Raw genomic sequence first — 144,179 nt, forward strand, 5'->3', positions numbered from 1 at the left:
AAAGCTTTACACTTGGTGAATGGAATCCGGAATCGGATCATAGGATGCTATGTATTGATCTCAAGTGTGGTAAAAGACCTGAGCATGTAGCCTCCAATCATGATGTGAATCATTCGTACCTACGTCTAGACTTCAAACGAGCACCTATATATGTTGATATGGTAGACCAAATGTTAAGCATGACAGAGCATCAAGAGAGCCCAACATTAGAATGCAAGTGGAAAGTTTTCAATGAAGTAATTTTCTCTTGTGCGAAGGAATGCTTTTTGGTGAAACACGTGTCTTGCAAAAGGTCTAAAAAGGGTAGCACCAAGAACAAATGGTTTGACATGGAATGAAGTCAAGCCCAAAAACACTGCTAAGGTTGGATGCAAGCAAAGACAAAGAAGTTTACTTGGAACTTTCACACACATACAAAGCACTTGTTGAGGAGAAGGTGGGAAGTCAAAAAACAACTTCTTTTAGTGCAAGAGAAAGCACATGCATGTGGCAAGTTTTGGCAAAATCTAAAAGGCAAGCGTGTTGAGAGCTTTGGTGACTTGACTCTTAAGGATATGTATACACATTGCAAGAACCTCTATGAGCAACCCAATGTTGATAAGATGGAGCGTTGTAGCTCCCTTCCGCTTATGCCTCCCTTCTTTACCATTGAAGATGTATGTTGCGCGCTTGAGAAACTTGCTACTCGCAAGACAAGGGACCTTCAAGGTGTTAAGTCTGAAATGATTAAATGGACAAGCAAGAAAACACGATATTGGATACGCGATATGTTTAACCTTGTAAGTCTGAAATGATTAAATGGACAAGCAAGAAAACACGATATTGGATACGCGATATGTTTAACCTTGCACTTCAGCATGGCATGCCTCATGATTGGAGTGCAAATTGAATGAAACCTTTGTACAAAGGAGGAGATGAACAATGTGAACAACTATCCCACTATAATGGTTGGTTCTTTGATGGCAAAGTTATTTGGATGTATCATGGAGATGAAGATAAGTGAACGGGCTGAAAAGAACGGCAAACGTGCGCTAGGCCAAGTAGGTTTTCAAAAGCATAATAGCACTATTGATCACCTTGTCACTCTTCGAGTTCTTATGGAAGCCTTTCGATTGAAAGGAAAAAAGTTGTATTGCTGCTTTGTGGATTTCAAGAAAGCTTTTGACATGGTACCGCGAGGAAATCTTTGTAGACTTATGCAAAGCCTTCAAGTGCCGAGAGAATTTATGCATGCAGTCTTTCGCATCTACCAAAAGTGATATGTCAAGTACATATGGGAGATAGAATTTCAAAATTTTTTGCAAGCACCATTGGTGTCAAATAAGGATGCCCTCTTTGGGCTACTCATTGATGAATTGGAATGCATGGTTCTTGATTTTATGCAACAAGAAGACATAGAAGAGGTTAAGATCGAAAATACGGTGATCATGCTTTTGCTTTATGCCGATGATGTAGTGCTCTTGGCACATACCTTAGAAGATGCACAAAAGCTTATGAGTGTCTTGGAACGCTTTTGACTACATAGAGGGCTAATTGTGAATAGATCCAAAACCAAGGTTATGCTTGTAAAGACCCTCAATGACGGAAATCCAGGCATTGTATACAACAATGAGCAACTTGAAGTGGTAGATAGCTTCAAGAACCTTGGCCTTGAGGTTCCATCCAATCATAAATCGAAGGATTGCGCAATGCGTCGCTTGAGTCGGAAAGAGGGCTTATTATGCATTTGAGCATATGTGCAATGCTAGAGAGATCAAGTGTTGGGCTCTCAAAAAGTACCTCTTTGACACATTGGTGACACTGGTGCTTCTTTATGGAGTGGAGGTGTGGGGTGGTAGCATTTGGGAAGTCTACTTGGAAAGAGTTTGAGAATGTCCAAGAGCGTTTTCTCACCAACTTTCTCCAAGTCAAGACACAAACACCTTACATGGTCTTACTTTCTTGAGTCCGGATTGCTTCCCATTGAGGTCTTGGGCATGCAAAGGGTTGTGGAGTATATGCTTAAGATACAAAACGCAGCCCTTTGTATCGACTTCCTAGAATCACATATGAAGCAAGTCAAAAGGTCCAAAAGACATGCAATAACAAAATACTAAGTTCAGGGTGGATGCTTGACATCAAGATATGCTTTGGAAGATGGGATGCATGTCACTTGGTCAACGATGCATAGATCGACTCCCAAGTCAATGAGGCCTTCTTACAACGCCAATGTATCATGGCTTGGGAGAAATCTGGAGGTTCTCGCTTCAACCATTACACCACACACATTGCCCCAAACTACAATTCTCTCTTCTTCTCCGAATGCGGTAAGCGAACCCCATCCCTACATCCTTGAACCCATCCCATTGCCTCTATTCGTCTTAGTTCCCATTCCCTACGTTGCAAAACAGGACATTGGGGTAGTGGCGAGGAGTCTCATCGACTTTGCACCTTATGCCCTCGTCAAGTGCGAGAGAGTGAGTACCACACACTACTTGAGTGCTCAGCTTTTGACCACATTAGGTCCTCTTTTCCCCATATATTCAGCGATGAGCTCTCCCAACATACCTTCCTCTTCCAACCACGATGTGGACTCTCTATTGCAATGCTCATTTCAACCATTTTTGAGCATCGAGAGTCACTTTTGACCTCCACTCACACCACGTGACATGTTCATTTGGTCCCATAGGTCATATTTGACCTCCGAGGACGATAATAGAACTATCTCTCTCTCTCTCTCTCTCTCTCTCTCTCTCTCTCTCTCTCTCTCTCTCTCTCTCTCTCTCTCTCTCTCTCTCTCTCTCTCTCTCTCTGTACACGCCTCTTTCCCTTCTGTGCTACGGTCTGCCTCCTGCAGCCCCTCCGACACCTTTTCCTTTGGTCGCTCTCGCCCTCTCTCAGTCTTGCCTGCTGCGCTTCATCTCAGCTAGAGATTGGCATGTCACATATAATGGGGTGGCTGACAGGAGCAGGGCAACATGCGTATGCTAGAAAAGTGGGTATAGACTAGAGCTTAAAAAAAACCTAGGTTTAGTGTAATCCCACTGAGCATTCTGGAGAGACACCAAAGAGCGTGTATGAAATGCCCAAGCTATAGAATGCGCAAGAAGGTAGCAACTCGAGATGAGGACTCTCAATAGTAGTGGTAGTGGTAGTACGGGGGGGGAGAGAGAGAGAGAGAGAGAGAGAGAGAGAGAGAGAGAGAGAGAGAGAGAGAGAGAGAGAGAGAGAGAGAGATGATGATGATGTTGTATGTGGCCAATGTCAACAAGTGCGGCGACAATGTGAAACAAATCAATGCCTACAAGAACTAGGCCATATATTGACCTGGTGGGGTAGCCCTCAAAACTGCATTGCAACTAGGTGAAGTGGCAGATGCACCGCGACTCCCTAGGGCTTGCATTGCCAAACCTACAATTGTTTCCAAGGCATCATCAAAGTCCTCGATGTCCAACCCTTCAATTCTTTGCTCTCTGCATGCAACGTCAACCTTGGCTACATTTAACTATGGCCTCTTTTTCATGTCAATTATCTTTACATTTAAACTTTTATTTGCTATGGATATCTCTCTAAGCTAGACACAAACTCTCAACGGATTGATCTATCACCACACGATTCTGCAATGAACATATAGCAGGAGTCTCTTATATGTTGTGCAAGTGTGATTAGTTGAAATCACATTTAAGTAGCAAGATGTTTTCAATTTTCTTAGTGGAATCAATGTATTTCTATAGATTCTTGCATGCTCTCAAATTCAACTACTTTTTAGAACCAAGTTTTGAATGGAATCTTGTTGCATCCACCTTCTCAAGTAACTCGACCAGAATCCTGCTACATCCAACTTCTCAAGTAACTTGGTACTGGAATATATCCCCTCAGACATGTTTAGATAGTGGGAAAAAGATAAGCTTCTATTGTAATGCAAGCCTCCAATGTATTTAAGGAGGTTGCAACCAAAGAATTGGTGAATGATTGGCCTATCAACGAGGCCTCATGTGTGAGGCCCCATGGGCGTCTAAACAAGTATGCGAGACTGAGACTTGAATTACAAAGTTGCAAGTTGTAGGGTGCTTAAATGCAAGAGGCGGCGGATCTCATAGTTAAAATAGTAGTCCTGAAAAAACATAGGCCACTTTCCAATCGATAAGAACTTCACAATTTGACACTATATCAAAAGAAGATGCAACCTAACCAGGTGTTGCAGATTACAAGAAGAGGGATGTGTGTGTTTGTGAGCAGTAAGCCAACCAGCACGCGAAAGGTGAATATGAGCTGAAGTGAACATGCAAAAAGAAAAGAAAAAGACGAAGAATGATAGACTTCAATGGCAAAGTATATTGTTCTAAAATAGAGATTTCATGGGCTCTATCATCTATGATAGTTGTGGCTAATGGAAGAAGAAATTGAAGTACAATGTCGAACATGTCTTGGAGGTTGGTGTTACGACACATGAGAGTTAGTTAGAACATTGATAAGCATGATAAGAGTTGTCTATAAGTCTATATTATATATAAAGCGGGGAGGAATTTCGATCTCTCCCCTCGACCACGTGTCACAAGTAGCTCGATCCGACGGTGTTCCATGTAGCCCCGATGACACAGGCGGATAGCGTGTGCATATATATATGTAGAGAGAGAGAGAGAGAGAGAGAGAGAGAGAGAGAGAGAGAGAGAGAGAGAGAGAGAGAGAGGCTATCGAAGGCGACCGACCATACTAGTAAAATATTATGTTTTTTGAAAACAAGTGTAACAATGAATTGTTTTGATTACAATATAATTCAAAAGCATAAAAACTAACCACTTAAAAAATCGCTTGGAAGCATTGTAACAAATTGAGGGAAAAAAAGGGTGAGAGAGTATGAGAAAGGTTGTGTGTGACCCAATACTCAATGCCCCTCTTTAAAGAGAGAGGTATTCAAATATCAATACCCTCTCACAGGGCCTACAAGAAACAAAAAAAGGTTCGTGCCATGTGGCACTAATCACTATTAGCAAGCTTTATCCAATGGTCCACAATCTCACTCAAAATCCAACCCTTTTTACTTCGTTAGCGTAGAGGGAAAAATCGCAATGCTGCCCTCTCGTTAACCCACGTGTCCGGGATTTTCTAACGGCTCCCTCGTTATTTTTAACGAGCCTCGCTTTTTCAATCGTAGGCACACTATGCTCACTGCAGCAGCTCGTCGGCTCGTCTCCACAGGTTGTCTTTTGCGCTCAATCGCTTTAGCATCTCCCATAGGCTCCAGGTAGCCTGAAGCGAGCCTTAATATTACTGATCAAAACTACAAAACTATGCATGGCAGGAGCAAAGAGGAAGATACCAAAGAGAACGTAGCTGGGGGGGGCCATGAAAGTACTGCCCCCATGGATGATTCGAGATGGAATGAACTTAACTGCAGAGCAATGCGGTGATGTTAAGCCAGAGGCGAAGTCTGAAGACCAGAACTCGCAGATGGCTTGGCAACCACTGTAGCAAGTATAGATTCAAAAGTGCTTGAGGACGACAAGGAAGCAAAGCAAAGGAAGTTACAGGTGGCCAGACAATATTTTTTCACACAGCTCCGGGAATGCAAATCTTATTTTGGGGTTTTTTGGCAGGAAGAGTATGCAAAGGCATATTATGTTGCTTTGATGCAAAGGCAACAAGATGCCATGACTGGCTCTTTGGGCAACAGTGACGCCATGGCAGGAGCACTGCCAGGTTCATCTGCTTGAGCGGGCACTTTGAAGTTTTTGAATGCTACCTCTGAGATCAGCCTTGTTCTCCTCTCCAACATGGCCCTTGTCCTCATGTGTGTTGCTTGGCAGACTTTGAATCTCCTCTTTCTTGGTCGCCTCAAGGAAGCTAAAGTTGAGCGACTCAATGAACAATTTTGGCGCGAGCTTATGGAGATCCTCTTTGCCATGATCATCTTCAGAGATGAATTCAATGTGCCCTTTGTGGCTATCGTGACTGTTTTACTCTTCATCAAGGCATTTCATTGGCTTGCTCAGAAGTGGGTAGAGTTTATTGAGACAACTCCAACAAACTCACGCCTTTTCCACATTCGGATGGTGATCTCCTTTCCTATGTTGCTCCTCTTCTTGGATTGCACCTTCCTATACACACATGTTGCCTCTCTTTCCTATACAATAACACAAAAAGTGCTTGAGGACTTCTTGTGCGCGAAATGTCGCCACTTGGAATGCATTAATTGCGGGATATGCGTAACAAGAGCAGGGCAAGAAAGCTCTAGGCTATTTTCAGCGAATACAAAGCAAGTGCATCTCTCCCAATTCAATCACCTATACTTTCGTGTTGAAGGCTATGATTAGACCTTGAAGGCATGTGGCTCTACGCGAGTGCTCGAGGAGCGTCCTGTCCGAGGTGTGGACTCTTGGAATGCACTCGTCACGGGATATGCACAACAGGAGCAGGGCCAAAAAGCTCTAGTTTGTTTTCAGCTGCCTATCCAGACTATCGACTCTTGGAATGCACTGATTGCACGATTTGCCACAAGAGAAAGCTCTAGTCTATTTCCAAAAAATGCAACCACCTATGTATGCCACCTATGTCTTGCAGGCTATGCTTACATCTTGAAGGCACATGGCTCCACACAATTGCTCGAGGAGCTTCCTGTTCGGAGTGTGGACTGTTGGAATGCACTGATTGAAAGATTTCCCCGTATAGCAGGGCCAGAAAGCTCTAGTCTATTTTTAGCAAATGCGAAGCGAGGGCCTCTCTCTAGATACAATCACATAAGCGTGCATCTTGAAGACATGTGACTGTAAGCAAGATGCAGATATGTCATGCTTGGCACTACCTTGGTCAATACGTATGCCAAATGTCGAGCGCTTGAGAAAGCACAAAAAGTGCTTTGTGCGGAATGTCGCCTCTTAGAATGCACTACTTGCGGGATGCAAAGCACGTGTATCTCTCCAAATTCAGCCATATATAATTTTGTATTGCAGGCTATGCTCACATCTTGAAGGCATGTGGCTCTACGCAATTGCACGAGGAGCTTCTTGTCCAGAGTGTGGACTCTTGGAATGCACTGATTGCAATATTTGCTCCTATGGCACGACCAAAAAGCTTTAGTCTGTTTTCAACAAATGCAAAGGGACGGCCTCTCTCCAGATGCAATCACATAAGCATGCATCTTGAAGGCATTTGGCTGTACGCAAGATGCCAATATGTTGTGATTGGCACTACCTTGCTCGATATGTAAGCCAAATGTCGAGCGCTTGAGAAAGCACAAAAAGTGCTCTGTCCAGAACGTCACCTCTTGGAATGCATCGATTGCGGGATGCAAAGCACGTCTACTCTCCAAATTCAGCCACATATACTTTTGTCTTGCAAGCTATGCTTACATCTTGAAGGCATGTGGCTCTACGCAATATTTGCTTGAGGAGCTTCTTGTCCGGAGTGTGGACTCTTGGAATGCACTGATTGCAAGGTTTCCCCCTATGGCAAGGCCAGAAAGCTCTAGTCTGTTTTTAGCAAATGCGAAGCGAGTGCCTCTCTCCAGATGCAGTCACATAAGCGTGCATCTTGAAGGCATGTGGATGTACACAAGATGCCGATATGTCGTGCTTGGTACTACCTTGATTGATATGTATGCCAAATGTGGAGCGCTTGACAAAGCACAAAAAGTGCTCTGTCCGGGATGTCGCCTCTTGGAATTCACTAATTGCGTGATATGTGCAATAAGAGGAGTGCCAAAAAGATTTACAATGTTTCCAGCAAATGCAAAGAATGTCGACATGGGCTTAAAAAGTACACCACACTTAGCATACACGTCAACCAAAGCATTGCCAAGCACGACATCTTTTTGTAACAGCCCCTGCCTAACAATCTCATCATGACTCTGCTTGCCCATGATAGCTGAAGACCTATGTGGAGATAATAAAAAATATACATCTCTCTCTCTCTCCCCCCCCCCCCACCCCCCCGCCCCGTTTTTATCTTCTTGTTTTCTCTTACCCTCGGACTCTGCGACGGCTAACGAAGCACTCTAGTTAAAGACTTTACGCAGACTAGAAACAATTTCTATTATATCTTAAAAACGTAAAATTACTTTTCTTTAATTAAATAATTGCTACGACAAGGCCATCAACGGAAGACTAGTTTTCAATGTGACTCATGGTGGTGTCGAATTGTCCATTAGTCCCGTGGGTCGCCACCCCCGATCTACAACTACATGTATACTTGTGCTAAGTTTCATACGGAACAATCCAACGAAGATACCATCTTCGTCGATCTGATGCACTACCAGGAAGAAGAGCTTACTGGTAATGGCGTCTCCTTCCACTGAAGAAGATACAGAGAATGCGGAGCTTGTTCTCTTTCAAGTCAAAGAGTGCTACGTTTATTTGGTAATTTTCTAGAGAGAGAGAGAGAGAGAGAGAGAGAGAGAGAGGATAGTCACGTCTGCGCAAGGCAAACATGATCTTCACGACAGTGTGTCACACAAAAGAAGTTTCTTAACAATTAGAGGTGAGTGTCACGTGTGTGGATGGTGTCATATGCGTACGCATTGCAGCTTCCAAATGGGCGTATAAGACAAATCTGAGGATTTATGTCTCTTTTATACAATGCAATAACACCCAACCTATCTCTATCTCTATATAGTATACATGCTCAAGAGTGTGCTTTTTTTGGTGGAAGTTTTGGTCGAAGCAACAAATACGACATTCACCATCAATATAAGGCTATAGTTATGTGTGATTTCTTTTGGGATAAAGGTATGGCAAAAGGAAAAGATAAGTGTGTATATTCCTTTGAGGCTTTATATTTCCTCAATCAAAGCTACACAAAGGAGTTCAAGAGCATGAACCCGAAGAGGCCTACGCAGGTAAGGAGCCTCAATTAGGCATTTAAAACTTTGGTTTTTTTTAGTTATGCTCATGCTTTAGGCTCTACAATGTGTAAGTTGAAAGCCAAAAGTAGAAAATGTATCTTTTTTGGATAGAATAAAGAGTCTTTAGGCATATGACTATGGGCCCTATGTCTGTTTGTACACATTATTATCATAACATGTTAACGAATCTCCTTGGGCTAATAATCCGCCATGTGTTAGGCCAAAGTCAAGTAAAGTTGAGAAGCAAGAATTGTTTGATGAAGAAACTCTAATGAAACTAACCAACATTTTGTGATGCCACAGCAAAAGCCACTTTCCAAGTGGGCTTATGATGCAACAACTCTTTAATCATCACAACTTGGGTGTTAACATTCATGAGCCATTAGCATATGGCTTATGGAGGCCAAAGAGAGTACTAAGGAGAAAAGCGTCTTTAAGCACATTGTTAGCATGGCCTTGATGGTTGAACTTTTGTTAGGTACAGTGGAATTGAAATGGTGACAAGATCTAGACTTTACACTTCCGCAAATCTTTACTTCTTTCCTTGATTGAATGTGTGCTACTTAGCACGAATGATGGTCCTTTGTATTTCCTTGTAGAGAGAGAATGAGAGAGAGGTAGAGATGCGTAGAGGGGGAGAAAGAGGAAAAGAGAATGACATCAATGGGGTCCCATCCAACCCTCTCAAGGGCCCCCCACATCGTTGCCGATGTGGTATTTGCTTTTGATTGTGTAAATGGAATGTACAACACGCAATACCTCAAGTGCAAACTCTACTGATTCGAATGGGGAATGTCCCTGCTGTAACTCTTCAAGATGAAGCACCTTTGGGGCTGATTTGATGCACCTTTAGATCTGTCTTGGTGAGGGGTTGCTGATGGCCACCAAGGGGAAGACCTGCGGCTGATTTGCGCTCCTAATGTGAGAGGAATGAAGGAATGAAAGCTGGTTGCAAAAATGCAGATTTGAAACGTAACTGATCCGACGCGCAAAGCGGGCTGAAAATGCAGATGATGACGTAGCTGAAAATGGACGGCAATGGGAGCACTTGATGCGGTGAGAAAATGACAGAGGAGAGGCTCAATGGGCTGCCAATGGTCCGGGTTGTAGCAAGGAAGGTAGCGTTAGCAGATCCACCACATTTTCGGTGAGGTTATGGCCTGAAAACTGAAAACTGTGGCACATCTGCCAACCTAGGAATCTGAATGGCTTGTTGGATTCCTTTGACCTAAAACTATATGCATGTAATACTAGATGCCTACCGTAGTGTAACATCTATCAAAACGCTTGTACAAACCATTTATGCAAGAGGGTTCTAAAACTAAAAAACCTAATCTAATGGACTCGTTTGGATATGCTTGTTCTGCGAACAAGCTCACAAAACTGGTGGTATTAATCCTCCTAGGATTCTAGACACTCCTATCTAGAGATATGTACAAAATTGGCTTTGGAAGTCGATGAAGCATGTCCACGTGACACAGAGAGCCATGTGCACGTGACAATTTCAAGGAATGAAGAGTGGAGAGCATATAGAGAAGACATCCTGAGAGAGAGAGAGAGAGAGAGAGAGAGAGAGAGAGAGAGAGAGAGAGAGATGAATTTATCGTCCTCGGAAGGTCACATATGATCCATGGGACCAAAAACATGCATACAAAGGGTGTCTCCTCTCATAAACGAGAGGGTAATGGTTGTTACATTGGCATTGAGCGACCTGAGGGTCGATAGGGCTGGGATGGGGTCTAGTTGTTTGAAAAGGACAACCTTAGGATGGATATAAAATTAAAAATAAAATTTCAGAAAAGATAGGGGAAACTAAGAAGCTAGAGGGTGGTGTTTGGCGGCGTGGTGGGGGGCTTAGGAGAGCAAAACTCTTGTATGATGGCCTTCTCTCCACGGTATACCGCCCACTTGCCTTGGGCTTGTGCCGCTCGCACTTTCTTGAGCTCCTCACCTTTGCGTTTGATTTGAGTTGGAGTAAGTTCTTCGGCAATTCAAAACCCGGTGTCTATTAAGAGGTGTGATTGTTGGAGTAGCCAAAGTCATCCCTCCTTGTTTCTAAACTCGAGGATAGCATGTCCACTCGGTGTGTGCTTAGTTTTGAGCTTGTTGGTGATGCCTCCTACTGCGTTGTAGTCAATGTGAACCGGCTTAAGCGTTTTGTTGAGGAAGTTGATGCGTCCGGAGAAGTCTTCTTCGCGCTTGTCCCAGGCTTGGGGTAACCTTCCAATGTGGACCTTGAGGGCATTCTCTTCTTGGAGGTGTCGTTCTCGGAGCTCCGTTTTCACACAGGTCTCCACTTTGGCAAGTGTGACCGTGCAAACTTTGGTAACTTCAGCTCAACTTCCTTTACCTTGTCGGTGGCAAGCCCTATCATAGAGTCGAATCGTGCCTCAAGCTTGCTAATGAGAGCTTTGAGGTGGCGATTCTCTTCCATGACCCGATCGAGGGCCGCTTGGAGGTGTCCCGTAACAAACTTGGACACTCCAAGTCAAGATTCTACCACGACGCAGCGAGATTCACTTCAAAACAATTCACAATTCACAATTTACACTTGATTCGACACGGCCCAACAGAGTTCCGTGCCTAGAGATATTGGCCCCAAAGACTGGCGCCCCTTTCGGTATTTCTTTTTGTATTAATCTGTGTTCAAAGTACAAGAGAGTGGGAGGGTTCTCACTCTCAGACTTTGCGTCCAGATGCTCTTGAGTTGTGAGGGCCCTGCCCACTTATTTATAAGGTACAAGGGATGCCCAAAAGCAGAGCTCCAAAAGCAATCAATGAAAAGCCTTGAGAAATAAAGCAATTGATCAAAAAGCTTCTTAAATAAGCATAGAATTTTGCCAACGCAAAAAGCTGCCAGTTCAGTACATTGTCAGCGCTTTTTACGGCGCAAAAAGCGGGATTTTCCGTACTGTTAGTGAGCGCAGATTTCGGGACTGCCATGTCAGCCTGTCTCCGCATTATTCGGTGCTGCCATATTGGGGTGTGTGTGTCCTCTGCTGCCCTGCTTTTAAGTGTGTCCAGGGTCCATGCCACGTCACCCTTTGTGACATGTCCGATGCGGTCAAGCTTGCTTGGAGCTGCCAGGATAGCCGCAAAGCTCGATCATGTCCTCACAGGGGTCTTTGGGGTTGTAGCCTTCTCTTTGGTTGTCATGTCTCCCGAGGTGGTGAAGAGTCGATTGCAGCGTGTGAACCCCCTGCTAAGATGGTTGAGTGTGTAAGCTGCTAATAAGCAAACCTAAAATGGATGCAAGTAATGCGGCGTTGCGCGGCCAGGTGAGCTGGCGTCAAATGCAAGGTGTGGCGAGGAACGAGGCAGAGCCAGGCGAGAAGAGCTGCGGTCATATGCAAAGCGTGGCCATGCCGACTGAGCTCAGTCGCGAGGTGAGGACCGAGACAAAGATGGAGTGTGGGTGCCTACGGGCTTGCAGGGGCTCAATTGAGACCTAACGCCCCCCCACAAGGCAGCCCCTCGCTGCTGGGGGAGGCCAGCTATGGAGAAGAGAAGTGTTCGCTAGGGTTCAACAGAGAGAGAGTGTCATGTAATTAGTACTTAACATACCTTTTGTATTGGTAGTGATTACCCATGCTTTACAACGTTTTTTCTACACCATATTTATTGTATGTATCCACCTTGGCACGATGCCCCAATATGACTAGCACCATCAATGGGAATAGGCTCTATTGCATCGTTTGTACTCTTTCCAATGGCCTCTTGAATCTCTTGCAAGCAAGCAGTCGTTATCTTTTTCCTTATTGAGCATTTCCAATGTGAGCTCCGTTCTCTCCTAGCCGTGCTCTTGATTTTGGATATCAGAGAATTAACAAAGAGAAAGCAATAACTAGTGGGGGGTCTCCGTGTGTTAACAAAACTAGCCCAATCACAATCACTATAACAAACAAGATCATTAGTTTATTGAACAACATAGGCAATAGTGCCAAAAACGTATTGAAGTACTAGATGAGCTCCCTGCCAATGAGAGATATGAGGCTGACTAGAAAATTGACGCAAGATACTCATGTCATAGCAAATATCAGGCCAGTGTTAACCAAGAACAAGAGATAACCAATAAGCTGCTTGAACTCTGTAGCATCCACCAAATAAGGAGCATCATCCTTGGATTTGGATCCATTGGACGAGAGATCGGAGAGCATTTTTCCATACCATGCTTTTGAGGATGGAGACGCCATCAGGAGATTGCATCGTTTCAACACTAAGAAAATAATGTAACAAACCAAGGTTTGTGATAGCAAAGGTAGACATTAGTTGAGTTTCATCTAGGTATATCGTGGATTCATCTAGGTATATATATATATATTAGTTGAGTTTTCACCCAACCCACAAGATCTTCCTTTGAGCTTGAGACAATGTTATTATTCACATACAAGATAATATACATGTCACGTGCACATCTAACCCTATGTGTACGTGGACAAGCTACTTCATGACAAGGGTTCAGTTAGCCTAGCTTAGGAAGTGTTTTGGCACTTTTGTGAGTCTGTTCGCAGAGACCGTGCATGTCCAGACACTTAGAGTAGGTGCATATCCTCTGGTTTCACACAGCATGATCATCAGCATTACCATCAGATTCCATCAGGAGCATTTTACATTGCAGAAAACCTATTTTCCCTATTGTAGCCATTTTTCACTTATTATTAATAAGTGACTTTGTTGGGAAACTGGGTAGGGCAATTTGACTAAGCCAGTATATAAGAAAAGCTAGCGCTAGGGATAAGAGGCAGGAGACCACAGTCGAAGTGCACCTTCTCAGCAAGACCGGCAAGAAGACTAAGCGTTTTCAGCCATCAAAGACCAGCCAACGTTTTTCATCTGCAACAGAAGGAGCCTAGCGTTTTCAGCAGTTGTAGACCAACCTGGCGACTGCAGTTTCATTAACGTTTTTGCACCAGAATTTCAGCCTAGCGTTTTTGCAGATTTCCGGCGTCATGACCTTCTCTGCATAAGCCTTTTCAGTTTTCAGCATCTAAACTCCGTACCGCAAGCCCCGAAACTCGCAGATCTCACCTTCCCGCAACAGATCCTCGCCACACGGTCGGATCAGCCAGCGTTTGCAGATTCAGCCTGGAAAACACAGATTTCAGCATTTGCTTTTTCAGCACGTCGTCGTCGCATCGTCGTCATCGCGGTCGTCACCGACATAGAGTCAGAATTCAGCAGATACAAGAGTTGCAGATTTCAACCCTTAGCGTTTCAGATTTCAGCCTGTCTCGGTGTCGTCCTCATCGTCGTCGACATCGTCGACAAGTCCATTGCATTGTAGAGATTTGTGCAATCAATAGTAGCCGGCTCTCGCCATAGAGAGTGGGGCCTTCAGAGGAGGGTTTGACAACATTCTGGTGTCGTATTCTTCTCTCTCTATCTCTCAGTCTCAACACCTTCATTCGCAGTGTTTACCACTTTGTTTGTGATCATTTGGACTCTCTCACTAAAGGAACGGAAGGCTCTCCCTTCCTAAGTAAAAGGAACCCTTGGGCACAGTTCGGAGCACTCATCTTGAGCAAAGTTCAACATTCACATCCACTGCACCTTACATTGGTATCAGAGCTTTGGCAGTGTTCTGTATCACTCAAGGAAAGAACCACAAGATTTTTTTTTGCTTGTTGTGGTCACACGTAACCCAAGTCCACTTGGGTGTGTCGATTCCGAATCGTGTTTTTGAAGAGTGACAGGTAACCCAAGAAAGAAGGGCTTGTCCAGCCTCCCCTTGTTTCTCTTTTCACTCATTGAGAGCGGACCGTGCACTTGCGGCCGGCCAATCGACGTGAGGTGGGAAGAAGCAACCTTGGTGTGAGCGCAAGGCCGCCAAGGGGTGCGCCCGCGGGAAAGAGAAGAGCTCGGGTAAGAGAAGATCGTTCTCTAACACAAATTGCAAGCTAAAGAAGAACCTCAAGAACTCAAGACCCTCAAGAACCCAAGAATCCAAGTTCCTCGTGAACTTAAGAACCCAAGAATTCAGTGTATGGTCATTGCCCGAAGCGGAATGGATACTTCGCATGGAGGTGATGAGCATGGAAGTGGCGAAGAAGAATTTTCTCGACCACGAGGTTTTTCTGACCCTCCCCCTTCCCCATCTACGCCAAGGATTGCACCAAATCCTATGGAGGCTTTGGTCAAGACGTTGATGGACATGATGAGACAACACATAGAAAGACCAACAATCTTGGATCGTGAACACGAAGAAAGAATGGCAGCCATAGAGCGTGATCGCGAGCAAGCACGCTTAGTGGCCGAAGAAAGACGGTTAGAGCGTGAAGCGCAGAGAGACCAACACATGCAAGAGTTGGTCCCACTGTTTTCTAATGTGTAGGCACAGATTGAAGAGAATCAGGAGGAGACTCTCAATTTTGTCTTCTCCAAAGCACGAGCATGATGATTTGCAGGATAATGATGTGATTGTTCACAAGGATGTTGGTTTAGTTGATGCTTTCTCTAGTGAAGCTAACCTCATTGCAGATTCGATCAATCACGACGAACCGATCTTGGCTCTCGTGTCGAGGTCCAAAGAACAACAGGAAGTATTTTGTGTTCGAATGATTAGTCAGCACGCATTGTTCGAGTGTTTCATTTTTGATGCTTTCTTGTATTTTAGTCACCATCCTTATCTCTCCACCACCGATATCTCTCTCTCTGGCGTTTTTTCACAAGGATCCCTCTCCCTGTTTCTACCCTTACCACACTCTCTACGGTGTGGCATTGCTTGTAGATTGTTCTTGTGCCCGTACGGTGAGCAGTAGAGGCTCCATGCTCTTTCTTCAGCGACACGGATACCTATTGGTGATCTTTGGCATTACAGATTTGGTCATTTGAACAATGATGCTCTTCGGCTTGGTTTTCGTGAGTAGATACTTACAGACTTACCAGATGTTGGGAGTAAGCATGTGAAATGCATTACTTGCATTTGTGGGAAGCAACATCACAAATCTATTTAGAGGCTAGCTGTCACAAACGGGAGTGCATAGCAATATAAAATACATTTGGATAAATAGGATTTATCACTTAATACTGAAGCCAGATGATATAAAGAGGATTAGATAGAGAGAGAGAGATAGAGAGTGAGAAGATTGACACAGTACTGGGACCAGAAGATGGGTTGGTTCCCCCCCTTAAAGAGAATCCTTTATTAGGGAGAATCTTTTTACAAGCACAAGAACCGGAGAAACCCCTCCGTTCTAATTCTCTGACTCGATGGTCGTTCCTTCTCGTAAGGGAAATCCGAGAGACGAGCTCTCAATCCTTTTTCCGTCTGTACTCGGAGTCGAGACTCCGTAGACAATTTATGAATTCCATTCCCAGAATTCCCAAGCGTAGGCCGAAGCCTTCCCGCTTCTCCTTCGCGATGAAGTACCTGCAAACACACACACAATTGGTATGGCGAATCCACAATAGATACCTGTCGCTCTTGCGCGGGAAAAGCGACTTCCGTACTTCGCAGTCTCGCGATCTCTTGCGTCTTCTGGCGGAAGTCTTCTCTTGCTGACGCTGGTAACTCCCCCTCTAAGTGAGGGCATTTGGTGCTTTTATAGCTCCTTGGCCACAACAGGAATAGCTGAGTAGAGGTTGGCCGCGTAGAGATCGCGTCAGATTTTTTTATTTTTAAATTTTTTTTTGTGCTGTTCTACCCGAAATAGGGAGAGAGAATTCGCTGGCTGGTTTTGTTGCTTTATTCTCTAAGTGGCTGCCTACTTATTAAGTGGGCGGCCGGCATACTTTAAAATTGGTCTGAACCTGCCCAAGAACTCAATAAAACCTTATAAGTTAAAAACAATGCTTTTCACAGCACTTCCCAGGCGTCCCTAGATGTAACCACATTCACAAATGCAATGCAGACATAGATTCCTCGCGGGAAAGCGTCTGCTCTTCCCGGAAAACTCGTTAAAATATCCGCTTTTCAGGAAAAACTTCTCAGAACGCATCTTTAATCTTGTGCTTGTGTCTTTATGCGTATTCCTCTTTCCAGTTTGGATTTCCTTTCGACTATAAATATCCCCTTTCCGATGCACCCGTCACCCACCTTGTGACGCATCAGGAATACCCATCACCTAGTCCTTTCCTACCGAACTTACGGTACAATCCCCTTCACGATGCTCTATGTCACCCATCCTATGACGCATCAGAGATGTCCATTCCCGGATGGTCGGATACTTCTTACTGATGCTTCCTGTCACCCATCCGTTGTGACGCATCAGAAGTACCCGTTCCTAGTGGCCTTACAGATATTCCCTTTCATAGTGCTCCTGTCATTACTTTGAATGATGCACCAGGGATACTCTGTACTTGGATGTCTCCACTGAGAAAAACCCTCTCTCTTAAAATTTCAATAAATCATTTAGAATTACTTTTCCTGGTGTTCCAAGCGAGAAAACCCTCTCACTTATAAATCTAATAATTCATTTATAATTATTTTTTTGTCAGATAAAACCAATTTAGCAAAACATCCCTCTCACTTATAAACAGTTGTCCTCAATTGTAGAGGTCCAACTAAATTGCCCGGGGAGAAACTGGAAAAATTCCAAGTCTTGCTCAATGGTGAGTTGAGCTAGTCCTTTCTCAAAAGAGAACTTAGAATTAAATTAGACAAAAATTTAATAATTCAATTCTTACCTTACCGGTTCATGTCCGTCCTCTAATACCTCGAGGATATCCTTCACCAATCATCAAACTTACAAGCGATGTAAGAACTCGTCATTCACGTCTTTCCAAGAGATCGGAAGTTTCCTCATCCGAGAATCTCTTAACTCATTTCCACCTTCTCAATCCCGAGAAGAATAATTGTCCTAGAAATCAATCTAGGTCTATGTCCTTGCGCATAACCTTGCGCTATTAGTCCTAAGGATATTAAACCTCTTGTGTCCTCCCGCATAGGGAATGCTCAAACCATAGAGCATTATGGTTTGAGCATTAATCTTGATGTCTTTCTTTCACAAACAGAGTCTGCGATCGCATTAAAGAAGGTTCTTGTTCCGGGCCGTCGCTCAACGTAGGCTAACTGTTTTAATCAGAAGATTCCTTGTGCATGGCGGCACTTCCTTCCAATCTTTTTCCTCTTGCGAGTTATTACCACCAGCAGTGTTTTCCTGACGCCCATTAGCGTCTCTTCCTTGCAACCAAAAGTTGCTACTGTAATGGTAAAAGCACATAAGTACTCAATGATCAACGACCATCAGAAAACCTCTTCTTCGTAGAGAAACTCCAATTTCTTCTACCGAACACATCTCAAATAGATGAGCTCAGAATGGTCCTTCATAATTTCCTACACGCTGAGCCATTGCCGTTTTGGAGTTGGTTCACACCGACCTTTGTGGACCTATGCAGACTCCTTCCCTCGGCAAGGCTCGTGGACAAGCTACTTCATGTGTAAGGTGCAACGGAAGTGAATGTTGAACTTTGCTCAAGATGAGTGCTCCGAACTGTGCTCAAGGTTCCTTTTTCTTACGGAAGGGAGAGCCTTCTGTTCCCTTAATGAGAGAGTGCAAGTGATCACAAACAAAGTGGATAAACACTGTGAATGAAGGTGCTGAGACTGAGAGATAGAGAGAGAAGAATACGACACTAGAATGTTGTCAAACCCTCCTCCGAAGGCCCCACTCTCTATGGCGAGAGCGGTCTACTATTGATTGCACAAATCTCTACAATGCTTGGACTTGCCGACGATGTCAACGACGATGAGGACAACGATGAGACGTGCTGAAATCTGAAAACGCTAATGGCTGAAATCTGCAAATCTTTATCTGCTGAATTCTGATTCTACGGCGGTGACGATGTCGATGGCGACTATGCGACGACGACCCGCTGAAAACGCAGATGCTGAAATCTGCGTTTTCCGGGCTGAATCTGCAAACACGGGCTGATCTGACTGTGCGGCAAGGATCTGCTGCGGGAAGGTGAGATCTGCGAGGTTCGGGGTTCTATTGCGGTATCTGACTGCTGAAAACTGAAAACGCTGGTGCTATTCTTGGTTCTATCGCGATGGAACTGCAAAACGCTGGTCTGCTATGCTGCTCCAAAGACGCCAGGCTGAATTGGGGGTCTCTTGCAAAAATGCTAGGCTTCTGCTCGTCCTGCTATCTCCTGGGCTGATCTGCAATGCAAAACGCCAAGGCTTCTCCTATTGATGAAAACGCTAGGCCTGCTTGCTGCAAAAACGCTAGGTTTGCTGATGGGGGGGGAGTCTTGCTGAGAAGGTGCCTGTTGAACTCTTGTTCCTGCTGCCTCTTTTGCCAGAAAGTGCTAGCGCTAGCTTACTTATATACTTGCTTGCTAAATTTGCCCTACCTAGTTCCCAACAAAACTCACTTAAAAATAATAACTGAAAATTGGCTAAAATAGGGAAAAAAATGCTCCTGATGAGTTTTGATGGAAATTTGATGATCATGCTGTGTGCAACCAGAGGATATGCATCTACTATAAGTGCCTGGTCATGCACGGTCTGCGAACAGACTTATAAAAGTACCAGAACGCTTCCTCATCTGAACTAAACTGAACCCATGTCATGAAGTAGCTTGTCCACGTACACATAGGGTTTAGATGTGCACGTGACATCCCTCAGGTACTGGTACCGAACTATATGGCGTTGAGGGAGATCCCCAACAGGGTCTGGAATCTTGGAAAGGACTCTTCGCCGGCCCACTCTAATGAGTGGGTCATGCGATACTTGAACTTCATAAAGGTCTCCGCTTGCTTCTTAGGGCCACGTCGAAAGCGACACAAAGTCATCTGTGGCTCCTTCAATGCTTCAACTTCGTCTATAGTCATGCGTCTACCTTCAAGAATCTCCTAGGATGAAAATTCCTGAAACCACTTCGAACACAAAAACATGAACATACCATTCCACGTAAAGTGACTAGAAAACTTCCAGTCTTCTTTAAAGACTGTGCATGCAATGTAGATGAACATATAGACGGAGTGCCAACCGTATCAAACACATGCAAACAATGGGTTCGAATTGTGACTTTCTGATCTAAATCAATCAACTGTGGTAAATCACAATGAAAATGCCGATGCTTAATGCTCAATCCGTCTTGTGCTCTTTCTGATACTGTGTCATGCCAAGGAAGAGACATGGAATGTGAATTCCTTGAATGCAAACATTTCATCTTTTCATGAGTAATCCGCATACATCCGTGCTCATTCATGAGTGAATCGTGCTCATCGTACAATATGTCATGCCTATGAAAAGGGATCACATAAGGACGGTGACTTAAATACAGGAAAGTATCACGAATGAAACACTTGAACAATGCGTGTTGTCTAATCATTTGAACACAGAATACTTCCTGTGGGGGTTCTTTAGACCTCGGCTCAAGAGTCAAGATCAGTTCTTCGTGATTGGTCGAATCTGCAATGAGGTTAGCTTCACTAGAAAAACATCAACTAAACGATCATCCTTGTGAACAATCACAACTTTTTCCTGCAAATCATCATGCTAGTAAATAATCACATCTTGATCATGCAAATCATCATGCTCGTGAATAATCACATCTTGATCATGCAAATCATTATCATGCAGATCATGTGTGTCGTGCTTTGGAAAAGAAGAGACTGCAAGAGTCTTGTTCTCCAAGTCTTTTCAATCTTCGCCTGCACATTAGAATTGAGAGACGAAGAATCAACAACTTGCTCTCCACGAATGACAATGGGAGAGTCACTTTTGGCATTGAAAGTGAACATATTTTCCGCCCAATCAATGAGATGGTTATACTCACAAAACCATCGAATGCCCAAAAGCATATCACATCCTGAAAGAGAAGAGACTACAAATTTTCTGCGGAAGGACACTTGTTGAACAATGAACAAAACATCAAGGCACTCTTGCGTGATGAGAGAGTCCATACCGGGAGAGAAGCCTGACACCTCGAAAGGAGATGTCTTGCGAACCTCCAAGCGGGCTCTTTCGACAAGAGAGTCACTAATCAAACCATGCATACTGCCTGGGTCAACTAATATGACAAAAGGCTGACCCTTCACATGACCATAACACTTAATGAGAGACTCATCAATGGGAGGATCATGAGAGACTTGGGTCACACTCGTGTTCTCATTTATTGTATTGACAGAGGAAGTGGGTTCTGTGGGTTCTTTAGAGTCATTAGACTCAAGCTTAGGACATGTTCTTTTTAAGTGACCCTTGATGTGACAATGAAAACAACGACCTTCCTTAAAATAATTGCGTTGTTGTTCCGACGCGATGTATCCTCCTAAAATTCCTTGTTCTGCCTTTTCATCTGGAGTGAGCTTAGGTTTAGCAATTGTGGTAGCTTTACCCTTAGGTTCATTTGGAGAGTTCTTTTTTGAGAGACTATTGGAAGATTGGTTAGAAGAGTTACTGTTCTTACCATTCTTACCATTCTTACTGTTCTGAGGAGTCTGAGTGGTACTTGTAGAAGTCTTGTTTTCCTTAGGCTTTCCCTTGCTGTGCTTCATCTCTTGTGCGAGAGCAATCGCTACCGCCTTGTTGAGATCGATTAAGTCGAGGACTTCGACATCAAACCTAATATAGTCGTCCAACCCGAAAATGAAAGCCTCCTTGCGCTCATCATCCAATTTGCGTAATTGGGTGCCGAGCTGCAGAACACGATTAGAGAAAAACATAACTGGCATACCATTTTGCTTGAGACTGTGCCAATCGTCTTTCAACCTTGCTAGGTACTGTGGTGGCATAAACCGCGCCTTGAGCTTGTCTTGGAAGTCGGCCCAATTGAAGGAAAGGGGCTACCTTCCTCGGCTTCCTCTAGGTGCGCGGTCAACTGTGCCTCTTTGCCATGCGTGGTATCAATTTATGGCATCACCGACAAGGTACATAGTTGCCGTCAAAACTTTGCTATTTCGTGTCTTCTTAGTTGTTGAAAAATAAGCATTAAATTGATGCAACCAAGAATGAATAATCGTAGCATCCATATTACCATCATACTTACTGAACGTGATCTTCTCTGTAACGGGGTTGTTGGAGTCTGAATCTCGGCTTGCGCCACTTGATGAACTACCAACATCTTTGGCCGGCTCGGACTTCGAGGTGAGAGCTTGTCGGACCAACTCTTGCATGCGTAGGTCTCTCTGCACCTCACGCTCTGCCTCCAAGGCCGCTCATCTGTCTTCGGCCACCAAGTGCGCTTGCTCACACTCACGCTCAATAGCTGCCTTTCTTTGTGCTTTTCTTTCTTTTCGTTCACCGCGCTTGCGTTCTAAGACAACGCAAGTCGCTTCTTGTCGTGCCATTGTGTCCATCATCGTCTTGACCAAAGCCTCATAGGATTTGGTGCAAACCGTGGCATAGATGGGGAAGGGGGAGGGTCGGAAAAACCTCCTGGTGGGAAAAATTCTTCTTCGCCTTCTTTATGTTCATCACCTTCATGCAAAGTATCCATTCCGCTTCGGGTGACGACCATACACTGAGATCTTTGGTTCTTAAGTTCAGGAGGAACTTGGGTTCTTGTGGGTCGGGGGTTCTTGGGTTCTTGAGGTTCTTGAGTTCTTAAGGTTTTTGAGGTTCTTGAGGTTCTTGGGGGTCTTGAGGTTCTTCTGTAGCTTGCAATCTGTGTTAGAGAAGGATCTTCTCGTCACCCGAGCTCTTCTCTTTCCCGCGGGCACACCCCTTGGGGGCCTTGCGCTCACACCAAGGTTGCTTTTTTCCACCTCACGTTGATTGGCCGGCCACTAAGTGCACGGTCCGCTCTCAATGAGTGAAAAGAGAAACAAGGGGAGGTTGGACAAGCCCTTCTTTCTTGGGTTTCCTGTCACTCTTCAAAAACACGATTAGGAATCGACATGCCCAAGTGGACTTGGGTTACGTGCGACTGCAACAAGCAAAAAAAATTATGTGGTTCTTGTGGTTCTTTCCTCGAGTGATACAGAACACTGTTAAAGCTCTGATACCAATGTAAGGTGCAGCGGAAGTGTATGTTGAACTTTGCTCAAGATGAGTGCTCCGAATTGTGCTCAAGGTTCCTGTTTCTTACGGAAGGGAGAGTCTTCCGTTCCTTTAATGAGAGAGTGCAAGTGATCACAAACAAAGTGGATAAACACTGTGAATGAAGGTGTTGAGACAGAGATAGAGAGAGAAGGATACGACACCAGAATGTTGTCAAACCCTCCTCTGAAGGCCCCATTCTCTATGGCGAGAGCGGTCTACTATTGATTGCACAAATCTCTACAATGCTTGGACTTGCCGACGATGTCGACGACGATGAGGACGACGACGAGACGGGCTGAAATCTGAAAACGCTAATGGCTGAAATCTGCAAATCTTTATTTGCTGAATTCTGATTCTATGTCGGTGACGATGTTGATGGCGACGATGCGACGATGACGCGCTGAAAACGCAGATGCTGAAATCTGCGTTTTCCGGGCTGAATCTGCAAACGCGGGCTGATCTGACCGTGCGGCGAGGATCTGCTGCAAGAAGGTGAGATCTACGAGGTTTGGGGGTTCTACTGCGGTATCTGACTGCTGAAAACTGAAAACGCTGGTGCTATTCTTGGTTCTATCGCGATGGAACTGCAAAACGCTGGTCTGCTATGCTGCTCCAGAAATGCCAGGCTGAATTGGGAGTCTCTTGCAAAAACGCTAGGCTTCTGCTGGTCCTGTTGTCGCCGGGGCTGATCTGCAATGCAAAACGCCAAGGCTTCTGCTCTAGGCCTGCTTGCTGCAAAAATGCTAGGTTTGTTGATGGGGGGGGAGTCTTGCTGAGAAGGTGCCTGTTGAACTCTTGTTCCTACTGCCTCTTCTGTCAGAAAGTGCTAGCGCTAGCTTTACTTATATACTTGCTTGCTAAATTTGCCCTACTTAGTTCCCAACAAAAGTCACTTAAAAATAATAAGTGAAAATTGGCTAAAATAGGGAAAATAGGTCTATGCACTATAAAAATGCTCCTGATGGGTTCTGATGGAAATCGTCGTCGCTCGTCGTCACCATCTTAGAACCTCATTGCATCGTAGCATCAAGAACTTGCATCAACATCTTGTATCAGATTGTGCAATCAATAGCATAGACTTCTCTCGCCATCGAGAAGGGGCCCTTGGAGGAGGGTTTGACAACTTTTCTTGTGTCGTATTCTTCTCTCTCTAGCTCTCAGTCTCAGTACTTTCATGCACAATGTTTACCCACTTTGTTTGTGATCATTTGCACTCTCTCATTAAAGGAACGGAAGGCTCTCCCTTCCATAAGTAAAAGGAATCCTTGAGCACAGTTCGGAGCACTCATCTTGAGCAAAGTTCAACATCCACACCTGCTGCACCTTACATTGGTATCAGAGCTTTGGCAGTGTTCTGTATCACTTAAGGAAAGAACCACAGAATTTATTTATTTTTGCTTGTTGCGATCGCACGTAACCCAAGTCCACTTAGTCGTGTCGATTCCTAATCGTGTTTTTGAAGAGTGACAGGAAACCCAAGAAAGAAGGGCTTCCCCTTGTTTCTCTTTCCACTCATTGAGAGCGGACCGTGCACTTAGCGGCCGGCCAATCGACGTGAGGTGGAAAAAGCAACCTTGGTGTGAGCGCAAGGCCGCCAAGGGGTGCGCCCGTAGGAAAGAGAAGAGCTTGGATAAGAGAAGATCCTTCTCTAACACATATTGCATGCTAAAGACGACCCTCAAGAACCTCAAGCACTCAAGACCCTCAAGAACCCAAGAACCACAAGACCCCATGTATGGTCATTACCCAAAGCGGAATGGATACTTCGCATGGAGGTGATGAGCATGGAAGTGTCGAAGAAGAATTTTCCCCACTAGGAGGTTTTTCCGACCCTCCCCCTTCCCCATCTACGCCAAGGATTGCACCAAATCCTATGGAGGCTTTGGTCAAGACGATGATTGACAGGATTACGACAAGAAGTCAACGAGTTACCTTGGATCGCGAGCGTGAACAAGCACGCTTGGCGGCCGAGGAACGAAAAGAAAGAACAGCAGAAAGAAAGGCCGACTTGGAGCGTGAGCGCGAGCAAGCGCGCTTGGCGGCCGAAGAAAGAAAGGAAGCTATTGAGTGTGAGCGTGAGCAAGCGCGCTTGGCGGCCAAAGCAAGGAAGGAGGCGGCCGAAGAAAGAAAGGCAGCTATGGAGCTTGAGCGTGAGCAATCACGCGAAGCCCAACGAGTAGCGGCCGAAGACAGACGAGCGGCCTTGGAGTTAGAGCGTGAGGCGTAGAGAGACCAACGTATGCAAGAATTGATCCTACAGGTTCTCACCTCGAACCCGAGCCGACCAAAGATGTTGGTGGTTCATCAAGTGGCACAAGCTGAGATGCGGACTCCAACAACCCCGTCACCGAGAAGTTGACATTTAGTAAGTATGACGGTAAGATGGGTGCTAGTGTTATTCATTCTTGGTTGCATCAATTTAATGCTTATTTTGCCACAACTAAGAAGACAGGGAATAGCAAGGTTCTCACAGTAGCCATGTACCTTGCCGGTGATGCCATTAATTGGTACCATGCATGGCAAGAGGCACAGTTGGCCGGGCACCTAGAGGCAGCCGACGAAGACGCGCCCTTTTTCTTCAATTGGGCCGACTTCCACGACAAGCTCAAGGCGCGGTTTATGCCTCCTCAGTACCTAGCGCGATTGAAAGAAGATTGACGCAATCTCAAGCAGAATGGTATGCCAATCATGTCTTTTTCTAACCGTGTTTTGCAGCTTGGCACCCAATTACGCAAATTTGATGATGTGCGCAAAGAGGCTTTTCTTTTTGGGTTGGACGAATATATCAAGTTTGGCCTCTATCTATTGGAGATTCAGCGATATCGAGCAGGGTTACCGAGAGAGAGAGAGAGAGAGAGAGAGAGAGAGAGAGAGAGAGAGAGAGAGAGAGAGAGAGAGAGATCACAATGTTCTTCCATTGAGAGATTGAGCAGAGACGAGACCAGCCAGAGAGGAGGGATACAATGCACATCACTAGCAGAGGTATACTGAGTGATCGAGCAGCAGAGCTGGGGAGATCCATGAAGCCCAGGATAAGGGATGCTCCCATCGATGGAGGAGGTTGCAACAGAGGATCAGGTCTATATTGGCAAGACATGGGAGATGCCCTGTGGAAGAGGACATCGCCACAATCATGCAGCAAATTTGGCTCTTATCATTTTGTGTCGAGAAGTGTCCAACTCCAATCTACATCTACAACTGCGAACGTGGACAAACGTCACCTTAAAACACCCTTATATATGGTTCTATTTGGAATATTGGAGCTTTATAGTTGTCTCTCAACATATAGGCTGAAACAAGGCTAATTCAAGCATTTTAAACCCGCATTCTAAAGCCCGCTCCCCTCCCGTTCCAAACGCATTCCGGTGGAGGGGGGGGGGGGGGGGGGGTGTTCCTTGTTCCAGGTAACTATGGTTCTTTGGCAGTCTGGCAGTGTTTTGGAGAGGGGTCGTCGAACAAGACGTGCATCTCACTAGTTAGCAATTCTTTTCTTTCTGGAAAATTTTTCCTCCAGACTTAGCATTGAAAGGACAATATTGTGCATACTTATGAACTTTGAGGTTGGTCATTACTGATCAAGTTTTCTGTGCTCAGATACCTCCAAGGAAAAGCACGGCTTCTTACAGGTATTCTGTCATTTTTTTACTTTTGACAGATTTTTGGGTGCACTAGTTGTAAGATATTGACATTCTTAATTCTTACCCTGCACAGAGCAGATGAATGGAACATCAATAAATGGGATTGGGAGGGTTCTTTGAAAGTTGTCAGCAAGGGAGTAGATTGCACGATCAAGCTGGAAGACAATACATCAGGCACTTATTTTATAAATTATAAGGTTTTATATACAAAGTATATGTTTTTATATCAGCTGCCTTCAGTTTGTCAAGACTGAATATGGAAACGAGTAATTAAATTTTCTCTTTGTGAGCTTGGTTACCTCAATTAGTATCTACTTTGCTGCAGGAGAGCTGTATGCACAAGCTCCAGTTCGAGGTGATCAACCTTTACCAATTGAGGCAGTTATTGACAGTAGTAGGTGATGATGCCTCCAGAGCATAATATGTATATTGTATGCACAGACATACATTCCACGGTGGCCTAAAATCATGATGTTTTACAGGTTCTTTGTGTTGCGTGTTGAGGACAGCTCTGGTAAGCATGCAAGTCTTTAAGATGATATAATAATGATTTGCTTGAACCAACAAAACTGAGTTATAGCAGGTCCACAAGCAAGGCATGCATTCTTTGGAATTGGTTTTAGGGAAAGGCTTCCTGCATATGACTTCCAGGCTGCTCTGCATGATCATGTCAAGTAAGGCTCGATTTCTTAACAATTTCCCTAATATTTTATTTGCAAGTAAACAGATGAATTAATGTGTATGCAATTAGGTATTGTTGAGCACTCATACATAGACAAAGGCATCATGTGCATGAAATACTTTCTATGGAAAGTTGATTCACTAAATTAAACGAATTTGAATACATTGTTAAGGTAGGTCCCTAATTGCCAGCAATTGCAGAGGGTCCGCAACTCGATAGGGTCTCTTAGCTACTAGGACTGCCTAGAGATCATGAACTGACCATAGCTACCCTTCGGTAAGTAACACCCTCATGTTAGGGCAAGCGTTCAAGGATGTAGCCTAGCACTGATAACAGACCATGTGTCCTATGTTACTTGCCTCTCCCACTCCCGCTTTCAGTGGCCTCGTCCTACCCTAGCCTTCAGGTTTCTCCTTCAGCACACTCGCATTTGTAAATGAGGCCTCCTCTTGTAGGTGACAGGTCACACACCTTCACATTTTCCTGGATGGTGACCTGATCTTCTATGACATTTAATACAACATACTCCTCTTCTTAAGGATCATTAATGTCTCAAAGTTGACGATGCGGAAGCATAGAGACCAAGAGAGAGAAGAAGAAGTAGAAGAAGAAGAAGAAGAGAATTTTAACGTGGTAGAAAACTATCCCAAGAGACCTTAAAGATCTATCCGACAAGGAGAGTTGAACTCAAGACCTGTTATTCAAGAGGAAAATGGCATAACCAATCTACCACACTTGGGGAGAGAGAGAGAGAGAGAGAGAGAGAGAGAGAGAGAGAGAGTGAGAGAGTCTCCTGAACCAACCAACCTTGGCAATGAAATAACTGATATACAATACAATGGGGGCTGAGGGTTGCTTATATAGCAACCTCAGTAAATTGCCTTACCTAGACTTTGACAAATAAGTAAAATAAATACCTTAAAGCCAAACTAAATAATGGGATCACATTGGGCAGTTCACTTGAGATGCCAAAACTCTAACACCCTCTTTGCAGCTCATAGTGGACATAAATAGTGAGACCAAGTCTATGAAGAAGCTACATTGTGATGCTTTTGGTCTCCTTCATAGATGAAAAATTAGATTGCTACATGCGGATCGTGCGTCTGTCCCTACCAAAATCTGTTCTCTTCCAATATGTTGGAAGCAATAGGAACTTGGGACTATTGTCTACTTATGTGGTAAACTTTTTGCGACACCTTCTGATACCAATTATATGCATGGATCAAACTTTTCTAAATTATGAAGCTCATGGAGTTTTTGACTTCATGAGCGTGCCTAGGTTGAATGACTTGTATGAGCTAGAGTTTAGAGATTTGCTCATACAGGCTCTTGAAGATCGAAGCAGATACATCAACTTTGCACAGGAGGAAGAGCAACCTATCTTTTACATCACGCTAAGTGGTGGAAGCAATGATGGATAACAATAAGAGTTGTAGTCTTTTTTCAACCAAATTTGGTAAATGATGCCACACCATTGTATTTCTCATTGGGAAAGAAACTTCAAGATCTTTGATCCTGGGGACTGCTTATCAAAACTTTGTCTAATGAAGGGGGTTTACTCAGCCACTTCGTTACATCATGCTATTGGCTCTGGAGAGAATCTATCATAGTACACAAGGTTCTCTAATCATACAGCAGAGGTGTTTCAAGAAAGATGAAAGCAGTCAAAGACAAACATTACAAGCTCTACAAGCTATAGCTGTGTGAATAAATTAATTGGATAAATGACACATGAATGTACCATTATCTAGGGGGGAGGCTAATGATAGCCATTTTTCGGGTATCCATATTTGCCATAGTGAGCTACCTCACCCAAGAAGAATCACCTAAATACTACGGCTATATTCACTTTTTCATTGTACATAGGCGTGTGAGTTAGGGTATTTTCCCCATATCTCCTTGAAAACCCTTAGCTAGCTAGTCACTAGGCTGGTTGAGCCATTTTTGTGTAAGTATTTCATTGTATGAAGGGCCTAAATATGTGTTTTTTTAATAGTTATTATTTTGATATTTATTTTAATATTTATAGCTAAGTGTGTGTTATTTGCATAAGTATGCTATATACATTGACTCATCATTACTACAATTTTTCTTACCATCGTGCATAATCTCTATTCTATATATAAGTCTTTTTATCCAAGCCTCCCTAAATTTTGGTGTGAATCCACTCCAAAAAAAATCCGCAAAAATACTTTTCACATAGTCATTCCTTTCTACTAGATAAGTATTTTCTAAATGCATTCTCTCTTACTCCAACTAGTGGTGCAACATAGTTCCTTGTCAATGGAGTGCAACCCTGAATTGGAGCAGCCCACTCCACCTGATGGGTCAAAAGAAGACCTGTTAGAGTGGTTGGAAGCTACCAAGTCTATGCCTTGTTATGGAGTCTCGATTCAACCTTTGCCGGAGGATACACCCTCTTCCAAATTTTCTACAATACCCGAGCCCAATGAGCCACTTGGGCAAGCAGCCAATGTGGAGGATCTACAGGAGTTCACACACCCCTCAACCTCAGCCCCATCTGTGTCTGACTCTCCGATCAAGCCAAAGCTCTCCTCTATGTCTAGTGAACTACCCTTCACCAAGTTTCCTCAAGGCGGGCTACAACAAAAAGATGATGATTTCAAGATTAATGAGTCCCCCAACTCATGATGTCTCTCTGCTCCTAGATGCAACAACCTCTTCACCTACATGGAAATTCTTCAACAGTGCCATCTCGAGACCCAGTAAAATGAGAACACTTTTGCGACTCTAGTCCCCACCCCGCACTGCTAGACAAGATGCAGAATAGACAACTTATTTGCTATGGTCTGTGTCACAGAAGGTAAGATCAGCCTCATTCAAAGTTGCAGAAGCTCAAGCACTGATGATTTTGAAAGAGACTGGTTTGTAAAACTTCTGTGAAGATCAATGATTGCACAGCTATCTGATCCTCTCGTCTGGAATTGGAATACCACAAAACTTGGAACAGGTCAATTTCAACTTTCTCCATCAAAGGCTCTCTGTGCATCTTGTAAAGCACCTTCACCTTCACCCCCCCTTGAAACGAACGCAGAGAGTGATCTCCCGGCTACACAAACCGCCCACAGATACGTGTCGGACGAACCACCCGACCATAGCCACCATCCGGCAGCTCCCCCGTGCTGGGGCTAGCGTCCGAGGACGTAGGTGTGCACCTGTAAGACCGAGCATCCATACCACCCGGCCTCACCTCCTCGAGGTGACCTCGCGCACTCCTAGCCTCGTGGGCTAACCACTGGCACTCTGCCAGTGGGGGTCGAGAACTGTAAATGAGGCCTTGGCCTCCCTTTTATAATAGTGGCCGGCCACACTGGCCATGTTCACACTACGTCCGCCCGGACACTGGACGCCCATCCCGACGGCATCTGGGCTAGATCCCCTCCCCTGTGAGCGGGACATAACATACTTCCCCCCTTAAGAACCATTGATGTCCTTATCAATGAAGTGGGGATATTGAGCCTTCAAAGCTCTAACAGGTTCCCAAGTAGCAAACCTTTCAGATTGACCCTTCCATTTAATTAAGTACTCGTCATAAGCCTTTTGACGCGAATGACGGGTACGATGATCTAGAGCTGCTTTTGACTCGGTCACGAGCCGTTCTTATACTATCCTTAGCCAAATCGAGCATTTCGTGCATGTCATACAGGAAATCACGAGCTATGCGTTCCTTGACTTTCTCTAAGCCAATAGCAATCGGGGATTTAGGCTCAAATCCATACATGAGCATGAACGGGCTAAATCCAGTAGCAGAATGCTTGCTACTATTATAGGCAAACTCTAACTGTGGAAGATACGTTTCCCAATCAGATTGCTTGTGAGAGACATAAGCTCTCAACATGTCCTCCAACGTCTGATTCATCCTCTCAGTTTGTCCGTCGGACTCAGGATGGTCAGAAGACGACATACTCAACTTCGTCTGAAGATGAGCAAACACATCTCGCCAAAATCGGCCAGTGAACTTAGTATCTCGATCACTGACGATATCCTTCGGCAGACCATACAGCTTATAAAGCTGATCGACAAATAAAACCGCCAACTCATGGCTTTTTATTGTCGACTTTTGTGAGTGTATCGACCACAACCCAAATAGCGTTATTGCCTCGACTAGTATTTGGCAAACCAACGATGAAGTCCATGGAAATACTTTGCCATTTGGCATCTGGGATTTCCAATGGATGTAGCAGGCCAGCTTTCCTAGGGCGCTCTGCCTTATTGACCTGACACTGAGCGCATCTCTTCACATAGTTCTCTATGTAAGAGCGCATTCTTGGCCAATAGAAATATCGTTTGACTAAAGCCAAAGTTCTCTGGATGCCTGGGTGCCCAGCGCTAGGAACATCGTGGCATTCGCACAAAATCCTTTGTCGAATCTCATCGATTTCCAGCACGCAGACTGTACCATTTCTGAACAATAGTCCACCTCTAATGGAATATTGTCGCTGTCTCGTCTCTCCAGCACGACTCATTTGGGTCTCCGGACCACCCAAGCCTGTATGCGAGTCATGCCCCGCTTCAACCTTGTTCCATATCTTGCCAAAATGGCCATCGGAACGACATAGTCCTCCGAGAGAGAGATAGAAATCCGTCGAGATTTCAGCCATAGACAAGGCATTAACCTGAGGAATCCTATTGAGTGCATCGGCAACTCGATTACTGGATCCTTTTCTATAACGGATCTCAAAGTCAAACTCTTGCATAAGCTCAACCCATCTAGCCTTCTGGCCTCTGAGATCACCCTAATCATAGATATAGCGCAAGGAATGATGATCCGTTTATGCAACAAACGTAGAGGCATACAAGTAGTGCCGCCATTTCCTCAGGGCGTGGACTACGGCGTAAAGCTCCTTTTTATACGTTGGATAACGCATCTTAGCGTCAGAAAGTTTCTTACTTTCAAGCGCAACAGGACGTCCATCTTGGTATAATGCCGCACCAATAGCATAATCACTAGCATCCGTTTCAACCACAAACGGTTTGCTAGGATCCACAATGTGCAATATTGGCGCAGTATTCACCAAGTGCTTTAGTGTCCGAAAGCTCTCGTTGTAGCGCGGATAATGTGTCGTGCTCTCTCCAGTCTGGGTGTCCCTCAGTGCAATGTGCGTGACAATCTCACTCAAACAAATGAAAACTCTCTCAAACAGAATGAAACACAGAAACAATGGATAACAACAAAGATACAACAGTGAACCAGAACATGTGGACTCGACTAGCTCAAAGAACCATGTACAGACTCTGGCGTGGCAGCGCACTCAGCTCCAGCCCAGAACTCACAGGTACAAGAGGGGTGTCGAGGCTCAGATGTGCATGGATGGTGAAGCAGTGCCCTGTGTAAGACTCTCTAGACGACTACGTGCAAGATAAGATGGAACTGTCCCAAAACGACTACTGATATGTACAACCATAGGAGCCACCAACGGCCCATAAATGTCCAGCCAGCTAAGTCTATCTCCAAACTGAGTGGTGGTGGTGACCAGGCCACGACGTCCACTAGACCACCGTAGGTACCCTGCCACGTGTCACTCCCAGCCAAAGGGTCCGTCCAGTGTGAACCAGACCAACTGTAGCTAACTGTCCAACTGCCTGTCTTGTGAAGTGACACTGTAGCAGGCTACAGGTTGCCCGCCACAAGACTGGTCATCGTCTCGGTGAGCCAAAACTGAATGAAACTGCAAAAGTAACTATATGTACCATGAAATAGAGGTAAGAGCACAGTCCTGTCACCCAAGGGAAAGGGTCGTCCCCACTGCTGCTCCAGAAGCTTCCGGATCGGGAGGAGCCATCAGATCAATAGTGTAACCATGCGGTTGCTGTCCTGTGCTTTGCATACCTTGATTTCCTGTGGTTGTAGCAGCCATCTGCTGCACAGCGGATGGGAGTACCTGCCCTGAAGTGAACTCCGGACGCCTAGTAACGCAACCATGGCGGTGTGCACCAGTAACACCGTCACAGCAAGGAACACTCTGGCTCTGCATGTGTGGCATCTGGATCTGAGACTCTTGCTGAGTGAAGTACTGGACCTGGGGCTGTGGGTAGTGTCCCATGAACTGCTGAGAGGGCTGAGAGGGACCTGCTGGCGCTGCAAAGGTGGCTGGACTCTGGACCTGTATCCCTGGCCTAGTCCATCCATATCCCACAGTAGCCTGGGTAGGCCTGTTATCATACATAAGCATTTCTTGAAATCCTTGCACCTGTGCTTTGAGGTCATCAATAATTCTCGACTTTATCTTCAATGCTTGCTGTAGTGCAAAAATCGTTGCATCTCGATCTGCGATGGCACTCTCGGCAACTCGCAGGGATCCCTCCATAGCTGCGTATGTGGCGGAGTGATGCTGGTGGGTTGCAGCTAGCTGCTCCACGCCTAGCTCGATGGTGGCAATAGCAGCTCTGGAGTCCTGAAGCAACTTCTCTGAAAGCTGAAACAGAGAAGTGGAGTCGGTCCTACCTGAAGATCCCTCAGATGGATGTGATGCTGGAGGGCGCACATGTGGCATTGCCGGTGAGCTAAAAGTAGGTGCAGATGGTGGCACAACCGGCGAGCTAGAAGTAGGGACACTCGGTGTAGAAGGTGCTTCAGAGATTGTTGTTGTAGGCGCAGCGAGTGATATGTTGACCGGTGTATGAGTGAAGATGGGAGAAGAAGGAAGAGGATCCTGTATGGGTGAAGTGACCATCCTGTCCTGAGGAGCGGCAATAGACACTGGTGTCGGCACAGCAGAACCAGGTGTAGCAGTTGACGTATGACGCTGAAGATGTACCCTAGTCTGCTGTCTCTCAGAAACTGGCAAGGAGAGTAGAGACTTCACTGTATCCTTCATCACTTTCGCCTTGATCTTCTTTTTCTTGGTGACTGTGGGGTCTACTTGCATGCTCTCATGGGTTTCCTTTTCCCTTTCGAGGTTCCCTGTTCCTCATCCACTTCATTTATGTTGATAGGTCTGTTTATGATCCATGCCAAGAGAGGCGCCGCAAAACATCTAAAAGTTAACTGCACAGATTGCACTTGGGCCCGAAATCTTTTAGCCCTATACTGCAGAGAGCTGAAGAGATTTGGTGGAATCCACATGGGATAGTGTGGATTAAACAGTATAGCCCGTCGCAGTGGGAGAATGTAGTGAGAATATTTGTTTGTACCTTGTCTTCTTTGGCATCCCGAGCCAGAAAGTAATACCTGAAGATTGCGAGAAGCCGTCTGTTTCGCTCATAATTTGGGTGATCTGAGCTCAATAGCTCTTTACATGCTTGAATTGTCGCGTCCTTGGACAACAAAGAGAAAGTACGAGTAGTAGACTTCACAGCTGGAAAGTTGGTCATACCCATGGCATGGCCAAGCCTTGTAGCTGTTAGCTTGTGGCCCCGGACCTTTGGAAAGTTTTTCAGCAGTTGATGTATCAGTTCTGCTGGAATAGTATCAGGTAAATTTGCATCAGCCAATTCTGTGAGACCCAGAGTCCGTAGTTGAGCAGTCGAAAGCACCTCACTGAGAGATGGTCGAGGTTGCTGCATATGAAAATGTAATGAAAATGCTGTGCGATTTTTTGAAGAAGCAGGCCTCTTGATTTCATGAGTGATAATTTGCGGCTTTTCTTTTTTCTGAGCCACCTTTGATTGTTCCTCTGGATCACTGGAAGCACCTGACTCTGAATTTACATCTGAATCCTCAGATGCTGCCGAGTCTGCTTTGTAGCTTTCATCACTTGGGTCCTGGAGGTAAAGTCATCTATGTCATGGCTGCTGCCGCTAGCAGATACTTCATCTGCTTCGCTCTCTGATTGTTCAACCCGAGCTTTTCTCCTCTTCATCTCTACCTTTTTCTTGCTACTTCCTTCTTGCTACCCCTGCCATGGTGAGGTCTGATGACAAACAGAGGATGACAAACAAAGCCGCTGAGTAGCCAACGGAAAAGTAGTAGGATGCAGACAAGTTAGATTTCTTCTGCTAAATCGTTAGGCTGGGCGAGTAATTTAAGGTAGGGTAAATTCGAACCAGGCGAAAGTGGGCGGTTAGGGCGAGAGGGTGTTGGGAGAGGGTAGGGGTGAGAGGGGAGGATAGGGGCGAGAGGGGGTGTGGGAGAGGGTAGAGGCGAGAGGGGAGGATAGGAGAGGGTAGGGGGCGAGAGGTGAGGATAAGGACAAGAGGGGGAATAGGGGCGAGAGGGGGTGTGGGAGAGGGTAGGGGGCGAGAGGTTTGGATAGGGGCGAGAGGGGAGGATAGGAGAGGGTAGGGGGCGAGAGGTGAGGATAGGGACGAGAGGGGGGATAGGGGCGAGAGGGGTGTAGGAGAGGGTAGGGGGCGAGTTTTAGGATAGGGGCGAGAGGGGGTGTAGGAGAGGGTAGGGGGCGAGTTTTAGGATAGGGGCGAGAGGGGGTGTGGGAGAGGATAGGGGCGAGGGTATAGGGTAGGGGCGAGAGGGGAAGCTGGGAGAGGGTAGGGGCTAGAGGGGTTTAAGTAAGGGTAGGAGGCAGTAGGGTAGTTAGGGGCGAGGGGTTGGGAGACTAGGGTTTATTAAGGCCTAATGAGAGTGAGCACAACAGTAGCAAAGTGCTAGCAGATACAAAGATAGGATAATTTTGAGCAGGTACGAAGAGAGGACTCAGATAAAGAAGGGTATTAAGGCTTGCAATGATTATTAGTAGCCAGCTTTGGAGCACCAAAGAGTACTTTCCCCCTTTCTTTCTTTCTGCAGCAAAGCTGAAAGTTTATTTGCACCAAAGGTTTTTTTGCTGGTATTGGAATCAAAGAGTTCTTTGACATAAACTCTGCCATATTCTTTATATAGACAGCCTCAATCGTCGTCTAAGCAGAATCCCCAAGCAGATTTCACTTTTTCAAACTGAACAAAACACTCTGACTAGAAGCTTGACTGATAGCAGTTTGGAAGGACCTTAATACTTAACTGCAAATAACACTTAGGATAGAAACAATTAGAGGAGTGACTGAACTGTTGAAGTTCCGATAATACCCAATTACCAGGAGGACTTAGTGGAGAAAAGATATCTTAGAGGAAAGGTGGAAACTTACAAACATAGCAAAAACTGAGACAGTAACAGAACATCTATTCTGGTGGAAAGCTCGAGGGGAGGAGAGAGATGGGCCATAGAACCTACAGATGGCGGAAAGTTGCATACCCTTTACTCAGAGGAGTAATAGCACTTGATTCTGGAGCCATTTACCAGTGGCAAAGGGACGCCTTCCAAAGTGACTAACTGGACAGCCCCCTGTGGCAAAACCTCCTGTACTCTAAAGGGCCCTTGCCAAGCTGGAACCAGCTTCTTTGCTTTTTCCAAATATTTTGCCTGATAGAGTAGCACCAATGTGCCTTGCGTTATTTTTGGCTTTCTGAGGTGGCGATCATGCCACGCTTTGCGACGAAGTTGTTCCGCTTGCGAAGCACGAGAAGCTAAAAGGCGGCTATCATCCAATAAGGTGAGACGGGAGATAGAGGCAGATTCCATGCCCCAACTTGCACGCAGACTGCCCACCCTAGGGGAACCGGAGTTGAACTCAAATGGAGCTATGGCTTCCAAACCGAAAGCGAGTTGAAAAGGCGTTTGATTCGTTGTTGCTTTGAAAGATGTGTGGTATGCCCAAAGAGTGCCGTGCACAGCCTGAGCCCACGATGCTGGATGGAGATGACATGCTTTCCTCAGTAGAGCGATCAGAACCTTGTTGGTGCTCTCGGCCTGTCCATTGGCTCTAGGGTAATAAGAGCACGACTTGCGATGAAAAATCTTGTAATTGGCCAGCAAATTTGAGATCATGTCATTGACAAAATGACTGCCTCTATCACTGGTGATCTCTAAGGGACATCCAAATCTGCATAAAATATTTTCATATAAAAATTTGGCCACTGTATTGCCGGTGCAATCTACTGTCGCTAGTACCTCTGCCCACTTTGTTGCACAGTCTGTAGCCACTAGCAGATATTTGCGATTACCTGGTTGAGCCGGGGGATATATTGGTCCCACAAAGTCCAAACCCCATCTCTCAAAAGGTAGCCACGCCATCGAGACCTGTAAAGGACGGTTGGATTGCTTACTCGGCTTCGGCCCACATCTCTGGCACACATCACAAACCTTAGAATATGCTATTGCATCCTTAAAAATGTAGGGCCACCACAGACCACTCTGTAGTATCTTCTGAGCAGTGATGTGACCAGGGTAATGGCCACCAGTGGGACCATTGTGGGCATCCTCCAGAATATGCTCCACCTCATGAGGCGAGACACAACGCTTCAGAACACCATCTGGTCCCGCTTTGTAGAGCTGGCCCCCGATCAGAGTGAAAGGCCTGGACTTCAACAGCAATCTCCTCTTTTGCAGTGGGGATGCCCTCTCTGGGTACAGCCCAGTAGATAGAAAATGTAGGACCTCGCCGTACCATTCCGGTGTTGTATCTATTTTAAAAAGACTGCTATCTGGAAAGTCATCCGCAATCCCGGTAGCTTCTTCGCCTGTGTAAATGCGAGAGAGGTGGTCAGCCATTACATGATGCTTACCAGGACGGAGTACCACTTCAAAATCAAACTCCTGGAATAGGAGGAGCCATCGCCATACTCGACCTGCAACCTGTGGCTTATTAAGCAGATAGCGCAAGGCATGGTGATCAGTGATAACAGTGAAGTGGACCCCTAGCAAATAGTGACGAAATTTGTGTAGAGCATACACTATAGCCAATCCTTCCCTCTCTGTGGTGCTATAGTTTCGCTCTGCTTTGGTGAGCAGGCGACTTGCATAATGTACAGGGCGATCCAAGTTGAACTCTTTGCTAGGCTGAGTCAGCACAACACCCACAGCCAGCAGACTGGCATCTGTATGCACATGAAAAGGTAGGGCCCAATCCGGGGCAACTAGAATAGGCGCTTCAGTGAGACGTTTTTTGAGGTATGCAAATGCTTCGGCCTCAGGTGTTGACCACCGGAAGGGAACAGCAGCACTGGTGAGCCGGGTCAATGGTTGAGCCACCTGTGCATACATACGTATAAACCTGCGATGATAGCCGGTGTGGCCCACAAAGCTCTGAACACCTTTGGGATTTATGGGAGGAGGTAACTTCAAGATGGCCATTATCTTCTCTGGGTCCGGTGCCAAACCTTGAGCAGACACCACATGGCCCAACAGTGTGCCCTCCTCTGTGACCAAAAAATGACATTTGTTCGGATTGAGCTTCAAACGTGCCTCTCTGCACCTGAGGAAGACTGCAGAGAGCTGAGCAAGATGCTCCTTTAGATTTTCTACTGGGGTCGAACATTGAGCACCCGAGAAGGTGGAAAAGTCATCCATGAATATGCGAAGGTGATCAGTAAGCAGAGGACAAAAGATGAGATATACTATGCGATTGAAAGAAGGCGGTGCATTTTTAAGCCCAAAAGACATTCTAGTGTAGATGAAAATACCCCAGGGAGTCACAAAAGCTGTTTTGATTTGGTCGTCAGGATGTATTCCTAATTGATTGTAGCCGCTGAACCCGTCCATAAAACTATACAGTACATGGCCAGCGACATCTTCGAGGACTCTCTCAGTAAAAGGTGTTGGAAATCCATCCGGGATTGTGACCTTATTCAGAGCCCGATAGTCGACACAAACTCGAATTTTGTTGGACTGCTTCTTTGGGGCAATAACCATAGGAGACAACCATTCTGAGTGCTCTACTGGTACAATAATACCTGCTTCTTGCATTTTTTCGATTTTGACTGCTTCTGCATACTTGGGATTCAGTTTGTAAGCACGTCCTCTGACTGGCTTAGCCCCCTCAACCAGAGGAATTGTGTGGACTCCTAGCTCTGCTGGGATTCCTTCTAAATCATGGTAAGACCAGGCAAACACATCTTTGAAAGAGCGCACGAAGGAGATTACCAGGTCGAGTAGAGCGGGGTGATCCCATAACCAAGTGGCTAATAAGATGGGCTGATGGCTGTCAGGGCCTCCTAGGTTGACCTCTCTGACTGGGTCAGGCGGTGCAGTGGTCGAGGTTGCGTCAGGTGGAGAAGATTGTGCCGCCTCTGTTAGCCTTTGGACATTATGAGCTGGCGTCTGATCAATGTTGAAATCAGCATACTCTTCCTGCAACCAACCTGATGGAATCTCTGCAAATGGTAATTCCTCAGATACCTCAAAGTGCTCCGGCATGGGTGGAGAGTCAGATGGAGTAGAGGCTAAGGAGGGAGCTGGGGTGTTGGCCAACTCTTGCAAGGGAGACTTTTTTCCCCTTCTATGGTGGGTTATAGGCTCACCCAGGCCGACGGTTTCCATCAAGGGACCCTCTGCAGGATGGGCACCAGAGACCGGTCCACTTGGTTCTGACTCACTTGAGACTGGTCCACTTGGTTCTGGCTCACTTGGCTGACTGGGATTCTTGGTCTCAGGTGTAGCTTCAGATGTAGGATCAGGGGGATAGGGTGAATCTGTTGGCAAAGGTTGAAGAGAGACTACATAGCATTGCATCGAAGAGGTGGCTTCTAACCACTGCAGTAAGTCCTCATCGGACCCATCAGGAGGGACCGGCTGGTCCAAGTCAGGGTTGGACTCTACTGACAAAGAGATATGCTGAACGACCGGATCCATACCTCCTTCGAGACGAATTTGTTGCATTGGAGAGCCAGGAGTATGTATCCACATGGCGTCGGTTCCCCAGTCGTGAAGTGCTTTCGTATGTCGCAGCCATGGCCTACCAATCAGCAAGGGATAACCTCCCTCTACCAGGGGAAGATTAACTACCACAAAATCCAAGTTAAAAGTGAAATCTTGTACCTTCAGAGGCACCTTGTCGACTATGCCCACTGGGTAGACTGTTCTCTGATCAGCCAATGTAACAGTGAAAGGAGCAGGTCGGGTAGGCTTTAGACCTAAGGCCATCATAGTGAATTCGGGCATCAAATTGATTCCAGATCCTTCATCAACGATGACGCCGGATAGCTGGTGCGCAAGAATAGATACAGTGAGGCGAGGACTTTTATAATCGGTGAGGGGAGCAGATGGATAGGAAATCAAATAGGACTCTGAGGGCTGTACAGGGAGGTGCCCGCCACTAGGCCCAGCCCCCGGGTACAGAGACTGAATGACTAACAGGGTGTCACTTCTAAGTGTTGCATCAAGCCTTAGCATGTCGTATAGTGACACCTGCTGAAAAGTATTTTTCAAGATGGCTTCTGCTGTGGGCTTGGCGCCTTCGAACTGGGCTCCTTTTGTGACCTTCATCTGTTCCAAGTCAGCCACTGCTTCTAAGAAGGCTCCATCAATGTCAGATAACAAGGAAGTTGGTTTGCTCTGAGCAATTGGGAAGGACTTGTCCTTTGGGTCAGGTAGACCAGAGTGAGGAAGTGGAGACTGGCGAGGTGGACCTGTGGGCTCTTTGTGCCCGAGTAAGGACACCAGCAGGCTCCTCCACTTGCAGAGGCTTAACCACATGAGTAGCAGGTGAAGGTTGAGGCACGGTGTTCACAGTAATCAAATTTATCTTCGGAAAGGTGAATTCGGGTTGGTTCTGAGTCGAGCCTGAAGACGTGGATGCCCTTTGCTTGGGACAATCTTTACTGTAGTTATCCTTCGAATCAGGGCAATGACGACAAGGAGGGGACCCCTCGGGTAAAGGACACTTTCTCTGATAATGCCCATATTCTCCGCATCTGTAGCAAAGTATGGGCCGATTGGAAGGACGAAACGGGGGACGAGGTGGTTGTTGCATGGAATTTGAGGCTGAGGTGTAGAAACTTTGGGGAACTGAGGGAGTACTGGCATGATAAAAACTGCGGGGTGCAAAGTTGTTGTGTATACCTTGCTGCATAGGGGGTGTTGTCAGCAGAGGAGGCAACTGGTTTTGATGGCCGTAGGGTGAGACCATGTTGGATGCAGGTGCTAGCCCTTGTTGGAGAGAAGGACCAAGATTTTGTTGTATTTGACGCAATCCCTTGAGGTAGTAACAATCCTTATCCTCATGTCCAGCTTTTTCACAGAAGTGGCAGTAAAACCGAAGGGGGCATTCCTGTGGTGGGTGCCCTGGAGAGCGGCATGAGCTACACCAAACCATAGCCTTAGTCTCTTGCTGACACTTGAGCTCTTCTAACTCGCGCTTAATCTGTTCCAATGCCTCATTATGTGTAGGCTTCTCTTGTCTAAGAGAGAAGGACCTCTCCTCTTGAAGAGCTCGTTGTAGCTTTAGGGCTTCCAGTTCCCTACGTAAAGAAGTTAAAGGATCAGTAGGACTACCTTCCGAGAACACAGAGGGAGTATCTATTTGAGGAGAGTTGTTGAAGAGCTTCCTAGCTCCCTCTATTCTAGTAGCAGCTGCGATGAACTCGTCGAGAGTGGCGTCGGGTCGGAGACTCTCTCGGAGTTTTTGCTGAGAAGTTTTGGGAAGCGCCTTCTCCACCCACTTTTTAACCATGAATTCACCGGGTTGTTGGAGAAGCTTGGCCACCAGCGACTTAGTTTTCGTCATAAGCTCTGCAAAAGTCTCCTCAGGTTTGAGCACCATGTTGGCCAACTCATCCAACACCTTCTCCTGGTAGTCACCTGGCCTGAAAGCTGCACAGAACTGCTGTCTTAAGGCTGCCCAAGTTGCAAAATGGTTCTCTGCAAATTGACTGTACCATTTATCTGCTAGGCCATCCAGGGTGGATGGAAATAGTACCAAGTAAGCATCTTCTCTGTTCAGCCCACGTCCCCTACAGAGAGATACAAATCTCCTTGCATGGTCGTCAGCATCTTCTGAAGACAGCCCTTTGAATGTAGGGAACTTGATGTTCACCTTGGCCAAAACACTAGCTAGTGGCTCCATGATTCCTTGCTGAGTCTGTTGCACAATAGCTTGTTGTAGAAGAATAGGAGAGAGCTTTTCTGGAGAAGGTGATCGCGAAGATGGGGAACCTGATGAAGGAATGGGTGATGTGATATGTGGAGGTATAGGTGATGAGGTTGAAGGATTTCTACAAGGTGTCAAAGGTCGTCTTCTGTGATAGTACTTCAGAGGGCTCAGTAGTGGGCTTTGACGCTCAACTGACCTCCTTGTATGTGTCATGCAGTGACCTCCAATCCAACCAAGCTTTGGGCAAGAGAACCTTGAACTGGCTGAAGACTGGTCTAGACTCTACTAGACCATACGAGTGACTAGACTAGCTGGACCAGGGACGAGGAACGAGGAGGACTAGACCAAGGTCGAGGGGTCTAGACCAGAGACGAGGCAAGTTGGACCAGGGCGAGAGGGGACCAGGCCAGCAAGGCGAGAGACTAGACCAGCTAGATTAAGCTATCAAGGGTGAAACTGGACCAGACCAACAGGCTGCACAGGCGAAGCGACCAACAGGCTGCACAGGCGAAGCGAAGAAACCAGTTACTCAACAGAGTGAGACTTCAGTTGAGGTCCCACCGTGATCGCCAAAATGAGAGCACCTGTAGCGCGGATAATGTGTCGTGCTCTCTCCAGTGTGGGTGCCCCTCAGTGCAATGTGCGTGACAATCTCACTCAAACAAATGAAAACTCTCTCAAACAGAATGAAACACAGAAACAATGGATAACAACAAAGATACAACAGTGAACCAGAACATGTGGACTCGACTAGCTCAAAGAACCATGTACAGACTCTGGCGTGGCAGCGCACTCAGCTCCAGCCCAGAACTCACAGGTACAAGAGGGGTGTCGAGGCTCAGATGTGCAGGGATGGTGAAGCAGTGCCCTGTGTAAGACTCTCTAGACGACTACGTGCAAGATAAGATGGAACTGTCCCAAAACGACTACTGATATGTACAACCATAGGAGCCACCAACGGCCCATAAATGTCCAGCCAGCTAAGTCTATCTCCAAACTGAGTGGTGGTGGTGACCTGGCCACGACGTCCACTAGACCACCGTAGGTACCCTGCCACGTGTCACTCCCAGCCAAAAGGTCCGTCCAGTGTGAACCAGTCCAACTGTAGCTAACTGTCCAACTGCCTGTCCTGTGAAGTGACACTGTAGCAGGCTACACTCGTCAAGACGCTCATACCAGACAACAGGGGGATTTCCTTTACGATGAGGACCCGAAGTCTTCGGCCCTTTCACCCCTCCTTTTAAAAGTTGCGTAAGCGGAGCAGCAACTTTAGAGTAATCCTTGATAAACTTGCGAAAGAATCCAGTAAAGCCTAAAAAGGACTTTACTTGGCGTACATTCTTCAGAATGGGCCAATTTCGCACTTTATCCAATTTTTTAGGGTCAACGCGAATTCCATCGCTAGGAATGATGTGACCCAAGTATAGAAGCTCTTTCTTAAAGAATTCACACTTAGAAGCCTTAGGGTAAAGCTTCTCAGTTCTCAGTACTTCGAGAACAGTGCGTATATGCACTAGGTGCTCAGACAAACTTCGGCTGTAGATCAAGATATCATCGAGAAATACAACATTGAAGTTGCCTAAGAATGGTCTCAACAGATCATTCATCATGTGCTGGAACGTGGCTGGAGCATTGGTCAAACCAAAAGGCAAGACCAAAAACTCGTAGTGACCATAACGCGTATGGAAGCCTGTCTTAGGAATATCTTCCAGTTTGATTCGTATCTCATGATAGCTTGATCGCAGGTCTATCTTCGTAAAATACAACGTTCCATGGAGCCGATCTATCAGATCGTCCATGCGCGGGAGCGGATACTTGTTCTTGACAGTGAGCTTACTCAACCCCTTGTAATCCACGCAGAAGTGCATAGTGCTATCCTTTTTTCGAGAAAGTAACACTGGCACTCCCCACGGGGACTTACTTGGTCGAACAAAACCCCTATCGAGATAATCTTTCAGCTGCCGCTGAATCTCATCCTCTTCGGTTTTACTAAACCGATATGGTTGCTTTGAGAAGGGTTGGCTACTAGCCACCAACTCAATGCCATGATCTACTCCTCTTGAAGGCGGCAAGCCAAGAGGTAGATCATCAGGAAAAACATCCTTGAAATCAGTCATGATTTCTCGAATAAGGTTGGATTTGTCGGAATCCCCAAGTTGAACAGAGGAACATGAAACATTTTTACGAAATTCAGTGACAGAAGTACCAAGCACTAATGAATCAAACCGAGCAGATGGTATACATTGATAAAAGTCAACATCAGAAGGCTTTATTTCTTTATACATTTCTAAAGCAGTAACAATTGGTATTGCAAAACCATTATTTACAGACTTCTGATTACAAAGCGACACAGATACATGAGGCATGTTCTGCTTAACAAAAACAAGAGAGTGATGTACATAGTCTATATACAATGAGTCTTGTTTATCATAAAACCATGGAATTCCTAAAATAACATCTGCTCTATCGAGGCGCATGATGTGGAAATCCAGGTTCTCTTTGTAATCAGCTAGCTTGAGCGACAAGTCTGGAACCATCCGATTCCATACGTCCGTATCCATGCCATGAGCCATCTTCACGCGATACTCATGGTCACTGTCCCGCGTCCGCAGGGTCAGTTTTTGCACCAATTTTGCATCCACAAAATTGTGTGAGCTTCCATTATCAAGGAGTACGGTCACGTCATGACCATTGATCTTCCCGGGGGAAATGAAGAAGATCGTGCTTATCAAACACTTTGGTGCTAAAAGTACAATTAGTGTATACTGTGCGCTAAATGATGGATTTCAACTTGAACAACATCAGAGTTACCTGAGATCTCGTGAATCTGAACGTAAGGACGACCTTGCGGTTTTTGCGTCTTCTTCTTCTTGGGGCAATCCTTGATTTGGTGACTCGTCTAGCCACATCCGAAGCAAGCCCCCTTCTTCACTGCATCAGCAACTGAAGCATTTCTGGCTTTCTTCTTCTCAAGAGAAGATCTCGGCGGTGATTTGGACTTACGCTGGAATCGGGGTCGCTTCCTCGAAGCACCCTCACCGGATTGATGGTCTGCAGTTCTTTTCTTCTCATAATTCGCTCCATTTATTAAATGGAACGTCCTGGCCTTTGCCACTGCATCCTCGACATTAGTCGGGGCTTTATCCTTAATTAAGGCCCAACAGTAGTCCTCATGCAATCCGAGCAGATACATGTGCACAGCGTGCGTAGAATCCACCTTGCAGAAGGTAAGCGCCTCTTTGAAAGCTGTTGTATATTTATCAAAAGACAGAGTTTTCATCGAAAGACTCTGCAGTTTGGCATAAGGTTTCAAAGGGTCCATTTTAGCGAAATCCCTCTTGAATTTCACCCAAAAATCAGCCCACGTCGTAGGCTTCTCTGTCATGTCGCGCCACGAGGTAAGCGCCTTACTACGCAGATAGAGAGGAATCGTCTGAATCCTCCGTTCATGATGCTCCCCATGGAGATCAAAGTATGTGGTCCACTGGTGTAGCCAGTTATTTACGGCCAGTTCCGTACACTCTTGTTGCTAAATTGGCTTTATCTTACAGAAAAATAATTCTAAATGAATTATTGGATTTATAAGTGAGAGGGTTTTCTCGCTTGGAACACCAAGGAAAAATAATTCTAAATGAATTATTGGAATTTTAAGTGAGAGGGCTTTTCTCATTGGAGACATCCGAGTACAGAGTATTCCTAGTGCGTCATTTAAAGTAATGACGGGAACACTGAGAACGGGAATATCTGTAAGGCCACCAAGAACGGGTACTTCTGATGCGTCACATCGGATGGGTGACAGGGAGCATCGGAAAGAAGTATCCGACCATCCGGGAACGGACATCTCTGATGCGTCATATGATGGGTGACATAGAGCATCGTGAAGGAGATTGTACCGTAAGTTCGGTAGGAAAGGACTAGGTGATGGGTATTCCTAATGCGTCACAAGGTGGGTGATGGGTGCATCGGAAAGGGAATATTCATAGTCGGGAGGAAATTCCGAACTGTGTTAGAATTGTGCACAAGGAAAAGCAAGCACTTGAATGAAGATGGGTTCAGAGGAAACTTTGAGGAAAAACAGATGCTTTCTGAGAAAGCGGGATTGCTTTTCGGGAAAGCAGATGCTTTTCCGCGAGGAAGTCTATGTCTGCATTGCAACTGTGCATGTGATTGCATCCAGGGACGCCTGGGAAGTGTTGTGAAAGCATTGTTTTTAACTTAAAAGGTTTTATTGAGTTTTTGGGCAGGTTCAGACTAATTTTAAAATACGCCGGTCGCCCACTTAATAAGTGGGCAGCCATCTGATAAATAAGGCAACAGATCAGCCAGCGTTTTCTCTTTCTATTTTTCTGGCAGAACAGAGAAAAAAAAAATTTGAAAAAAAAAAAAGAGGTCGCGATCTCTACGCGAGCAGCTATTCGTGCCCGTGGCTAGGAGCTATAAAAGCATCACATGCCCTCACTCAGAGAGGAGGACCAATCTTTGCAAGGAGGAGATGCTGCTGTAGATTCCAGCCGTAAAGAGGACGTTGCCGGTGATGCCCATGGCTGCCCCAAGTGTACCAGATGTCGCCAAGACCCAGTGCGTGAGTTCCCTCGCGAAGAAGTGCCTACGAAGCGTGTTTCCATCGAGACAAGTTGCTGTTTTTCTCTGTTTTCAGCCCATAAACGTCGTAGACGGGGCTGATTTACGAGAAGGAACCCGAGAACACACCTCTTTTGTGTGTAGGATTGGAAGAGAGGATTTTCTATGGAGAGATCTCTTCCAGGGAATTGCTTTTCGAGAACGGAGTTGCGTTTCGAGCGTCGAGACTTTGAAGGTAACGATTTTTCATGTTATGAACTCTGAGTATTTGTTTGCAGGTGTACTTCCTCTTAGTGAGAGAGTAGGAGCAGAGGAAGGTTTGAGCCTCTGCAGGAGAAAAGCGCTCTGAGGAACTAGAGCCAGATCAGCCCAAGGGTTTCATACCCGAGTTTGGGAAGTAGATCCACGGATCGGAGAGAGGTAGTCTCTCAAGTTGTGATCCGGAAGTTGGGATTCCCAAGTAAGGACTTCGTGTCCGGGAAAGCAGAGTTGTTCTGCGGGAAGAGGACTCTGGAAAGAGAGTTGCAGGGATGCCATGCCCTGAGTCTGGAAGGTGAGATCCAGAGGCGAGAACCTTGATTCTCGAGGAATTGGAATAAAGAATGGAAGTTCCTTGGAATAGGGTTTTGCCCTAGGAATCGGAAGCTGAGGCTTCCGGGAACCATCAAGTCTTATTCTAGAACGAACGTGGTAATACGTTCGGTTCAAGTGCTTGTATAGACTTCTCCTCAGTAATAAAGATACTATTACGGGGGGGGACCAACCCATCTTCTGGTCCCCAGTACTGTGTCGATCTTCTCACTTTCTCTCTCTCCCTCTCTATCTATTTCTCTCTATATCCTTTGGCTTCAATATTAAGTGATAAATTTTATTTATCCAAGTATATTTTATATTGCTATGCGCTCCCGTATGTGACACCTTCTCTTCGCCTGAGAAATTTGTAGTTTTGTACGGAATCGTGGCAGTCGGACCACCCTGTGAACGCCCAAAAGCAGCAATCTGCGTCCGCAATTGTTGGAGATGGGTTTCGCCCTCGGAAATACGCACAGTCGTCGACTAAGCCATATTTTCGAGAGTAGAGAGTCGGGAACTGAGCCCTTGCACGACCCTTTCGAGAGAGGCTAAGCGAAGGTTCGTCTGAACATTCGCGTTTTCCAGAGCGGTAACACGCTGGTCGAAACTGTGGAAAGTACTTGTAATCCATGTGTAGAGAGCATGCGTGAATGGAATTTGGATGTTACCTGGCACGTCGTCACGCTGCACATCTGAGCTGGAGGAATCTATGGCAGAGTGCGTGAAAAACTAGAAGTTTCACATAAAACGGGGCCTATTTTACACTTTCGGTCGCGAAAAGTTGAAGTTCGAGGAGCTCTACACGTCGGCGTGAGTGTCTGAAGGCGAGCAGGCGATGGCTGGAGCACGGGAGCGTGAGCAGGTGAGAGAGGGAGAGCTCAGGTGACGAGCAGAGGAGTTAAAAGAGAGATCTCTGCAGACTTTTAAGTCTCTGTAAGTGATTTATGAATAATATGCAGGGTTTACACTTAACTTAAAAAAGTTAAAGCGTCCAAACCATACTTTAAAAAAAACTCAAGTGAGCAAGTCACTTTAAAAAAGTCCCTGGTCAAGTTTTAAAACAAGGCAGCGTAAAAAAAAGTCGAACGCTGGCCTGCTCTACAGATGCCGCGTGGGCTGAAAGAAAAGCATCGCGCGCGCGTTCGTGGGAGGGGGTACTGCTTGCGCACACCCGTGCCACATACACGCCCAACCTCCAGTTCAGCACCCACGTTGGCAAATCCCCTGCGCAAGGATTCTCTGTCTCTCGCTTCAATGTACCCAGCAGAGCTCGCAGAGAGAGGTAATTCTCTCTCTCTCTCTCTCTCTCTCTCTCTCTCTCTCTCTCTCTCTCTCTCTCTCTCTCTCTATGCTTCGCACAGAGAAGGAGATTACAGAGAGGGTTTTTTTTTTTTGAAAAAAAAACATATTGTATGCTGAATTTAATCCAAAATCTGCAAATTAATCAGTAAGTAAAATCAATGAGTAACCCTCCAATTTTCAACAGTTTCACCCGTCAATTTGCTGATTTTTATCAAAAATCAGCAACATAGTATCAATTTACACCTGCAAACACACTCATGAGAAGAAATTAGTCAATTAAACAATTTATCATCGAAAATTGCATGAAATAAAAACTATCCGACTTAAATCGGTCTGTAGGTGTGCACACAGGCCTTCGTGCAGCCAAGCCGGCTCTGATACCATGAAACGAATGCGGAGAGTGATCTCCCGGCTACACAGACCGCCCACAGATACGCGTCGGATGAACCACCCGACCATAGCCACCATCTTGCAGCTCCCCCGTGCTGGGCCCAATGTCGAAGGACGTAGGCGTGCACCTGTAAGACTGAGCGTCCCATACCACCCGGCCTCACCTCCTCGAGGTGACCTTGCGCACTCCTAGCCTCGCGGGCTAACCACTGGCACTCTGCCAGTGGGGGTCGATAACTGTAAATGAGGCCTTGGCCTCCCTTTTATAATAATGGCCGGCCACACTGGCCGTGTTCACACTACGTGCGCCCGGACACTGGACGCCCATCCCTACGGCATCTGGGCTAGATCCCCTCTCCTGTGAGCGGGGCATAACACCCCTGGTCCCCTACCCACCCCCTCACCATCCCTCGCCCCTCACCACCACTCCCCTCTACCCTCGCCCCTATCCACTCGCCCTCCGCCTCCCTTCCTCTCGCCCCTCATCACCGCCCCCGCCCCTACCGACCACCCCCCTCCCCTCTTCCCTCGCCTCTGCTCTACTCTTTTGGGTTGATAAAGTCGGAGGGAAAGTTCTGCCAGAACGAAAGTTTCTTCTCTCCAATTACAAATGGATGCCTCACCATTGAAGAAGAAAATCAGGCCTCTTTCAAAGAGAAAGTGATTGCTCAAAATTCTGCACACTGGCTTAAGCATATGTACCTGCAAGTAGATTGCACGGGTTTGCCATTTTCACGCTGCTGAAGAGATTTTTCGGAAATTCATTTGCGGAGATTTCTGTGAAACAACAGAAGCCGATGTCCTTGCTTCAATCTTTTTGTTGAACTACTATTACTCTACGGGTAAGCTGCCCACGTGCAATGCACAGTTCTTCCTCTCTCTCACACATAGTCAATGTTTTGCAGTCATCTCTCTCTCTCTCTCTCTCTCTCTCTCTCTCTCTCTCTCTCTCTCTCTCTCAATTCGAGCCCAATCAACCACCTTTAGGGTCGTTATGCAAGTCTTTTAGTTATCTTGGTCTCCATAGCAGTTTCCGTGTTCTCTCTCATCGAGACGGTGAGTGGTCTTGTGGCGGGCAAACTGTAGCAGGGCTACAGTGTCACTGGCACATGACAGACAGTTAGTTGTAGTTGGGCTGGAGTTCACGTTGGACGGACTCACCTAGGCTATCGCAAACTGGTGACGTGGCAGAGCCACCTGGACACAAACACACACACACATACAAATGATTGGCAGATCGTACGGATAGGTTGTACGGAATCCCGCATTATGCGCTGACTACTAACGTGGCAGACCGTACGGACAGGCTGTACGGAATCCCGCTTTTCGCTCTGACATGCTGATGTGGTAGCTTACGGATGTCACAAACTGATGACGTGGCTGCCCAGTGCAACACACATCCACCCTTTGGACACTGCCAGAAGAATCCGGCCCGTAAACTACGGAAATGATGACACGTGGCAGGCTGTACCGACGTCCCCGTTTTGCGGCAGCTTGCGGCAGCTTTTGGCTTTGCTTTATTTTACGCCATGTGTTAGGTGCAGCGGAATAAATGTTTGCGCGTTGCTCAAGATGAGTGCTCTGAACTGTGCTCAAGGTTCCTTTGGTTCCTATGGAAGGTAGAGCCTTTCGTTCTTAATGATAAGAGTTCAATGATCATAATAAAGTGAATGGACACTGTGTGTGCAAGTGTATGAGACTGAGAGAGAGAGAGAGAGAAGAGAATACGACACCAGAGACATTGTAAAACCCTCCTCCGAAGGCCCCACTCTTGTCGGCGAGAGTGGTCTACTTATGATTGCACAAACTGGTACAAACTGAATGCATGGGACTGATGCAAGTCTAGGGTATGTCGGCGATGACGACGGTGACGGCGAGACCGACCTAAGGGCTGAAATCTGCAATCTTTTATCTGCTGTCCAAAAACGCTATGGGCTGAAATCTGCGACTAGTCCAAAAACGCTGATTTGGGGGCTGTTTTCTGTGGGTCTTTGACGCTGAAAATCTGCAGGTTTAGGGCTGAAAACAGAGGTTCTTAAGGCTGAAATCTGAGGGTCTTTCCGGCTGAATCTGCTGCTTCTCAAGGGCTGTTTTCTGCTGGACTTCATTGCTTGGAATTGGCGATGTCTGCAATCGATGGGGTCTTCAAAACGCTAGGCTGATGTATTTATGAAAAACGCTAGCAGAGGCTCCTCAAAAACGCTAGCTGGTTGGGTCTGCTGGAGATGATGCTGATACAAAAACGCTATGCCATGGGACTTGCTGGCGATGGTGTGATGATGCAAAACGCCAAGTGCTGGGGTCTTCCGTCGTGGTGATCTGCTGATGAGAAAACGCTAGGGCTGGTTCTTCTTGCTTGGTGGGGGAAACCGCCAAGGTCTTGTTGAGAAGTTGCCTGCTGAGCTTGGCTCCTGTTGCCTCTTCTGCCAGATAGTGCTAGCTCTAGTTTGCTTATATACAAACTTAGCAAAATTGCCCTACTTACTTTTGTTGGAAAGTCACTTAAATTAATAAGTGAAAAATGCCAAAAAATAGGTAAAATAGGCTAAATGCACTGGAAAATTCCCCTGACCGATTCTGATGGATTCTGATGGGAATGCTTATGATCATGCTGTGTGCAACCAGAGGATATGCATCTACACTAAGTGACTGGGCATGCACGGTCTACGAATAGACTTAGAAAAAGTGCCAGATCACTTCTAATCTAGACTGACTGGACTGATTGAACCCTGATCATGCTGTAGCTTGTCCACGGACACATAGGGTTGGATGTGTCACGTGACACCATGTGAGAGAGAGAGAGAAGCTCTTTTGCTCTTGCTTTATTTTAAAAGCTTTTCAACTTTTGGGCTCTGCTTTTAGCATCCCCTTGTAAACCCTTTAAATATGTGGAGAGGCTTCTCACAACTCAGAGCATCTGGACGCAGAGTCTGAGAGTGAGCACTTGCCTATACTCTTGTACTTTGAACACAGATTAATACAAAAAGAAATATCGACACCATGTGAGAGAGAGAGAGAGAAGCTCTTTTGCTCTTGCTTTATTTTAAAAGCTTTTCAACTTTTGGGCTCTGCTTTTGGCATCCCTTGTAAACCCTTTAAATATGTGGATAGGCTTCTCACAACTCATGGTGGATATCGACACCATGTTGGATGTGTCACGTGACACCATGTGAGAGAGAGAGAGAAGCTCTTTTGCTCTTGCTTTATTTTAAAAGCTGGGCTCTGCTTTTAGCATCCATTGTAAACCCTTTAAATATGTGGATAGGCTTCTCACAACTCAGAGCATCTGGATGCACAGTCTGAGAGTGAGCACTTGCCTATACTCTTGTACTTTGAACACAGATTAATACAAAAAGAAATATCGAAAGGGGCGCCAGTCTTTGGGACCAATATCTCTAGGCACGGAACTCCGCCGGGCCAGTGTCGAATCAATTGTGAACTGTTTTAAATTGATTATTTTGTGGTGTCACGGTAGATTCTCGACTTGGAGTGTCCAAGTCTGTTACAGTGGTATCAGAGCACGGCCGATTTCTCTCCTACGGGAAATCTGGTCCTTTTTCCGTGGCACTTATGGCTTTAGGCAGAGATCAGTCGACTTCCTCTGCATCCGGAGATGCGGGAAGAGATCATAACGAAGATTCACGCGAGGAGTATGGCCCGCCTCGGCCTACTAAGGCGGAGCTCGAAGAGATGGAGCGTCGATGATTAATCGGCGATGCAACAAAGATGATGCTTAATTTTGCGAAGGACCCAAAATCTGCAAAAATATATGAGCGAGACCTCTTTCGATGAGGTGCACTCACAGTGCGGCAGACCACAAAGCCACCCCTCAAACCGGCTCTCAAGAAACCTCCTACTCCCAGGATGTACATAGAGCAAGAATTAGAAGAGGTGGTTGATGCACGAATTGCTCAGCTTTTTGACGCGCAGAACAAAGCTAAAAAGCACGACAAAAAGCAGAAGAAAGGCACTGACTTCCCGGGTTATTTGGGTCGTCCGTCTACTTTTGATATTGGCAAGAAAGCAGAAGCAGCGTGTTAGATGTGAAGGAGTACCCAATTCTTCTTCTTCTTCTTCTTCTAGCTCATCTGACTCGAGCGAAGAAGATAGAAAAGGCAAAAAGCGAAGCAAAAAGCAAAGCTTCGGAAAGGGCAAGAAAAAGGCAAAGAAGCCTAAATCTCGCCCCATGGTTGACAGTTCTACAGAGGACTCGTCTTCAGATAGTTCGGACTCGGATGACAGCATCTTTTACGCAAAGAAGAAGAATTTTTATAAAGCCAACCAGTATGACTTTCTGGAAGATAAAAGCAAGAAAGTTCGAGAGTTTAAGGAAGGTGGACAGTCGATTAAATTTGACACATTTTTTGGCTATAGAGATGCTTCGAAGGCTTTGTCTTTTATACAACAGTTTAACATAGCTTTCTCAGGAGGGCGTTACTCATAGCACTCTTAAGATTCGGAGAGCTGCCTCTTACTTTAAGGGGAATGCTCGAACTTGGTGATCCACGCTCCTATTAAACAAGACAACGTCAGTTAAATGACTGAAATTCAAAAGACTTTTTATTTCTTCATGGCTGACTCGAGAGTATGAACGCGACATAGGAATTGCTTGGAACCATCTTCGGATGACCAAGAAGGATACAGTGGACGCTTATTGCGAGAGATTCTGGAGCTCTTTTCTACCTGCCTCTTCATTTAAGAAGATCTCGTTCAAGGAACAGATTGAGCTTTTTACCTTGGGTCTTCCTACAGAGATGCGAGATCATTGCTAAAAACAAAAGTCAGCTTCCATTCAGGAGTTGATGAGTCATGCGAAAAGGGGTTTTGCCATTCACTCTGGCAGTCTGACCTACCCCACAGGTGAGATCATGCCGCAAAGAGCCGAACAGACTTCGAAAAATGAAAGTAGAAAGAGAAAGAGCAACCTAAAACAGAAAGAAAAGGATGCACGACCCAAACTTACTCCTCAAGAGAGGGCTCGCTATATAAAGGAGGGGAAGTGTTTTGGATGCGGGGAAACTGGGTATATCTCCGCAAAGTGCCCTAAAAAGGCACAGAAAGAATAGAACGACAAGGACGACGAGAGGCGTGAGAGTTCCAGAGCAGCTGAGGATCGTGGAAGAAAAGGCAAGATGAAAACAAGACTGGTTCCAGATTGCGTGGGTGGTGATCCCAGCACGATGGACGAGAGTACAGAACTTTGCCGAGCTTGGGGCAAAGTGAAAGACCAAGACGCCCTGATCTTCTTTGATGGAGGAGCCAAGGCGAACTTCATTTCATCGGAACTGGCGGCACGGCTCGAGATCACTCCCGATTGGATGGGACCACTTGCAGAGGCAGTTCTAGCGGCACGCGGCAGGGACGTAGCTATTACACCTGTCGTTGGCAAACTTTGGTTGAATTGTCAGGGGTATTTGGGGCATGAGGACTTTTACATAATGCCTTTGGAAGGTTGTGATGTCCTCTTGGGAATTCCCTGGTACCACAAGAACAACGTCGTGGTCGACTATTGGGCGAGGAAAGCGACATTGACCACAGAGAAGGGCAGAACCATTGTACTCCATGTAAAACTTACGGGCGAGTCTATCCCTATTGTATCGGCTTCGGCCATTTCTAAATTAATGAAATCTAGTCTGTTTGTTTACTCGATCTTTTTGAAAGAGTTGAGTGATGAGGATAGGACAAATATGTTTGAACTTGATAAAGAACACCAAAATTTTCTCCACTCTCATGTCGATTGCTTCTCAGAGGGCCTGCCAGGCGAGTTACCACCCGCTCGTCCTGAAGATCATACTATTGATCTGATACCTGGAAGCATACCACCGAACCGGCCACCTTATCGTGTGAGCCGAGCCCAAAACGAAGAGATTATGAACCAAGTGAAAGACCTCTTGGAAAAGGGTCTTGTCTAGCCTAGTACTTCACCGTGCTGCTCTCCAGTGTTGTTGGTTTTGAAGAAAGACGGATCTTGGAGAATGTGCATCGATTATAGAGCTCTCAACAAAATCACCATCAAGAACAGATTTCCGATTCCTAGGATCGATGATATTCTTGACCGACTACAGGGATCCTCGTGTTTTAGTAGGATCGACTTGAAAAGTGGATATCATTAGATCCGAATCGCACCGGGAGACGTCTACAAGACGGCCTTTCGGACGACTTTTGGGTTATTTGAGTTTTTGGTCATGCCTTTTGGTTTAACCAATGCTCGTGGGACATTTAATCGGATGATGGACATGATTTTTAGAGAGTACAGACTATTCGTTGGCACTTTCTTTGACGACATCATTGTTTTCTCCAAGGATGAGGCAAAACATAGAGAACATCTGCTTCAAGTCTTTCAGGCATTACGAGATCACAAGTTGGTGATTGATGCGAAGAAAAGTGAATTTTTCCTACTAGAGATACACTTTTTGGAATACATTGTGTCAGCAGCAGGAGTGTAGATGGATCCGGCCAAGATAGAGACTATCCGTGATTGGCCCGATTTGAAGAATGTCCATGAAGTTAGAAGCTTTTTGGGATTGTGCTCGTACTACAGGCGGTTGGTTCATTAGAAAGTTTGCAGAGGTTGCTTTCCCTTTGCATGTTTTGACACAGAAAGGAGTCCCTCTCTCGTGGGGACCCATAGAGGTGACTGCCTTTCAGTCATTGAAAGAGAAATCGACTACGGGACCAGTTTTGACTTTGCCGGATTTGCAGAAGTCATTTGAAGTTTATTGTGATGCTTGTGGTCGTGGTCTGGGTGCGGTCTTAATGCAAGAAGGCCATGTCATTGCCTATGAGAGCCGATTGTTCTCAAGGCTGGAATTGACAGCACAGATTAATGAGAAAGAGCTTTTGGCGGTTATCCATGCTCTTACTCAGTGGCGGCACTACCTACTCGGAGCGGATTTACTGTCTTCACAGACCATCAGAGTTTACGCTACTTCTTGTCACAGAAGCAACTATCGGAAAAGCAGATGCGGTGGGTGAACATCTTGTCACAGTTTCACTTCCAGATTGTCCATGTTCAGGGACAGAAGGATTTTATGGCAGATGCTTTGTCTTAGAAGCCGTTGGTTCTGGCTATTTCCACAGCTTCGGAAAGGCAAGAAAAAGGCAAAGAAACTCAAGTTCCGCCCATTTTTTGATAGCTCTATAGAGAAGTCATCCTCTGACAATTCGGACTCCGATGACCATATGTTTTATGCAAAGAAGAAGCACTTCTATAGAGCCAACCAATATGACTTCCTTGAAGACAAGAGCAAGAAAGCAAAAGAATTTAAAGGTGGACAGTTGATAAAATTTGAATCCTTTTTTGGATTCTGAGATGCTCCAAGGGCTTTGGCGTTCATCCCAGTTTGACATAGCCTTCTCTGGAGGGCACTACTCTTAGCACTCAAAGATTAGAAGGGCTGCATCTTTTCTCAAAGGAAATGCTCGAACATGGTGGTCCACCCTTCTTCTGAGGAAAGAAGCTCCAGAGAGTGTTACTTCTTTGGGCCGAGACTCAAGAAAGATGTGAACGAATTTGTTCGCAGTTGTTTAGTATGCAAGAAGGTCAAGTTTGACAGGCACAAGGCACAGGGATTACTACAACCTTCACCCATTCCCACCCGCCCCTGGGAAAGTATTGCAATGGATTTCATTTTTGATTCTCCCGAAGACATAGAGTGGGCATGATGGCATTTGAACTGTCCTCGACAGATTTAGCAAGCAAGCTCACTTCATTCCAGTGAAGAAAACAGTCAAGCCGGATCATTTAGCGAGACTGTTCACTCCACAGATTTTCCGACTACATGGCATGCCTGAGACAATAGTCTCCGACAGAGATCCTTGATTCACGAGTTTGTTTTGGAGGGCTATTTGGGAGAACATTGGCACACGGTTGCAATTCTTATCATCATTCTACCGTAGACAGATGGGAAATCTGAGATTGCTAATTCAATCATTCTGGATTTATTGAAGTCTTACATTTCTTATTAGAAGACTCAATGGGAAATTTTTTGCCCCTTGGTGGAATTTTCCTACAATAACACGATCCACTCTTCGACGGGGAAGGCGCCATTTGAGATCATTGAAGGTGCTCCGAAGGTTCCACCCTTCTGTAAGGTGCAGTGGAATGAATGGCGTATTTTCTCAAGATTAGTGATCTTTATTGCTCAAGGTTCCTTTTAGTTCTTAGGGAAAGAGAGAGCTTTCCGTCTTGTAGAGTGCTGTGGTCACGAACAAAGTGAGTGGATGTTGTGCATGCAAGTGAATGAGACTGAGAGAAGGAGAGAGAAGAGATACGACACCCGAGAGGTTGTAAAACCCTCCTCCGAAGGCCCCACTCTCGTCGGCGAGAGTGGTCTACTTTGATTGCACAAAGGTGTACAATGCGTATGCAATGGACTGATGCAATGGGACTATGCCGATGACGACGACGGAGATGACGACGACGACTTGATGGCTGAAATCTGAGATCTTTTATCTGCTGATTTTCATGGTCTTCTTGTTTGCTGAAAATGACTGTTTTGGCTGCGTTTTTATGGCTGAAAATGGGGGAGCATCTGCAACCAACTTTGGGGTGGTTGTGCTACTGTGCATGAGGCTGAAAACGCTGTGGATCTGAGGCGGTTTAGGGCTGAAAAATAAAACGCTGGCTGGTTCTGCCTCCTTGCTAAAACGCTGGCCTGATCTGAATCTGCAAATCAAAACGCTGATTTGGCTGCTTGGGAAAAACGCTAGCAATGCTGATGAATTTTGCTGGCGATGGCAGTTCTCTGCTAGCGCTAGGGTTCTTGTGGTGTTGACGATCCAGGCTAGGCTGAAAACGCCAGATCTTGCGGGTCGGCGAGGATGGGGTCTCCAAAAACGCCAAGGTGCTTGAGGGGGTACTGCTGAGAAGTTGCTTGTTGAGCGGGAAGCTCCTGCTGCCTCGTCTGCCAGAAAGTGTGAACTTTGGTTTGCTTATATATTAAGTTAGCAAAATTGCCCTACCTACTTTTGTAGGAAAGTCACTTAAAAATAATAAGTGAAAATCCCAATAAATAAGAAAATAGGCTAAATGCACTGGAAAATTCCCCTAACTGATGCTAATGGATTCTGATGGGAATTCCGATGATCATGCTGTGTGCAACCGGAGGATATGCATCTATGCTAATTGTCTGGGCATGCACGGCCTACGAATAGACTCACAAAAGTGCCAGATCACTGCTAATCTAGACTTGACTGAAGTGAGTGAACCCTGCTGTGGTGTAGCTTGTCCACGGACACATAGGGTTGGGATGTGTCACGTGACATCCCCTCCTTTTCAAAGTGAGGTACTAGTACCGAACTGTATGGCATCGAGGGAGATCGCCAACAGCATCCGGAATCTTGGAAGGGACTCTTCGTCGGCCCACTCTGCCGTGTGGGCCGAGCGGTACTTGAACTTCATAAAGGTCTGCAACGCTTGTTTCTTTGGGCCGCGCCGAAAGAGACACAAAGTCTTCTAAATCTCCTTTCTTGCTTCAACTTTGTGTAGAGTCCTGTTTCTTTCGTCTTCAAGAATCTCCATGGCTGAAAATTCCTGAAACCATCTCCAACACAAAACCATGAACATACCCATTCCATGTAAAGTGAAGGAAAAAAATATTGTCTTTGCTAAAGATTGTGTATGCAAGGTAGATGAACATAGAGACGGAGTGACAACCCGTTTATCAAACACATGCAAACAATGAGGTCGAATCTTTTCTGTTTGATCGAAATCAATCAACTGTGGCAAATCACAATGGAAATGCCCATGCGTGGTACTCATACAATCATGTGCTCGTTCAGAAACTGTTTCATGCCAAGGAAGAGACATGGAATGTGACTTCCTGACATACAATATTTTCAACTTTTCATGCACAATCCGCATACATTCGTGCTCATCCATGAGAGAAACGTGCTCAACATACAATATGTCATGCCTAGGAAAAGGGATCACATAACGATGCTGACTAAAATACAGGAAACCATTACGAATGAAACACTCGAACAATGCATGCGTATCAATCATGTGAACACATAATACTTTCTGTGATGGTTCCTTGGACCAAGGCTCGAGAGCCAAGATCGGTTCTTCGGGATCTAGCAAATCTTCTTGTGGGGAATCTGTGGACCTCGACTCGAAAGCCAAGATCGATTCTTGGTGATTGATCGATTCTACAACGAGGTTAGCTTCGCTAGGAAAAGCATCAACTAACACATCATCCTTGTGAACAATCATATCTTCTTCATGCAACTCATCATGCTTGTGAGAAATCACATCTGGATCATGCAAATCATCATGCTTGTGAGAAATCACATCTTGATCATGCAAATCACATGCTTGTCATCGTCATCCAAATCATTATGCAAATCATTGGCATCCAAATCATCATGCTTATCATTGTCATTCAAATCATCATGCTTAGCAATATCATTCAAATCATCATCATGCTTCAAATAATCATGCAAATCCTGTGTATCCTGCTTTGGAGAAGAAGAGACTGATAGTGTACTTGAGAAAAAAGTCGCAAGAACTCTTTGTTTTGTCGGTCGCTCTGTTCTTGTAGTGCTTTGGTCTCACGTGCTATGGCTGCCATTCTGTCTTGGTACTTACGCTCGATGGTTGCCATATCTTCTTTGTAGGCTTTTCTTTCTGCTTCTCTTTCTTGGTCCAACTCCTCCATAGGAGTTAGTGCAATCTTTGTCGTAGATGGGGAAGGGTCGGAAAAACCTCCTGGTGGGGAAAATTCTTCTTCGCCTCTCTCATGCTCATCACTTCCAAGCGAAGTATCCAATCCGCTTCGAGTGATGATCATTCTGCAATCGTGGGTTCTTGGGTTCTGAAGTTCACGAGGAACTTGGGTTCTTGGGGATCTTGAGGTTCTTGAGTCTTGAGGGGCTTCGGTTCTTGAGGTTTTCTTTCGCTTGCAAATCGCGTTGGAGAAGGATCTTCTCTTCACCCGAGTTCTACCCTTTTTTGTGGGCGCACCCCTTGGTGGCCTTGCGCTCACACCTAGGTTTTTTTTTCCCACCTCACGTCGATTGGCCGGCCGCTAAGTGCACGATCCGCTCTCAATGAGTGAAAAGAGACACAAGGGGAGGCTGGACAAGCCTTTCTTTCTTGGGATTCCTGTCACTCTTCAACAAAACACGATTAGGAATCGCCACGCCCAAGTAAACTTGGGTTCGTGCGATCGCAACAAGCAAAAAGAAATCCTTGTGGTTCTTGTGGTTCTTTCCTTGAGTAATGCAGAACACTTCCAAAGCTCTGATACCAATGTAAGGTGCAGCGGAATGAATGTTGTATTTTCTCAAGATTAGTGATCTTTATTGCTCAAGGTTCCTTTTAGTTCCTAGGGAAAGAGAGAGCTTCCCGTCTTGTAGAGTGTTGTGGTCACGAACAAAGTGAGTGGATGTTGTGCGTGCAAGTGAATGAGACTGAGAGAAGGAGAGAGAAGAGATACGACACCCGAGAGGTTGTAAAACCCTCCTCCGAAGGCCCCACTCTCGTCGGCGAGAGTGGTCTACTTTGATTGCACAAAGGTGTACAATGCGTATGCAATGGACTGATGCAATGGGACTATGCCAATGACGATGACGGAGATGACAACGACGACTTGATGGCTGAAATCTGAGATCTTTTATCTGCTGATTTTCATGGTCTTCTTGTTTGCTGAAAATGACTGTTTTGGCTGCGTTTTTATGGCTGAAAATGGGGGAGCATCTGCAACCAACTTTGGGGTGGTTCTGCTACTGTGCATGAGGCTGAAAACGCTGTGGATCTGAGGCGGTTAGGGCTGAAAAATAAAACGCTGGCTGGTTCTGCCTCCTTGCCAAAACGCTGGCCTGATCTGAATCTGCAAATTTGGCTGCTTGGGAAAAACGCTAGCAATGCTGATGAATTTTGCTGGCGATGGCAGTTCTCTGCTAGCGCTAGGGTTCTTGTGGTGTTGACGATCTAGGCTAGGCTGAAAACGCCAAATCTTGCGGGTCGGCGAGGATGGGATCTCCAAAAACGCCAAGGTACTTGAGGGGGTACTGCTAAGAAGTTGCCTGTTGAGCGGGAAGCTCCTGCTGCCTCTTTTGCCAGAAAGTGTGAACTTTGGTTTGCTTATATATTAAGTTAGCAAAATTGCCCTACCTACTTTTGTAGGAAAGTCACTTAAAAATAATAAGTGAAAATCCCAATAAATAGGAAAATAGGCTAAATGCACTGGAAAATTCCCCTAACTGATGCTAATGGATTCTGATGGGAATTTTGATGATCATGCTATGTGCAACCGGAGGATATGCATCTATGCTAATTGTCTGGGCATGCACGGCCTACGAATAGACTCACAAAAGTGCCAGATCACTGCTAATCTAGACTTGACTGAACTGACTGAACCCTGCTGTGGTGTAGCTTGTCCACGGACACATAGGGTTGGGATGTGTCACGTGACACCTTCCTTGGCACAAAAGATAAGATTTTTGAAGCCGACCAGTACACGAGGGACTTGGACATTGCTTTTGCCAAGGTCCAGGAGGCTTTAGCGAATTCTCAAGGAGGCATTCCCGACTTGGGGTGCCCAAGTCTGTTACACCCTGAGACGTGTAGGTTGCCCTGTTGGGTCCCTTGTCCACTAGCACCTTAATTTGAATTGTCGGAATTCTCTTATGAACCATCAGCTGATTCCCTTGCTACTTTGGAACCCTTGGATGTACTATCAATTGATTCCCTTACTTCTTCGGAATTCTGTGATGAACTTTCATCCGGTTCCCTTGATTCTTTCTCTCGCTTGGAAGACTCTTGCCCCGTTGAGGTGGACACTGGCTTGTCCATAGGATAGGTCAATGGTCACATCACTTGGCATTTTACACCTCCCAATGGTTCATTTTGTGTTCCTCCTACAAGCCACCCTCATGTATACATAGCCCTCGCATTGTTATCCTTGTTGTGTACATCCTTGGGGGATAGGCCATTGAGCATCTCCAGTGGTATCTTTTTGTACACAGTATACAACCATTTTTCGTGCCAAAGAGAGAGAGAGAGAGAGAGAGAGAGAGAGAGAGAGAGAGAGAGCTGTAGAGAAGCAATGAGCTCTCTTCCGCAGGGAATGAAAATTACACAATCGTTTGGGATGCATACGTCGGCAGCTTGAGGAGTTTCCAAGAGACGACTTTCTAGGTGAGCGCGAGTTTGACACCAGAGAGACTCTAAGTCACATTGAGACTGCGAGAATCCGAATTTTCCTATCATGCTTTTGTATCGACATAGATATCCAATCGGGCAGGATGAATAAGGATTCCTTTGCACAGAGAGAGAGAGAGAGAGAGAGAGAGAGAGAGAGAGAGAGAGAGAGAGAGAGAGAGAGAGAGAGAGAGAGAGAGAGAGAGAAATGAAATGAAATGAAATATTAACGTCTTCAAAGGGCCAAAGTGACCTATGAGACCAGAAAGTTACAATGTGGTGGATCTGATACAAAGTCAGAGTAACAAGATGACAAAAATGAAATGACAAATGTCACAATAAAATACTTTGGAATCCTAAACTACTAGGTGTTAACTAAGCAGCTAGCTGGGATAGGTAGATCACAAGAGATCCAGCATCGGTCGCTGGCGAATCTCATCAATCTCCTCCATGGTCAGTAGTCTGACCAGGCGTCGTGCATGTCGAGCCAAAGTGATCCGAATCCTCTGATGCAGCCTCCGCCGATGCTGTGTAGTCCTCCGTAGTCGTGGGCGTCTGGATCTCCCCAGCTCAGTCGCTCGGTCGATCAGTGTGCCTCTGGTGTGAGACGACGAGCTTTGCTGTGGTAGTAACTCCTCCGGGTGTCCAGTGGCAGCTCTAAAGAAATCTGTGATCTGTCTCTGAGACTGGCTAGCCTCTCCTCTCATGAGGCTCTCTCTCTGTGTCTGCGTAGCTTGAGCAAAAACAAACCCAAGCATCTCTGATCCTCGTATTGCATGACTCTGGAGAATGGTCCAAAGCCCTCTCTGAACAAGCAATGGAAGCGGCCTCGTATCTCGTAGTACACGGGGCAGTGGCACTGTGGCATGTGTAGTGCAACTCTGTCTCAAGCTCGATGTCACACAGGCGGCATGTCCTGGCCTCAAGCCGCGAGATCATAGAGACCAGAGGCTTCTCCATGTCCCCCCATCCATCACTGCAGCCTGTCCTCCCATGATGATCCAATGAAGGTCCCCAAATCTCAGCTCCATAAAGCAATGCAGAAGCCACCAGAGTGTCAAAGAGCCAGAGCTTCGTCCGAGGCTCCTGAAACTGAACCTGTGAACACATCCTTTCCAATCTACCCAATGCTGCATGGGCTCTGGTCAGTCTAGTCTCTGCTGCCCTCCTCAATGAGAATGCTGGCCCACTAAAAACCACTCCGAGGTAAGTGTACGCATCTGTATACTCCACAGTCTCCTGGCCGTATGTGAATGCTGGGGCTGACCTCCTGATCCACTGTGGGGTGGTATTAAATACCATGACCTTGGTTTTACCAAGGTTGATAGACAAACCACTTTCCTGGGCAAACCTATTCAAAGCATCCAAGTGACGTTGCATCCCCTCCAGACAGTCGGAGATCAACACAATATCATCAGCATATAACAATAATGGAATCCATGTCCCTGCCAGCTGTGCACCTCTATCACCATCTCTCTCAATGTAGTCAGAAACCTCATCCACATACATACCAAACAAAGTAGGGGAGAGCGGGCACCCCTGCTTCACCACAATAGTGGAGTGAATCGGTTTGGATAGACCCTCTGAGGTGCGTACCTGCCCCACTATTGACCTGTATAATTCCATGACCCCCCAAATGAGCTCTGTGGGTACTCCCATCTACTGTAATCTGCGCATCAATCTAGCTCTAGGCACTGTGTCAAATGCTTTGCGGAAATCCACAAAGCTACAATAGATCCGTCTCCCACGCAATCTACCCTCCTCAATGATGGCTCTGAGTGTCAAGATATGGTCAAGAGTAGAAAAACCCCTCTTGAACCCTGCCTGCCCGGCTTTGCGTATCCCCTCCCTCTCTGCCCATCTACTCAGCTGCTGCTCAAGAATAGATGCGTACAACCGTGCCAATGTGTGTCCAATCATGATAGTGCGATAATTCCCAGGCTCCATAGCGTCTCCCGACTTGAAGATAGGTACAATAGTAGATAGGCTCCAAGTATCAGGCAAGCCCTCACACATGGCACGGTTAAACATCACTGCTAGAAGCTCTGCTAGTAGATCTCTGGCATGTGTGAAATGCTCAGCCACTAAACCATCATGATCGTATGCTCTCCCAGTCCTCATCCTGTCAATGGCCTTCCTCACCATCTCTGCGGTGAAAAAAGCGCATGTGTGTGGGCATGGATCGGGAGGGTCGGGAAGGGGGGGCTGCTCAGGAACTGTGTACAGAGATGATGCGTACTGGCCCCAGTCCTCTGTAGAAGTGATGGCGGGGGGGGGGGGGGGGGGGGGGGGAGTGCTCTTGAAAGAGCCGCCATGCCTCACGTGAGTCCTGACTCAAGAATAGCTGATATAGATCCTGCTCTAGCCGAGCCAAAAATGCCCTCTTCTTCCGCCGCACTAGGCGTCGGAAGTCAATCTGTGACTGTCTGTGAGTGATGTCCCCCAAAAGCACCTCCCTCTGAAGTCTAGCTCTAGTGTCCCGGCATTCCTCATCATACCAACTGTTCTGGGGCATGCTCCCCGAACGGCGTCTCTGCTCAGGCTGGGTATGTGGGTATGCCTCTGCTGCTGCATCATGTAGTGTCTGTGTCAATATAGTAGTAAGCTCCTCCAGAGGTCGCCCTGGCTCCTCTGTGCATAGACGTCTGTAGATCCCATCTATGTATACAGAGTCTGTCTCCCGCGTGAAGGTGTAGCGAGTAGGGGCTGCTGTCTGTAGCCTGTGTGCTACACTAAACTGAAAAGAGATGGTCATTGACACAAGAGCATGATCCACTGCCACACCAACAGGTCTGGGTCCAACCGTGAGATCCTGGATACTAGAGATGAGGCTTGGCTGTGCCATGACATAATCCACTGTGCTAGCTCCATGTCTGTGTGGAACGCATGTAAAACCCCGTGAAGCGGGAAATCTCTGTAGGCCATTCAAGATGGCCAATCCAAGTGCAGTCCCCATGTCTATCAAGTGTCGTCCATACTCAGTGTGTTCTCCATCTTGTGATAGTCTGGATAGGCCTGTCTCTGCGGCATCTAGCTCTCTCAGCATCTCCTCTGAAGTATCATAAAATACTGTCTGATGATGGGCAGTCCTAGCATTGAAATCCCCTAGAATGATGATGTCATTCTCGCACTGTCATGTGGAGCGCCGCTCTACAATCACAACCCGGCCATCTCTGTAGAAGGCCGTCTTTCCCTTCTCCCTTGCCGCTTGAATCTCTGGCGTTACCTCTCTCATATGCGCAAGCTGTGTGAGAGTGAGGTCATCTCCAAGGAATATGCTCGTTTTCTTTAGTGTAGGACGCTTCTTCAAGAAGTCCTTCTTTGCCTCCATGGATGGGAAACGGATGATTAAAGCTCTCCCTTTTGAAGTCTCCCCATTGCCTTGTGTCTTCTTCCCCACCCTCCATGCCTTTGTATGAGTAGCCTCACTACCCATCATGTAGAGAAGTTCTTCAACTTCCCCTTCCACATCATCTCGGTCTTTTAGACCGGTTACTCTTATATGCAAAGCTCTAGTTTTCCTTCGCTGTTCTTCCTCTAGAGTCATGTTGATTATTGTAGGAGTGGGGACAGATGTGGTTTCTTTCCCTTTGCCTTTCTTAGCGACTTCTATCCACTTCTCGGCCTCATCCGCCTTCGTTTGCGTCTTCGTGATCACATCCATCCACGAAGACGTCTTTACCATCTTTTGTTTCTCCTCCTCTTTGATCATCCGTACCTGCTCTTTGATGACCTTGATTTCCTCTACTACCGAAGGCTGGAATTCCCCCTCCTCTAGTCCGTTGCTCGCTTTATCCTCAAGTTCTCGCTTGAGAGCTGAGACCTCTTCTGTAAGTGCTTTGGATTCCGCCTTAAGTGCTTGTAGCTCTGCGTGCAGGTCCTCTTTCTCTTTCTTCCACTGCGCGCCTTCGTTGAGAAACATTTGAAGAAGGTTGGCCTTCTCTTTCCACCATCCCTCCATATCTGCTTTCCAGTCTTTCATCTCCCTCTCCATTTGTGTAATCCGCTTGTTTGTAAGCACAAAGGTTGCCTTCGGATGGGGCTTACACACCGGCGAAGCAGTCATGACCTCCATCAAAAAATAATATAATCTGCACTTCTGCCAAGTCAACCCACTATGTCCACATCACGCATACATCCCTGTCCTGCATAATGTATACATAGGGTTTCCCCAAATCAATCATACATTCTTGATGTTTGCTTTTCTGATTTTTTGCAGAGTTTTTGTCAAAATTGTTTTGCCTTTTGTAAACCTGGAGGTTGTTGCACTGTCTTTCGAAAAATCTCCAACTGAAAACTGAAAATTTCCCTTTCCCCCCCGCGTCACTCTGATTTTCTGGCTGTGGGAGGGGGGGTAATTTTTGACGGGCAAAAAAAAAAAAAACCCCCTGTACCTGCTTGTGGGTGGGGGGGGGGGGGGGGGGGGGGGGGGCGGGGCTGGCTGTGCGAGATTGTTGGGGGGGGGGGGGGGGAGGGCAATGCAGGCGGCAGCAGCAGCAGCAGCAGCAGCAGCAGCAGCGCGTGCAGCAGCAGTAGCAACAGCGCGCGCAGCAGCAGACACAGCAACCTGCGAACCTGCTCGTCCTGCTGCCTGCGCAGGCCTTGTCACAAGCTGCTCCAGCACGAGCCCCCAACCTGCAGCCCTGTGCGTCGCTCTCAGCAGCTCCCCGCCCTGTGCATTCAGCCCTGCCTGCGCGCTGAGAGAGATGGCCTCTCACACGTGAGAGAAAGCACCTCAGTGTGACCTGCCTGCGTGCAGAGAGAGAGAGAGAGAGAGAGAGAGAGAGAGAGAGAGAGAGAGAGAGAGAGAGAGAGATGAAATGATATATAAACATCTTCAAAAGGCCAAAATGACCTATGAGACCAAGCTGTTACAACATAGTGAATCTGATACCATGTCCGGAATCAAAAGAACTGAAACAAAAAATACAACTACTACAAGTTGGGACTGTATGGATGTGTCAGCTAATACAAAAGGTGCCCAGTACAATGAATGAGAGAGAGAGAGAGAGAGAGAGAGAGAGAGAGAGAGAGAGAGAGAGAGAGAGAGAGAGAGAGAGAGAGAGAGAGATGAAATGTTATATTAACGTCTTCGAAGGGCCAAAATGACCTATGAGACCAAAAAGTTACAATTGGTGAATCTGATACCATGTCTGAGTATGGAAAGTACAAAGAACTAAGACTAAAAAACACTAAAACACTAAGGAAATGAATCTGGAGCTTGGGGGGGCGGGGGGGGGGGGGGGGGGAATGGTGGGTTCAAATGAAATCTCTCATCGGTCGCTATCAAATCTCATCAATGTCCTCCATGGTCAGTACTCTGGTTGGGCATCTTGCATGTCGAGCTAGAGTGATCTGTATCTTCTGTTGTAGCCTTCGTCGATGGTGGGAGACCCCTCGAGGTCGTGGGCGTCTGGATCTTCCTAGCTCAATGGCTCGGTCAATCAACGTACCTCTAGTGTGGGTGGGCTCTGAGATTTGCTGTGATGACTGCTTCTTTGGCTCTCCCCTGGCTGGTGTAAAGAAATCTGTGATCTGTCTCTGGGATTGTCTCTCCCCTGATGTCCTCAGCAAACTCTCCCTAAGTCTGCGCATCTCTAACAGGAACAATCCGTGACATCTCTAATCCTCGTATCTCATGACTATCAAATGGTCCGAAACCCTCTCTGAACAGACATTGGAAGCGGCCTCATATCTCATAGTACGCCCGGCAATGACATGTGTAGTGCAGCTCTTTCTCTGGCTCTTCAGTGACATAGGTGACATATCTTGGCCCCTACTGGTACCCCTCGAAATCGGTCAGTCTCGATGCTGGTAGCCCTCGAAATCGGCCAGTCTCGATCTGGAGCTGATGTGAGGATGTGCGTATCTGCCCAATAGCGCATCGTATCCCATGAGATAAGTGCGTATCCGTGTATGCAGGCCTAGTACAAAATCGTCCTCCATGAGTTGGAGAAGATGCTCTCTGTAGGAGGCCATCTTCGTGCCCAACTCCTATGTCGGCTATATCCATGTGCTCCTGGTATCTAGCTGAATGAGATCCTGCCGTATGAGTCTGATGATCTTTGTTTGTGTGAGAGACAGGGAGGGTGCATCTAGGGAGTATTGAAACAGAGGCAATCTATCCATGTTGAAACCATGTGACTGAAACCATGCTGTCATGTGTCCATACCAACAAGCTGTATTGCCTTGTAGCGGTAGTTGTTGAGATGACTCCAGGGCAAGCCGAGCATATCTGTCCCTGGGGAGATTCCATAAACTGTGTATAAAGGATACTGATCTAGTCAATGCCTAAACCACGAGGGTGTGGGGGGCGGGGGGGCTTTGGATAATCTCATGCGGCACTAAGGCCTTAGCCCGAATCATCCGAGGGATCATAGAGACAACCGACTCCGTAGAGCATAGCTGAAGTCACTAGAGTGTCAAAAAGCCAGAACTTTGTTTGCGGTTCTTGAAACTGAACTTGCAAACACATCCTCTCCAGTCCTCCCAAGGTTGCATAGGCTCTCGTTAGTCTAGTCTCTGATGCTCTCCTCAGTGAAAACACCGGTCCACCAAAAACTACCCCAACATAGGTATATGCATCTGTCTACTCCATAGTCTCCTGGCCATACGTAAATGTGGGTGCTGACCTCCTGACCCACTGTGGTGTGGTGTTAAACACCATAACTTTGGTTTTCCCAAGGTTGACAGACAATCCACTGTCACGAGCAAATGTATGCAAAGCATCTAAATGACGTTGCATCCCCTCTGGAGAGTCAGAAATCAACACAATATCATCAGCATATAGTAACAACGGAATCCATGTCCCTACTAGAAGAGCCCCTCTGTCTCCCTGACGCTCTACATAGTTTGAAAACTCACCCACATACATCCCAAAAAGAGTCAGAGATAGGGGGCATCCTTGCTTTACTCAAATAGTGGAGTGGACCATGTCAGACATTCCCTCAGTAGTGCGTACCCGCCCCATCAGTGTTGTGTATAAAGCCAAAATACCCCATATCAGCTCTATAGGCACACCCATCTCCTGTAGTTTGCGTATAAGTCTGGCTCTCGGCACTGTGTCCAAAGCTTTGCGGAAATCCACAAAGCTACAATAGATCCTCTTGCCATGTTGTCTACCCTCCTCAATAATAGCTTTGAGTGTCAGAATCTGGTCAAGAGTGGATCCTGCTTGCCCTGGTGCTCGTAAGCCCTCTCGCTTTGCCCATCTACTCAGCTCCTGCTCAAGAACGGATGCATACAGCCTAGCCAATGTGTGACTAACCATGATGGTGCGATAATTCCCGGGAATCATGGGATCTCCTGACTTGAAAATAGGCACAATCGTAACTCGAAGTCTCAGGAAAGCCTTCATACATGGCTCGATTAAACATCATAGCAAGAAGCTCTACAAGCTTATCTCTGGCATGGATGAAGTGCTCTGCTACCAGACCATCGTGATCATGTGCTCTCCTTGTCTTCATCCTGTCAATGGCTTTCCTTACCCTCTCGGCAGTAAAGAAAGTACATGTCTCAGGGCATGTCTCTCGTGGGTCCGGCAAAGGTGGTTGCCCTGATGCTGTGGGTGGTGGTGAATGCTCGTAGAATAGCCTCCATGCTTCGCCTGAGTCTTGACTCATAAATAGCTGATATAGATCCCGCTCTAGCTGAGATAGATAAGCCCTTTTCTTTCGTCGCACTAGGCGGCGAAAGATAATCCGTGACTGTCTATGTGTGGTAATACCCATGAGCACTTCCCTTTGTAATTTGATCCTCGTCTCTCTACACTCTCATCATACCAACTGTTCTGGGGCATGCTCCTAGATCGTCTTCGTGTAGGCTGGCTGTGGGGGTATGCCTCTGATGCTGCATCATGGAGGAGCGTCTCTGTCAATATGTGAGTGAGTTCATCTAGTGGCCGTCCCGGCTCTGGAGTGCATAGCTGCCTGTATATCTCATCCATATACACAGAATCCGTCTCCCTCACGAAGGTATACCAAGTGTGCGTGGGGACCTCTCCTAATGGAGCTGTGCTGAACTGAAACGTAAGAGTGAAAGACAAGATAGCATGATCAAACTGCTACTCCAACTGGCATAGTGCCCACCATGAAATCCTGAAAGAATGGAATGAGATCTGGCTGGGCCATAACATAATCCACTGTACTAGCACCATGTCGATGTGGAAATCTTGTAAAACCTCCAGCAGTTTGGAAGGTCAAAGGATATGTTTTTTTTTTCATTCTATCAAATTGCTGAAAGAAGTCTTAGATTGGATTGACACTCATATTGGATGAGGCTTGATTTTCAGTTGCTCATTGAACATCCCATTGAATGATGATACAAATCTAGATTTTGGCCATGATTTCCTATTCTATCCTCTCAAAATTGTGGATAAATAACCTTAATTAGCATGCCTTCTTGTGATAGAGGAAATCGGTGCTTTAAAAGTTTGAATCATGCGACAATCTCAATAATACAGACAGGTGTACTATAGCGGCTTTTCTATCTTGGTGTACTATAGCGGCTTTTCTATCTTGGCTTAGACTGAGGTATAAAAAGGTTCAAATGTTTGTCATGAAGATTTGTCTCCTTAATATTAAGTGTCCCTTGCGTTTTTTTCTCTTCCAATTTTCAGATGTATATGTGCATAGTGACTCTGACTGTTTGCTCTCAGATACGTCATGAAGAAGAAGCAAGCTGAAGAATTAGTCCAAGAGTACGAGTCAAAACCGTCTGTTGATTATAGCTTGAAAGACGGGGAGACGTTACGTCTAACTTTGAAATCTGTAAGAGTCTTTCCTCAGTTGAATTCTTCAAACCAAAAAGGTAATATACTAAACAATGCAAATAAGTGATTTTTATCTCTACAGTCCAAGGATAAACCTCCTGAACCTATGAGATCGAAATTCTTCGACCAGGATCAAGACTCGTCTCAAAAATCTGTGGCCTCAGGTGTAGCCACCTCGTCTCCAGTTCCATTCCTTGCACCACCTCCAAACCCTACCTTTCCAAGAGCTATTGTTCGAGCTGCATTCAACAAACCAAAAGACACAGAGTTTGAATCATTGAGATCGACGAGCTCTTCAAAGTCTGAAGAAAATGTCGACGACGACTTTGGAGATTTCCAGACTGCAGGTTGAGTGAAGCGGAGGTGAAGCTTTCACATGCACAGATGGAAAACAAGATTGCGTTTGTTTTAGTCTTTCCCCAGTGCTGTGCTGCTTGGATTCATCCCAAACAAAGTGTGGCAATATCTGTACATGTGTGCTTCAGTGCTAAGTGATTGGACCAATCATTTTGTCTCTCTATGAAAGTTATCTAAACTGGTTCACACAACTTTTGCTTCAAATGATTTTGAATTGGAAAATTTGCTCTAATTACAAGCATTGTTGACATCTACACATCGGTTCCAGTGAACGATTTAATTGTCAAGGAGCTAACTGTGATGGACAATTTTTTTTGCACGAACCTATGGCATGGCAATTCATCTAAATTAGTAGTCACACATCATGTTTCTACAAATTTTTGTCATTTTTGAAGTGGAAGGTAGAGCCTGTGTTCTCACGTGTGGTGGATCTCTTCTATGTTTTGCAAATTAAACCAGGACCCTTTTTTCCATCCATCGATAACACTATAACGAGTTGAGCCAGCTACCAGAGTCAAGACTCCAAAAGCTAAGTCAAAACTGGGAACATGCTAGAGATGAGCACCACTTGAAGTGCTCATCGTATGCTGGAAAAATGACAGTAGTTCTGATGTGGGTGCATGTCTTTTATTATGAAGGTAGCGCCATTCTCTGTTTAATTGGACACAATCTGACATTTGCTTTGCTTCAGCAAATAGAAGCAAAGATTTCCAAGCATGGAAGGTTGCTCATGGTCACAAACATGGAAGGAACAAGCCTTCCGAAATGTATTGCCCACCGTACCAAACTATCTATGATCACCTTTATGTTGCTTTCAAGGATTGTTACCATGGCAGAATGATAGAAACACCTAAGTTCCTTTTCTAATGGAAATTAATTGTTGGCAACGCCAATTTTCTCTTCATAGAGTGGCTTGTTACCTTGAAAAAAAGAAAGCCAAATCACTCAACACTAATCAAAACCCAAATGGTCAGATTGTAACCTCAAAGCTACCAAAGAGTCTTGTTGGTATATAGCTTCTACAAGTCATCCAAAACCAAATTGTAGCTCATCATTTACGCATCAGAAGCATCCTAGCCAATCTTTTGTCCTCACTTGTATGGCCATTCTTGCAACCTATCAGAACCAATAATGAGCTTCAAAAAGGGGGTTAGTTGAGAAGATTTTTTCAGACTTCTAAATTATCGGCCGTTGATGCAAAGCATGAGGGCATTACTTTCCCTTTGAGAGCAGTGACCTATGCGTGTCCTGAAATTAACATATGGTGTGATTGGAGCTTTTGGCAAGATAAGGGTTTCTTTAAGTGTTTCTCAGGAGCCATTTCCTTGACGACTCCTAACATCTAGTTAAGCAAACTTTGTTGTTTGCTATGAATTAAGGTCTGTGGCTGATGATGACAAAATAAAGAAGTAATGAGCTTTTTCTGATGGTAATGTTGCTCCTATTCTTGTGCATCCCTAGTGTTGGTTTGAAGTTACAAGTTGAAAATTATAACTATATTATGGGAAAAAATTCATAAAAACAACCTACAACTACTCTCATTAAAACTATTTGATGCTCCTGACTATTATCTACATTGTAGCCCATTTAGGTTAATGTGAGACACTATTTAGAATACTACAATAACAAATTTAATAATTAAGTACACATTGTGCACCTCTCTTGTTCATTGAGAAAGGTTCATTGGTGCTATACAAAACAGGATTGCTTACCATATAGTACACAAGCTTAGGTATACAACTAATTAGTCTATTGTTGAGGTTGACAACATACTAAATATATTAAGTATGCACAGGGAAGATGGGTACAAATCCAAATTGAATAAATGTATATGAACCATCTTATTCCAGATTACCCTTTTCAACTGAGCCTTTTTAAGAAGCAATTAGAAATCAATAACAAACTACACGCAATTAAGCAAGAGAGTCTTAACAACATCAAGGTTTTGTTCCAAACTAACAAAACACATCCTTTCGTTGTGACCAAGAAAATAAGCTTTACATGCACATCTAGTTGGTGCTACACGATTAGACAACACAAGCAATTATATCGGGTTTCCTAAAACATGCATGCCAAGGTTTTGCAATTGAGATTACTTGCAAAGTTGCAACCAAACATGCCACATCTTCCACATGTTTACTATAAGCAAAATATAGTCAAAGGCCATACTTGTAGCACCGCTACTAAGAATATGAACTTCAAATTATTATCATGTGAAATAAAGACCGCCTTTGTGTTTGCGTGAAGAAATTTTTGCACAATAATTAAAATACAAAATGGAGCCTAAGAAGGCCCCATTTGAAAAATATGAGAACATTATGCTCCTTCACCATGCCCACATAATTAGTTTCTCTATTGATGCCTTTCAAACCTTACTTCAACTTGAGGGGATTATGGAGAGGGTGTTGGCAAGCTACCCAAGAAGCTTCACCTACTATAACATCGATGTGGGAAGAATGCATGACACAACTTGGAGAAGGAGAGGCTCAAGATCACACTTAGTAGTGTGCAATAATTTATATTATGTAGTGTGCAATAATTTATATTACTTAGTGTGCAAGCGCAAGGTAAAGTAAACAAGTGATAGAATTGTGAAGTAGGTTTAACTAAAATGTTGAATTCTCTCTCTCTCTCTCCTCCCCCCCCCCCCCCCCCCCCCCCCTTTTTATGTTAAAAAATGAAATACACTTGCATATCTTATTTTGCAAAACAACAAAGATACACTATTTCTTTACCTTTTCAATCTTGCTTGTCAAATGTGGCACTAACTATTCACCAATAAGCATGTAAGGATTTTGGCAACCAACCAATAGGTCATCTTGTTGGCTATGGTAGTCAAATGAGATAGAATGATGCAAGCTGGCTCAAGAGAGAAACTATTGAAAAACTCAAATGAGACACAATGATGTGAGCTGGCTCAAGAGAGAAACTCTTGAACAAGAGAAACTTGTCGCTCTTTTTGGAAGGGTTATTACCTCAACAAGCATTTTGTCCACGTTTTTCATATAATCTTAGTCTCCAATCTTTCTTTTTCCTTTTTACCATTGCGAACGATCACCACAGGTTTTTACATCTTTGACTATGGTCATTGACGTCTTTTGGGGTCAATCTGAACTTGTGGATACTGCATAGGGTCAAATATCAACAAAGTCAGAGATTTTCAAGCAAGGGGTACTTTTCCAATTTCAAATTTTCTTTGTAATATATGATTGTGTTCTACAGTATTTTGGGAGCATGTGGGACAAGATTGGGTGAATTTGGGATTATCCCCACCATGCTTGTAGAAAGTTTGCTCTAATTTGGATGAGAAAATCATATGAAACCAAAGAGAATGGCTAGGTTCATAGCCATCAAGCCAAAATTGGTCCCCATTCATCATCCAAGGATCCAAACCCATCCAAAACTTCTCATGGGAAACATTTCTAGGTGTACAACCGATTGCCAATGCCAAAATACAAACTTTAGTATCGTGATCCTAAACTATACTTCATAATTGTTAGGGTCCAGGCCAATTGGCCTAACACCATCACATTGATTGTACTAACCTTATCTATTCTTTTGATCATATAGGAGAATAAGGTGAGGTGAGGGGTTAATTCTCACATTGAGCTCCACCAACACTTTGTGTCTAGTCTTCTTCTCCCTCGCACTCCGCATGCACCATGCACTCCACAGGTGGTATCAGAGCCATGGTGGTTTCCTCCTGCTTCATGTGTGCACAAGCTTCTCCCTTGCACTCCGCATGCACCATGTACTCCACAAGTGGTACCAAAGCCATGGCGGTTTTCTCCCACTCCACGGGTGCACAGGCTCATAGGCAAGGTTGCCTCAGTTTAAGGTAGCTACACAGAGAAATAGTAATCAATAAAAAGTTTATGTGTGACTTATAACAGTACAAGGGAGCTGGAGTTGGAGTATATGGAAGCTCTTGGTTTGAGCTTTGTGAAGAGGTCAAAACAAGGAGAAGGAGGGGGGGGGGGAGAGAGAGAGAGAGAGAGAGAGAGAGAGAGAGAGAGAGAGAGAGAGAGAGAGAGAGAGAGAGAGAGAGATGGAGATGAAATTCGCATTCGTGTGCATGCAATTTCAAGGAGATTTATATTCCATATGTGAAACTTATGCCTCAAAAGTTGGATTGCACCAAGACAACAAAGTGGGAAGAGACTCATTGGTTCCAATTGGCTATGTAACTATTGGTTGACCTTGCATGCAAGGGCATGCTACTTAGCATCCCTCACATAGGGGGCATGCTTAGACTATTAAGTAGAAGTTTCATACTAGGATTCAAAGTGCTATTGGATCGGTGAGGGCTTGCATTTGGCTAATTCCTTAAAAGGGGCTCATTCATTTTTGGTGAATAAGCTACACAAAATCACAAGTGGGTGTCACATAGTGTGTAAAGGTGCTCGTGGACCACATATAGTGGTGGTAGAGCTCAACTAGGCACTAAGAGTAGGCCACAACAGAGTGGCCTACTCTTAGTGGTGGTAGAGCTCAATTGGGCACTAAGAGTAGGCCACAAGAGAGTGGATGCCAATGTATTTGAGATTCAAGGGTGAGGGCGCCCAAGGTTGTAGTGCCCATTGATGGTGGGGCTGGTGTGAACAGGTAGGCCACCACCATATAGCCATGCCTCAAGGTGTTTTCCTCATACCATATGATGCATATCATGAGTGGTGCTTAGTGCACATTGGATCTCTATAGTTGGGTTTTGGACTTGAGCTCCTTGCCTCCTCCTCCTTCAACCATGTCATAGTTCATGATGGCGATAGGACATGAACATCGGTATAAGAGTGCATGGTGCAATCCACAATGTCTTTGCATCTCATTCAACAATCAAAGCACCAAAGAGATAAGCTCATTCCATTGCCTTTTTGCTATTCAAATATTTACTGTGTTTAAGTGATTTTGAAGCATGCAATTCACACCAATGTTTGTGTATACTCGTGTTTACATCAATATGAAACTTTAAACTATGTATTCTAGTATAGCTCTTACAGTTGTGGTAGAAGAGCTTGCTAAATGGCCGCAATCACCTATGTTGTAGAAGAGTGTGTAGACAACCAAACTGTTTCCTTTCATTGGTGTTCAATGACTAATACCATCATTAAGATAGTGGTTTACGTTTTCTTTATTCAGGTGTTTCTACTGAGGGAATATGGGCTAAAGCCCAAATAACTTCTTGCTAAAATCCCTAGAGCAAAGGTGGCCCTTGGATAGCAACAGGCTAAGAGCAGTGTTGATGTTGGCTATAGCAACTCATGTTGTTGGTTGTGGATGGAAAACTTTTAATATGTCATGTTTGTAGTAATGAGATCTTGTCCAAAACATCAATTTTGCTAAGATCTCATTCCACTTTATGCACATATAGTACACATTGAGAGCAACATTGGACATGAAATTCCATGGTTTTAGCCAATTGCACCATTAGAAGACTAGTACAATGCATCCCTTGTCATTGTCTATGCTCTATTTGTCCTACGTACAATCTAGCTTAACATGGAGAACTTCGATTGAAGGCCAAACACGTGTCCACGCCAAGGTCAAAGTGAGTACCTAAAATTTTTGTTCAAGGTCCACCACTTGCCAAGATACGACCCATTGAGCATTAGAACCAACTTGTGCATGAAATTGAAGCAATGTCCACCTCTAGTCTAGAACTTCTTCACTTGAGACAAGAGTCATATAGAAAATGTGTAGCATATGTTGGAGCTTGATTGAGCATAGCTCCACCACATGGCCAAGCTAGGCTCCACTAAAACTAAGACAGAAGAAAGCTTTGCCATATGCCGAAAGCAGGCTCTAGTAAAACATGCTTTGTTGTACATTGGGTTTCTTGTTTCAAGGTCCATCACATGTCCAAGCAGCAATTCATAGATAGTAGATGGTTTATTCTAATAGTCCACCCATGCCTAGTCTTAGAGATGCAAGGTGTACCACTTGTTTAAGATGTTCATGGATAATAATAGAAGGTCCACCACTTGTCCATCCTAGTATGTAGGTGCAAGGTCCAACCTTCAAGAAAATATCTTGAATGGTTTCTTTTTCACCACCTAGATAACCCATGATATATTGTCCATGAGGGGTTTTGTTTGAAGGTCCACCACTTGTCCAAGCTAGCTCCATTGGAATATGGATAGAAGCAAAGCCCCACCATCTATCCCATCTAAGTTTCTTTGAAGCATGGAGAGAAGCAAGGTCAACCACTTGGCCAAGCTAGGCTCCATTGAAATTGGAAGAGAAGCAAGTTTTACCATATGCTCAAACTAGGCTCCACAAAAACATGAAAAACCCATGCTATGTTGTACATTGAGTTTCTTTTTTCGAGGTGCATCTCTTGTCCAAGCTACATTTTATAGACAATAAATGATTTAGTCTAATAGTCCACAGCTTGCCCAATCTTAGAGATGCAAGGTTTAGCTTTGGTCTAAGATGGGCATGGAAAAAGAATAGAAGGTCCACCACTTGTCCATCCTTGCATCTATGTGCAAGGTGCACCAGTTGTCCAACTTGTAAGGCTATATCTTGCAAAGTACACCACTCGTCCATCCTTGTATCTATGTGCAAGTCCACCACCACTTTTCAAACCTATAAGCCTATACCTTGAAAAGTTTGTTTTTCACCACTTGGATAACCCATGATATATTGTCCATGAGGGATTTCACTTGAAAGGTCCACCGTTTTCCAAACTAGCTTCATTGGAGCAAGGATAGAAACAAAGCTCCACCTCCTATTCCATTTATGCTTGTTAGAAGCTGGACACACCCCACGACATCTAACTACTCGGCGGACTATTATTTTTTGTAATTATTCATTCATTGAGGAAAACCCGATTTTTCACCTTGTAAATATTGGAACTTACAGAAGTTTCCAGATTGTATCCCAGTTTTGATAGTTAGATTGAGTAGATGGTTGATTTTGGAACTTTAGGGTTTGAGAAGTTGTAAGGTATATATACCACTTTTTGACCTTAATGAAAAAACCTTTTGTCATTTTAAAACAAGTTTGAAGCCTGTGAGTGAGCGTACTGTGAATGAGAGAGAGTGTGTGAGCTTCATCTTGATGCTACGTGTGCTACGGTGGTCGGAATCGAGTGCGGAGAAGTGCAGCGTGTTGCCCCCGACTAGAGCTACGCGCCGATACCAACATTCCGCGCGTATGGTCCGGCTTTGGGAGCTCCTTCTACGAGCTTCATCGGTTGTTTGGGTGAGCATACGTTATTTGATTTCGCATTGCAGCATATCCACGCGTTCACATTGAGTAGAACTACACATTAGGCACTTCAGATTTTGGAACCGAAGACCTGCAGATTTCGGCCAGACATCCTACGTGTTTCTGCACCGGGTGTTTTGGGTCGCGATTTTGGTTCATAGACCTTAGGGAGAGTGGCCTATAGGTATTAGTAGGGTCGGGTCTCCTTCAAGTTCTATGGTGTTTCGAAAGTGTTTGATGGGTGTTCGGCTCTAGCAAGCGTTGTAGGAAGTTTCCTCTTTTGCACTCTTGAAGGCTGTGACTTAGACAATTGGTAGGGACCTCTGTAGGAATTAGTTAGGAGTCGGTCGAGTGTAGGTTGACACCTTATGCTTGCTTCCACGCACCTGCGGGTCGAGCTTCGTCCTTAGCTGACATTACATGTTAGGTGAGTTCTCGCTGTGCTGACGTCCGTCGCGGCGTATCCGTACAACATTGGCGCCGTTGCCAGGGACGAAAACCTTAGGTAGGTGACCGAGACTAATCCTTGAGGATTGGGATTTTTGGCTTGCCAAGAGTCTCACTTTACATTTAGATAGGATCAAAGGGTGGAGGACTCTTTAGGTCTTAGAGGCAGTTTAGGAAGCGTGTGCCTGGCCTAGATCCTTCGACTTAGGTAGAGGAGGTAGACTTAGGTAGTAGTTGAGTTCTAAAGTAGAAGTTGGAGTGGTAGAAGCGGTGAGAGGAGAGCTTGAGAGTCCGGAGAGGCCAAAAAGCAACCAAAAACACCATTATCACCATTTCTTCATGATAGGTAGGAGTAGAGTAAGTAGGACATCATGATTCAGATCTAGAGCATTTCATGCATGTACACTTGCTTGGTAGAATCATTACAAGTTTGTAAAAGACGCAAAAAGACGTAAAAGTGTGGTTGAAAGCCTAATTGAAGTCCAAAAGTTACTGTGAGTGTTTCTGATAGATCTACAGAGCATCAGGAGCATTCTTGTCAGAAAAAAACTTTAATTTTAATCCAGGAGACATCCTACGCGTAGGATGTCTACAGGCCAATCTGGGAGGAATTTTGGGATTTTGAGTTGACAAGTGTGTTCAAAAGGTAGGGTTTACCCTAATTTCAACTGGAAAGTGGAAATTTGGCCATATCTTGACAGGATAACGCCAGATAGACTGAAATTGCTAGACATCCTACCCAAATAGTGCCAAAACATTAACTTGAGACCAAAACCATAAGTTGGCTGCATGAGTATGTCTTGCATGATATATTGAGTGACTGAAAGGGGTTTCACCTCATTTGGGTAAGAAAATTGGGTTAAAGTGGACTTTAGCACTTTTGACTGAAAAAGCACAAACAACTGAAATTTGGGACTTTTGACATCCAAATCAAAATCTAAGCATACCACTGGGATACTGACATCAAGGGGAAGTTGTGGGACAAAGCTGGGGTCAAACAGGCCAAAAAGATATCCTGCGCATAGTATGTCTTCTGAGTGATTTGGGACTCCAAATTGAATTTTGAGTATACCAAAGTGATCAGCAACTCAAGGGGAGCTTGAGCCTTGAGTTTAAAGCCATTCTGAAGAAAAAGACATCCTACGCGTAGGATGTCTAATGCAAGAAAATGAAGCCAGAATTTGACTTTGAGCATTGTAAGGTGTTATATAGCCTAAGGCAAGCCTGCTAGTCAATTTTGGTCCAATTTGGAGTTGATTAGACTGATCAATACCATCAACAGGCCGTCGGAACAGATTTCTGACTCATTGACCAGCTAATAGGTGTCCAAATCAAAAAGTAAAAGCAGCTATAAACTCAACACAACAAAGGCAAACAACAGTGCAAAAATCCAGGCAAAACACAGCAGGAGACATCCTACGCGTAGGATGTCTATTGGGGCATACTGCAAAGAAAATTTGACCAGGCATAGACAGTGAGGTTCCATTTGGCTTAAGGGTTCCAGAACTTCTTTCAGAAGTGAATTTGGACCTTGTTTGCCCATTTGACTAAGCAAAGACTGAATTCAGACTTTTTCGCGTAAATTGACCAACATCTGAGGGAAATACTGTTTCAGATTAGTAAACCTAATCCAGAACATCAGCAGTGTATAAAATACAGTAGTGGTTGAGATTAACTCTCCAGTTATACCAATCATTACTAAGATAGCCTCTAGCAGATAAAGGCTTTGATTCAATTGCCAAAATTAAAACTCTTGTGTACAGGTATATTTAGCAACAAAGCAAGAAGTTGTGCAGAAACTGACCCATTGCCAGGTGAGTGGTTGAATGTGTGATAAATTGCATTGATAAGTTTGATGAATTTAAGATCAGAAAGATACATTGTTAGAGACCAGAAAGTGGCAGGTGACCAAGGTAGCTTAGTGTCCACCGAAGAGAGTGTAACTCAGGCAAGGCTAGATCCGCTAGCACCGATTATTGAGGAAGGTAGTGATACTGACACCTCGTCAGACAAATCTTTCTTCATGATGGGTAGTCAACAGCCAGGAGGTTTCACCTATGATGGACCTATGCGAGGAGGAAGCACCTCCCAAAATCCTTTGACTGATTCTAGGCTCACGGTGATCTTCTTAGAGGGAACAAACTCAAGAGGAGCCCTAGTCTATTGTGACTATCGAGGCCGCAAGTGCATTTGTATTGAAGAGAGGCCAGCACAAAGATTGGAGATAATCCGAGTGTATGATGATGGAGATAGATTCCGAGAGGAAAAGGGGAACCACTATTTAATAGTTAGTAACCCTGAAGATTACAACAGATATGGAGATAACGTGGCGAAAGGGAAAATGGTTTCAGAAACTCAAGAACCGCCACCAAACATCGATCGGCCCGGAGCTATTTTTATGTATGATAAGAAAACAACCAGGATTCCAACTTATAACGAGAATGTGGGAATCTACAAACATGAGAGTGAGGGTATTGTCTCTTACTTTTGCAGCAAAGAACCATACGTAAACGAACCAAGCAAAGACAAGGTTCTTTACTTATTCTCTTATGAAACTGCTACGGGGAAGGGCATAGTTTTTGTTGATAGATACAGGCGAAAATACCAACGTATTCTCCCAGAGGAAGTAGAAAGAGCAACAGGTCCAGGAGCATCGGCATATGCCCCTGAGGAAATGTCGAGAGCTGCCCACACCCCAAGTAGGTCAACGAATCCATTTTCAGAGGAGTATGACACTACCTCACATTCCACCAAGCCGCAAGCATTCAACAACCAAGACCAACCAACAAACCAGCCATCATTGCAGTCATGGCTTCGATAGAGTGCAACAATGGAACCAGACCAAAACCGAGATGGTTATCAAGCCGCACGAGGGCTCAGGGATTTGCAAGAACCACCACACTACTCAAGGTATCAAGCAGAGAGTAAGCCAAAGACACAAGGGTCGACATAGCCTGGAGGACCACCCATGGAACGAGTGCGAAGAGAAGAACCACTTCCAGCGAGAACCGTTAGAAATTATGGCTTAGGAGCACCGTTGGGAGAGGAACCACCCTATTACAGAAGGCCTGAGGAGGTATATCGACTTGGACGGGGTGATCCAATGATGAGGTTTGTAGACCATCGCAGAATTAGACCTTCTCAAGTGCAAAAATGGGTAAACAAGAAATACACCGGAAACAGAGACCCAAGGGATCATGCAGCAACCTTTGTGCGTGTAATTAGAGCTGAAGAGGTGTTAGATTTTCCTACCCAATTTGCAAGATTTGGACTAACCCTAGAGGATGATGCTGCAACTTGGTTTGACTCTGTGGAGTGTAGAGACTTTGAAGTGTTTGACGAGTTTATTGAGGAATTCTCTCAAAGGGGAATAGCTCATAATACCGTCTCACAAATCCATAAATTCAAACAAAAAGATGGAGAATCTGTACGGAAGGCAGCCCTAAGACTAAAAAGATATGTTAAGTTCTGTCCTGTTGAAGAACTGCCAACTCAGTCCAGACTTATGCTGATATTCATCCAAGGACTAAGGAATGCAGATCTCCAGAAAGACTTACATATGAAGAGGAGCACAACATTGAATGAGTTGACCAAGGAGGCTCTGTACCTTGTGGACAATTGTGCGGTCTACAAAGAAGGGGAGTTCAAGGACCTTGATGACGATTCATCTTCACAGCAAAGTGGAAGCAAGTCTTCCAAGACAACATTGAAAGGAGAAATAGTGGTAAACTAGGAGCAGCTCGTAGATGAAGTGCTAAAAAAGATCAACTTGTATGCCAAACCCCAGGCTAAACAGCCCAAGTGGTGTGCTATTGAACAAAAATGGACAAACCATGGGACCGAGGAATGTTATTATAACAAGGGATATGTGAGAGAGAGACGTTACGCTCCCCAAGCTCCAGTAGCTTCCCCTCAAGTTCCACCAATGCCCAGATATCAAGCAAGCAACTTACCAGGACCTGTAGGTGTAGAAAGACCACAACCGGTGTTGGGGCAACAACCACCCCTACCAGGTTTACGACCAGTTGGTATAAGATACACACCAACGGTAACTGAATCAGAAGAAAAGGCTTTGGTGCCTATGCATGCATATTATGAAGATCCCAATGGATATGCGGAAAACCCTGTCTATTATCCACCAGAAGAACCCTCGACACCAGAACCATGGAGCATGAAAGGGAATCAAGGACCACCAACTGCTGCACAGGCCGTAGGAGAAGGAAGATATAGCTTAGATGAACGAACATTGTTGTTCATACCCAATGGAGGCATGGGCAGACAGAGACAGGCTTACCAGCAAAGAGGGGCTCAAGGAGCACCTCAACAACCCAAGGGACCCTGTTACAAGTGTGGCGGAGACCATTGGCTGAGAGATTGTCCTCATGATGAAATCATTAGAGTCAATGCGTATTGCCCAGAATGTGGAATTACTCCTTTGATTCCCGATTGCCCTAAAAACCCGAGCAAAGGAGCAAAAATCACCTTGAACCTGTTAGAAACAGTACCTTCCAGTGGAGGATCGGAAAATGAAACAATCATACCTATTCAGGCGCGGTAACACGAGCCCAAGCCCAAAGAAGGACGACCGAACCCATAGTAGAAGAACCAAAAACCGATGCCCAAAGTTCAGAAACGAAAAATCAGAGAAACACTTGGAAAGCTAGAAAGGCGCGTAGGAAAGCCAGGAAAGAACGAGAGCAAACAACCCTATCCGATGAGTTGAAACATACAAAGAACAGATTGGAGCGGTTAGAGGATCTAGCTAGCTTAAGCTCACACACCACAGCAGCCATAGCACCCAAGGAAATAGTAGAGCCCAAAAGTGCAGGATCAGGAGGATTTGTACTGGCAGACAAGGTAAACGAGCAGCTGGATGTGCTTCTAAAAGCTTATGAAGCTCGACTTAAAAAGAACCAAACCCAGGAGCAAAGGTGGATGACTTGTCCATATGCAGAAATAGAAAAACAAAGGTTGGAAATGTGTAAAAAGATGATCGAGACGGCTCAATCATTGGTGGAAGACCCGTTGGGTAAATCGACAAATTGTCATGACGCACCAGCTCCAACCCCTATCCAACCAACATTAGAGAAACATGAAGAAACAAAGGAAAGACTCACTAATGATTACAAGTCCAGAGGAGAGACTATCATAGTGCCAAATACCATTGATGGGGCAAGTGACGGGGTCCATCCTAAAATATTGGTAGAAATGGGAAAGGACGATAACAGTCTAGATGATCTGTGGAAGCAAATCCGTGAGGCCAACGAAGCTAATAGGATGAGTAACCCCATGAATAGCACGAGAAAAGAAAATAATGTGATCTTACCTCCTATTGAATAATTTGAGGCAAGATCGCAGATGGACTTTGAGATACATTCACAAGGGAGAGACCAAGGATCTATTAGTTCGGGGCACATTCAACCAGACTCTTTGAGAACTTTACCCTCTTACCTGGGAGAATATGAAGCTAAGTCGGAAGTGAGAGCAATCCCATCTCAAAGACTTTCTTCTAACAAGGTGATGGATTCGCAAGGATTGATTGAGTTGTTATCCACCCCGGTGGCATGCACAATCACGTTAGCAGAACTCCTAAGGTTAAGGCCAAACATGTGGACCATAGTAGGAAAATGCATAGAAAAATTTGGAGTGAAAGACCCCACCTTGAAGCTCCAAGAAGGAATCAGGGAGTTGGACAGACCTAACCTAAACACTAGGCCGGTACCATTGAATAAGGTTGGAGAATATTGCGAGGGAGAAGACGGAAATACGACGCTACCGGTAGAATTCCAAGGAGTAGTTTCCAAAGCTATTCTTGACAGTGGAGCGGGAGTTACTATCGCCACCAAGGAAATATGGAAAAAATGGGGAAAACCAGCTCTGAGGGATACCAGGATGAAACTGCAATTGGCAGATGGGTTCATGGAAAAGCCTCTAGGACTCTTAGAAAAAGTAATTGTCACTTTGTGCGGAATCGAGTATGAGCATACATTTGCAATAGTCGATTTCGACAAAAAGAACAATTATGAGATAATCTTGGGACGGTCATTCATGCGACAATTGAAGATGGTCCAAGATTGGGGTTATGACCACATATACCTCACACATGACGAGACAACAACTAAAATACACCTGAAAAACCATAGTTACAAAGATGTAAACCAAACACCAGTGGAAGAGTTTGATTCGGCTACAGTAGCAGGATCGGAACTACCAGCATGGTTAGGGCAACCAAAAGAGCTATGGATGTGCGGAGCTTCACATTGTGGAAGCTTAAGAAGAGAGGAATGTGTCTTAAAAAGAGAAATTGAGGACAAGGAGTATATTCCGGAACCTTTCCCTGAAGATGCCTTGGAACCTCTAGAGTGGGAACACATACTGGCAACATTGGATGTCTGTACCATTACCGATAGTCCAACAACAAAATTTTGCGATAAGGATGGCTACGATGTGCTACCCTATTACATGGTAAGCGTTGTACCAGAAAAAGAGATGGTGGAACCTCCAGAACAAGAAGAGTTTTACAACTCCTCTGAACATTTGGAAGTAAATGATGATGCAGATAATGAGTGTTCAGACACCTCAAGTGAGCGTGGAAATGAAGCTTAGAATATCAAGTTTTATGATTTTGCTAATCAACACCCTAGACGCCAAGAACGCTATAGGAGGAAAAGAGCAAGAAAGAAAGCGAGAGAGAACCTGATGCACATGATAAAAAGTAAAACTCACTATTTGATGCTTGTAAAAGCAGAGGATTGTGTAAAAGATCAAATATCAGGAAACTTCTCAGAAAATTGAAAAGAAAGAACGCGAGAAGAAATAAAACAGGTAAGAAAAGCTAAAACCGAAACAAAATCACAAAAATCTCAAAATTCAAAAAAAGAAACAACAAAAGACCAAGAGTGGACCAAACTGGAGCGTAAACAGAAATACCAAGAACTGAAACGGTCTCTGAGAGAGATATGGACTACTGAAGAAGATAGTGATGGTAAAGAGGAGTCAGAAAAGGGGGACATGAACGTACCAGCACACTATCGAAAATTTACTATCCAAGATAGAAAAATCATCATGACACCACCAATTAGGGAGAGAACCAACCAAGAATCTTACGATGGGCCTGAAAATGCAAAAAGAATAAACCTCGCAGAACCAGGTGAAATTCCTCAGCCGGTCTATATAGCTAACGATTTAGAGCCTGAGGAGGAAGCACAGCTAACACAACTTCTCACGAAGTATAAAGATGTGTTCTCTTGGTCCTATAAAGACCTCAAAGGAGTTGATCCATTGATATGCCAACATACAATTCCTTTGAAATCGGATGCAAAACCTAGCAAACAACGTCCTTATACATATAATGACACATTTGCTAAACGAATCAAGGAAGAGATTGATAAACTGATGGAAGCGGAATTCATCTATGAGATTGAACATACAGATTGGGTGTCACCCATTGTGGTAGTTCCCAAAAAGAATGGAAAACTACGGGTGTGTGTAAACCTCAAGAAGGTGAATGCAACAACCATAAGGGATAATTATCCCTTGCCAATCATAGAACATGTACTAGAGCGAGTGGCTGGGAAACGGGCGTATTCCTTTTTGGATAGGTTTTCAGGATACAACCAACTGGCAATAGCAAGGGAAGATCAACACAAAACAGCCTTTGCCACAGAATGGGGGATTTATGCGTATCGAGTTATGCCATTTGGCTTAACTAATGCACCTGCCACTTTCCAAAGGTTAATGACTCACGCTTTCAAGGAATACCTAAGAATATTCTTAGAAATTTACATGGATGACCTGTGTGTACACTCTCTTCTGCGAGAGGAACATATTGACCATTTGCAAAAGATCTTTGAAAAGTGCAGAACATATAGAATCTGTCTAAACCCTGAAAAGTGTGTATTTATGGTTAAGCAAGGATGAATCTTAGGACACATTGTCTCAAGAAACGGCATAACCACAGACCTAGACAAAGTCAAAGTCATTGTAGACCTGCCCAGGCCTACTAATGCGAAACAAGTGCAATGCTTTATGGGGCATTGCGGATACTATCGAAGATTCATATACATGTATGCAGTTATCGCACAACCTCTGTATCGTTTGCTAGTCAATTTCGAGTGGACCGAGGAGTGTGAAACTTCATTCCAAAAGCTGAAGGAAAACCTTATATCAACACCTGTATTAAAGGCACCAGATTGGGAAAAGATATTCCATGTGCACATTGATGCTTCAGCATGTGCCATTGGAAGTATTCTAGCTCAACCTGGAGACGGAACAATGGATTTTCCGGTTTGCTATGCGAGCCAACAGTTAAACAGTGCAGAAAAGAACTACACAACCACCAAGCGGGAAGGGTTAGGAATGATTTATGCTGTAAAGAAATTTCGGCATTATTTGCTTGCAAACAAATTTGTGTTCTTCACGGATCATCAAGCTCTTTTGTACCTAGTAAATAAACCTTGCAATACAGGGAGAATCGTTCGCTGGTTTATTATATTGCTAGAATTTGACTTCACAGTGGTAGTCAAAAAGGGTAAAACCCATCTGCGAGCAGATCATCTTTCAAGGATACACAATGAGGAAGCTCTTGAAGGAGTAGATGATGACATACCAGATGCTTATCTTTTCAACATTGAAATGGTACCCAAATGGTCTCTGGAAATTGTTAGCATTCTTTCCTTCGGAAGTGAGTTTGATAAAACGAAATGCATATCCAAACAACAAACAATTCGATAAACAAAAAACTTCCAGTTGATAGCAGGACGGTTGTATCATCTTGAATCTGACCTAATCCTACGATTATGTATAAATCCGGAAGAATTCGAGTGCTACCTTGAAGAGGCACATGTCCAGGGTTGTGCATTTCATTGTTCAACAGTGAAAACACACCAGAGACTAAAACAGTTAAGGGTTTATCGGCCAACTATGTATGCGGATACACATTCTTATGTTACCAATTGTACAGTATATAGTGCCAAACGACCAGTGGATCACGCAACTTTGTTTCAGGTGAGCATAGCACCTGCATGGAGTCAATATATTATTGACTTCTTAACCACTAGGACGTTCCCTGAGAACATTACAAGAGCACGGGAAAAAGCTATAGAGTTGGAAGCTCGTGAATTTCAGTTAATTGGGAATCAAATCTATAAGCGGGGAAAGGACAATCAACTTAGAATCTGTGCAAGTGAAAGCGAATACCTGCTGATTCTAGAACATGCACATAGCGGAATAAGTGGAGGCCATTTTTCGGGCGATAAGACGGCAAAAATTGTCTTAACCACAGGAATTTGGTGGCCTACATTGTACATGAATGTTGACGAGTTTGTAAAGCGTTGTGATGCGTGTCAACGCACCAAGATACCAATAAAAAGAGATGAGATGCCAATAAGGCCAATGATGGGGGCAAGGGAATTTGCAAAATGGGGCATTGATTTTGTGGGACCTATATCACCCCTTGCATATCGCACCCATACCCAATATATCATTGTGGCTACGGACTATCTCACAAAATGGGTCGAAGCCAAAGCAACACAAAAAGTTGATGCACGCACCACGGCACAATTTTTGTATGAGAATGTTTTTGTACGTTACGGGTTACCAATAGAAATTGTCAGTGACCGTGGAACACAATGAAGTCATTGAATATCTGCTAGAGGAATTCATGGTCATACATAGGAAATCAGCACCATACCATCCACAGGCCAATGGGCAAGCTGAGGCCACAAATAAAACACTATGCACAGTTCTGACTAAAATAGTGTCAGAATCAAGAACAGATTGGGATCAACAACTACACTCAACACTATGGGCATACAGGGTAGCTTACAAAACATCAATAGGAACAACACCATACAACATGGTGTTTGGCCTAAATGCTATACTACCCATAGAGTTTTTGATCCCGACTCTATGAGTAGCAACAAGCTTGAAATGGACAGGGCATGAACTCTCTTCAAGGATTAATGATCTTGAAAAGCTAGATGAACTCCGCTTACGAGCTGTCACTTCAATCTATGCTAAAAAGAGAAGACAAAAAGAACTTTTTGACAAGCATGTGCATACCAAAGAGTTTAAAACAGGTGATTACGTACTTGTTTATACCTTGAAGCAACATGCCAAGAAACTTAAAAAGCGAGGGATGGGACCATTTGTGATTAGTGATCTATCACAAAGTGGAGCTGTCAAGCTTGCTACATTAGCAAGTGAAGAAATGCCAAACTGGATTTGTGGATGTCGACTGAGGAGGTATCATCTACCACTCACACAGGAGATGCTCCAACAAATTCATCAAGGAAAACAACGAATGAAGGAAAAAGAGAGAGTACGGGAGGAAGCTCAAGCCGAAGCACAGGAACGCATTGCAAAAAGACGGCTTCTGCGACAACAGCAGAAAAGTGGAGCACCATTGCGAATCAATGCCATTCGACTGACTGAGTTGAAGGAGGAAACAATGGAGCCAATAATTATAGTCAAAGTAGGCAACAATCAAGTTGAATCAACAGCTTTGCTTGATTCGGGTGCTCAAGCAAATTTGATCTCTTATGGATTATACCAACAGCTCAAAGTCACAAATCAACTTCATCCTACTCCCCAAGTGCTGGAAAGTAGCACATCACACCCATTGAAAACATTGGGATGGACTATATTGCATGTACAACTACATCAATATATTTATCCACACAAATTCTATGTGGTGACAGATGAAAGCACACAACACCCAATGATGCTAGGGCAACCATGGCAAAAAACATACAATGTCCAGATAGATTGGAAAGCAAAGGTGGTCAAAATTCAACACGAACATGAACAACAGGTGATAGCTTTTGCTCAACAATACCATCATGATCAACTGCAAGCCATGCAATCACTGGCAACAAAGACAAAAGCACAAATGCCATCAAAGAACAACATGAAACCCAAGACCAACAACCAGGTAAAAGCCAACCATGCTAATTACAGACAGATGAAGTCACCGGCCACAATGCAAAAATCTAGGCTACCAAAACAAGGTAAAAAAGTATGGATGCGGAAGGATAGAAATGCAATGCCAGAAAAACAACAATGTAACAAACGGATTCCAACAAAGCAGATGGTTCAACCCCAAACCAAAAGCATAAAACAGATGTGGATACCAAAGAAAATGCTTAGCAATAACCCAAATGTCACTCACATTTGGATACAAAGCAAAAGCAAAAGGAACTACCTGCCGTACACGCAACAATGGAAAGCAGACATCTGCATGTCAACAAGGAAAACCGATATATGTGGATGCCGATGCAAGAAAAACCAGTGGCAAACAAGAAAGTGCCAAACCATCAACACAAGTCGGCAACAGCACAATGCCAATGGAAACCCAAGGCCATAAGGCCCATAGCCATTACATCCCAGCCAATTCTATCCTTAGAAACAGCTACGACTCCATCAACAGTGTCGGCAAAGCAATTGCCTCTTGCCAAAAGGACAATTAAACAGAGAGCAATAGAGTTACAGCTGTTACTTGCAAAAAAAACAGGAAACCTCGACAACGAATTCCAATAAGCATATTGCTTATTCCCTTCTCTTGCACAGCATTACTTTTTCCATGCATTGACCGAGTATGCATAAAATAGGGCCACATTAATTGGCCAGGCATTAGCACAACTTTTTCAACCTATGCACGGCACATACTCCGAGGCGAAACCTTGTCGTCCGGGAGGACTTCGGCTAGGAGGGGGGAGGCATTCTCAAATGCGGAACCAATGACAGAAACAACAAAAAAAAGGGGGTATGATTTTCGACTATTTTAAGGGTTGTTGTTTGATTGCGAAATTTTCTGGAGTAACCCAAGTATATATGCCCTTATACACCATAAAGCTACAGGTATAGGGGTCCAAACACCAAATCAAGCCCCTAGGTGTGTGTATATACGTAGAAATAGTCATTTTTCAGGCAAAATATTGGTAAAACGGAGAAATCCGGCCATAAAAATTGCATGTGAGTGTATATAATGTATTGCGGTGATGTTTGTGATCTATTATGATTTTTGGGGATTTTCTTGGTTTGATTTGCTATTTTCCTTTTAATTTTGCTCATTTTCGGCAGAAAAACTTCAAAAATACAAAAAGCAGGTGAAAAACAGTCGTAATGAAAAAGAAAAAATAGGGGGATGACCAGTGACTCAAGGACAACCTATGGTACAGTGGGGGTACAATTATGAGATTGGAGCGGAAAGCGTGTTTTGGCCAAGTTTTGACCGAAATGCCAAATTTATGGTAAATAGAGCAAACGGAGTCCAAATCAAAAAAAATTTGAGCCTAAACCGCATCTCGCAAGAAGATAGGAGCACATGTCAAATTTCATGAAAAGTGGTTCGGGGACCTCCATTATAAGAAATTTTCACCCCATTTTTAGCTCATTCTCACTATTGACTTTGTGGAGAGAGCTTCTGCCACCTAGAGCGGATCGACCTTCCAGCAGCTTCTACGACGTGCACGTCTACCCGTCCAGCTCTAGATATGAGAGGTAGGCTCACCACCTTGAGCTTTTCGTGCATGTTTGTCATTATGTCGCGAAAACTAGCGTAGAGGTCACACACAAAGCGAGCGGTAGAGACCTGCAAGTAGAGATGGCGGCCTAATGGCTAACCCGAAAGCAACAAGACTTCATCGTCAGCTTACCCTAGTCTAGGAGACCAGTCCTGGATAGCCAAAGACAGTGGGAAACCATCGGGAAAAACCCTAATTCCCAGAAACCCGCAAGAGGCCACCAAATGGGAAATCAGCAAAACGACGACCAAATACTACCAAAATTTATGGGTAGGAGCATCTCGACATGCTCGACAAGTCCATATGACCCGCATGACCAAAAAGTGACCCGAAGCGGCACTAAACCTCAGAAACGGCATCAGACACACAAAGCGTCAAAATGCACTTGCGGCCAAACCGCAAGTTCGTTTGCCACCAAACTTCACGAGCGGCTTTCCTAAACCATCAACAACCAAGTCCTATGGTGGTAGGCCACCACAAATCATCAAAGATAGTAAACGCAACCACGGGTGCTTCTAGAGCGACAAATTGCCAAATGGAGCTCCGGTGAAGCCAAAGTCGGCAAAAACCATACGGCAAGGATCCCCAAGGGATTGGAAAGCTATGGAGACCAACATCGAGAAATTTCATTGCCAAAAAGCACTCCAAAAGTTAGCAAACGGCTTGGAGGCTCTGAAGTCCACACAGGGAGTTACACTCTTTCCATTTGACTTTTTTATTGAAATTAGGCTCAAAAGGGACTTAGGGGGACAAAGGGCAAGCACTGGGAGCACTAGCACTGAAAAAATCACCAGGAGACATTCTACACGTAGGATGTCTCAAGGAAACTTTTTGGCACAAACCTCAACAATTTTTGTCATGCACATGTTCTGAATGACATTTACAAGCCATACACCAAGTTTCATCACATTTGGACCAGATTTGACCTCATATGCATGGAAAAACGCAAAGTTAGAGCATAGAGGCAATAATGGGCCATTGACCTACCAAATCTTGTCCAAATCTCATGAAACTTGCACAACACATTCACATACACATCAGCAAACAATCTGTGTGGTCAGGGAGTCAAAATCATGAAAAAGACATCCTACGCGTATGATGTCTAATGGACCTTTTTGGCATGGAAGGGATGTTTTGCCTTTCCAGATCTAATTACCTCATCATCAAGAGCCCATATGACAAGTTTGAAGCCATTCTAATCACTTTTGATCCCCAACACCTTCAATATACACTTTTTGAGCCCAAAAAACACCACACAGAGCCCTACAAGTATCAAATCTTGTCAAAATTCAAATTCAAGAACATGGCCATGTTCCATAGGCCAAGGACAACCCACAGAACAAGTTTCATGTAATTCTGATGAAAAAGACATCCTACGCGTAGGATGTCTTCAGCATAAATTTAGCCTTCTGTGCAAGGAATGACATCATGGGAGCCAATACCATGGTGCATTGAGCCCAAATACCAATTTTCAACCCATTTGGACATCAATTGCTACCTATGATAGACATTCTACCCAAATTGTGACCTAAAGCCTGAATCAGCCCAAAAACCCACTTTTTGATATCCAAATTCAAATCCAAGCATATAACCATGTTCCATGAGCCTTACACTACCTGCTTGTCAAGTATGAACCAATTCTGAAGAAAAAGACATCCTACGCGTAGGATGTCTAGATGGAAATTTTTGGCCAGATTTTCACTGTGAGCACATGCACAGCTTCACAAGTTCCTTTTAAGCTATAATTTCAATTTTCAAGTCATTTGGATAAGTAAAACTCAGTTTCGCAACTAATATGGAAAAAACGCTAACTTTGGATTACTGAGTGCAACAGGATCTATGGCAGTCTCGAAGTCACCGGCAAAGAGGAAAAGAATGACAATCAAAGAATATCTGGACGAGGTGGAACCTTTTGTCATTCCAGAGGGAACACTAAAGCCCACCAGCACCTGGATACAAGAAGATCTGTTAGAGTCAAACGACCTAAAGATCTACCAGGGAGTGTTCAAAGACAATGAAGGCAATGTAATAGAGCGACCAATGCTGCCAAGAGAGCTCAATGAATTTGTACGAAGCAAAATGGCCGGATACTTGGAGAAAATTGACCTCCATAACTATTTCGAAGCGATACCAGCAGGGGTGGACATCAAAAGAGTATGGGAGTTTGTAACAAGCATCAAAGAGGATGGAGTGGCCAAGGTGATAGATTTGCAAGGCAGACCCGATAGAGAGATCATAATCACGGAGCGGGTGGTAGCCCATGCACTAGATCTCTCCAATCAAGGAGACAGTGTAACAAAAAGAAGGGATGAAGTCAAGGTGTACAAAGAGAAAAAGGAAAATTACACCTTTGAAGACATTGCCAACCCAAAGGTGGCAATCATGAGCCAATTGTACAACCAGTACTTCCACATGTGCACGAAGAGGCCACAGAAGTACAGGATGCCACCAGGTGCAATTGCCACAACGTTTACCTGGGCAATGACAAAAGGCACCCCAAAGATAATCAACTATGCGGCATACATACATCACAGCTTGGTAAAAATGGGCAACAAAAAGCCAACCTACATAGTGCCAGGAGAAATGATAACCAAGGCGGTTTATGTAGTACTACACGCTAAAGGAAGGTGGCCTGATCCCCCATCTCAGAATGATTGGCTAAGGGTAAAAGAAGATAAGGAAGATGAGCCACAAAGAGCACCAAGGGTGGCTACGAGGTTAAATAGACGGCTAGAGCCAGTTGCAGAGGAGCAACCTGAGCAGAAGAAAGGAAAAAAGGAGTCTGCTCAAGTGCCGGTCAAAGAGACAAGGTCACAAAAAGCGGCAAGACTCGAGAGGCTGATGGAGAGTTTCCGAGCAGAAAGAGCCCTCAAGGGTGATTTAAACGAACTCTGGAAACCATCTATCGAGTCTATGTCTGGATCATCCAGAAGAGTGCAGAGGGACCGCTTTGAAGATTATATCAAGAATTTTGAGATTCTTGATGTTGCAGCGGAAAACATTCCCCATGTCCCTTTCAACGAGGAGGAAGTGGAGCAGATAAGGCAGACATTGCTAGATGAGCATGAAAGCCAAGAAAGGGAAAGGAAAACAAAAGCAGACAGGGACTTAAAAGGCAAACCTGCAGCTTTACCAGATAGCCCTAAACCCAGCCCGCAGCCATCACCACTGCCTAGCAGCCCTCCACCAGAAGATAAAGGGGGCTGAGGACAAACAAGAAGATAAAGGGGCTGAGGACAAACAAGAAGAAAACCAAACTGAGGAGCAAGAGCAAAGGCATGAGCCTACACCAAAGGAAGAGACCAAGCCTGAGTCTGAACAAAAAAAACTAGATGAGGCCTAATATGCATTTTTGGACCTGCTAGCTGCAGGCTATACAAGGGAAGAAGCCACCACAGTCGCATTCGACTTGGTGAGGACAGGGCATAAAGAACATATGCCAGGCATCCGGCTAGTGGAGCTAAAATAAATGGCTACCGACACGGTAGACCTGCACCCGCCCTCTAATGACTGGGACGTGGTGATGACAATGCTAGCTGGAACACGAGCACAATCTATGGCATCAGACCAAGAAATGATAACTCTAAAGGGCACCGAAGAAAAGACCAAGATGGAAAGGATTCTCTGCAGGTACAAAGCGAAGGGCTAAAAGAGAGAGAAGCTGGGACCTCCAGGCCAGCTTGGCAACGGCTCTACAAAACTGCCAAGCAAAGGAAGAAGCAAATGAGGCAGCAGCAAAAAGAATACAAGCAGCTGAAGAGGAGTGTCTGCAGCTCAGCAAGTCATTGCAAGATGCTGAAAGAGAAAGGGATAATCTGACACTACAACTGGCAGAAGAAACAAAAGAAGTAGAGGCCATGAGGAATGCCAAGGAGAAGGCAGAGATAGAACAAGAAGCAAGCCTGGATGAAGTCCTTGAGCTCAAGGACCAATTAAAAGTCAAAGATCAAACCACCCAGAGGCTGCGAGCATCACCTGCTAGAGTTAGAGCTATGAGCTCGACTCAAATCATTTTCGAGAGTCAAATATATGAAGAGCAGATGCAAGAACTTCAGAAGGAGTTGACTCTCGAGAAGAAGCAAAGGTTAATGATGGCTGAAGGTTCTATCGCAATGCAAACAAGAATGGAGGACAGCCAAAAAGCCCTACAAGAAGAATTGGAGAGCATAAAGATAAAGCTCGAGGAGGCGAAAAGAGTAAACGCTGAAATTAATGACCTCCTCGTGACTATGGGCGGAGAGGCCGAAGCGGAAAAGCAGACACTCCTTAGGCAAATTGAGGAGTTAAAAGGCCAGCAACAAGTAGAGGCCAAAAGCTCAGGGCCAGCTGCCAATGAGGGCATCAACCTCGACAATGTGCCAGATCCTGTGGACACACCCATGCCAGAGGAAAGCATAGCAGGATCCTCTCAAGAGCCACAGGATCTAACACAAGAAGAGGAGGAAAAATTGTGTAAGGCAATAGAGGCAGAGCTAAGAAAAATCACAAAGGAAGACTTGGAATGGGAGCAGAGGGTCTTCAAATCTATGACCATTCAGAAGATCGACGCCAGCAATCTCAGGCATGAGTGGCTTCAGCCCTCTCTTCCATATCCATTGCTGAAATATGAGGCAGCAACAATGAACAGACGAATCAAAGAAGAGCCAACGGTCCCTCTCTACAACGCAGACACCTCGAGACCAGAAGGAGTTAAGCTCATAGTAGATTCTCAGCCAAAGTGGAGGAAGGCTTGGCTTACCAAGTACCCACAATACCTCATCCACTTGGTAGAGGCACCTAAACAAATCAGAGACAACCTCAGCTTCTGCCCTCTACCAAGGGTTAGGACGTGGAAGGCACAAGAAATTTTGCAAAGAATCCAACCCACTTGGCTGAACTACCCAAAGCTGCCGGGCGTGAAGGCAGGTGAGAGAATAAGTGTACAATACATGGTGAAAACCCTAACGGGCGCCATAAAGTTGTTCACTGGCTCACCTGACCTTACATGAATTATGATGAGAAAAATCTGCAGAACCATCCTAGCAGTGTTCGAGACCTTCAAGCCAGGCCAGGTGACTGACAGCATATTCTTCTTCCAGGATACATACAGATATGCTTATGATCTGTCAGGTCAGCCTTCCAAGGAGGTGATACATGCGTTGTATCAAAGAATTATGTTTCTACCATCCTATCACCTGCAGGCTTTTGAAGAAGCATGCATACAGATATCTTTGGCCCAACAATGTTGAGCCTACATGCAAGGTACGAATCACTGCTAAAGATGCGGGAGACAATAAGATGAAGCATCGGATCAAGGCCATGTCGGGGACGACATGAACAAGGAGGGGGGGATGTTAGAAGCTGGACACACCCCACGGCATCTAACTACACGGCGGACTATTAGTTTTTGTAATTATTCATTCATTAATGAAAACCCGATTTTTCACCTTGTAAATATTGGGACTTACAGAAGTTTCCAGATTGTATCCCAGTTTTGATAGTTAGATTGAGTAGATGGTTGATTTTGGAACTTTAGGGTTTGAGAAGTTGTAAGGTATATATACCACTTTTTGAACTTAATGAAAAAACCTTTTGTCATTTTAAAACAAGTTTGAAGCCTGTGAGTGAGCGTACTGTGAATGAGAGAGAGTGTGAGCTTCGTCTTGACACTACGTGTGCTACGGTGGTCGGAATCGAGTGCGGAGAAGTGCAGCGTGTTGCCCCCGACTAGAGCTACGCGCCAATACCAACATTGCGTGCGTACGGTCCGGCTTTGGGAGCTCCTTCTACGAGCTTCATCGGTTGTTTGGGTGAGCATACGTTATCTGATTTCGCATTGCAGCATATCCACGCATTCACATTGAGTAGAACTACACATTAGGCACTTCAGATTTTGGAATTGAAGACCTGCAGATTTCGGCCTAACATCCTACGTGTTTCTGCACCGGGTGTTTTGGGTCGTGATTTTGGTTCATAGACCTTAGGGAGAGCGGCCTATAGGTATTAGTAGGGTCTCCTTCAAGTTCTATGGTGTTTCAAAAGTGTTTGATGGGTGTTCGGCTCTAGCAAGCGTTGTAGGAAGTTTCCTCTTTTGCACTCTTGAAGGTTGTGACTTAGACAATTGGTAGGGACCTTTGTAGGAATTAGTTAGGAGTCGGTCGAGTGTAGGTTGACACCTTATGCTTGCTTCCACGCGCCTGCGGGTCGAGCTTCGTCCTTAGCTGACATTACATGTTAGGTGAGTTCTCGCTGTGCTGACGTCCGTCGCGGAGTATCTGTCCAACAATTCTTCTTTAAGACATCGAGAGAAGCAAGCTCTACCACTTGGCCAAGCTAGGATCTATTCAAATTGGGATGGAAATAAGATTTACCATATGTCCAAACTAGGATCTACTAAAACATGGAAACCTATGCTATGTTGTACATTGGGTTTCTTTTTTTCAAGGTCCACCGCTTGTCCAAGCTACCCTTCATAGATAATGGATGGTTTAGTCTAGTAGTCCACAACCTGCCTAGCCTTAAAAATGAAAGGTATATTGCTTGTCTAATATGGGCTTGGGGAAACAATAGAAGGTTCACCACTTGTCCATCCTTGTATCTAGCAAGGTCCACCACTTGTCTAACCTATAAGACCACACCTTGAATGGGTTTTCTTTCACCACCTTGATAATCCAAGATATGCTATCCATGATAGATTTTTTTTCAAGGGCCACCACATGTTCGAGCTAGCTCCATTGGAACACTTATAGAAGCAAACCTCCATCGTGTAGCCCATCTATGGTTCTTTGAAACATGGAGAGAGACAAGATCCAATACTTGGCAAAGCTATGATCAATGAGACTAGGATAGAAGAAAGCTTACCATATTTTCAAACTAGGCTCATTAAAACATGGATAACCCGTGCTATGTTGTACATTTAGTTTTTGGTTTCAAGGTCCACCACTTGTTCAAGCTACACTTCATAGATAGGAGACGATTTAGTTTAGAAGTCCACAATGTGCCCAGTCTTAAAGATACAAGGTAAATAGCTTATCCAAGATGGGAATGGAACTAGCACTTGTCAAGTTAGGATCTTCTGGAGAGAGTGATGAGAAGTAAGAGCCACCACTTGTGTAGGGTAAAGTAAGAGCCACCACTTGTGTAGGGTAGTCTCCAAAGCATAGGGAGAAGCAAGGTCCACCAGTTGTCCAAGCTAAGCATGGAAAACTGAGAAAAGATCCACCATTTTGTGCAAGCTAAGCATGGAATTTTGAGAAAAGGTCCACCACTTGTCCAAGCTATAAGGGTAGCCACATGCATTAAAGTTTAGCACGTATGCTATGTGATAGAATAAAGTGTGTTTTGTACTCTCACTTGTCCAACTTATGATCTATTGTACCATGGGGTGTTTAATTTTAAGGTTTATCACTTATCTAAGATGGGCTCCATTGACAAATGAAGAGAAGCAAAGTCCACCATTTATCTGATCTATCCATGGAAATTGAGAGGATGTACTCAATTTTTTGTAGAATATTGATTTACAATTTACACACTTTGAGCATTCTTTTGACAAGTAGTACTTACTAGAGTTGACTTACATCTAGTTGGCATTTATGATATTGAGACAAAGAGAGAGTTTAGCATAAAGAAGTTCCAGTTTTCTATTTATATGTCTTTATAGCAATGAGTATGTGGTAGATAGACTTTGGAATCTAATAATACCATAGGGTAGACAATAGAAACTCACTCTTATTGTTTCATCTACAATAAACTTTCTTGTTTTCAATTTCACAGCCAATCTTATTAAAGGAAACTGGATTGCCTTTCTGTAGGCATGATTTGAAGAAAACTTTTGAATTACCCAGCCAACATCATCCAAGACCTTGTCCAATGCATCAACCACCTCCTTACGGTCAACAAGGACATCAAAAGAGTACTTATCTTGGATCTTGAGGGATTGCTTCTTAAGACAATTGAATCAAAAAATGGAGATTATCCCAACTTGGGCTCAACACATGCGACTTGTGGAGGATAAAGATGAAGTTCTTCATGCAGTTTGACCAGATGCAGAGATGTTTTTGGATTTTTGTGGTTGGACTTTTGTGGTGAATATTTTGAGCTATGGACATGGAGTTGTTATAACCTAACAAGAATGTGGTGAATACTTTGAGCTATGGATATGGAGTTGTTATAACCTAATAAGAATGCAACACATTACACAAAGATGTTTCCCAGAGCATTATACAAAGTTCAAAGTGTTTATAAGCAATAAGCACTGCCAAAACCCAAACATCATGTTAGGATTTAAAAGGGTTTATCACAAAAATTTGAGTGATATTTGGAAGCTGTTTGAGGATTTGGATGCAAAGAACGCCTTAATTTTTTATGACACTCCATACAGGGTGATGTGGAATATTCCAGGGACATATCTTATATTTCCAAAGATGTGGAGGCAAACATCTGAGAAACTTCAAAGATTCTTACAAGAAACAATGATTCCATGGTTGCTAGGATAGTTGTATGCAAGAGACAAGAGAGACTATACCTTAAAGACAATTATAAATCAATATAGTGATCCTGAGACAAATTATGTCCTCAGTGTGTACTTGGCAAGGCGACAACATTGAAAAATATTTAGCAATGATCTCCTTTGTGGTCATAAGATGATCCCCTCTATGTCCTTCTTAGTGTAATGGTTAACTTTCAATACTTGTATGATCATATATTCCAAAAGATTATTTTTAGAAAAATTTGCTTCAGTTTGATGAACATTTCAATGGAGTGCACCCAACTCTAAGGGGACTTCAATGTATTACTAGAGTGCATTCTATTGTAGGAGGAATCTAATGTATTGTCAAAGTGTATTTTGTTTTTGTGTGAATGGAGTCTCTACTTTAAGGGGGCTTCAATGTATTAAAGTGTATCCAAGTGTAAGGAGACTCCAACGTATTGTTAGAGTGTACCTTGTTTTTTGGGTTCTTAATTTTATTAATTTGGGGTCTATGTCTCATCATGTAGTAACAAAGATAATTCTTTTTTCTAAAGTAGTTCTATGTCAGTCCATCTCAAGGTTGAAGGTACTTGTAACTAGGAGAAAGTTATGCTTGACGTCAAAATAAAACTTGCAAGTGTGGAATGGAGAGCTCATGGAATTTTGGCATACGTGAGAGAGATCTTCTTCTTGGGCACAAATGTTTACCTCAAGTATTTTATCATTGCATCCTTCATGTAAAAGAAGGCAAGGGAGTGTAGCTTCGGCAAGTGGTGATCTTTGTATTCCTCCAAAAGGCAAGGAAGCCTATATTGGACAGATGCACCATAAAACCAACCCTCCTATGATACAAGAGAGAATATGTTACATTTTCTATGTATAGCTCATGCCTGACATGAAGAAGTCCTACATTAGAAGGGGATGTTACTTCAGTGTCATACACAAGTGGATTGTATTGCTCAATGGGTCCTAGCTTGGACAAGTGGTGGACCTTGAACAAAAATTTTCGGTACTCACTTTGGCATCAGCTTGGCAAATTTGTGGGTCTTCAAACCAAGCTCTCCATGCTAATCTAAGCTATAGGTAAAACAATATAGACAAAGATAAGGGATCCAATGTACTAGTCTCCTAATGGTGTAATTGGCTACAAACATGGGATTGGCTAAAAAATATACCCTCTATGAAATGTAGCTTGGACAAGTCGTGGACCTTGAAACAAGAAACCCAATGTACAACATGGTTTTCCATGTTTGAATGGAGCCTAATTTGGACACTAGTAAATCTTTCTTCGCTCCCAAATTTAAGGGAGCCTAGCTTGGCCAAGCAATGGATCTTGCTTCCCTTCGTGCTTCAAAGAAGCATAGATGGGATAGATGGTGGATCTTTGCTTCTATCCATGTTCCAATGGAGCTACCTTGGATAACTGCTAGAACTTCAAACAAAAACCCCCATCGACAAACATATCATTCATTATCAAGGTGGTGACAAAAAAACCATTCAAGATATAGGCTAATAGGTTGGACAAGTGGTGGACCTTGAACCTAGATACTATGATAGACAAGTAGTGAACCTTCTAATATTTTTCCATTCCTATCTTAGATAAGCTATTTACTATGTATCTTTAAGACTGGGCACATTGTGGACTTCTAGACATTGAAAACAAACTCTTCGTGATACAAGATAGAAAGAATTACTGAAAAACCAATGGACCCTAATGAATGGTTTTTTTCAACTAGTTGCAATAGTTGCTGAATCTTGCCATGTTCTAATGAATCCTTGCTTGGACAAGTGGTGGACCTTGCTATGTTCCAAAGTCTGCTCACAAGTCCAATTTCTCCTACTTCATTTAGTGCAAATTTAACAAATTTATACTTGCAATTGTATTGAATTTCACCGGTCTATTAATGAGACATTTCCCTCAACCATCCTCACATCTTGAGTCAGTGTCGATAGATTCAAAAAGATATATTATACTCAGGCCAGGTTGCATCTATAACTTGAAGACTATATTGAAGAGGTTTAATGTTGCATTATAGTTGACAACTACTAGAATCAATGTGCTTTAAATCATTGAACCCACCATGCTACAAGAGATCATAAGTAGGGTAAGTGAGAGAACAAAACACTCTCTATTCTATCAATAGCATAGGTGTTGGACTTTAATGCAAGTGGCTAACCTTATAGCTTGGAAAAATGGTGGACCTTTTCTTAATTTTCCATGCTTAGCTTACCTATTTTCACAATTTTAGAAGCACTTGCAACAAGGTCTTCATGTCTTGTAAGTCCTGCAAGCAGATTGGTGTGAGAGTTGCTTTTGGAGGATCCAAGCTGTTGTAACCCCTAGAGATGCGGGGCAATACAGGGCTCTTAAAGCACATAATAGTGGTGGATTGTCCCAGTTTGTATTTATTGGCACTACCTGCTTGCAGGGAGCGATATAAGTGTGGTGCCTATCAAATGTTGTACACAATTTTTAGGCTTTTTGAAGCTATTTTAAGATGTTGCTTTTCAGTGTTCCTTTGGAACCATGCCTTTAATAAAAAATAGCGCTTGCATAAAATAAACTAATTTGTCGAACGTAAAGAGACGAGATCAAGGAATGCAGGATATGCTGTTACATCTCTCTCTCTCTCTCTCTCTCTCTCTCTCTCTCTCTCTCTCTCTCTCTCTCTCTCTCTCTCTCTCTCTCTCTCTCTCTCTTTCTTTTTTTGGCCAAATTGTCAGATACTATATAAAGGTCCTGTCGGACGAAGATCGTAAAGCTTTTACAAATATAGGACTTGAGTACAAATAACAATATGTTGAGCTCTGGAGCAGTGAATGACTCCATGTACAAATGCAAAAAATACCTTGGAATCACAAATAAACATTAGGCCGCACCAACAAAATGTGCATTAAGTCTCACGATAACTTGTTGTTTGCACATTGTTTGTGCATGGGTCTAGACTATCGTAAGTACCATGAAGGCAAAGATCTGTATGATGCTGTTTGAGCTCATTTCTTGCTGAAGAGGCCAAATAAGACACCATCACCGCTGCCAGAAGAAGACTACTTGGACTTGTGAGAGGGCCTTGATGCTCGCGGGGTGGCGGGCTTTTTTGGGGGCGTTTTTCACGCTTTGCAATGGGATCAGTCTCCAAGAATGACTCCTTGTCCCTTCGCACACCGTTGTCAGGATGCCTAGCACTCCCCATGACGCCATCAACCCTCTCTCTCTCTCTCTCTCTCTCTCTCTCTCTCTCTCTCTCTCTCTCTCTCTCTCTCTCTCTCTCTCTCTCTCTCTCTCTCTCTCAAGCAAGAAGGTTAAGGTGTCATCTCAAGAAGAAAAGTCACTTGAGGAGGATGCAAGTCCACCCAACAGACACATGATCTATGAGACCAAATCATGCTTGCGAATAAGATTTTGCAATTGTAATGGGTATCCATGGAATGCGAGCATTGGCATTATGAGCTTACCAATGACTTCGATGTGATACTTCTTGTCGAAACATGGGAGCATGATGAACAATGAATTCTTGGATTTGATAAATACGATGTGCATTCTTTGATGTGGGCCAAAAATGCAAAGCAACGTAGAGGCCAAGGATGCGTAGCATGTATGACCAAAAAGGGTTTGAAAGATGTTTCCATTGTCAAAGAAGATAAGTATAAATGCTACTTATGGCTGAAAATTAGCCCACCAAATGGTCAAGTCATGTTTGTGACTGGTTGCTACATTCCTCACTATGACTCCAACTTTTATGCTCGCTTGGATATGGATAGAGATTAGCCCTTTGTTGAACTAGAGGAAGACATTGCTCATTACAAGGACCAGGGTGAAGTCATTGTTTTTGGAGACATGAATGCTCGCACAAATACTTTACAACACAACACACAACAAGTCGACATGCCGCATGTCTCAAGAAGAACGGATGACTCATACATGTATAATCGAAGTTCTAATGATGGTGAATGGAATCTGGAATCGGATCATAGGATGTTATGTATTGACCTCAAGTGTGGTAAAATACCCGAGCATGTAGCCTCCAATCATGATGTGAATCATTCGTACCTATGTCTAGACTTCAAATGAGCACTTATATATGTTGATATGGTCGACCAAATGTTAAGCATGACAAAGCATCAAGAGAGCCCAACATTAGAATGCAAGTGGAAAGTTTTCAAAGAAGTAATTTTCTCTTGTGCGAAGGAATGCTTTTCGGTGAAACATGTGTCTTGCGAAAGGTCTAAGAAGGGTAGCACCAAGAAGAAATGGTTTGACATGGAATGTAGTCAAGCCCGAAAACACTTGCTAAGGTTGGATACAAGCAAATACAAGGAAGTTTACTTGGAATGTTCACACACATACAAAGCACCTGTTCAAAAAAAAGAGGAGAAGGTGGGAAGTAAAAAAACTTCTTTTAGTGCAAGAGAAAGCACATGCATGTGGCAAGTTTTGGCAAAATCTAAAAGGCAAGCGTGTTGAGAGATTTGGTGACTTGACTCTTGAGGGTATACCCATTGCAAGAACCTTTATGAGCAACCCAATGCTGATAAGATGGAGTGTTGTAGCTCCCTTCCGTTCATGCCTCCCTTCTTTACCATTGAAGATGTATGCCACGCGCTTGAGAAACTTGCTACTCGCAAGGCAAGGGACCTTCAAGGTGTCGAGGCTGAAATGATTAAATGGACAAGCAAGAAAACACTATATTGGATATGTGATATGTTTAACCTTGAACTTCAGCATGGCATGCCTCATGATTGGAGTGCAAATTGGATCAAACCTTTGCACAAAGGAGGAGATGTAAACAATGTGAACAACTATCGCACTATAATGGTTAGTTCTTTGGTGACAAAATTATTTGGATGTGTCATGGAGATGAAGATAATTGAATGGGCTGAAAAGAACGGCAAATGTGTACTTGGCCAAGCAGGTTTTTGAAAGCATCATAGCACTATTGATCACCTTGTCACTCTTCAAGTTCTTATGGAAGAGTCTTGATTGAAAGAAAAAAAGTTGTATTGTTGCTTTGTGGATTTCAAGAAAGCTTTTGACATGGTACCGCGAGGAAATCTTTGGAGATGTATGCAACTCCTTCAAGTGTAGAGAGAATTTATGCATGCAGTCTTTCGCATCTAGCAAAAAGTGATATGTCGACTATGTATGGGAGATGGAATTTCAGAATTTTTTGCAAGCACCATTAGTGTCAAACAAGGATGCCCACTTTCCCCAACCCTCTTTGGGCTACTCCTTGATGAATTGGAATGCATGGTTCTTGATTTTATGCAACAAGAAGGCATAAAAAAGGTTAAGATTGGAAATGCGGTGATCATGCTTTTGCTTTATGCCGATGATGTAGTGCTCTTGGCACATACCTTAGAAGATGCACAAAAGCTTATGAGTGTCTTGGAACGCTTTTGCCTACATAGCGGGAGGATCATAAATGGATCCAAAACCAAGGTTATGCTTGTAAAGGCCCTCAATGACAAGAATCCATGCATTGTATACAACAATGAGCAACTTGAAGTGGTAGATAGCTTCAAGTACCTTGGCCTTGAGGTTCTATCCAATCATAAATGGAAGGATTGTGCAATGCGTCACTTGGAAGCCGGAGAGAAGCCTTATTATGCATTTGAGAATATGTGTAATGCTGGAGAGATCAAGTGTTGGGCTCTCAAAAAGTACCTCTTTGACACATTGGTGACACCGGTGCTTCTTTATGGAGTGGATGTGTGGGATGGCAGCATCCAGAAGTCTACTTGGAAAGAGTTTGAGAATGTCTAAAAGCATTTTCTCACCAACTTTCTTCAAGTCAAGACACAAACACCCTGCATGCTCTTACTTCTTGAGTCCGGATTGCTTCCCATTGAGTTCTTGGGCATGCAAAGGGCTATGGAGTACATTCTTAAGACACAACGTAGCCCTTTGTATCAACTTCCTGGAATCACATATGAAGCAACTCAAAAGGTCCAAAACACATGCAAGAGCAAAATACTAAGTTCAGGGTGGATGCTTGACATTAAGAAATGGTTTGGAAGATGGGATGCATGTCACTTGGTCAAGGTTGAGTAGATCGACTCCCAAGTTAATGAGGCCTTCTTACAACCCCAATGTATCACGGCTTGGGAGAAACTCGGAGGTTCTTGCTTCAGCCATTACACCGCACACAATGCCCCAAACTACAAATCTTTGTTCTTCTCCAAACGAGGTAACCGAACCCATCCCTACATCCTTGAGCCCATTCCGTTGAGTGCGATCCGCACCATTGCCTCCATTCGTCTTAGCTCCCATTCTCTACGTTGCGAGACAAGACGTTGGGGCACTAGCAAGGAGTCTCATCGAGTTTGCACCTTATGCCCTCGTCAAGTGCGAGAGAGTGAGTACCACACACTACTTGAGTGCTCAGCTTTTGACCACATTAGGTCCTCTTTTCCCCATATATTGAGCCATGAGCTCTCCCTACATACCTTCCTCTCCCAACCACGATGTGGACTCTTTATTGCGACGCTCATTTCAGCCATTTTTTAGCATCGAGAGTCACTTATGACCTCTACTCACACCACGTGACATGTTCATTTGGTCCCATAGGTCATATTTGACCTATGAGGACGATAATAGAACTCTCTCTCTCTCTCTCTCTCTCTCTCTCTCTCTCTCTCTCTCTCTCTCTCTCTCTCTCTCTCTCTCACTCTCACACACACACACACACACACACAAACATTTTTTTGACAGTAGCAACGCAGAGAGACGAGAGCAAATAGAAGTGTAAATAATTATGCTATAGCTCTCTCTCTCTCTCTCTCTCTCTCTCTCTCTCTCTCTCTCTCTCTCTCTCTCTCTCTCTCTCTCTCAGGCAGTGCCAAAAAATCTAATGTCGAAAAATATTCTAAAGTTTATGAGGTGGGTCGTCAAGCTGTGGGGGTGGAGGACACGTGCTAGTCAAGGAGGAGGCATGGGCACCGAGAAGGTGGGAGGACCAGCCAGCTTTTGAGTACATAGGCTACCACCAGGTGTCGTCTGCGGTGGCTTGTCTCACAGCCGGTAGCTGCTGAGAAGCTGTGGTTGAAGGGGTGAGCGAGGAGAAGCAACAAGCTCGACTCTCGAGCAGCCTGCCTGCTTAGGACGATCATACAAGTTCAATCCGGACACACAGCTTAACCATTCCGCGTTGGCACGAGATTTAGGATAGAGTCACAATATAACCTACCTGGTTAGGACGAGCAAACGAGTTCAATTGGGACACACACTATAACCATTCCATGTCGGCGCGAAAGCATTTAGAATAGAGTCCCAATATAGTCCCCCAAAAGTTTTTCTCAATCCATTTAATTTAATTTCATCTCACTCTAGATTTCGGACGGCCCTTGACTGTTGAGCATTCCGCGTTGACATGGAGGCTATTAGGTAGGATAGGGTCTCAAGCTCGATGTGCTTATCATCATACATGTGTTAATCTTGTTAATCCTATCTACCCGAACATGACTCTTCAACATACCGCGTCTACGTGGAACAAGTTAAGGCATGATCCCAATTAACATGAGCTAATGCTTTCACAGTAAATCATTTATTGAACAAAACGACATGAACATCTTTGTTTACTCCTTTATCTACCAAATCGTTAACCTTTGTTCACACTTTGACTCGTTGACCTCTGCAGTTTTGAAAATGAAAAAATGCAAGTTTCTCAAGCAAGTCCCCCCTTACCTTGCTTAACAGCGTGGTCCAATCCCTTGCTACCCTAAAATGGGACTTTATCCTAAACTGTCCCGCACCGATGCGGAAGCAATTAGAGTAGTGTCCAAGTGGTTTTTGTTACATTTGTAAATAGCAAGAGCGACGTCCACCTAATGGGTGGACCTTGCTTTGGAGACATGCTTTGGAAAATTATATGCTTTGTGCATAGTTGAACAACGAGGAGCAATGATGGCTAGGGTTGAAAAACATTAAAAACACAGCTCTTTTGAGACTATATGAAATTAAGATAGATGTAGCTTGAGGCATCGAAGAGGTTTTAATGATAAAAACTTGAGCGAACACAGATAAAGGGGAAAATGGAGCATAAAGGTGTAGTTCATTAACGTTATGAAGGAAAATGAAACATCGAGAATAAGTCGAGAGAGGTGTAGTCGATTGAGGTTCTGGAAAAAAAAAACACCTAACCTCTTGAAAAAAGTTTCCCTAGGTTTTGGCATTTTCAGACTTAGTATCTGAAAGCGTGTGGCATGGGTAAAAGAACACCGTTGGTTTGTCTTCTTTAAGAGATTGTGGTGTGGAAAAAGTGGTCTTTGTTACGCTCTAGGACAATAGTTGTCCAGCATGTGCTATCAATCGCCATATGACTATAATGATTATGATAAGCCTAAATTTTGAGGATTTATAGCAGATAAGGCAAATGCAAATTGGATTGCAGTTCATACTACCTACGTTGGTGGAGCCAAGAAAAAGATGTTGAACAAAGAGATATCATGTGCTTTTTAAGCACACTGTAAATTATATATGCTCCTCTTTTCAAGAGAAGCATAAATATTGTGTTGAAAATGGTTACATGCACCATTAAAACATGCAGTACAAGCGTGCAAGGATGAACTCAAATAGTTCTAGAGAATGGGACATGCTATTTTGGATAAGATTCCCGCATTGAAAACTTGGTTGTCATGGTGGGATGTTAGAGTGCCACACTAAGGAGATAGATTTGTTGCTCAAGATGAGTCAGGTGTTGGAATTAGGGTTGCAGAGAAACACACACAGCTTGAAGAAGACAAAGGAAGCTCAAGGCACACAATAGAGAGTGTATTCCTTAGTGTGCAATGGAAAGATAGATAGCCCTAGAGTGATGGGCATATATACAATGCACGGGGGGGAAAACCTCCTAAAGAGGGAAAAAATGCCCCGGTGGTCCTAATGTGTTCACACACATCACTACCATATGTATATGATAAAATATCCCCCCTAGAGTGATGCGGTGAATGAGAGCTAGCACATGAGTAAAGGGAAGTTCCATGCTGTGAGGACAGGATCAGTCCACAAAGGGGAGGAAGCCCAAAGCTTTGCGGAAAGCTTCAAGCTTCTCACAAGAGAATGCCTTTGTGAAAAGATCTGCAAGGTTGTCCTGTGTTGGCACATAAGCCAAGCTGATCTCTCCTGCTGAGAGCCTCTCCCTGACATAGTGGTAATGCACCTCAATGTGCTTTGTGCGAGCATGAAAAACTGGGTTCCTCGCAACTACCAATGCACTCTGACTGTCAGTGTAGATAGTGTTGGCAGTGTCCTGTCCAACACCCAAATCAGCCATAAGGCGTCTGAGCCATACACACTTAACCATAGCTGTGAAGATAGTCCTGTACTCAGCCTCACAACTTGAAGTGGCCCTAGTAGGTTGCTTCTTTCTCAACCATGATATACATGAAGTGCCAAGCATGAAACAAAAACCACTTGTGGACACTCGCGTGTCAAAACAACCAGCCCAATCTGAGTCCGAAAAAGCATGTAAGTCTGGCGGCAATGATCCCCCCTTGGGATAAACAAGCCAAGATGTAAAGTGCCACTAAGGTAGAAGAAAATCCTCTTGACAGCCTGCCAATGCTTAGACCCTGGGCTATGCATAAATCTACTGACCTTTGAGACTGCAAACTGAATATCCGGCCTCGTGTTGCATACATAAATGAGGCAGCCAATAGCAGTTTGGTAAAGAGTGACATCAGCAGGATTGCCAGCATCATGTAGACTCAACTTCAAACCTGTTTCCATGGGAGTGGCAATAGGTTTGCAATTCTCAAGTCCAAACTTACATAGGAATGTCTCTATGTAACTTTTCTGACACAAGGCAATACCACCATCACACTGCTTAAACTATATACCCAAGTAATGATGCAACATCCCCAAATCTTTCATCTTGAAAGTAGCATTCAAATCAGCCATAAATTCAGCAATGTGTCTCTCATTTGGTCCAGTGATCAGCAAATCATCAACATAAAGAACCACAATGAGAAGTACATCACCCTCACGCTTTACATACAATGTGCTTTCTGTTGGACTGTTACGAAATCCTTGTTTGACCAAATGAGTGTCAGCTTTCTCATACCAAGCACGAGGAGATTGCTTCAACCCATACAAAGCCTTGTTACATTTTCGCACTTTGTCCTCTTGTCCTTTTCTGACAAAACTGCGAGGCTGCGTTACATAAACTTCCTCAAATATGTCACCATTCAAGAAAGCAGTAACAATGTCTGATTGATGTACATCCCAACCAAAATGAGCTGCCAATGCACATAGAAAACGCACAGTAGTCATACGACAAGTGGGAGCAAAAGCCTCTTCATAATCTATGCCTTTTTGTTGTGCATAACCCTTTGCAACAAGTCGAGCCTTATGGCGATCGATCTCACCATCCGGCTTGGATTTCAACTCGTAAACCCACTTCATACAATGGCCTTTTTGCCAGGAGGCAAATCACATAAAGTCCATGTGTCATTTTCTATAAGTGCATCATATTCTGATTGCGTGGCAGCCATCCAATTTTTTGAATTTTGTGCTTCATCAAAAGTCAGAGGTTCCTCAACATCATGTAAGCTAGACACAGCCAAAGCATAACAATGTGATGCATAAGATGCATGGCGAGAGCCTGAACGAGTACGACTAGACAAAGGTGCATCCAATTTATTGTCACGCAAAGTGTGCACCAGCCATTTTGGCATACCTCTAGCCTGCTCATTTTCAGCCCTTTCCTCATCAAGTACATCATGTACATCTGCATCAGTAATAGGCTGATCTGTAACATTTTCAGAAACCCCCATAGGCTGTACATTTGCCTCGTTGGAACTTACATTCATATTTCCACCACTGAAAAGAGGCAACAAAGTGTCATAAATGTCCTGTGAGCTTACATTACTGTCTCTAGTACATGACAGCAAGGGCTGAACAGAATCTTCCACAAACACCACATCCCGTGAAACCAGAATACGTTTTGTTTGCGGATGATACAACCCGTAACCTTTGCTTTCAGCACTATAACCAACAAAATACATTTGACAGCCTTATCATCCAATTTTCTGCGCTGCACTTGTGGCACCAAAGCATATGACAAACAGCCAAAAACACGCATGTGCTCAATAGAAGGCTTTCTATCATGCCATGCTTCATATGGAGTAATAGACTGCAAAGCTTTCGTAGGACACATGTTAAGTACATAAGTGGCACACATGATGGCCTCAAGCCAAAAAGAATGCGGTAAAGCTTGACTTTTGACCATACATCGTGCCATTTCCGTCAGTGACCTGTTTTTCCTCTCAGCAACACCATTTTGTTGAGGTGTATAAGTGACTGTACATTGGTGTTTTATCCCACGACTAGCCAGAAATGCATTAAATTCATGAGACATATACTCCCCCCCTCGATGGGAACGGAGGGTGCCCATAGTACATTCCGAGACATTTTCATCCATAGCCAGAAACTGTTTCAAGCACATAAAAACTTCCGAATTCGCTTTAAGAAGAAATAGCCATGCATGCCTGGAGTAATCATTAATGAAAGTCACGAAGTACAGGTAATTGCCCAAGGACGGAGTTTGCATGGGCCCACAAACATCACTATGCACAAGCTGCAACCTGCATGTGTCCCGAATTGAACCATCCTTTGGAAACTTAGAACGCTGCATCTTACCCAAAATACAGCCTTCACAAACATGTTTGACAGGTGCTTCAAGAGGCGGCAAAGAAGCAACCATATCAGATTTCTGCAAACGCAGCAAACTGGCAAAATTCAAATGACCAAAACGTGCATGCCAAAGTTTTGCATCTGAAATAGCCCTTGAATCTGCAACAGCATTTGCAAAATTTTGTCCACACTTGTCATACAAAGTGAGCTTATACAGCCCACGGCACAAAAGCCCAGATGCAACAATTTCATCACCAAAACTGAGATCATGAACTGTACATCTATCATCCACAAATTTGACTACAAGTCCAAGTCTAGCAAGTGCAAATACAGACAAGAGATTCTTCTTGATCCCAGGTACATAAAGTGCATCAACAAGTGTGAAGGAACTGCCATTAGCAGCAGTGAGCACAATCTTTCCAACTCCCTGAACTGGATAAGAGGCGTTGTTGGCACAAGTGACTGAATTCCCATGAGGGACAGACTCGAGAGAGGTAAACAATTCAGGATGTGAGGTAATGTGCTTTGTAGCACCACTGTCGAAATACCACGCATGTGAATTTGCAGCAACTTACAAGCATGCATCATGGACAGTAGGATTGTAAGTGCACTCTGCGCTAAAAGCCCATTCTGCATCAACATCAGCAACACAGTCTCCTTTCACAGAAGACTCAACAATGGCTGCATTTGTAGTGGAACCAGCATTTGCAGTGGAACCACCCTCTTTCTTCTTAGCCTCTTTGGCCTTCAACTTAGGACACGACTTGATCAAGTGATCATTGGCTTTACAATAATGGCAACGCATCTTCTTTTTGCCCTTATCACCAGAATTCCCGGACGAAGTACTGCCAGCAGAAGCATTAGGAACAGAATTTTTTCCACTCGCAACAGAACCATGAGAAGTGGCTGCATTACTGTTACCACCCTTTCCTTGAGAAGCAATAAAAGCCTGTTCAACTGCACGCTGCCTAGTCCTGTTTTTTCTAGAAAGTGACTCTTACAACAACAGTGTGCATAATGCATCAAACTTGACAACTTCAGGATTTCCTTGGGTCATCAGTCTCCAAGTACTAGCAAAAGTCTGGTAGGAATCTGGTAAGGCATCAAGAACAGTTTGCACAAGGGAACTGTCTGAAATGACTTCACCTGCAAAAATAAGTTGCTCATTGACATCCTTGATACTAGCAAGGAAAGTGTCCATGTCATCTTCCTCATGCATAATCTTGGACTCCAGCTCTTTACGCAGCAAAGCAATTTTAGCCTCATTGCGGCTTGCATAAAGACCTGCTAGAATATCCCAAGCCTGTTTTGCAAATTTTGCTGAACGGATGTGAGGAACAATGGTGCGCTTCACAGACAATGCAATCAATGCATGAGCCTGCGCATCCTTAACATCCCAATGAGCTTGTTCTGTCATAGGCAAAACAACTCTAACAGCTGCAATCCTTGCAGCAAGACCTGCAACATCCTCAACATCGCCTACATCCTCAGAACCAGGACGTACATCAATGCCCTGCACAATGTTCCAGACACCCTTTGACACAAGAACATGTTGCATCATATAAGCCCACATAGGGTAGTTGTCCCCATCCAACCTGTCCTCAGCAGCAAACATCTTGAACACATCTGTGTTGTTGTTGTCAGCCATGGTAAATGTTGCACTTGATGTGAAAATTGCCCGAAAATAGGAGAAACAGAGCGGGAACAACCTGTGCTATATAGCACAAACCGTAGAAGACTATAAGGCACCTGTTATGCAGAAAATGGCACTGATAGAAATTTTGCACAAAATGTCGAAATAGCCTGTGCAGTACTGCCTGTAGTGGAAACGGAGGCCGAAATGAGCCCAAATCAAAATTCTGAGCAGACCGGGCTCTTTGAGCTCGCCCTAAAGTATTTGTTGACCTGCGAACGCTTGCCAAAGCTCACTGAAATCGGAGAAAGTGAGCACGCGTGTGCTGGAGCAGCTGGCGACTAAGCCCGGGAGGACGTGACTTGCTCTGATACCAATTGTTAGAATTAGGGTTGCAGAGAAACACACACAGCTTGGAGAAGACGAAGGAAGCTCAAGGCACACAATAGAGAGTGTGTTACTTAGTGTGCAATGGAAAGATAGATAGCCCTAGAGTGATGGGCGTATATACAATGCACGGGGGAAAAAACCTCCTAAAGAGGGAAAAAATGCCCTGGCGGTCCTAGTGTGTTCACACACATCACTACCACATGTATATGGTAACATCAGGTGCTTTTGTCCCAAGAACAAATCTTTCTAAGGCTAAACAGGCGAGTATGCATGCTTCAGTTGGTTATAAAAAAATTCATTGGTCTTTATGAAGTCAATTGTATAGATATGTCACTAGCAGTTCTTCAAAGTGTGCATTACAACACCTACTTCAAGGGCATGTAATCATCCATAGGACCAATGTGGTAGACTTGGCAGCGATATTTATAAGCAATCAGTCAGTGTTTGCATCAAATAGAATATTGGTTGATGCAGCTCAATCAACAGTTCTAGAAATGCAAATACCAAGTCCAGAAATGAATAAAGATACAATACAAGATTTAAGAGTGTGTGAAAATCGCAGTCAGTCTTTCTTGACCCTGATGAAACTCTTGAAGAAGATTGCCATAGATTAAGTTTGTTACTACCACTACACCATTTTGCACCGTACCACAAGCAAGAAAAATGCTTCCACTGCTCCTAGTCTTTGATTAGAGAAGAAGGTGCCTCAGATAGTTTGGGCAATCAGGCGCACAGATCCTGGCAGAAAAATGACGTTTTTTGGTGTTCTTCTCGGAGAGAAAGTACGTTGTGGTAGGTCCATAAACAACATTTTAGATAATGTGAAAAATCGTGAATATTCATGTCCCTTGCTTTTTTTTTTTTTGGGTTGGGGGGGGGGGGGGGGGATATCGTGATGTGGGTGGCAAACCAAGAGAAATTGTGGAGGGGTTCGTATGGTTTTGGAACAAGAGTAACACTCATGCATGGAATATTGATGAGATGATTATTGGACCTCTTCGGCCAGTCCTGGGGATGTGGGTCGTGGAAGAAGGAACCTATGTGCTTTCATGGGAGGTTGAGATGATGCAAAAAAATGGATTTGTGCTACAAGGCAGCAATGCAACAACACAACACAACCTCTGCCCTATTGGGCAATGCGAAACACAGCCTAGTTTGGACCGCGCTAGATTCAGAGATGGAAAGCATCTCACATGGAGGTCAAAATTAACCAAAGACTTCAATGAGAGGATAGAATTGGTCCGAAGCATGCAAGCACTATTAGTGAGAGAGGCTATATTGGTACCCACTGCGTTGCATGTTTTCATGGTAGCACTCTTGGCTTGCCTCAACGGGGGGTTACTTTATGATGTGACCATTGCAGACTTCCCTCGATGTACATGTGAGGATTTCCAAAAAAGAGACAACAAGTGCCTCACGTATATGCATTGTAAACACATCTACTTTGTGTATTTTTTAGTCTTGGGTTGGATTCTATAGCTCACAAGCTTGTGCTTCAGGCAACACTGACAAAAGTAGAGTTGTTCCAGGATTGTCTGGGAAACCATAGTTTCAACATAACATTGACTTTTTAAGCTAAGGTTTATGGTCCTCTATGGATTGGCCAATTTTTTGGATTCCCTATAATTCTCATTGCAAGATGGGTGCCTATTATACTTGCATTGTTTTGATAGCTTATGTTACTTAGTCAATTAGGAATTTATATTGTCGCAATGATCACCTTTTATTGATTGAGCATTTTTTGGACTATTTGCACTTGACATTATGGAAGAGATTAATACAAAAAATCTTTTTATGCTACGATTCTCTTTATTTTTGCTCGAAAAAATGCCACACTCGGTTTTTTCTGCTCAGTGTATGGATTTCCTCCTGGATTGATGAGCCTACGTGGCAAGAGAAATGCCATAGATAGCGACAACAAAGTACTTGAGAACATTGTGGTAGCATTAAGGAGCTATAGCAACAAGTGCTTTTGCAACTACTCATGCTCAATTTTTTGGAGTCATATAGGCCAGTTCGTTTGGGTAGCACCTAGGCCATAATGGAGTGGCTTAGGGCAGCTGCCGTAGGGTAAGAGCAACAGGTATCTAGGAGGTTTTGCAAGATAAAGCATGAGCATTTTTTCATGTTGTGGACAAAGAGGGAGAGGGAGAGACTGTGTGTGTGTGTGTGTGTGTGTGTGTGTGTGTGTGTGTGTGTGTGTGTGTGTGTGTGTGTGTGTGTTGCTATTTTAAATTAATACATAATATACACAATAGAACATTATAGTTCAAAAGACAGCTGGATTTAGACAAGGGACAAGGAGAAGCACAAAAACAACTCACTCTTTAAATTATTTTTTTACATAGATATGAGAATGAGGTCTCATTCTAGTGTTCTTATACATGGGATAATTTGCAATGATTGTTCTATAATGTGATGAGAGTCACGTACATTAGTGACGGACATCAACTAAGCCAAGAAAAATTCCAAGAAAGGATAGAGTCCTCACCTGCATCATTGCAAAACAGAACCAGTCAGGTAAACACCGACCTAAGATCCATGATTGATCAACTTCATAAATCCAGAGTAAGACTCCTCTCTTTCACATAGACACACACACTAGGCAATCAAGGCTAAGTGAGGGGACAAAGCAACCCTCACCTCTTTTATAGTAGAACCATACATGTTAAGGCATCACGTATTGCACTAAGTGGAAAACTCCCACGAAATATGTACTCTCAACAAGTCCGAGCTTCAAGCCAAATGATCATCGGATGCAGCCGCCACGGTTGTATAGTAAAAGCTAAGGTTTGAGAGAGAGAAGGATAGGGTAGGAGTTCAAAAGGCAGAGCAGGGTTGCATGTGTGAGATAGAAGGGGAGTAAGCGGCAGGGGGGGAAGGAGAGGGGAGACCGCTGGGGTGTGAATGGCCCTCTTATGAACGAGTAATTCTTTGGAAGTCATAATCCTTATAAATGCCACGTACTGTGATTGAGAGAGATTGTATTATACAGCACGCACCCAATAAGGGGTACCTTTCCACCATGAGGGTTTTAGGAGATGATCAGTTTATGAGTAGCAACCGGGTGGAGAGTCCCATGCTAGTGAGTAATATGCTCACAACCCCAGGGGGTGCCGGGGGGGGGGGGTGTTTATCCCCTAAAAAAGTTTCTTCTTTGGAAGTGGTCAATTTAGAGAGTTTGTGCATAGCAATTGTTTCGAGTCTGAAAATATGCTAAGGTTTCAAGGTACCAACTACTAAGACAAAGATGTGTATAAAAACAGGGTTGATATCAAAGCAGATGTGAGTGTGAGTGTGTTTATACCATTAGCTATAGCATGAATCAAGTAGAGGGTAATTATAAGCTGTTTGAGATAGTGCTTTTGTGGGAGAGATTGTGAGGGCATGGTGTTCACCAATCATAGCCGATAGTAATACATGTGTGTGTGTGTGTGTGTGTGTGTGTGTGTGTGTGTGTGTGTGTGTGTGTGTGTGTGTGTGTGTGTGTGTGTGTGTGTGTGTGTGCGCGCGCGTGAGAGAGAGAGAGAGAGAGAGAGAGAGAGAGAGAGAGAGAGAGAGATGGGGGGGGAGGGGGGGGGGGGGGGGGGGGGGGGGGGGTCAAAGAAAAAGAGCCCTTTGTAAGACAATAAAGTGGGTAGATTCTATTCATAGAGGGGACATTGAAAAAGATTTGGAAGTTGTGCTCAAGGGTTGATAGAAGGGCAAGCAATTCCAAAGAGGGAACAACAGCCTTGAGCTTGGCAAGAGGCTAGATAGGTTGCAGGTGTTGGCAAGAACTATTGGTAGTGCGTGAGAAAAGAGAGCCCAAGAGATGCACCATGAAACACACACATCCAACAAAAGGAAGTGGTTTGCAAGCTAAAGGAGCAAAGAATTAATGTTAACAGAGACTTGAGAGCAGGTCATATTGATGAGTTTAATGGAGTTACAATAGCCTTAATGTACCAGTAGAGCTGATGAATGTTGTTTACAAGCTTACAGACGCATAAACACACACACAGTTAGCACAAGAAGACTTTGGCTCTACTCGACAAGGTGTGCTATTGGTTGATTGAGATTGCACGCTTGAGCACATTGTGCTATGACTATGAGGATCAACAAAGAAGAGGGATATGCATGTAAAGGTCAAGGAAAGAGTTTTAGTTAGTGGAAGGGAAGCGTTGAGATGGCTAGTCATGAAAGCAGAGCCCTAGCTCTTCTCAGTCTCAACCCATCCAAAAAGTCCTTCCATGTTGGCAAGAGTGAGGGAGTCCATATATAAACACACACACAAACACACTAAGAATTAAGTATCCCTAGTTACAATGTACCACCACATATGCATGTAGGATGTATACCTAGTATATGAGGAGAAAACCTTTAGCTAGAACTAGAATAAAAAGTGCCCATGTATAGGGAAAGCATTTCACATCAAGAATATTCAAGGAACACATAAGTGTAACAAACCCCCTAGAGTGAATGATGCGAACATGTACACGGAGGTGACAGATCAGCCCCACAAGTTCATAAGCCAAAATCTTTGTGAAAAGCTTCAAAAATTTTCCTCATAATATATTTTTTTGAATAAGACTACCACATTGTCATGTGTCAGCACATATATCAAATCAATATCTCTTACTTGTAGATGATCTTTAACATCATGATAATGCACCTCAATATGCTTTTGTGAGAATGAAACACAAGACTTATTGCAATTGCCAATGCACTCTAGCTATCAATGAAAATGGTTGTTCACGACCTTCATGCATAGATCCATGAATAAGCATCCAAGCCACACACACTCAACTATAGCTCTGAATGTTTCCTTGTACTCACCTCCACATATCAGATGCATCTTACCTAACCACAATATGCATGATCCACCCATACAAAAATGATTATTCCTAGATGACACATGTGTCTTTTAGCAACTAGAAAATCTGTATCTGTAAAATCGTGTAAGCATGGTTGAGCATCCAAACAATAAATTGCACATTTGTCATCCACAAATGTACATGGAATATTTGAAGTGGAAATTCTTGGAATAGAAATTATTTTTCTTTTTATGTACGATACATGTAATATATTCTTGAGAGTCACGAGATTTCCATTCGCAGCCGTAAGTTTTATGTTCCCTACTCCACTTATAGAATAAGAGGCATTATTTGCACAAACAACATGCTCCCACTTAGCAAAGACACAAAATTATATTACATGGAGTTATATGTTTAGAAGCACCATTATCAAAGAACCAATCTCGATCAACCTCATGCATTGTCATACGTTAAGAATGCAAAGAAGGATCATATGTGTAGAAAACTACACAAGCCCAAACATCCTACCTTCATCATCCTTTGATATTGGTGCTCTCAATAATAGAGATGCCCAATTACTTCTATTCACTCTAGAGTGCTCTTCTTGCAAGTGAAAAGACATCCATATTGCGATTTCCTTTTGCAACCAAACAGAGTGTAGCACCAAAGCTTTGAAAAGAATCCAACAACCTTTTGGGCAAGCACGGATAAGAAAAGTTTCTGAGAGAATCTAATTTATGTTTTCAACTAATCAATCCTTTGAGTCGATCATTGTAACATAAACATCAATGGAATCGCCTTCGGCCATGCATATATCCTAAAGTTGCTTCTCAAGTAAGCCACACATGCTTCATTGCACATAGTGTCAATAAGAAATTCTACAAGGAGAATTGGTTTCCAAAAAGTGGTCGGGCCTCTTTCCCTAAGGATAAACAAGAAGCATGCACAACATGCGAAGAAAACTTGAACAAAAAACCCCAAAAGATTACCTTTCACTTGTATTTCAGAAAACTTTGTATACACGAAAGAGCTCTTGACTCTCAACCTTGATACACAATAATACAATAGACCAACATGCCTTTGCTTTTATACCTACCTAAGCTATGCTATTTTCAACAACCTACATCATCTCTATTTGTTGTTTTAGCGAAGATAGGGTGCTTTGATAATCTTTTAATAATTGAACATCACGTGGAAAACTCCTCCAATGATGTGTCAACCTGTGATGGAGGTTGCACCAAAACCATTTTAAATTGAGCCAAAAGCGTCGCAAGGGTTCCTTGATTATTTTTGTCTTGTTTGTTGACCCCAACCAAGTTCTATGGTGGTTTTCATGAGCACAAAAGCCCCCCACAGTGTTGTCTACTCACTATTCACCCTTTGGCCATGCTTTTGAGCCACATTGTCCTCTTCTAATTTACATAATCGGTGGCCATTTAATGGCCAAAGCCCATATGCCCAAACTTTAAAGAGATTCTTTATCTTTCCAATACCCTATCTTCCACATTTCTTGTCCTTTAAATGCCAAAATAATTCCCAAATAAACCTGTGCGACATAAGTGATTAAGAAAACCCTTATCTCTAATATATACAAACCCCTTTATGCCAATCCTTAAGCAGTAATTTTGTAAACTTGCAATATTTCCTTGCAAAATACAATCCAAATTTTTCCTTCTTCTCAACTAGTTGTTGCTTTGAATGTCTAGCTAATTTCAAGATAAACTCGGACACGCCTTTTTCCCGATCACTGGCTTATTTTTCCCTTGTAGACATTCATCACATGAGCAATTGAATTAATAGCACCTTGAGGTAAGATACATATCCTTACCAATCCCTTTTTTTTCCCGCAAAATCCTTACTAATCATATCCATAATATGAATCTCCCAAAAAGAGTAGGTAGCCCTTCTTGAAAAATCAATACGAATCTCCCATAGAGTGGGTAGCCCTTCCTACCAAAGCTTCAACAAATCCATCCACAATTGCTCTTGTCTTGATATTTTGAATTGTACCTTATTCACTAGCTATTGTAAATCTTTAAAAAACCTCAAAGCTCCATTCCTCTTTGGAATTGTACACCATCGATTTAAATAGGGTTCAATAGATGGCTCTAGGATTTCTATCGGAATCTTTTTAGCAAGTCAATCTTGGGAGGTGCACTATTTAGTAACCCCCCTATATAATGTGCATTCGTTGGGTAATTAAAAACCCCCTTTTTTACATGTTTGAATGAATAAAATGACCCCTTATTTTAGGAAAATTTTCCACAATTGAAATAAAAACCCCTTATTTTAATGTAGCTTTATTAAATTGCCTTAATATTTGGCATTTTAAAACCCCACCTATTGAACTCATGTGGTACATTAACATGATCACATAGTGCACCCCCTGAGAAGTCAATAAGCTTCAATAAATGTGTCTTAGGAACTAAAGTCCATGGTAAGTGTTGTATAGCGAGAAACACCATAGGAGTCACAGTATTTGGATCAATACATCCAATCTCACTAAGCTAGAAAGAAATCCCATGCTTGGAAATCATCTTCCAAAAACATTTAACCTTTTCTTTTGATAAAAAACCTTCCTCAAATTGTAGCTCATTTAGTGTTTCATTTGTAAATTTGTGCCCTATCTTCTTTGGATCCCTAAATATTTGTTCTTTTGGTACCTTTTTCATAATTTGGTTGCTTCCTTCCAGAAGAGGTGTAGCCACATGTTTTACTTTCTTTGCAGATGTCTTGTATTTGGTTTCCACCTATGCTTCTATTGCATCTCCTATCTCCCCTTGAAATTGTAAAATCATCTCGTACATATCAATGCAATGTATCTTTATAGCATCATTCCCATTTTGTAGCTTGGATTCCATTATTTCTTTAAGATTTACAATTGTATCTATTAAAGAGACTTCTTCCAAACTCTTGAGATCATCTGGGTTCAATAACTTCACATCCTTGAAACTCAATTTACATGTTACTAACATGTTGCTTCTTCCATAAGTCATTTTAAAGTTCCTGAAAGATATTGAACCCTTTGAATTTAACCCCAAAATTCTTGAAGAAAATTTCCATTGGCCCTAGAAGGCGGGTGAGAGCTCTTCCTTCTGTGTACCATCATAGTCTCACTTTAGAACGGTACCCCTAGAAAATCTTGTATTGTCTTGTATTCTCTGAACTCTTTTTTCACCCTCAAAACTGGATGTTCTCAAAGGTTGTCCCAACTTTCATGCGATCTACACATACTGTAAAAAAATGCACAAGAATTTTCTTGTTTCTTCTTCAAATCCTAGCATATGTTGCACCATCATCAAGGACTTTAGTCTACATTCTCATTGTTGTAATCTAGGGGTTTCCTGCAATAAGCAATGAGATGAATATTCTTGCACAAAAAAATTGATGATAGTTGCTCACACCCCTAATAGTAACCCTAACGTTTGGACATGCTCCATATAAATCCCACGGTAAGGCATTTTTCACTTTGATCCTCCATCCTACAAACTTTTTGATATGAAATTTCTCCTAGAAACTTGATCCACAAGTGCGATCACAAACTTATCAAAATCTCTTTACCATAGTCTATGTCATTGCTCTTGCCCGATGTGTCCTTGGTGACTTCTTGGAGTATATTATGTATCTTCTTCACTAAAGTGAACATGCTTAACATTGTGTGACATGGTTTGAACACATTTCCGTTGAATTTCTCTGGATATCTTTTGATTATTACCTCAATTTGTTGAATATGTAGGCATTCTCTCACTCTATCCCTACTTCAATTGGTGTCTTGTGACAATAAATTGGATGCACCTTTGTCTAGTAGTACTCGTTCCGGTTCTCGCCATGCATCTTATGCATCAGATTGTTATGCTTTGGATGTGTCTAGCTTACATGATGTTGAGGAACCTCTATCTTTTGATGAAGCACAGAATTCAAAAAATGGATGGCAGCCATGCAATCAAAATATGATGCACTTATAGAAAATGACACATGGACTTTATGTGATTTGCCTCTTGGCACAAAGGCCATTGGTACAAAGTGGGTTTACAAGTTGAAACACAAGCCAGATGGTGAGATTGATCGCTATAAGGCTTGACTTGTTGCAAAAGGCTATGCATAGCATTAAGGCATAGATTATGAAGAGACTTTTTCTCCCACTTGTCTATGACTATTGTACATTTTCTATGTGCATTGGCAGCTCATTTTGGTTGGGATGTACATCAATTAGACATTGTAACTTCTTTCTTGAATGGTGACATATTTGAGGAAGCTTATGTAAGGCAACCTTGAGGTTTTGTCAAGAAAGGAACAAGAGGATAAAATGTGCAGATGTAAGAAAGCTTTGTATGGGTTGAAGCAATCTCATCGTGCTTGGTATGAGAAAGTTGACACTCATTTGGTCAAACGAGGCTTTCGTAACAGTCCAACAAAAAGCACATTGTATGTAAAGTGTGAGGGTGATGTACTTCTCATTGTGGTTCTCTATGTTGATGATTTGCTTATCACTGGACCAAATGAGAGACATATTACTGAATTTAAGGCTGGTTTGAATGCTACTTTCAAGATGAAAGATTTGGGGTTGTTGCATCATTACTTGGGCATACAATTTAAGTAGTGTGATGGTGGTATTGCCTTGTGTCAGAAAAGTTACATAGCGACATTGTTATGTAAGTTTGAACTTGAGGACTGCAAACATATTTCCAATCCCATGGAAACAGGTTTGAATGTTTATGATGTTGGTGATCTTGCCAATGTCACTCTTTACCAAACTATTGTTGGCTGCCTCATTTATATATGCAACACGATGCCAGATATTCAGTTTGCAATTTCAAAAGTTAGTAGAATAATGCATAGCCCAGGGTCTAAGCATTGGCAAGCTGTCAAGAAAATTTTTTGGTACTTGATTGACACTTTACATCTTGGCTTGTTTTATCCCAAGGGGGATCATTGCCGCCAGACTTACATGCTTTTTTGGACTCAAACTGGGCTGGTTGTCTTGACACACAAGTGTCCACAAGTGGTTTTTGTCTCATGCTTGGCAGCTCATGCATATCATGGTTAAGCAAGAAGCAACCTGTTGTGGCCACTTCTAGTCATGAGGCTGAGTATAAGGCAGTCTTCACAGCTACGATTGAGTGTGTATGGCTAAGACGCCTTATGGCTGATTTGGGTGTTGGACAGGACACTACCAACACTATCTACACTAACAGTCAGAGCTTATTGACAGTTTGCAAGGAACCCAATTTTTCATGCTCGAACAATTCACATTGAGGTGCATTATCACTATGTCAGGGAGAGGCTCTCAACAGAAGAGATAAGCTTGGCTTATGTGCCAACACATGAGAACCTTGCAGATCTTTTCACAAAGGAATTGTCTCGTGAGAAGCTCAAAGATTTCCGCAAATCTTTGGGCTTACTCCCTTTGTGGATTGATCATGTCCTCAGAGCATGGCACTTCCCTATACTCTATGTGCCAGCTCTCATTCACCGCATCACTCCTAGGGGGATTTGTTACCATATACATGTGATAGTGATGTGTGTGAACACACTTAGGACCAACGGGGCATTTTTTCCCTCTCTAGGAGGTTTTTTCCCCCGTGCATTGTATATATGCCTATCACTCTAGGGTTATCTTACCTTTCCATTGCACACTAAGTTAGGGTTGCAGAGAAACGCACACAGCTTGGAGAAGACGAAGGAAGCTCAAGGCACACAATAGAGAGTGTATTCCTTAGTGTGCAATGGAAAGATAGATAGCCCTAGAGTGATGGGCATATATACAATGCACAGGGGGGAAAACCTCCTAAAGAGGGAAAAAATGCCCCGGTGGTCCTAATGTGTTCACACACATCACTACCATATGTATATGATAACAAATCCCCCCTAGAGTGATGCGGTGAATGAGAGCTAGCACATGAGTAAAGGGAAGTTCCATGCCGTGAGGACATGATCAGTCCACAAAGGGGAGTAAGCCAAAAGCTTTGCAGAAAGCTTCGAGCTTCTCACGAGACAATGCCTTTGTGAAAAGATCTGCAAGGTTGTCAAGCTGATCTCTCCTGTTGAGAACCTCTCCCTGACATAGTGGTAATGCACCTCAATGTGCTTTGTGCGAGCATGAAAAACTGGGTTCCTCGCAACTACCAATGCACTCTGACTGTCAGTGTAGATAGTGTTGGCAGTGTCCTGTCCAACACCCAAATCAGCCATAAGGCGTCTGAGCCATACACACTCAACCATAGCTGTGAAGATAGCCCTGTACTCAGCCTCACAACTTGAAGTGGCCATAGTAGGTTGCTTCTTTCTCAACCATGATATACATGAAGTGCCAAGCATGAAACAAAAACCACTTGTGGACACTCACGTGTCAAAACAACCAGCCCAATCTGAGTCCGAAAAAGCATGTAAGTCTGGCGGCAATGATCCCCCCTTGGGATAAAACAAGCCAAGATGTAAAGTGCCACTAAGGTAGCAAAAAATCCTCTTGACAACTTGCCAATGCTTAGACCCTGGGCTATGCATAAATTTATTGAACTATGAGACTGCAAACTGAATATCTGGCCTTGTGTTGCATACATAAATGAGGCATTCAATAGAAGTTTGGTAAAGAGTGAAATCAGCAGGATCACGAGCATCATGAAGACTCAATTTCAAACCTGTTTCCATCGGAGTGGCAATAGGTTTTCAATCCTCAAGTCCAAACTTACGTAGCAATGTCTCTATGTAACTTTTCTGACACAAGTCAATACCACCATCACACTGCTTAAACTGTATACCCAAGTAATGATGCAACAGCCCCAAATATTTCAGCTTGAAAGTAGCATTCAAATCAGCCTTAAATTCAGCAATATGTCTCTCATTTGGTCTAGTGATCAGCAAATCATCTACATAAAGAACCACAATGAGAAGTATATCACCCTCACGCTTTACATACAATGTGCTTTCTGTTGAATTGTTATTACAAAGGCCTTGTTTGACCAAATGAGTGTCAGCTTTCTCATACCTAGCAGGAGGAGATTGCTTCAACCCATACAAAGCCTTGTTACATTTGCACGCTTTGTCCTCTTGTCCTTTCTTGACAAAACTGCGAGGCTGCAACTTCCTCAAATATGTCACCATTCAAGAAAGCAGTAACAATGTATGATTGATGCACATCCCAACCAAAATGAGTTGCCAATGCACATAAAAAATGCACACTAGTCATATGACAAGTGGGAGCAAAAGTCTCTTCATAATCTATGCCTTTTTGTTGTGCATAACCCTTTGCAACAAGTCGAGCCTTATGGCGATCAATCTCACCATCCGGCTTGCATTTCAACTTGTAAACCCACTTTGTACCAATGGCCTTTTTTCCAGAAGGCAAATCACATAAAGTCCATGTGTCATTTTCTATAACTGCATCATATTCTGATTGCATGGCTGCCATAGAATTTTTTGCATTTTGTGCTTCACCAAAAGAGAGAGGCTCCTCAACATCATGTAAGCTAGACACAGCCAAAAGATAACAATCTGATGCATAAGATGCATGGCGAGAGCCTGAACCGGTACGACTAGACAAAGGTGCATCCAATTTACTATCACGCAATGTATGCACTAGCCATTTTGGCATACCTCTAGCCTGCTCATTTTCAGCCCTTTCCTCATCAAGTACATCATGTACATCTGCATCAGTAATAGCCTGATTTGTAACATTTTCAGAAACCCCCATAGGCTGTACATTTGCCTCATTGGAATTTACATTAGAATTTCCACCACTGAAAAGAGGCAACAAAGAGTCATAAATGTCCTATGAGCTTACATTACTGTCTCTAGAACGACAGCAAGACTGAACAGAATCTTCCACAAACACTACATCCCGTGAAACCAGAATACACTTTGTTTGCAAATGATACAACCTATAACCTTTGCTTTCAACACTATAACCAACAAAAATACATTTGACAGCCTTATCATCCAATTTTGTATGTTGTGTTTGTGGCACCAAAGCATATGCTAAACAACCAAAAAAACACGCATGTGCTCAATAGAAGGCTTTTTATCATGACATGCTTCACATGGAGTAATAGACTGCAAAGCTTTCGTAGGACACCTGTTTAGTACATAAGTGGCACACATGATGGCCTCAAGCCAAAAATAATGCGGCAAAGCTTGACTTTTGACCATACATCGTGCCATTTCGGTAAGTGACCCGTTTTTCCTCTCAGCAACACCATTTTGCTGAGGTGTATAAGGCACTATACATTGGTGTTTTATCCCACGACTAGCCAGAAATGCATTGAATTCATGAGACATATACTCCCCCCCTCGATTGGAACGGAGGGTGCCCATAGTACATTTCGAGACATTTTCAGTCATAGCCAAAAATTGTTTGAAGCACATAAAAACTTTGGACTTTGCTTTAAGTGGAAATACCCATGCATGCCTGGAGTAATCATCAATGAAAGTCACGAAGTAAAGGTAATTGCCCAAGGACGGAGTTTGCATGGGCCCACAAACACCGCTATGCACAAGTTGCAACCTGCATGTGGCCCGAACTTAACCATCCTTTGGAAACTTCGAACGCTACATCTTACCCAAAAAACTGCCTTCACAAACATGTTTGACAGGTGCTTCAAGAGGTGGCAAACAAGCAACCATATTAGATTTCTACAAACGCGGCGAACTGGTAACGCTATTTGCTAGGTTTGGCATCTGATTTCAAAGGAATTGTATGTTGGAATATCGATGGATCAACTCCTTTGAGGTCTTTGTAGGACCATGCAAACACATCTTTATACTTCTTGAGAAGTTGTGTTAGCAGTTCTTCTTCTTTAGGCTCTAAATCGGTTGCAATATAGACCGGCTAAGGATTTTCTCCTAGTTCAGTGAGGTCTATCCGTTTGGCATTTTTCAACCCATCGTAAGATTCCTGCTTTGTTCTTTCCCTGACTGGTGGTGTCATTATGATTGCTTCCGTGGACCTTCAGCTTCTTCTCATAGTGGCGATGAGTGAGAATTCCTGCTAAACTAGCCCTGGTGGAGTTTTCTACTTGTATGCTATAGTCAAACTCTTGTAATCTAATTAACCACTTAGAGATCCTAGATGAGACATCCATGTGTCGCATTATATATGGGAAAACCTCTTCCATTGTCAGGATTACAAAGGGTCTTGGCAAGAGATAAGAGCGGAACTTTGTGGTAGCAAACTTTAGTGCCTGAACCATGTGTTCTACTTTGGTAAATCCCTTTTCCGACGGGGTCATGACACGACTAGAGAAGTAAACGTGCATGCCAAAGTTTTGCATCTGAAATAGCCCTTGAATATGCAATTGTATTTGCAAAATTTTGTCCACACTTGTCATACAAAGTGAGCTTAAACAGCCCACGGCACAAAAGCCCAAATGCAACAATTTCATCACCAAAACTGAGATCATGAACTGTACATCTGTCATCCATAAATTTGACTACAAGTCCAAGTCTAGCAATTGCAGATCCCAGGTACATAAAGTGCATCAACAAGTGTGAAAGAACTGCCATTTGCAGCAGTAAGAACAATCTTTCCAACTCCCTGAACCGGATAAGAGGCATTGTTGGCACAAGTGACTGAAACTGAATTCCCATGAGGGACAGACTTAAGAGAGGTGATCAATTCACGATGTGAGGTAATGTGCTTTGTAGCACCACTATCAAAATACCACACATGTGAATCTGCGGCAACTGACATGCATGCATCATGGACAGCAGGATTGTAAGTCCACTTTGCACTCAAAGCCCATTCTGCATCAACATCAGCATTACAGTCTCGTTGTACAGAAGACTCAACAATGGTTGCATTTGTAGTGGAACCAGCATTTGCGGTGGAACCACCCTCTTTCTTCTTAGCCTCTTTGGCCTTCAACTTAGGACACTGCTTGATCAAGTGATCATTAGCTTGACAGACAAAGTGCTGCCAGTAGAAGCATTGGGAACATAAGTTTTGCCACTCGTAGCAGAACCATAAGAAGTGGTTGCATTACTGTTACCACCCTTTCTTTGAGAAGTGATAAAAGCCTATTCAACTCACATTGTCTAGTCCTAATTTTTTCTGGAGACTCTTGCAACAGCAATGTGCATAATGCATCAAACTTGACAACTTCTGGATTTCCTTGGTCATAAGTCTCCAAGTACTAGCAAAATTCTGGTAAGAATATGGTAAGGCATCAAGAAGAGTATGCACAAGGGAATTGTATCAAATGACTTCACCGGTAGAAATAAGCTCATTGATATCCTTGACACCAGCAAGAAAAGTGTCCATATCATCTTCCTCATGCATAATCTTCGACTCCAACTCTTTACGCAGCAAAGCAATTTTAGCCTCATTGAAGCTTGCATAAAGACCTGCTAGAATATCCCAAGCCTGTTTTACAGATTTTGCTGACCGAATGTGAGGAACAATGGTGTGCTTCACAGACAACACAATCAATGCATCAGCATGTGCATCCTTTACATCTCAATGAGCTTGTTCTATCATAGGCAAAACAACTCTAATAGCAGTAATCCTTGCAGCAAGACCTGCAACATCCTCAACATCGCCTACATCCTCAGAACCAGGATGTACATCAATACCATACACATTATTCCAAATGCCCTTTGACACAAGAACATGTTGCATCATATAAGCCCACATAGGGTAATTGTCCCCATCCAACCTATCCTCAGCAGCAAACGTCTTGAACACATCCGTGTTGTTGTCAGCCATGGTAAATGTTGCACCTGATGTGAAAACTGCCCGAAAAGAGGAGAAACGGAGCGGGGACAACACGTGCTATATAGCACAAACCGTGGAAGACTGTAAGGTTATGCAAAGAACGGCACTGATGCACAAAATGACAAAATTGCCTGTGCAGACCTGCCTGTAGTGGAAACGGAGCCTGAAATGAGTCCAAATCAAAAATCCCAAAATATTTGTTGACCTGCAAATGCTCGCCAAACCTCATTGAAATCGAAGAAAGTGAGCAGGCATGTGCTAGAGAAGCCGGCGACTAAGCTCGGGAGGACGCAACCTACTCTGATACCAATTGTTGGAATTAGGATTGCAGAGAAATGCACACAGCTTGTAGAAGACGAAGGAAGCTCAAGGCACATAATACAGAGTGTATTCCTTAGTGTGCAATGGAAAGATAGATAGCCCTAGTGTAAGGACAAGGGTCTTATGGGGCAAGGCCCAACCTAGGGGGTCAAGGACCTAGGCCAAGGGCTGGCTGGACCAGTGCGGACTGGGGATCCGCTTAGGGCAAGTGCTAGGAGCTAGCCTATATAAGGGGCGGTAGGGAGGAGGATCCCAAGTTCAGTTACCCTAGGCCTTACACTAGTATTAGAGCATGAGAAGGTCATGGACCTATTTTGGGAAGGAGGGGTTTTTGCATGTTGCATGGTGGTGAAGACGAAGCCCAGGCTTGGCTGTGCGGGCATGGCCGCTTAGTCGGGTTGGAAGACCAAGCAATTAAAAACCGCGTGTGCAGGGGGGCTTGGGAAGGAGGAGCTCGCGGCGTCGACCTGCAGGAAAGCCAGCGGGGGCGGTCTCGTTTGGAGCGCAACACCATCGGGAGTAATTCCCATCAAAGCCGCGAGCACCGGGCCGCACTGCAACAGGCAGTCTCTCTCTCTCTCTCTCTCTCTCTCTCTCTCTCTCTCTCTCTCTCTCTCTCTCTCTCTCTCTCTCTCTCTCTCTCTCTCTCTCTCTCTCTCTCTCTCTCTCTCTCTCTCTCTCTCTCTCTCTCTCACAGTCAGCAGCGCCATCGCCATGCCCGGTGTTCTTTTTTATTTATTTTTTCCCACTTAAGTGCCCAAAGGCCTTTGTCCGTATGGCAAAGGACATTTTTGTTTTCCTCTAAGGTTCAGTACCCACGAGCTTCTGCGGCTGATGGTGACATGCAAGAGTAGATGCACCTTGTCTCCGCTGCGCTGCACCATTGGCAAGGCTATACACAGCTGGTCAACATGCAAACTCGACCTAGTTGTTGGTCTTTTTGGCGACATCTCCCTCCACTTTCACAAACCCTGACACAGTGACAACGCCATGGACAGTATTGTTATTGCTTCGAGGATCATCGAAGCGTTGATCGACAAGACTCGACGGCAGGGAATGTCTGCACTTAGATGAAAGTTCAGCATGCATGCTCATGCATCATGCACAACTTTGAAGGCATGGCATCCGCACACGGATGGATTATAAGTTGAGCTTCCATATTCTTTTTGTTTTCATAGTTCTATGTATACTATTGCATTGCATGAACAATTCATTCGGTAACATGTTAATCTTGACCATGGTACACTGCGAGATTACCTACGAGATGGGCATGGCCATGATCAATGCAATACGTCCAATTTATAGTTGGGCATTATCGTGATTTGGACTAAGGAGCAAGGCTCCAATAGAGATAACCCATGCAAGGGATTTTTGGAACTCTACCCAGGCTTGGTTGTCTTGTCATACATACACCTCAGACATGGCCAGTGCCTTATAAGGCAATGGTGATTGGCAAGCCCGATCATTAATTCAATTCTCAGAAGCGGACAATCCGAAATACTGAAGTTGAATCCACCGTCGGCATTGTCTATGGAGCCAAACATCAGTATCGGGAAAATCTTTTCTCAGTTTTCTTCTTGCTAGCAACTCATTCGATTCTTACGGCGGAAAGCTTTGTCAGTAAGTGTACTTAATAAGGTGCGCAATTGATTTTTTGGTTATGCAGCATCTGTTTGATAGCTACGATATGCAATAGACGTGCATACACTTTAGGCATGCACATCACAAGCATGGCTTGTGAAAATTACTATAAGTACCAAAACGTGGGTTTGTTTAAAGATTGGAATGAAACATGGAAAAATTGCAAACTCAAGGAGACATGCATGGCCTTTTACTACACTTGTTTTTGAAGGAAGCAAGGCTTCAATTTACGACTCTTACATTAAGCTATTCCCCGTTTGGGGTACGCTATGAGCACACGCCCTTGGGGAAGTTCTCCCTATGCCTACAGTATATCTTCGACCAACTTTCTCCCGCGGACCAGAGAGGGTTATGATCTAAATTGGAGCGGGCTTTTCTTCCGACATCTCCATGCACCTGGTTATAGTTGGATGACCAGGTTAGACCATGTTCAGTATTGTTTCTTTTTTCCATGTTTATACATTTACATTGGAAACTAATGCTTTTTTCCAAAGCAAAGTCCTTTGACAAATTTTCATGAAGCAGGGCTTCTCCATTGTGCCAAGGTACTGCCCAATGACTTGGAATCACGAGCAGTGGCACACAAGTTTGAAAAACTAGCAACATAGGGAATATCACCTCATAGAATCCCTGCCAGTTTCGACTGTGCAAGGAACAAATAGTTATGGCTCTCACGTTTGAGGTCATCACTCTCCACAAGGGCTTACAATTCTGCATGCAAGGCATGCTAGTGAGGTGGATTAAATTCTGCCGTTTCATGTATTACGCTTTTGCTAAAACGCTCGAAACTCTGTCAAGGACAGACTAAGGATGGATTGTCTAAAATGATTGTTCGTTGCTATCAGCACACACCAGCACTACAAAGAACCTAAAATTTCGACGTATTCAACAGGCAAAGTGTCACATTAAGTCATTTTTCTAAAAGTCCCGACCCCATACATGAGAGGGTCAAGCTGTGGCTTATGTTTTCTGTTCCCTCTCTCGATGAGAGTGGTATACAGGTAGATTGTGGCACGCTTCTAGGATAAGCTGTAAGTCCGGCATAAGACACAGATTGGACACAACATGTACAAACTCGCCACTTAAGGAAAGTTCCTCAGCCCAGCATCTTCTCTCTCTCTCTCTCTCTTATTTCTCTCCATGAATAATGAAAATTTTCTAAGAAGCTTTTCATCCATGTTTTGTTTGGGAATCAGTATGAGCCAAGGTGCTCTACCTCTCACCTAGAAATGGGCCAAGATGCCATTCACATTAGTTTTCATTGGTTTATCGATTGAACACTAACTGCCCTAAGAGCTAGGAGCCACACATAAGCTGGCCAAGAACCATTGACAGATCTTGGGTAAGACCCAACTATTGGCATTCCTTGGGTGATTGTTCTTAGGATCGAACAGATTTTCCCAGTGGAGTACACATCGAACATATCGACGTTAATGGACGAGCAAGAGTCTTGTCATTACGGATGTTTAGGGTGTCATTATTGCACTACATGTTTTTAGTGCGACACTCAAGTGAGTTTTTAATAATCTTAAACTCACACCAACTGATCTCTACCACGAAGTATAGACGTAGCAATCAGTTGTGACATCATGGTTGTCCATAAGAGATCGATAGTTCACTTCTGTGAGTCTCCTGCTCTCTTTACAGCACTATGGAGTGTCTATGGACATACTGTTTTGGGGTAAGACCCAGCGGGTGATTGCTACATCACCCCATAGGCATTAAGGATCACAGTTTCATCTGCATTGAGGATCACGGTTGATCTCTCCCAGTTATACTTTCAAGGAAAGAATTCCGCAATCTACCACGCGGTAACAGACGAACACACTTTTCAAGTTGATTCCACTCAATCTGTACACGGTTAACTAGGTTGGTTACTTTTATCTGCTAGTTCAACAGTTGCTACAAATAGTCTTATCAAGGGGTTTGACTACGTAGATTCTAATCCAAGGGCTTGGTTTGCATGGGCAACATCCCGGGTTCCCGCTGCAATGCTATTTGTTTTTCCTTTTCAGGTAGGGGATGTGCTCCTCTCCATTTGCATACGGGTAAGTGAACATTGCGTTCAAATCTCCAGGTACGCATTTCTTGATTTGGTGTTATTCCATTTTCATTATGCTTTGCTTGGTTTTTCAAGACGTCTAAGTACGCTTGAATGTTACAGAGCCATGCCAAGGGCATGTCGGCACAAAGTATTTTAAGCCAAGTGTCCAATCTATCTTTCTGTCTTATGCTGTTACGAACCTACTTGTAGGTTCAATTTGGCACATGCTGTCACATGGGATACGACATGGTCTAGGAATTCAAGGAGTTTGGTTTAGCCAGTGTTGAGCAGGATAATGAGGGTCCCTCTCGCTCTTCTCGTAGAGTATTTAGCATTACCTCCACACACAAGTACATCTTGTACTTGAAGGATGTTCTTGTTTACACATCCTTACATGAGACATATTCCACAGGTGGAGAATATGAGTCTCTGGACTGACACTGGCACCATTATTTCAATTATGTGTCACGACAAAGTCCCTATGTGCTGGTCACATCTGTTTTCTAGACCATTTTTAGCACGACGTATCAGGAGCAATTTCGTGGCCAGAAATTGTCGGATACTTAGAAAGACTTGTTACGCTACACGTACTGTTAAACAAAATTACAATGGTTGTTTATACATATAGCAAGGCTATAAGTTGTTAATGAAAAAGTTTCATTGTCTGTACCTAGAAGTGATCAATGTTTTACCTTCTATTCCCATTCAGACGTTTCAGCAAGGTTTGCAAAAGATTGCGATTGGAAGTATTTAGTTTCTTTTCAGAACTATTTACATTCTTTCTTTAATGTGTGCTACGAGCACCACATTTTTCCATAAGTATTGGCAAGGCTCATTATGGATATACAGGTTCGGGTTAGTTTTTGCTAAATGCATGCGCACTAGGTGTTATGGGCCCTAGTGTTTAGCAAAGGCTGATTTGGAACAGCATGCACATTCCTCAGGTTGTTGCTTATGAAGCGATTTGCACTCTATGTGCACTATCTCTATGAGATTACTTTTGGGTCTACTAATCACCCATAGAGGTCAGGGCTCGGTTTGGGCGTTTGTGGAATTTTTCAAGTTAACTACAATGGTTATTTCAGACATTGTTGATTCTTCACCAATGTTAAACACTACCGTGATTCCCCGTTTACCAATCATCTGGGATGACTGTCTGTAAATCGTGAGGAAAACACACCTCAGTACTGTAAGTTATCCAAGGGGATAGGCAGATTACAAAGAGTAATCTTGTGCTAAAGAATCTGCTAAGAGCATACGTTAGCACAACGCATTTCTGAATAGATGCTTTTCTCCCTATTCTAGAATTTGCTTAAGTACGATTTTCGACTTTTGAACACCTCATGTGGTGGGGTTGGAGATTGTGTCAATACTTTCATACGTCAAGGACTTAGCAGGTGTGATGACAAAGTATGTTGGCAAGTAACCTTCATTAGGGATGAGCAGGCTCACAACTGCATGGAAAGTTACGCCAAGGTTTCATTACATTATTCCAATACCTTCAGAAGATCTGGAAACTGGTTATGCCTTTGGACAACTCTTATTGGTGGTTACTCCTTTACAGCACTCAAGTGAGTCATAAATGGAGTTACCATTTAGACCCAAGTGGTTGCAAACGGACAACAATGTTGAAAATCAAGATGTTGCTCTTGGTTTCATTGAACCTCCTCACTGCACCAATTATCGGTCATACAGACAACTGGCTCACTTATGGGACGTCAGTAAAGAAAACATCAGCATTCTTAAGAAGATATTACTACTTGTGTTTTCGAGGACAAAAACTCTTCCTTAAGGGGGGAGTAATGTCAGGACAAGGGTCCTACGGGGCAAGGCCCAACCTAGGGGGTCAGGGACCTAGGCCAAGGGCCAGCTGGACCAATGCGGATTGGGGATCCACTTAGGGCAAATTCTAGGAGCTAGCCTATATAAGGGGCGGTAGGGAGGAGGATCCCAGGTTCAGTTACCCTAGGCCTTACACCTAGAGTGATGCGTATATACAATGCACGGGGGAAAAAATCTCCTGAAAGAGGGATGCCCTAGCGGTCCTAATGTGTTCGCACACATCACTATCACATGTATATGATAACATAATACACTCTCCATTGTGTGCCTCGAGCTTCCTTCATCTTCTCCAAGTTGTGTGTGTGTTTTCTTGCAACCTTAATTCCAACAAGGGTGAGCAAGGATGCATAGATAATTTCACTACACAAGTTGAAAGGCCTTGAAGGTGAATATAGAGCAAGAGACAAAGGATATCTAGAAGGAAGCAATTGCCTGAGAGCAGAAAATACTACATTTTGTCAATGTAGTCAAGTTGACTTCGCAATAAATCATAGACACATGGCATCAGCTGTCTAACTCCTCTTATCCTCTTGTCAAGTACAAGATCCTGTTAACCCACCGGCGTCCACTTCTAGTAGTCATAAACTGGGCTTGTCGGTCCAATAGGAAAAGGGTAGAGTGATCACCGATGAGAGGTGCACTCTAACTGGAACATTCAAGGGTTAGTTGGCTAAGCATGGGCGCCCAAGTGTGAATGGGCGAGCTCATATAAAAGTCACCTAAACCTAAAAATCACTCGTTCTCTCATTTGTGCAATTGAAGAGTGCTCTTGCTCCATCTCCATCTTCTTCTTCATCTCCTTTTGTGTGTGTGTATGCGTGAGAGAGAGAGTGTGTGTGTGATCGAGCATTACGAAGGCATGACCACGTCAAGTCAGTTGAGCGTGGCACAGCGATAGCTCCCTCTTCTTCGCAGTGAGGAATCCTCCACGAAAGCGAGCAAAGGGCGGTGAGTGACGCACCCTTTCTCTCTTGAGCTTGCTAGATTAGTCTGGTTGTGTGCTTGGAGCCATTTGTGGCTCGCACACAGTGTATCGGCAAGTCCATTGCATTGACACGTGCGACAGATGCACACATTTTTGGCACCGTTGCCGGGGAAATGCCCTGCATTAAGCTTGAGTAGCACTCTATGCTACTTTGTGGTGCATTATGAAATGTAGGAAAGGTAGAGAAATAAGGTGTGTGACTTGCTGAGAAGGATTTGGTTTTGCTGCAGTGTACTGTTTTTGTTAATAAGGTGTTGCAATGTATTGTGTTTTCTATTCATAAGGTGTTAGAATTAAGGTAGTAGAGCTATAATGTTAGTTTTGTAAGTTACACTAAGTAGATTTGTTAGTTAATTAGTTATTGTACTACTGTGTTAGTGTGTAACAGTAGCTCTGTTAGTTGTAAGTAGGTCGGTTATTTGTGTGTGTGCTTGCGTGCGCAGCGCGGCCGTAGCGACCTTATCCCAAAAAAAAAAATTAAAGGTAGGACCGGGATCGGGGATATTGCCCAGGCCCAAGCCCAAGCCCACGCTCAGGCTCAGGCCTCAGTCACCCTTTAAAATTACTTATTTTAGTCTCACACCTAAGTAAGAATCGACCCTTTTGAGGACCATCGGAGCTTCAGGTAACCGAACGTTGTGCTGTAAAGCACACCACAATCCCCTAAGAAATACGCTAGTTTTGAGCTATCACACGCTTTAATCCAAAAACTGATCATTAAAAAACAACAAAAAATGTGTGAAAACGGGGTGCAAAACGCCCAAAAAAAATCAGGCGATTAACCTTCGAGGGTATTCGTTGACGCTTGTAGGGTGCCAAAGGCCCATGCATCGGTGCTCTGGTCGTGTGCTAGAGCCCGAGCAACTAGCGAGAATTTTGACTTACGCAAGTTCGCAATACCCACCTACCTTAGGTTCCGGGCCCTCAGCGGGAACCCAAGGTAGTACCACTCAGGACCTGCATACTCTTCCTCTGACTACGGCATCATGGAGGGTTACCCAATGCCTAATCCTGATAGCTCAAGCCAACACATGCATGCTATGGGCCCACGGTCGAGGCCGAGCGTGCTTAGCCGCTTGAAAGAAACCTTTAATAGAGCCACTTGCTCCGAACATGGAGCTAATGATGTAAATGAGGGGGGTGGGGAAGTAAATTTGATGTTCATGACCAACGTAGACCCCATGCTCTTGGAGAGTGTGCACTGAATACTCCATTCACTCCACCCACTAACTCTTCAAAGCTATTCCCCTCTGAGGTTATATTACCTGATGGTAGAAGCCTTGCCAAAGTACAAGAAGTTGACCAGTATATCATTGCAGATAGGGAAAAGGAAATCAAGAGCTTACGCAGGGTAGAGCAACGAAGAGCGTTAAAAGTGAAAGCCCCATGTCAATATCATTGCTAGGAGAGCAATCAAGTGCTCTTGAATTAGCGACCACTAAGGGTCAAGCCATAGAGAGCCACATTGCATCTAGTCCAAAGGACACCCCTAGCACCTCAATCCTAGATGGAGCGTTCCTAAATGAGAACTGGGAGTACGAACTACAAACGAAAACTCTAACCGACCTATACACAGGTCACACCTATCATGTGGGTTTGGTTAGATGTCCTACAATCCACAACGGGTGATACTAGTGTGGAGGATCAACAACAAAGAGTTTGTGAGGTCATCCATAGGGTTACTCAGCTAGAGAGACAGAACAAGGGGATCCAAATTCCTTCAACGGGTCTCATAAGATTCTTGGATACAAGAAAGGCTAAGCAACCAACCTTATCGCAAATGGAGACTCCCTCTCGATAAGTCTGATGGATCCTCCATATGTTGTTTCGCCAGGAATCTCAGTGCAATCTGAGCCCACAAGTGATACCTTTACTTTTCCAAGTCTATCTCATCTTTCTCTTGATGACACCATGGCTACCATGCCTACCCCAATGATGGGCATGCCAAGAAACACGCCATAGATCTCATTTGTTAGTAAAGCACGCTACATGGTAACTCAATGCCGACAACAGCCCCTACAAGTGCGTATCAATCGTATGCACCTATGGGTCCTCGTACTCATGTAGTTCCTACCCCTCCCATTGTTTCAACAACTTATGCTCCACAACCGCAACGTCCAAGCTGGGACGAACTTTGGGCCGCCACATGGCACAACACCGTACCAAACATGGAACCCAAGGGCTTCCTATGCGCCAAGCCCAATGCCAATACCTACTCCACATGTAGTCTCTGGAGCGCTTTCACCCATGGTGCCTGCTCACTTAGGTGAGTTGGCAACATTTTCTCAAGCTATCGGTCAATCTATTGCTGAGAATATGTGTAACATGACTGATACAGAACCTAGAAGTAAGGCAGTACAAATAGCCAAGCTCACACAAAAATTTAGTGGACACGGGGATGTGAGAAATCATATGGAAGTGTTTGAACAAATATGCGATTCTCTAGGAGAAACACAATAACCTACATAAGCATAATGCTTTAAGCCTAACCTTAATTGGGAAGGCAGGGGATTGGTATAGAACCCTAAGGGTGGAAGAAAAAAAGATTAACCCTACTCTTAGGAGACTATTCTTGAAGGAATAATACGAGAGGGAGTGCTTTGGGGTGTAGTCTCTCAGCTCCAGAAAGCCCAATGAGAGGAAGGAGAGTCGGTGAGAGACTTTATTAGTCACTTAAAGCATTTGAATTCTCGTTGTAATCCAAATGAGCGCTTCAATAATAATCAATTGCTTGACAGATTCATTAGGGGATTACGACATGAGGATATCTACAATAGCCTAGTCATTAGAGGTATCACCACTTGGGAAGCGGTCACCACCAATGCGATCCAATTGAAGGATAATTCAATGATTCAAGGAGAAAGAGTGTTTGTTGAGTCTAAATCTGTTGCAAGCATCGGGGAATCATCCAATGACCCTAAAGCCTATTGCTAAGGAGCCAAAGATATCTGAGATGATTTTAGCATATCTCACCAAGGCCATTCAAGAGAGTCTTAGAGACAATCGTGCTCCGCAAAACAATCATATGAATCCAAGAAGGGAGCAACAATGGTGCTCAGTATGCTATGGTCCGCATAGTACAAGTGAATGCCCTACTTTTAGAGTAAAATTCAATGGGAATTGCAATGCCTATGGGAGGTATGGTCCTCAAGCTAAGTATTACATAGTATTTAAGCGCATGATGGCCAATAGACCAACCTTAGCATGGACAGACACACCTCGAGTGCCTACATTGATGCCGGCCCCACCTCTTGAACAAATGTCACAACACATGGTCCCTAGGGCCCCGAATGTTGTTCAAACAACACCCTTACCACCTCCAGTGCTAGGACCGTAATCAACACATCTGAGAATCACTTCTGTGAATCAAGTTGGTTGTGAGTCATCTATTGCTTGTTTGTAAGGCGGTGAGGAAGATATAGACCCTAATATTTCCTATGAGATTGATGCGCGTGAAGAAAGTCCCAATACTACATGGAGGACTATTGGGAACAAGACAAACCTATTTATCAAGTAGTTGCTCTTGTTGCAAGACGCCAAAATATTAATTACACTGTCAATAGACCACCTCTTCAATGTTATGAGTGTGGAGGTCCACATCGTGTGGCTGAGTGTCCTATTAGGCTACAAAAGAACGCCACACTAATGCAAACCAATCAAGCAAGCACATCTACAATGCTGATACTCATGTGTAATCAATGTGGCATAGATCATTTAATCGCCCAATGTCCAAATAATCCAAATGCGCCAAAGATCACACCATTAAAATTGATTGAGGTTACGAAGGAGCCATCACAAAGTACACCTGTGGTACTAGTAAATGTACTCACATGATCGATGCTCCAAAAACAAAATTATATTCTTGATGAAAGAGACACGGCATCAATTGCCCAATCTCAGAAGAAGAAGAAAACATGAAGGAAGAGATCGCAAAAAGCAGCGAAGTCAGATCCCAGTTCAAAGACCAACATAGGGACTGGTGATGACTTTGTATATGTGAACGACGCTGAAGAGGATTTTGATTTATGTCAAACCATGGAGACCAAAACGATCACTAAGAAAGAAACCAACAAGGAAGATCATCATGAGCCACAATGGCCAGGATCCAAGAAGAAGATAGGAACTTATCCAAACCCTACGAAGGAGATCAAGCGGGTCAAGCAATTAAGGAGTTTGGTAGAAGATACCCAAAGGGATCTAGAGCCAGCACCTAGGCAGATCCAGATTACAGACACAGTGTTCCCTACACAACAAAAACCTCAGAAAGTCCATAGACCCCTAGCCATACCTAGTGTCATCCAGGAAGAAAGTGACTTAAAGTCATGAGAAAGTGGGCGACTCACTTCTTGTTGGAAAGAATGTTTACAGAGGGACTACCTAACCCTATCAAACAAATGGAGATCCCATCTTCCCCACATCAAGGGACTGAAGCCCAGAAGGTGCCGTTAAATATTGCCAAATTTCATGGCTTCAAAGGTTAGAACCACCATCATGTCCAAACTATATGGAGACCCAGAGCTATTCTTAGCTCTTCGAGCTTTCCTCAATGGAGAACTGAGGGTTGGGCTACCACAATTTTCACAGATGGATGGAGTTAGGGAGATGCCAATAGAGGAGGAATACTTAGATCCACAACCCAACCTAGATGAGAACCCTATTGTAAAAATACCTGTTAACAAGTTGGGACAATACTTTGAGGGAGATGAATCCAATGCAACCATACCAATCACTTCCAAGGGATTAACTGTGAAGGGAATCCTTGATGGTGGCGCCGGGGTTAGCATTGTGACTAAAAATTGCTGGTAAACTATGGAAAGACCTCACCTTGGAACCACAACCGTAGTAGTAAAGATGGCCAATGGGTCTATTGTTAAACCTATTGGGATGCTAGAAGATCTCAAGATCAAGGTCTTTGGACATAAAATAAGAATTACATTCATTATTATGGATTTCTCCAAGCATACTATGGCATCTGAGATGATCTTAGGACGTCCTTTCATGAGGGAAGCAAAAATGGTGCATGACTGGTCTAAAAACCATGTCTACTTGCAGTTCCAAGATTCTGTCATTCCAGTGGATCTTGTAGCTAGTCGAACACATCCTATAGGAAACATGTTTATAATTGATCATAGAACCGACATTACAGTTCACTCAACCCCATTGCAATATTGTTACACGTGTAAAGCGGACACTGATCTTGGGGAAGATTCTCCTTATATGGATGTACTACCTAGGAAGATTCTCCTTATATAAATGTACTACCTAGGATGACCAAGTCGGACAATGTGGATTGGGTCCACCTAGCGGCAACCATAGACAATTGGGGAAACAGAGGGACGACCTGGGTAACACCTGAGGGGGATGAATACCACCACTCGTACCGTTAAATATGCTAGAAGCAATGCATATAGCTTCTGATGACTTTCAAGATGAAGGTTTGATTGGCATTGGAGCCAGTAGCGTCTCACGAGACTATAACCCACACAATTTGGGGTCAGAATCATCAATTGAAATTGACTCTGAGGACAAAGAATCTGAAATTGATTCTCTCTCTCTCTATTTCCTATCTCTTTCTCTCTCTCTATTTCCTATCTCTCTCTCTCTCTCTCTCTCTCTCTCTCTCTCTCTCTCTCTCTCTCTCTCTCTCTCTCTCTCTCTCTCTCTCTCTCTCTCTCTCCCTCTATTTTCCTATCTGTTTCTCTCTCTCTCTCTCTAATTCCCTCTCTCTCTCTATATATCACTCTTTATATATCACTCTTTATATATCTCTCTCTCTTTCTACGCACATCTCTCTCTCTTTAATTTCTCTCTTTTTAATTTTAATTTCCTATGCATACATTTCTCTCTCTCTCTCTCTCTCTCTCTCTCTCTCTCTCTCTCTCTCTCTCTCTCTCTCTCTCTAGTTTCTTACACACACACACATCTCTCTCTCTCTCTCTCTCTCTCTCTCTCTCTCTCTCTCTCTCTCTCTCTCTCTCTCTCTCTCTCTCTCTCTCTCTCTCTCTCTCTCCTACACACATACACACGCACGATGTAGAGAGAGAGAGAGGGGATGGGGGGGGGGGGGGGGGGGGGGGGGGGGGGGAGAGCTCATAATACCTGCGCAGCAGGTTTTGGCCAAGAGCAGATCTGAGCACGTCGCAGGTGAAAATGACCGCCTGCATGCGAATGTCCTTTTTTCCCCCTAATTTTTTTTCATCGAAATATGCGTCGAAAGACGTGTGGGAATACCTGTGGAAATACGCGTGGTAATATTGACCTTTTCACGCGTATTTCCACGTGCATTTCGACGCCCCTTTCGATGTGTATATCGACGGGCTGCAAGTCCATCAAAAAACGAGTGGAAAGGTACGACCGTCGAAATCTGCTGCGTAGAACTCTTGGTGTTATGTAGTAGTGTAAATCTTAGTGCAAATGTGGGGACAAACCATTCAGGGCCCAGTGGTACCCTAGATAACAATCTATCCAAGGGAGGAGAAGACACAAGTAGCGATTCATCTAGTGACTCTTCACTAGAGATCGGCCGTGATAAAAAATTAGACAAGAAGAGTAAGAGATATAAGAGGCGATGATATTGAGCAAATGTGCATGCTAAAAGAAATCCACCGCAAAATGGCTTAATTATATAGGGCATGTGATTCTCATCGGAAGTTGGTAGATAACTGGGGTGAATACCTTCAAAGCATTATGTGGTGTAGTCCACAACCCATTGACATCACACAAGAGGCTATAGAGAAGCCAAAGTTGAGCCATACCGTAAGGAGATGGCAAAATCGAGAGATAGCTCAACAACAAAAGGACTGGAAGTGAAATCATAGTCCACACAACAAGAGGACCACACAGACTTACACCCTGCACCTGAACATTTCAAATCCTACACCACAGAGGAACGTTAGGTTGTATATACAAAGGCTCAAAGAAAATCTATTGATGGAAGCAATGGAGTCTATGATGGTCCAGTGATAGTTAAGGAAATAGAGCTAGAATACCCAAGAGAAGAGTCCAAACATGTTTTCATTGCCCACGATCTGACAGAGACTGAAGAGTGTGTACTTAAAGAACTTCTCAAGGAATTCAGCAATATATTTGCTTGGACATATCATGATATGAAATGTGTTCCATCTTCCGTGGTGCAACACACAATCCCCATGAATAGCATGGCTAAGCCAGTTCATCAATGACCCTACCCAATGAATCCTAATTATGTAAAGAAAGTTCAAGAAGAAATTGAAAAGCTTGTGAAATGTGGATTCATATACCCTATTGAGCACTCATAATGGGTGTCTCCAATGGTGATTGTGCCAAAAAAGAATGGGAAACTCAGGGTGTGCGTGGATCTCAAGAAGGTCAATTCCACCACTGGGAGGGACCATTACCCCTTTCCATATTCAGAACATATGCTTGAAAGAGTTGCAGGGAAGGAAGCTTATAGCTTTTTAGATGTGTACTATGGCTACAATCAAATCACAATTGCGCTAGAGGACCAAGCTAAAACAACCTTTATAGCCGAATATGGAGTGTTCGCATTTTGTGTTATGGCTTTTGGCATAACCAATGCCCCTGCTACCTTTCAAAGATTAATAAACACTGCTTTTAGAGAATATTTGAGGGAGTTTCCGAAGCTTTCTTAGATGACCTTTGTGTTTATTCCTCTTGGGAAGAACATCTATCATGCTTACAAAAAGTGTTTCAGAAATGCAGATTGTATCGCATCTCCTTAAACCCTTTCAAATGCCAATTTTGGGTTAAACATGGAGTCATTTTAGGGCATATAGTGTCCAAAAATGGGATTTCCACATATGACAGTAAAATTAAAGCCATTGTTGAATTGCCACCACTTACAAACTATAAAGGAGTTCAAAGGTTCATGGGCCATGTTGGTTATTACCGACAGTTTATATCAAACTTTGCCTAGCATCTTCACACTTTGTAGCAAAGTGGTTGATAGATCAAACACGCATGCATCATACAAGCTCAGCATTTCTATATTTCCCTCCCCAACTAGCCAACTCGCGTGCTTTATTTTAGCAAGGTTTAAAGTCAAAATGTACAATAGTTCATCCACTTCCTACAACATAAGTGTACTAAGAGATTGAATTTGAATACTAAAATGTAGGACTCTATTAAAAAAAATATCGGTATTGTTTACCCCAACAAAGTATTTTCTACAACGAGGATACCGCACATGCCAACTCATCCAAAAATCCGTATGCAAAAAGTTATAGTCGGACACTTTTCTAGATGTCCACCAAGCTCGTATATTCTTGTATAGGCTAGTTGCCTCTTCTTTGCTCCTTGCACAATGCCATAATTCACACATACGCTTGTGCTCATCCTGGAAATTTTTATGCACGTACTGCATGGTGTGAATGTGCAAGCTTTGCTCCCAATGAAACAAGCATGAGTGTTATCTACCTCCATGAAATTCTCAAGTCCTCCATTGAATACAACTTTCTAATTTTCTCCAGCCTCATCTGCCATGAATCCTCTAAAATCGGATGGACGGTGGTCGTTGTCCAACAACACCAAATTCATCTTTTCCTAGAA

At 44.0% G+C, this 144,179-nt stretch overlaps 1 protein-coding gene and 1 pseudogene across 4 annotated transcripts; both read left to right on the forward strand.

Annotated features, from left to right (window-relative positions):
* The first annotated feature begins 5,361 nt into the window (after positions 1-5,361).
* On the forward strand, positions 5,362-5,693 carry LOC147453458 (uncharacterized; annotated as a pseudogene).
* Positions 5,694-8,078: 2,385 nt separating this feature from the next.
* On the forward strand, positions 8,079-71,265 carry LOC147453459 (Adaptin ear-binding coat-associated protein 1 NECAP-1). 4 transcript variants are annotated; one of them, XM_086515644.1, is made up of 8 exons: positions 8,079-8,333; positions 26,343-26,374; positions 26,460-26,560; positions 26,712-26,784; positions 26,869-26,900; positions 26,967-27,060; positions 70,541-70,692; positions 70,785-71,265. In XM_086515644.1, the coding sequence occupies exons 1-8, from the start codon at positions 8,253-8,255 to the stop codon at positions 70,925-70,927; spliced, it is 708 nt and encodes a 235-aa protein (XP_086371770.1). In that variant the 5' UTR covers positions 8,079-8,252; the 3' UTR covers positions 70,928-71,265. The 4 variants fall into 4 exon arrangements, with proteins under 4 accessions (XP_086371770.1, XP_086371769.1, XP_086371767.1 ...); XM_086515643.1 differs by having other exon boundaries at positions 70,541-70,652; XM_086515641.1 differs by having other exon boundaries at positions 8,081-8,333; positions 70,541-70,652; positions 70,737-71,265.
* The last annotated feature ends 72,914 nt before the right edge of the window (positions 71,266-144,179 follow it).

This window comes from Adiantum capillus-veneris, chromosome 7 (genome assembly GCF_014529385.1).
Source record: "Adiantum capillus-veneris isolate H3 chromosome 7, ASM1452938v2, whole genome shotgun sequence".
NCBI classification, from domain to species: Eukaryota; Viridiplantae; Streptophyta; class Polypodiopsida; order Polypodiales; family Pteridaceae; genus Adiantum; species Adiantum capillus-veneris.

Bases quoted from the DNA above. Each gene is read 5' to 3' on its own strand.
- LOC147453459 (XM_086515641.1), top strand. From the start codon at position 8,253: ATGGCGTCTCCTTCCACTGAAGAAGATACAGAGAATGCGGAGCTTGTT. The intron at 8,334-26,342 runs GTAATTTTCTAG...TTCTGTGCTCAG, and splicing joins AAGAGTGCTACGTTTATTTG to ATACCTCCAAGGAAAAGCAC. The intron at 26,561-26,711 runs GCACTTATTTTA...ACTTTGCTGCAG, and splicing joins GCTGGAAGACAATACATCAG to GAGAGCTGTATGCACAAGCT.